General features: G+C 40.9%; 2 protein-coding genes and 4 long non-coding RNA genes across 10 annotated transcripts; 5 read left to right on the top strand and 1 right to left on the bottom strand.

Annotated features, from left to right (window-relative positions):
• Positions 1-14,490: 14,490 nt before the first annotated feature.
• On the top strand, positions 14,491-18,322 carry LOC134615612 (uncharacterized). The gene is made up of 3 exons (XR_010091308.1): positions 14,491-14,544; positions 17,969-18,071; positions 18,230-18,322. It is a non-coding gene; the product is annotated as an uncharacterized LOC134615612 (long non-coding RNA).
• Positions 18,323-19,443: 1,121 nt separating this feature from the next.
• Positions 19,444-32,404, top strand: LOC134615611 (uncharacterized). Its single transcript, XR_010091307.1, has 5 exons — positions 19,444-19,671; positions 26,623-26,808; positions 27,155-27,206; positions 27,327-27,462; positions 31,662-32,404. It is a non-coding gene; the product is annotated as an uncharacterized LOC134615611 (long non-coding RNA).
• Positions 32,405-36,463: 4,059 nt separating this feature from the next.
• LOC134616042 (uncharacterized) lies at positions 36,464-58,437 on the top strand. Of its 3 annotated transcripts, none has more exons than XR_010091394.1 (8): positions 36,464-36,517; positions 39,943-40,045; positions 40,214-40,305; positions 41,124-41,357; positions 48,271-48,456; positions 48,803-48,854; positions 48,975-49,110; positions 57,174-58,437. It is a non-coding gene; the product is annotated as an uncharacterized LOC134616042 (long non-coding RNA). The 3 variants fall into 3 exon arrangements; XR_010091395.1 differs by having other exon boundaries at positions 39,943-40,064; XR_010091396.1 differs by having other exon boundaries at positions 36,466-36,517; positions 39,948-40,045.
• A 4,360-nt stretch (positions 58,438-62,797) lies between these two features.
• On the top strand, positions 62,798-78,035 carry LOC134616043 (uncharacterized). 2 transcript variants are annotated; one of them, XR_010091398.1, is made up of 3 exons: positions 62,798-62,908; positions 69,018-69,120; positions 69,279-69,371. It is a non-coding gene; the product is annotated as an uncharacterized LOC134616043 (long non-coding RNA). The 2 variants fall into 2 exon arrangements; XR_010091397.1 differs by lacking the exons at positions 69,018-69,120; positions 69,279-69,371 and adding exons at positions 70,485-70,718; positions 77,127-78,035 and having other exon boundaries at positions 62,831-62,908.
• Positions 78,036-85,909: 7,874 nt separating this feature from the next.
• On the bottom strand, positions 85,910-93,093 carry LOC134647066 (tetraspanin-6-like). Its single transcript, XM_063501209.1, has 9 exons — positions 92,910-93,093; positions 89,972-90,037; positions 89,564-89,680; positions 89,372-89,446; positions 89,205-89,288; positions 88,382-88,471; positions 87,547-87,618; positions 87,334-87,417; positions 85,910-86,912 (listed from the first exon to the last, which is right to left on the bottom strand). The coding sequence occupies exons 1-9, from the start codon at positions 92,967-92,969 to the stop codon at positions 86,778-86,780; spliced, it is 783 nt and encodes a 260-aa protein (XP_063357279.1). The 5' UTR covers positions 92,970-93,093; the 3' UTR covers positions 85,910-86,777.
• An 8,095-nt stretch (positions 93,094-101,188) lies between these two features.
• On the top strand, positions 101,189-107,326 carry pus7l (pseudouridine synthase 7 like). 2 transcript variants are annotated; one of them, XM_063501080.1, is made up of 10 exons: positions 101,189-101,246; positions 101,791-102,617; positions 102,999-103,158; positions 103,334-103,553; positions 104,291-104,389; positions 104,526-104,607; positions 104,952-105,117; positions 105,532-105,658; positions 106,601-106,654; positions 106,755-107,326. In XM_063501080.1, exons 2-10 carry the CDS (start codon positions 101,828-101,830, stop codon positions 107,073-107,075), a joined length of 2,019 nt encoding a protein of 672 aa, XP_063357150.1. In that variant the 5' UTR covers positions 101,189-101,246; positions 101,791-101,827; the 3' UTR covers positions 107,076-107,326. The 2 variants fall into 2 exon arrangements, with proteins under 2 accessions (XP_063357150.1, XP_063357149.1); XM_063501079.1 differs by having other exon boundaries at positions 101,217-101,377.
• The last annotated feature ends 23,926 nt before the right edge of the window (positions 107,327-131,252 follow it).

The raw sequence follows: 131,252 nt of genomic DNA, 5'->3' as shown, positions 1-131,252 counted from the left end.
GGTTGGGGAGGGGCAAGGAAAACAGGATAAAGACAGACAGAGGTTAATAACGAGTACAATTCAGTGCAGAGAGGTCTATTAAACATAGTGGGTGAAGAAGAAACACCCAGTGCATCATGGGAATCCCCCGGCAGCCTAATGCTGGGCATACACTGTGCGATTTTTGGCCCATTTTGAGCCGATTTTTCAGTCGTGCGACCGTTTGGAGGATCGTGTGTCGTGCATCGTCTATATGGGGTAACGAGAAGCGATTAACACTTCTCGACCAGCTCCCGATCATCAATCGTTTGCTGGTAAGAAAATCAAACCTGTTTGAAATCCTGTCGGTCGTCCTGAGGGCGTCACCGCAGCGTCTTACACTGCGCACGCGCAAACGCAGAAATGAGAGTGAAAAGACTCACCGCTGCGAGTCAATCGTACAGTTTGAGCAGGAGCTGAATAACGCGACTGAAAAAATCGCAGCACAGTGTATGCCCAGCTTATTGCAGCATGGAGGATTCAGGGTCACCTGAGTAGGCCATCAGCCTTCTAAAAGGATACTGAAGAAACCCGTCGAAAGAGTGTTAGTCTTCATCACTGCTGCTGCTGGACTCAATTGAACACCTCCGAAATTTGCACACAGGCAAGTATTCCTCTTCTTCCTCAAAATCCTCTCGGGAACACTTCCTCGAGCCTCCAGCTTCATGGTTGCCAAGCTCTTCGTGTGCATCTTCAAAAAGTTCATCACTGCTGCTCTCAGAGTGGTCGTACACAGCTGAGCTGGTCCCCGAATCAGAGTGTGCAAGCCTGGATTTTTTGCTATCACGCTCTTCTTCGTCAACATCTTCCTCTCTGGACCTTTTCGTGGATCCACCGGGCTGCGGTTCTTCTTCTGTTGACTGCTCATTGATGTCCTCATCAGCAATATTACCAACACGAGGACAGCCCTCGCCATCAGAAGCAGAGAAGAAGTCAGAGTCATCATCAGAAAACTCCTCGCTCCGTCTGATTCTTTTGTATGGTTCCACATCATCTTCATCCATCTCTCTAGACCTCCTCCTGGATACACCTGGCTGAGGGTCCTCTTCTGGGATGTGCTGGTCAACATCCACACAGTCTTCAAATGCCTCATCCGAATCCTCATTTTCAATGCCAACAACAACCACAGCATTATGATCCTCATGCTGTTCATTGTTGACAGCATTGGCATTAAATTCCCTTACATTAATATTTTGAACGATGACATTGTTGTCATCTTCATCGTCATCGTCAGTGTCAGTGTCACCGTAAAGGTAATTGTCATATTGTTCCAGTACTGAAGTTACTAGCCTATCCACAAACAAACAAATATCACAAAGAGCAAGATAAAGATCGTTCGCGAAGCCCCGGAGTCCACCAATATCTTCGTTAGCTCGTCGGTTAGCTCGCCGGTTAGCTCGTCGGTTAGCTCGCCGGTTAGCTCGTCGGTTAACTGGTTGATTAGCAGGTTCCTGATCTCCACTTGCAGTTGATCGTGGGTTAACCTGTTGGCCTGCAAGATCATTTAATCTTTTAATTAGCATCCATAACTATCTGCTGAAAATCTGTTTTTCATCAATTTCAAGACTGAGCACATGTGCTTACCGTTACGGTTGTTTTGTGATCCATCACCACTTTCACTCATTTTGACTACAAGGAACACAAAACAGCAATGATCACTAAACCTCAACTCAGAATGTTCAGAGAATTTGCTTTTTTGGTGATGACTTTAGGCTGCGTCCGAACGTACACGGCTATGTTTGAAAACGGACGTTTTCCTTTTTCGTTTAAAAAAAAAAAATCCAGTCCACATGTGCAGCTTTGAAAAAATATCTCCTTCCACATATAAACGCTAAAAACAAAAAGACAAAGCTGCGCTTTCAAAAATAGCCGTGTACAAGTGGACGCAGCCTCAGTTTCTCAGAAATTCCAATAGTTTGTTTGAGAACAAAACTTAAGTCTTCTCTATTTTCCTAAATGAACAAAATAATCTCAGAAGTGACAGAAGCTGTTAAAAGGAGCTTCTGTCACTCCAAGATATGATTAAGAACATTTTCTAATTCATGTATAGTTTGTCAAATATGACATCAGCTGACAAATAGTTAAGTCTTCATTTGTTTTCCTGGAAAATATAGTCTAGTCTTGCACAATGTAAAGTACATAAATACTGTCCTGGCAGGCAGGAAAATCAGGCTTCATATATTTAAGTAAATGATCTTAAGTTTACAAACTGAAATGTGAGCTTACTTTAGTTCTTGGTAAATTACAGAGCAGTTAATCCTCGGGGAAACGTCGAAATGTCACTAAATAGTGGTCTGCGTTCATACGGTTGCAGTGTCTTCAGTTTTGTGTTCATATGCTGATGTTTTCATTCAAAACATGCTTAAATGCTGTGATGTCATTTTAGCATCAAAGACTGTAGAATGTGCAGAGATTCTTTTTACATCAAGTTGTTTGCTCAGAGTTTGATATCTTTTAAATGGAGACAAAAAAACAGACAGAAGTGGATGTAAAAGACTAAAGCAGTCAATGTGTTATTATTTTCATTTATTCTAATAGTTCCTGTAAAGTTCTACTCTAAGAGATTCATCTTGGCCTTCATGCAAGATTAAAGCTCAATAATGAGGACACACACAAAATATAAAACATTTATGATTGTTAGGCAAAGTTATCAAAGCATATATCCACTAATATGGTCTCATTCTTGCTCTGCGCCCTCATTTTTCCCTGGAGGCATCGCTATGGCAACAAAACATATAAATATAAACTTTATTTGTACAAATCTGTGATGTTGATGTGCACAACGTGGGATTCAGACCTCGGAGGGTTAATCAACAAATCACGAAAAATTAGGTTTAAATTTCTGTTCATGACGGTGCAGATTTCTGACTTTTTGTGTACTTTAAGCATTTAACAATTTGATTGTTTCTAATAAAAACTGTGTGAAACTCAAGTTAGACCTGTGTTTGTAAATGAACCGCCCCATGTTGTGTAGCTTTCTGGATTTTATACTTATTGGGCTACATATTAATTTATTATACAGGCTATACAGTAGATCAAATCTAAACTCACATGTTTAAAGTGTTTAATCATGTGGGCTACAGACAACAATCAAGTTATGGCCTATATTGATATGAAAAACGTGCATACTTAGTGCATTTGAATCATTTTAACCATATGTAACCACCTGCATGTCATGGTCCCGGGACTTCTACCTGGTTTTTTGTGTGTCTTGTGTTGTTGTTGTTTGTTTTCCATTTAATACTTGTACAGCTGCTGTTATCACTCTATATTTCTTCATACATTCTTATATATTTCTATATTGTGTATTTGTGTATTTTGTTGTACAGTTATTTTATTTTCAACTTTAATTTATATTTTGATCTTATTCTTTCCCAGTTAAATTTACCCTTCATTCTAATTTGTTGTTGTACAGTTATTTTATTTTGAACTTAATTTTTATATTTTATCTTATTCTTTCCTAGTCAAATGTACCATTTTAATTTTAATTTTCATATTTATTTCTTATCCTATTCATAGTCTTTCTTTTTTCTTCTTTAGGTCACGAGCAGTTGTGTAAGCATTTCACTGCATATCATACTGTGTATGACTGTGTATGTGACAAATAAATAATTGAATTTGAATTTGATTTGCTGTCAGTTTTAGGGTCCCTAGGTTGTTCTGTTAAGATGTTGCTTATTTGATTTCCCCTCGTGACCTTACCCCCTGTGTGCCCCCTCTGTGTATCTGCCAGTCCCCATGCCTCATTTCTCCTCCTTGTGTTTTATTCCATGTTTTCCCCAGCCCGCTACGTCTGTGTTCTCTTCCAATCTGGTCTGCGTCTCTGTGTGCTTCCTGTTTTACTTTGATAGTCTCCCGTCAGTGTTGTGTTACTCCTGCCGTGTCTCGTTATGATTATCAGTGTCACCTGTGTTCCCCGTGTGCTCCCACTTCCCTCGTTAACCCTCTGTGTATTTATGTCCGCGTCTCCTACATTTCCTACATAATAGAGCTATAATAAATGTTTGTTTGGGGTCAGAAGCCAGTTAAAAGCTGTACGTGGTACCTGAGGCGGTGCTGCACTGACCAGATGTTTCTGGCTATTTGCTGGTTCAGCCTGCCTATCACTGCAGCTCTCGGCTCTTATTGGTCAGGCTGACGGCATGCTCACTCAGCACAATATAAAACAGAAGAGGGTAACAATAGAAACATTAGTGCTGTGTGTGTGTGTGTGTGTGTGTGTGTGTGTGTGTGTGTGTGTGTGTGTGTGTTGTAAAGACAGTCCAAATCAGGGTTTTAAAATGTGTTGCTGTCTCCATCCAGCATCAAAGCTGCAGTGAAATTTCCTTCAATGAAATTTTGGCTCAAAGGAAAACAGTGTTGTTATTGTCAATCTCCAATTAAAATAAAAGTGTAATTAAACCAAGGCAGACTTGTATTGACTGGACATGGTAGAATTCTGCTGAATTACCCCCTTTATTGCTGAGTCATGCAAATGGTCTACAGATGGTCGCAGGAAGTGCTCCACCGCAGTTTTCCTGGGACGCCACGACTTTCGACTCTCATCTGATCAAGCACGAGAAAGCATGAGAAAGCATGAGTGAGAAAGCTGATTGATGAGTGGATTATTAAAGTGAATAAGATGTAGCAGAGGGCTGAGTTTCCTGTTTCTGATGTATGGGTGAAGCTTGCACCCAGATACACACCTCTGAATACATCAAAACAAACTTGTTTTGTGAAATACATCATGACATGTTACACGTTTACTTTTGGAGGGGAACAAGGAGAAAAGCTAAATGAAATGATGGGTCTGTGAAAATGAAAAATAAGTGAAAAAGCACAGACCTGGGGAAGAAATTCACATTCCAGTGATAAAACATTGATATGGAAGCTTTAAAGGGTGAACACTGGTGTTGCGTGAACTGTGCAGCTGCTAATAAAAAAGGGGAAAAAATTATCTGTGTATAAGGTGGAACTATGTTGGTTGGCCCCAGACTTTCCAGCATTGTGTGATATTCTGGAGCACTTGTGGGCAACCAGTAAATATGATGTGGGGAACATGAACAGAAGCAGTGACTGCAGCTCTGCATGGCAGGTTCTAATCCCTACAGCATGTTGTGTCACCAGAAAGCAAAACTTTTCCTGTGATTTCTGGCAGATTTGGGGTTTTTTTTGTTTTAGTACCAGGCTGATTTTGCCAGTTAGGTTAGGGTTGTTTTCTTTTTGTAAGAGAAACACAGGTTTATTTTTATATATATATTTAGACATGTCCTGAACAAGGCCTAATATGTTTTGGGGTTTTTTGTAACGGTGCACTTAGGAAAAAACCTTTAGCTGCTACTTTTCTGTGTTACTGATTTTGTGTGGAGAAAACTGTGTTTTACTGGCTGCTTGTTGGTTATAGTAAAACACTGTACAGTGGGAAAATGTGTATTCACTGTGAAACACATGCTGTATCACTCCTTTCACAGAAAAGGAGGGTTGACCACATGATTCACAGCAGCACCTCTGCAATCTGTTGATCCAGACCTGACCTCCAGACGCTCCGCGGCTAATGTTTGTTTTTCTGAGGGTCTTTGTGGAGGATTCGGCACAGACACAGACATGCATGAGTGAAATGAAGCAGGTTGTGCAGTGATTACAGAACATCTTAGTGTGGGGCTCATTATCATATCATTGTTGAGCTCAAAGTGTGAAAACAAGTGACATTACTTAAGAAAAATTACTGGTTGCAGTAGTTTTGATTAAACATATGGGATGATCCATGATTTGTGCAAATTATGGACACAGTAATGTTTTAATGATTTTGGGGAAATAAACTGCACGTGGCACACTTGTGTCTGTGGTGTTGGATGCCTTATTGCTGCTATGAGCCTGCATTTGTTTGCAAGTGTGAAGTTTGTATTTATACACCAATTTTGGTTTCTAGGTAATTGTGGTGTGGATGCAGGCTCCAGACGGAGCCAAGAGTTAGACCCACTTAACATGACATTAATGCTGATTTTATTCTCTAACACAGGGTTTACAGGGCTAGAGAGAAGTTACTGCGGAGGAGAAGCCCTGATGTTGTCTGAGAAATGATCTAACTAAACCTTTTCTTTTGTTGTTCTCCTAGTTCTGATGAGTCGACTCATGGGAGAGACCATGTGTCAAAAGGAGGGATTCCAGGTTTAACATGAAACAATGTTTTCTATGTTTTCCACGAGTTTTTTCTGATGTTTTGTCCATGGCTTTTTACTGTGGTTTGTGAGATAATAGTTCATGTACAGGTATTAAACCTCTACAGGGCGTAAGTCCATGTTCAGATAAGGTTTTGATGATCTATAAGTAAACGTCACTGAACTGAAAGGAAAATGTGGTTTGATGATGGTTGACATGTTTTCCAAATGGTTAGAAGTTTTCCCTCCTAGTAAAGAGATACAGGTGCAGCAGCCAGAGTATTACTGGAAGAAATCATCCCAAGGGTGGAATCTCCTGACTGAGACTGGGTGCTGATCAGAAGTCTTCAGAGACCCAGCGAGAAGTAGGAAACACTCATGGCATAGCTGACAGCCCAGGCAGTGGTTGAGGTCAAAGGTCGTGCGGTTTGGAGCCCTACTAGCCATCATGAGAAGATTCCAGAACCACAGCAATAACCATAAAGCTGCATTGGAATGAGAGGGTGAGGGGTGAAAAGAGCGCCCTCCTCCAACAAGAGCGTGCCAAGCTCTACCTCAGCGACTGCAGAGTGAGACTCTGTGGCGCCTAAGAGGGATCAGCGAATGAATGCAGATAACACCTGCTTAAACAGCCAATCAGTTTCCCTGGAAAGCTTAGTATGTTTTTACCTTTACGTTTGTGTGACGTTTCTAATCATTTTATAAATGATATGCATTTACATGACTCTCTGAACATCACAAACTCAGAGTCCTGAGCCTGAGTAAAAGTGATTGGAGTAATTATAGCATGGGGTAGCTAGACTGATTATCTAGCATGTCAGTTCCTGATGCGTAAGTGCATTAGGCCCTCATTGTCTGAGTAAACATAGTAAGGCATGTGTTTGGTGAGCCATGTGTGCCTCAATCCCTAATAACACGGGGGAAGAGGGTCTTTTACAGAAACAGTTAATAAATTGGGAAACATGGGTCGATGGATTTAATGATAAACTGCGAAAAATGTATCACACACTGAAAAACTTCCTTATCTTAACAACGGGTTCTTATGAAAGAGCAGCTTGAAGTTTTCTTTGCAGATGAACAACGAATGCTGTTTGACCTTTGTATATGATCTCCTTCGAACAAAGGGTGGAGACCCAGATGGAGAGAAGATGACCATAAAATGTGAATTTGTTTTTTCCGCCTGACTTTAGGGAGGATGCACATTGTGAATTCTTTGAGTGCACAATGGTGCTGATGTTCAGTAGTTAGAAAGGTGATGGCCAAGCAGAAAACGAGGTCATAATTGTCTCTGTGAGGGAGGAGGTATAGCCCCCCCCGTGAGAAGGGCCCACATGTGAGTTTGTGGATGTTCTTTGTCTGTGTGTCTGTATATAAGATGTGAGGCCGGTGGCCACAATTCAGAGATGGTCCTGGTGTTTCACTGGGATGCTCTCTCCACATTGCAATGTGTTTATTAAACCCACTTCAAATCAAGCTCACTGGGTGTGTTGCAGGTTATTGTTAAATTTTCCACAACATGCACACTTTCTGTAAATCCAATAAACTTGATTTCACTTCTCAAATATCACTGTGTGTGTCTCCTGTATGATATATTTAACTGACATGTTTTATTGTACCAACCAACCATTTATACAGGAAAATAATGACCATTAACAAGGTTGCCCAAACTTTTGCATCCCACTGTAGATTAGACTTGTAGTCACGACCACCTAAACCGAGACCAGAGGGTATCGAGACCAAGACGAGACAAAGATGCTGCTTCGTTTACGGGTGTCAGGCATATTTATGTGGTTTTGCTTTCGCACAGCCCTCCTCACCGCTCTCTGTTTTTCACTTAATGATATTATCCTATATCCTCGCATGTGATTGGCCACAATATGGAGGGATTGGAGCATAGCTGAGCCACTGTGTGAGAGCTGAGCAGCCAAAGGAAATTAAGTGAGGGTAGAAATGACTGAAAGATTAATAGGATCTGTTTTGAGTGTTGCTCAAAAAAAAGAATGACTTCATATAGGAAAAAAATATATATCACATATGCAGGAAACCTTATTAAGCAGCAAGGCAGAACAAAGTCGGGCTGTATCACAGGGACTAAACCCCAATTCAACCAGACCCAGAACTGATCCAGAATTAAAACAGGACTACAACAGTTCAACATCAGGACTACTGAGGACTTAACCAATACAGAAGCAGAATCAAAACTAGATGATAGTAGCACTGAAAATCATCATAGACCTGCACTACACTTATTTTTTAATTCTACCAAAGTCCACTATTTAGATTCAGAAAGGTTTATATAATTATTTAGCCTTGTTGTGCAAACAAGCCTGCATAACTTAATAAATATAGAATTTGAAAAGTAACAAATGGTTTCTCGTCTGATTTCCAAACACAAAAGTTCAACATATCTCAAACAACAATCACTTCAGTATCGCTGTCATCAGACCTGAGTTTCTGTCAGACCCAGGACCCCCGAGCAGTCATGGACTTGTTAAATTTGTATGTATATTTGGTATTGCTGTCCCTCGTTCTCCCTGCATATGTGTCTGTGTGTGTATGTGTCTCTGTGGGCGCCTTCAGGCCTGGTGGGTGTGGCCCTGCTGGCGGACTGGCCACACCCAAAGCCACACACCTGCTCCTGATCAGGCCTCGTCGGGGGAGCTACTTAAGAGAGTCTTGGAGCTCCCACCGACGCGAGATCATTGCTTGAGACTCCACGTTAGTCACCAGTTTAGGTTTTGTCGTTAAGTGCATGCCTGCCATTGATAAGTGTGCTGACGGCTGCTGCTATTGTTCCCTGCAGGAGGTGCGTGGGAGGCATGAAGAGCAGCGGGCACCGGGAGTGCCGACACACGGGAGCAGAGAGCACAAGGAGGACACGACACGGGAGTCTGGGGAAAACACGGGAATTTACTATTGTTTTGTACCACGCACTGTAAATAAACGCACTGTCTACACACAGAGTACCGCGCCTGGGTCCTTTTTCCCATACCCCCACGGTCTGCCATGCCATACCGTGACAGTTTCACTGGCTCATCGACTCATATGGGACTCCTTTCATAGTTTTACAGCCTCCTAGTGATTAAATAGACAGCAGACAAACTGACATCTGAGGCAAACAGCAGACTGACAGCCTTTGCTTGTACTTTTGCCCTGCTGTTTTCAGCTAAAGTAGCTTCAAGATTTAAATAATCCTTTGTTCCACTCACTGACCGTATCAGCTTGTTTCGGCTCTGCATTATACATGTGTCATGTTTTCAGAGTAAAGTACTCAAATCAAGCCCTCTTTTACTTTAAAATCGTGTTTATAATTCACTCTCACTCATTGCATTTAGTTGTTGTTGTTGTTCAGAACTTGCACTTTCCAGGATAAATCATCATTAGACTGCATTAGCACAAAATTGACTTTATAAATGATCTGAGCCCAATTTCCATCCTCTGCATGTTGATTCCTCTGTTAGAGGTTCTACTTATAACAGTGCATTCAGTATTCAAAGCAGTGTTACAGTTTTTAAGTTAAAAACATGTTTTTATTTGCGGTGCATGTTTCTCCTCAGGTCTCTGTTCTCCTCCTGACCTACCTGACTCTGGAGTAGTTCCTCGTCATCGTTTTCCCTTTTAGCAATTTGCGCCCAGGCAAACTTCAGACAGGGGTAAGTTGCACTAGTCATAATAATGTGCCTGATGAAGGTCATCCAACTGTTGTCTTTGTCCACAAACTAATTATCGCTCTTATTTTGAAGAAAGACTGGGTTTGTGCTGCTGGAATATCATCTTTAGGTTGGTGTTTAAGTGGATCAGAAAGTGTGGAACAACCTTTAAGACTTCAGTGAGAGAATTTGTTTTTAAAGCACAAATAAAAACAACACATGTTCAAGTTACATCAACCCAACAAAACCCTCCTCTGGCATTAACATCAGCACACAAACTGTTAGCTGCGAGCTTCATGCCTCCAGTAGGTGTAAAGTGCGGGTGGCTCATTTTAGTCCACTAGTAATCTTAGCTGTAAGGGAAAACAGTTTGTGTGGAGAACAAAAGAGTGATATCCTTTGTTCTATTGGTATGATATGAGGTATAAAGTAACCCCTGAATATCACCAGAAGTCCCCAAAATACTGACCATTTCCAGATTTGCAAATTGCAAATCCAAACAATGCAAAATTGTTCATTATCACAAAATATACAAAGTGTAAAGTACAAAAACTACGCAGTACAAATCTGTGAAGCAGAACTGTCGGCTTGCACACTTTTCCTCAGTTCAAAACCGCTTAAATACTGTTTAATACTGTATGAACTGCATAACGCTGTTTGATAGTCCCAGCCAGCATGAAAAGCATCTCTTTAGGTCTGAACCTGGTGGCTTTCCTGGTGATTGTATTCTCCTACTGCAGTATGTTCTGCTCCATCTTTAAAACCGGCATCACTGCCACCGACCTGAGGAGCAGACTGCACAGAGATGTAGCTATGGCCAGCAGGTTTTTCTTCATAGTGTTCTCTGATGCCCTCTGCTGGATTCCTATATTTTTGGTGAAAGTCCTCCCGCTGCTGGAGGTGCAGATACCTGGTAAGAAGTGAAACAGCTGCCTTATAGTATCTTAGAGGTTTTACATGGATTTTTAATATAGGTCACTGTGTTACTTTATAGAATAGTTTGCTGAAAAGCATCAACACAGTTCAATTTCTCTAAATGTCAGTCGCTTGTGAAATGTTTCCTTCCTCGGGATACTATCTCCAGCTGGGTTGTCATCTTCATCCTCCCCATCAACAGTGCCTTCAACCCCATCCTGCTCACCTTGACCACCAGAGAGCAGGTGGAAGTTTTACTCTGTCACTGGCAGAGGAAACACACATTAAAGAAAGACGGCAAAAGCCTTACCTCGTCCAGATCTTTATGGAGACGTCACAGGGTCTGTGCTACAGCCACCCGTTTACCTCCAGCAGGTGTCACTTATAAGCACAGAACCTCGCTATGCCTGATGATGTATTTGTAGAGAAACAGCATTTTGTAAGCTACTTTTTATGGTTTTACTCCATCTTTAAGAACAAAGTGTGCTTCAACAAGACTTCAACAGACTTTTGCTTGTAAATAATTAGCAGTCACTGTGCCGTCTCATCGCCCTCTGACATTTATAAAATGTGATGACAACCCCAGAAACAAACACCAACCACCCTCAGCAGATGACTGTCTCAACATGCCGTTCAAGCTACGCGTTGACTTTATATTTGCAGTGAAATTTGAAATGAAACCATTTCCATTTATTCACTTACCTTCTTCATAAGGTGATACAGGTACATCCTGGAGAGTCATGTAGAGGCAGACATCCACCAATGTTCACATTCACACTCACATCCAGGGTAGAATCACCAAATATCCTAAAATGAATATATTTGGACACAAATAGTGGTTTTACAGCTTTTTTTCATCCCTGGCTTAAAATTCTTTAAGTCTATCAAGAAAAGTGTTTAGATGACTCTTGTAAAATGCACACATAGATCCTAACCCGTCACTGTGGTGAACTTTGTATGAAGTTTAGAAGCTGTGGGACAAACATAGAGGGACTGGCAAATACCAGTGACACAATATTAATGGATCACATATTTTTATATACAGATAAGCTTTCCAATTCATCTCTCCCCACCTACTGGTTTCTTTGTCTTCTTGCCCTGCAATTCCTCCATCCTCATCACTTTTTGGGTGTCTGTTTAACTTTCCCCATTATTCTTGCTTTCATGTCATATTCTTCCATTTACATGTATCTGCTTTGACTGGACTAATGTTGAAACTGAACCAACATGCTGCAGAGTCTTTGTGCTATAGTCATGCTGTTTAAGAGAACTGCTCTGAACTCCTCATTTGACTGACTGCAACTGGATGAAAGCATTTTGTACACGCATGTCATGTTACATGTAATTAACTAACTGACCAATGAGGAGACTGAATTGTGACACTCTGAACATCTGCGCACGAGACGTTGCAGCTGGACTTTTGCAGCTTTCTTTCATGTTTTGATGACTCTGATTTTTTTCTATACCAGTGCACCAATGTACCTTTACACAGCTGCTTTAACTTAGTGACAATCATTAAAGGTGGAGGAGTTTACACACTGAGGACATGAAAAAGGAAAGCTGCACAGATAAATAAAAATGGAAGCAATGGAATCCCAACAAGGCCCTTTTTTCCTGTTATGCTGTTTTGATGTGCATATGTTTACGTTTAGTGTATAAAATTCGGCACGGATCCTCTCGGTGTGAGTTGTGTGCTTTTGATTGTGTTTGTTGGTGTCAGGCTCTATATTGGTTTCCTGAAAGCTTTTTCTTTTTAACTGAAATACAAACAATAAAAAGACATGAACGAACATGAAGCACAATCAAATAATTTTGGCTGTTTTGCATTTTTGGTCATTCTTTAAGGCTTTCTGTAACCTGAAGGGAAGAAAGCGCAAGCAAAAATAACCAGTGGTGTATTTTATGTCAATTTTATTGACATGCGCACAGAGACACACATTTCCCTATTAAACAGCACTGGCATGTTTCCCTCTGTAAACCCATTCTAGATAAACTTTCAGTTGAGCTCTGTATCCCTCTCTGTCCACATACTAATAACTACCAGCTACACTCTAAATGGTTACTTTTTACTTTCCTGGTTTCCTTGGACATGGGATCATTTATTAAAAACACCTACATTTAAACATCCCTCTATCTTCAGTTTATTTTATCAGAATCCCTGTTACCTGAAGTACTGCAGCAGCTTTATTCCTGGGGTCACAAAACCTTACGTTTTGATGATTTGCTATAAAATACACACACACACACACACACACACACACACACACACACACACACACACACACACACAAACAACAAAAAACAGCTCCTCAAAGCACAAATTATGACTCATATAACTTTTACAGATCCAGGCTCACGTTAACAGTTTCTAACCACAGTCAAAAGTGTTTCTCTCTATCTGCAGTGACACCAATTCTATTCCTTAATAGCTCCATATAAAAGACTTCTTATAACTACATCGGTTCTCACTATGGGTAATACAAAATGTCCTCCTTGCTGATTTTTTTGTATTAAAAAATATTAATAAAATATACATTTTTAATACAAAAAATTATAAAAAATATTTGAAAAATAAAATTTCTAATCAATTTAAATGAAATGAAATTCAAAAGCATAATAAGTAATGTTTTTGTGTAGTATGTTGAGGACTTTGTGTATTTTTTGTATTTCTAGCTTCTTTTTTGTTTTAGATGTTTTAGGTTGTATGGTTGATAGTGTAGCAAGATTACTTTTGTAAAAGACACTCTGTTATCAATGGGAGTTCTTGGTGAAAAAAGGGTAATAATAATCATGATCCAAAAATGAAGGGGTTTCACCTCCATATTACTTTGTGCAGCTACGTATCATAAAGGTGCCTGTTATCCTGCTGCAACGTGTCTGTGGACTTGCTTTCCACGGATTTTTCCTCTCTTGATTTGGCCTCACCTGTGGTTCTCAGCATCCTTTCATAGCAGGTGTCCTGCCCTTGGTCCAAGGTGCGCCCCTAGCGACACGTTTGTGGAAACAGCTGCTAACCAATAGGAAGCGTGTCTTGCCTCAGTTACCAGCTTCTTGGCATTCGATTGGTTAGTAAGGGAGGGGCACTCATATCCCGAGCAGTAGCGCTGTCAGCGGAGGCGGCACATAGGAGAGAGATGAGGAGCACTGATGAAAATAAGCCACCGAATCCCATAAACAAAGAACTGGTGCTAGGAAATGATCATGTAGCGGCCGAGGTCGACTAAAAACTAACAACAAAACTTTGAACAATAAAAGTATAGATATCCCCCCTCCGAAAAAAACTGGTTTGTTCCAGCTCGCCTCTCCTCTCTCTGGCTTTAGCGCCCTTTCTGCCAGAACAATGGTGGCTGAGACACAGCGGAGCAGAGGTGTACGTGCCGGGCTTAAAACAGGACATGTTAGCCGCATTTACCTTCCGTTACCCTTTATATAGTTAGGTAGGAGTCAGACCATGTTCCTTTTTAGCTGAAAAACATTACACCCAGGTAACCTGCAGTGTTGAAAACGTGTTGAAAACGTGTTTTCCGACGACGTTTGCTACCCTACAACCATAGCTGGACTGGCCAACCCAGTATTGTGATTTTTAGTTTTTATGGGCCGATGATTTTTCTTTTTTTCTTTTTTTTTTGTAACGGTATAAACAATGAAAGGTGGTGGATTGGCCAGCTGGATGCTGAGCGGTGTGTAAAAATAACTCAGTTGTTTGGTTGTGGCTATGGCGGAACTCCCACAGAGGCCAGCAGGTGGATGAGGAAAAGGGGAGGCAGGAGGAGGAGAGACCCGAGGCGGCCGCCGGTCTGAGTGTCAGGTGAACTGAACTTCAGGTAAGAAGTTATGACCTGCAGTCTATCTGGGTCAGATATAAACCAAGTTTAGGTGTAGTTTATTTTCGTTGTGCTGACTTTTTACAGTCGGTTGCAATAACTCCTACTGTGTACTAGGTTTCTATACAGCTGGGTGGGTGCTTTGATGTTACTGATAGTGAACTTTATTTTATTCATAAGGTTAGTTAGAGTTGCCAACCCTCCCGTATTCACAGAAAATATTACGCATGTCGTATTGAGCTGAAAAGGAACAGTTTGTCCCGGACATGAGCTACAATGAAAAAGACAAAGCTGGAGTTATTCTGTGTCTTTGCTGCACAGCTGCTGCCTCTTCTCCTCTCATTCTCTCCCCTCCCTCTCCTGTTGCTACTTCAATCATGAAACTGATCAATGATCAGCTGATCGGCTTTTCTCTCTTGTTTATTTATCACTCACTTTGCACCAGAAAGAGGAAACCGCCGGATGTCGCACTAAACAACAGCAGCACGTTTAAGCTTGATCAGCTGTTGTTAGAATTTATTTAATATTAATTTCTAGTATCAGCTGATGTTTGCTGGAGCCACAGCTGTAAAGCTGCTGGTCATGATATCGGTTTGGTTATCTGGTGAGAGGGAAACATGGTAGCAGGGGCGATTCTAGGGTCAGAGCTTTGGGGGTGCTGAGCACCCAGAGAGCTGCTCAGCCAGGCAAGATCAACTTTACTCATCACGATGAGACGTCTTCCCTGTCTCTGTCAGTCCCTGCATCCCTACATGTCTCCAGTTGTCCCGAGTTCTCTCTGTCTGTCTCCTCGGTGCATTTAAACCCCTGTACCTCCCTGTCCTCATCGTCTGTTGTCCTCGTCTCTGTTATCAGTCATCATAATTTTACCATCTCTGTGCAAGTCTGCAAATTTCTTTAGTAAATCATAAGATTCTTAAATTCATCAAGTCTCTCTGTGCCTGGGTCCTCATCACGATACATGACATCACTGTTTTGCAACTTTGCCTATGGTACAATGTATGAAAAGATCTTTACTGCAGATACTACTATGGAAACCACATGTTCATCTAATAAAAGATGTACATTTGTCCGCAGGCTACGGACAATTTTAAGTTTTACATTTTAAATATGCTATATAAAATTCAACGGGAGCAACAGGACGGTCAGATGTCGCTGATTTTACTACAGTGTAGGACGGGTTGTAGGCAGGGCCATTTACCATTTACCATAACTGTGCAGGGGCGGGTCTAGCAAAGTTTTGCCAGGGGGCCAGGTAGGGCATTAACATGGAAGGGGGGCACAAAGAAATACTTTTCTTTCTTATTCTCATTTAAAATGTTTAGCTTTTATTAAATAATTGTCTGAATTTTACAACCAAAGTTTTTATCTGATGTAAAATGTATAGAAATCATAAATTTACCAACAAGACAGTGTACATCACTGTCACAACAGCATCTGTTTTCATTCAAAGGCTTTATGGCTTTTCCTGTAATACCTGGTGGGCTGGTCTCTAGTCAAAATGCCTGGGTCGATTTTTTGTCCCAGTCCAGCCCTGCCTACAACCCGTCCTACTCTGTAGTAAAATCAGCGACATCTGACCGGCCTGTTGCTCCCGTTGAATTTTATATAACATATTTAAAATGTAAAACTTAAAATTGTCCACTGAGAGAGGACTTTTTATTAGTGATCTTAACAGTATTTTTTTTTCATATTAATTTAATTTGTTCATCTAATTGAATATAATCTATTTGTATATGATTGTCAGTCCAAAGAGGAAGAGAGGAAAGAGGGGAACGTGAGGAGAAAGTACAAGGTCAGGAAGAGGCAGGTAAGAAAACAGACAAGGAAAAGTGACAGGCAAAACAGAAACCGTTCAACTGCTTGAGAGAGTTGACTACCAAAAAGTGATAGACAGATTTGCCAGTCAAGGTGAGGCGACATGGGTTAAAATAAAATTTAAAAAAAATCTACAGAGCCATAGTAGTATCTGCAGTAAAGATCTTTTCATACATTGTACCATAGGCAAAGTTGCAAAACAGTGATGTCATGTATCGTGACGAGGACCCAGGCACAGAGAGACTTGATGAATTTAAGAATCTTATGATTTACTAAAGAAATTTGCAGACTTGCACAGAGATGGTAAAATTATGATGACTGATAACAGAGACGAGGACAACAGACGATGAGGACAGGGAGGTACAGGGGTTTAAATGCACCGAGGAGACAGACAGAGAGAACTCGGGACAACTGGAGACATGTAGGGATGCAGGGACTGACAGAGACAGGGAAGACGTCTCATCGTGATGAGTAAAGTTGATCTTGCCTGGCTGAGCAGCTCTCTGGGTGCTCAGCACCCCCAAAGCTCTGATCCTAGAATCGCCCCTGCTACCATCAACCCAACATACTACACAAATGCACGGCAACGCCTTGAAGTCATTCTGTTGTTGCCAAAGAACTGATGAGAAAGATGTTTGACGAGCTTAATCTATGTGTTAGCCAGTAGTTTGTGTAGGAGTCATATGAGCTGTTCCTTTTTTGATTAAGTGGGTTGGTTTAAATGCACTCACTGTATTGGTACACGGGTGTGGGGCGTGACTCATGGGTGTGTTAGGTGATAAATGTGGTTGCACTCACCTGTTCACGGCACCTGATGTTGATGAGCAGAAAGGTAGGGTGAGCATGAGGCGAAACCTTCTGTTGACTGCAGCTTGAGCGCAGTTATGCAATAGGCCAATGTTGTAATTTGGCATAGTAAATGGTGCAGTTATTTGTGCAGTCTGTGCATTTGTTTAAGGTTTGAGCCCGTGTGCCGATTTGTATAGTGGACAGTTGTGTGTGGAATAAAAGTAGCAAATAGTACAGAGGTGTATCTCATGTGTTTACTGTTGCGCGTCATCTGTGTCCTCATGTTTAGCCTGCCGCGGCCGTTGGTTGGAGGAGCCGCAATAGTTTGGATATAGAGAATGCTGGTGGCATGAATGAAAACTTTGAAGCTTCGTCCAGCGATGAAATTGAAATCATAATAAGGAGGGATTCTTCTATCAGGTGGAAAGATGAATTAACAACAGCAAAATTACAATATGTAATATGTATTTGTAAAGAAATATTATAGACAGTTTTGAAAGATATAGATAGATCTGTAAAGATGTCAAGCAGCTTCTAGATGCTTAAAGGAAGCAGTAAGGTCAGTTTCCATTCTGGGTTTTCAGCATTAATAAAGAAACCTGCAACAAGGTGAGTAATGTTTGAGGTCCAAAAGAAATCAACACAGACATTTTTGACAGTGCTTTTCTACCTGAACATTCAAAGCGCTCTGTACAGGTTGCCTCATTCACACCTGTTCATAGAAGCCCTTTTTCTGTGCTTTCTATCTAACATTCACACACATTCATACTCTGATGAATGCATCAGAGAGTGACTTGGGGTTAATGTCTTGCCCAAGGACAGTTAGCATGCAGTCTGGAGCAGCCAGGGATCGACCCAAAAACCATCTGATTAGTAGATGACCTGCTCCACCTCCTGAGCCACAGCCGCCCCTTTTAGAGGTAAAGAATCAATTAGAAAGTAAGTACAGTAATTTTTTGAGGTGATTTGATTAAAAAAATCATTTTTTGCTTCTAATTACATAATTAAGGTGTAATTACATCTTCCAACAATTGATACATTGTCATAAACGTATCATTTATCTACTAAAAATACATAGGAGCTGGCGTCATGTTGTGGAAGCTGCCATCTTGCCCCACCATCATACGCTGGCTGAGATGGGCATCGCTGCTCCGCCTTTTCATGTTTTATGTAAGTGGCTTTATACATTTATACATACATGTATATTTTGGTGATCTCTTTCTCAGTATGTTTTTCTTCTTATGGAAATAAGCAAAGATGAAACCAGTTAATGTTAGGCTCCAGTGTCCTAAAAAAATCCCACCTTTCCCCTGATAAACAAATTGATTGCATTCTCACATTGTGTGGGAATTGATGATTAATTACAACTTCGATGAGCCACTTCAAAGAAAGTTTCACCTGCGTGGGCAGCAACAGAAAGTCCAGATGTGCAAACAGAAGGTTTCCACATTAAAATCTCGATATTTTAATCATCTAGGGTAAAATTGTAGTTTTTCATTAACAGGAACACAGTGGAAAGAAACTATATCATTCGGATTGTCTACATTGGAAGGAACTACTTCTTCTTCCGCCTTTCATAGTCATGTGTGAAATACGGCTGTATAAATGTGTGGCAGCCTCTGGTGTGCGCACTCACAACAATGGCTGAGCGTAATTAGAGTCATGTGCAGACGTATTTTACATCCACAAACAGCCGAGACGTGGTTTGCGATACATGTGGCAAGAAAGTGAGGTGTTGTGGCAACACCACTAACCTTGTCAAACACCTCAGAGTAAATCATATCACAGAATATGAGGAGCTTATGTTGAGGCGAACTGAAGAGGAGGAGAAGGACAGGTGCTGCTAGGGTGAGACAGACGTCTCTCAGGGAGTCCTTTAATGCTGCAGGCAGGCAAGGTGTTCAAATAGCGCACAACTTCAGGTTTTTTATTTCTATATGATGAACTCTGCATTATTAAGTGATAAGAACAAGTAATCTGATGTCCTGTAATCATTATGACGCTATAATTTGAGATAAAATAAAAGAGTAAAGTTTTTGTACAAAGTATCGGATCAGTATCGTCGATACCTCCCTGAATTTTACTTGGTATCGGACCGGAAAGGAAATCAGTGGTATCGAACATCACTAGTGATCAAACGTCAGGCCAAGCTGGAAGTGATTCCTGTCTTCTCTAACTTCTACAACACTGTCCAATAGAGACACGTGAATGAAATGCAGCGTCATTAAAAACACTGATGATCTTTATTTAAAAATGTAATATATTTACATCTGAATAAACTTTTAGGCATTACGCTGACGGACGGATGGATGGACAATGAATGCTTTCTCGTCCTTCTTGTCATGCACCATGGAAGTGTCTGAGGGGCTTTTCCACTTGGAATCGGGATACTGTGTCCACACTTCAGAGGTGGAGTTTCCAGTATCTCACCTGGGCCTCATCTGCAAACAATCAGCAGGAGGGCTTCTTAAACCAGCGCTGCCTGCTACTCCTCGCCAGTTTGTTCTGCCATCTCCAGTGGTAACTAGGCTTCACCTCTGCTCCAGTTCTGGCTTGCTCCTTCCCTGTGTTTAACCTTGTTTTCCCTGTGTTTAGGTCTCCTCTGCCAACATACTAATCCTACCCTCAAACTCCCTTACCCGTCCTGCAACTTCTTCTCCCTCTGTTGCAGAATTCCCGTTGGATTGTTCCCATCAGGACGTGTTCAGTCTCTCGATAGCTTTTCCTCTGGTTCCTGCTCTCTGCTGACACTCCTAGCTCGAGCCACGTTCTCCATTCCCTCTCTTTAAGCAAAGTCTCATAAATAGTTTAACCATGTGCATTGAATCTGCATTTGGGTCTAAGCTTTCTATGGAGGGAAGAAATCATCACAGTGACATCTATTCAATTTTCAATTCAATTTTATTTATAGAGCGCCAAATGACAGCAACAGTCACCTCAAGGCGCTTTATATTGTAAGGTATACTTACAAAGAAAAGCCCAACAATCATATGACCCCCTATGAGCAAGCACTTTGGCGACAGTGGGAAGGAAAAACTCCCTGCTAAAGCTATCCACTAAAGAAAGAGAAATATATTTTTGTTTCATTTTTTATTTGTCTTCTTCTTCCTTCTGGGATTTGGAAGCAACAAGTAAAGTATGCATATTATACACAAAAGCAGACTTAAATGATCTGACACATGCAAAATGTAGCCAATTGTTATCATTTTATTATCATTTATTATCATCTACCCTGTGTTCTCAAAAGTGAACACAGGGTAGAGAGATGATGGAGGAAATGAAAAAGAAGAGATTAAAGGACAGGTAGAGGGGGGGGTGGAGGGAAAAAGGAGGGATAGATAAAAAGAAGGAAAGAGACAGGGCAGAGAAAACCCCAACAATCACATGACCCCCTTTGAGCAAGCACTTTGGCGACAGTGGGAAGGAAAAACTCCCTTTTAACAGGAAGAAACCTCCAGCAGAACCAGGCTCAGGGAGGGGCGGCCATCTGCTGCGACCGGTTGGGGAGGGGCAAGGAAAACAGGATAAAGACAGACAGAGGTTAATAACGAGTACAATTCAGTGCAGAGAGGTCTATTAAACATAGTGGGTGAAGAAGAAACACCCAGTGCATCATGGGAATCCCCCGGCAGCCTAATGCTGGGCATACACTGAAAATCAAACCTGTTTGAAATCCTGTCGGTCGTCCTGAGGGCGTCACCGCAGCGTCTTACACTGCGCACGCGCAAACGCAGAAATGAGAGTGAAAAGACTCACCGCTGCGAGTCAATCGTACAGTTTGAGCAGGAGCTGAATAACGCGACTGAAAAAATCGCAGCACAGTGTATGCCCAGCTTATTGCAGCATGGAGGATTCAGGGTCACCTGAGTAGGCCATCAGCCTTCTAAAAGGATACTGAAGAAACCCGTCGAAAGAGTGTTAGTCTTCATCACTGCTGCTGCTGGACTCAATTGAACACCTCCGAAATTTGCACACAGGCAAGTATTCCTCTTCTTCCTCAAAATCCTCTCGGGAACACTTCCTCGAGCCTCCAGCTTCATGGTTGCCAAGCTCTTCGTGTGCATCTTCAAAAAGTTCATCACTGCTGCTCTCAGACTGGTCGTACACAGCTGAGCTGGTCCCCGAATCAGAGTGTGCAAGCCTGGATTTTTTGCTATCACGCTCTTCTTCGTCAACATCTTCCTCTCTGGACCTTTTCGTGGATCCACCGGGCTGCGGTTCTTCTTCTGTTGACTGCTGATTGATGTCCTCATCAGCAATATTACCAACACGAGGACAGCCCTCGCCATCAGTGTCAGAAGCAGAGAAGAAGTCAGAGTCATCATCAGAAAACTCCTCGCTCCGTCTGATTCTTTTGTATGGTTCCACATCTTCTTCATCCATCTCTCTAGACCTCCTCCTGGATACACCTGGCTGAGGGTCCTCTTCTGGGATGTGCTGGTCAACATCCACACAGTCTTCAAATGCCTCATCCGAATCCTCATTTTCAATGCCAACAACAACCACAGCATTATGATCCTCATGCTGTTCATTGTTGACAGCATTGGCATTAAATTCCCTTACATTAATATTTTGAACGATGACATTGTTGTCATCGTCATCATCATCGTCATCGTCAGTGTCAGTGTCACCGTAAAGGTAATTGTCATATTGTTCCAGCACTGAAGTTACTAGCCTATCCACAAACAAACAAATATCACAAAGAGCAAGATAAAGATCGTTCGCGAAGCCCCGGAGTCCACCAATATCTTCGTTAGCTCGTCGGTTAGCTCGCCGGTTAGCTCGTCGGTTAGCTCGTCGGTTAACTGGTTGATTAGCAGGTTCCTGATCTCCACTTGCAGTTGATCGTGGGTTAACCTGTTGGCCTGCAAGATCATTTAATCTTTTAATTAGCATCCATAACTATCTGCTGAAAATCTGTTTTTCATCAATTTCAAGACTGAGCACATGTGCTTACCGTTACGGTTGTTTTGTGATCCATCACCACTTTCACTCATTTTGACTACAAGGAACACAAAACAGCAATGATCACTAAACCTCAACTCAGAATGTTCAGAGAATTTGCTTTTTTGGTGATGACTTTAGGCTGCGTCCGAACGTACACGGCTATGTTTGAAAACGGACGTTTTCCTTTTTCGTTTAAAAAAAAAAATCCAGTCCACATGTGCAGCTTTGAAAAAATATCTCCTTCCACATATAAACGCTAAAAACAAAAAGACAAAGCTGCGCTTTCAAAAATAGCCGTGTACAAGTGGACGCAGCCTCAGTTTCTCAGAAATTCCAATAGTTTGTTTGAGAACAAAACTTAAGTCTTCTCTATTTTCCTAAATGAACAAAATAATCTCAGAAATAATCGTGTTAAAAAGAGCTTCTGTCACTCCAAGATATGATTAAGAACATTTTCTAATTTATGTATAATTTGTCAAATATGACATCAGCTGACAAATAGTTAAGTCTTCATTTGTTTTCCTGGAAAATATAGTCTAGTCTTGCACAATGTAAAGTACATAAATACTGTCCTGGCAGGCAGGAAAATCAGGCTTCATATATTTAAGTAAATGATCTTAAGTTTACAAACTGAAATGTGAGCTTACTTTAGTTCTTGGTAAATTACAGAGCAGTTAATCCTCGGGGAAACGTCGAAATGTCACTAAATAGTGGTCTGCGTTCATACGGTTGCAGTGTCTTCAGTTTTGTGTTCATATGCTGATGTTTTCATTCAAAACATGCTTAAATGCTGTGATGTCATTTTAGCATCAAAGACTGTAGAATGTGCAGAGATTCTTTTTACATCAAGTTGTTTGCTCAGAGTTTGATATCTTTTAAATGGAGACAAAAAAACAGACAGAAGTGAATGTAAAAGACTAAAGCAGTCAATGTGTTATTATTTTCATTTATTCTAATAGTTCCTGTAAAGTTCTACTCTAAGAGATTCATCTTGGCCTTCATGCAGGATTAAAGCTCAATAATGAGGACACACACAAAATATAAAACATTTATGATTGTTAGGCAAAGTTATCAAAGCATATATCCACTAATATGGTCTCATTCTTGCTCTGCGCCCTCATTTTTCCCTGGAGGCATCGCTATGGCAACAAAATATATAAATATAAACTTTATTTGTACAAATCTGTGATGTTGATGTGCACAACGTGGGATTCAGACCTCGGAGGGTTAATCAACAAATCACGAAAAATTAGGTTTAAATTTCTGTTCATGACGGTGCAGATTTCTGACTTTTTGTGTACTTTAAGCATTTAACAATTTGATTGTTTCTAATAAAAACTGTGTGAAACTCAAGTTAGACCTGTGTTTGTAAATGAACCGCCCCATGTTGTGTAGCTTTCTGGATTTTATACTTATTGGGCTACATATTAATTTATTATACAGGCTATACAGTAGATCAAATCTAAACTCACATGTTTAAAGTGTTTAATCATGTGGGCTACAGACAACAATCAAGTTATGGCCTATATTGATATGAAAAACGTGCATACTTAGTGCATTTGAATCATTTTAACCATATGTAACCACCTGCATGTCATGGTCCCGGGACTTCTACCTGGTTTTTTGTGTGTCTTGTGTTGTTGTTGTTTGTTTTCCATTTAATACTTGTACAGCTGCTGTTATCACTCTATATTTCTTCATACATTCTTATATATTTCTATATTGTGTATTTGTGTATTTTGTTGTACAGTTATTTTATTTTCAACTTTAATTTATATTTTGATCTTATTCTTTCCCAGTTAAATTTACCCTTCATTCTAATTTGTTGTTGTACAGTTATTTTATTTTGAACTTAATTTTTATATTTTATCTTATTCTTTCCTAGTCAAATGTACCATTTTAATTTTAATTTTCATATTTATTTCTTATCCTATTCATAGTCTTTCTTTTTTCTTCTTTAGGTCACAAGCAGTTGTGTAAGCATTTCACTGCATATCATACTGTGTATGACTGTGTATGTGACAAATAAATAATTGAATTTGAATTTGATTTGCTGTCAGTTTTAGGGTCCCTAGGTTGTTCTGTTAAGATGTTGCTTATTTGATTTCCCCTCGTGACCTTACCCCCTGTGTGCCCCCCCTGTGTATCTGCCAGTCCCCATGCCTCATTTCTCCTCCTTGTGTTTTATTCCATGTTTTCCCCAGCCCGCTACGTCTGTGTTCTCTTCCAATCTGGTCTGCATCTCTGTGTGCTTCCTGTTTTACTTTGATAGTCTCCCGTCAGTGTTGTGTTACTCCTGCCGTGTCTCGTTATGATTATCAGTGTCACCTGTGTTCCCCGTGTGCTCCCACTTCCCTCGTTAATCCTCTGTGTATTTATGTCTGCGTCTCCTACATTTCCTACATAATAGAGCTATAATAAATGTTTGTTTGGAGTCAGAAGCCAGTTAAAAGCTGTACGTGGTACCTGAGGCGGTGCTGCACTGACCAGATGTTTCTGGCTATTTGCTGGTTCAGCCTGCCTATCACTGCAGCTCTTGGCTCTTATTGGTCAGGCTGACGGCATGCTCACTCAGCACAATATAAAACAGAAGAGGGTAACAATAGAAACATTAGTCCTGTGTGTGTGTGTGTGTGTGTGTGTGTGTGTGTGTGTGTGTGTGTGTGTGTGTGTGTGTGTGTGTGTGTGTTGTAAAGACAGTCCAAATCAGGGTTTTAAAATGTGTTGCTGTCTCCATCCAGCATCAAAGCTGCAGTGAAATTTCCTTCAATGAAATTTTGGCTCAAAGGAAAACAGTGTTGTTATTGTCAATCTCCAATTAATATAAAAGTGTAATTAAACCAAGGCAGACTTGTATTGACTGGACATGGTAGAATTCTGCTGAATTACCCCCTTTATTGCTGAGTCATGCAAATGGTCTACAGATGGTCGCAGGAAGTGCTCCACCGCAGTTTTCCTGGGACGCCACGACTTTCGACTCTCATCTGATCAAGCACGAGAAAGCATGAGTCTGCACCACAGCTGCCTGAATGCAAAGCAGGGAGGATCGTGTAAGGATCGCCAGAGTCGGCGTCTTTCACCGAGCCACAACTCAGTCGACATTTAAATACACAGATGTGGTTTTTATTCGTTTGAATACGACTTATGCTCAAGAAGATGATCTTTAACACTTCCCCATTCCTGGTTACTCTACAAGTGAGAATCATCAACCATGAGAGCATTGCAAATATGAACTTCTAATGCATATTCAGCTCCATTTGTCATGGTTCAGAAAGCAAAAACAGGCTGAAGGCCCCAAGATGATGACATCTGTAGTTCAAACAACTTTAGCGTTAAATATGCTCCAGTTAGCAGCAACGTTCCCTCTAATTTTTCATGTGTCCGAGCGAACACACAAACTCCCTGAGCGTCCCTTGGACCACTGTGAGCAACAGCAGACGTGTGCAATGTGGTCACGCTAGCATCCAAGTTACATGGTTTATTAAAATAATCAAATTACAGCATTTGTGTTAGACTACTTTTAATTAACTGCTTCAGCCCACTTACAATGAAAATTTAAAACTTGTTCATGATCTGTGCAGCATGTTAACACTATTGGAAGTAAAAATAACTTGAACTCCAGTTTTGAAAACACAACCTCCTTTTTTTATATATTTATAAAGCTCTGACTTGTATTATGAGTCTGTGGTCTGGGAGAGAGTCCTGTAACTCTGTCTGCAAAATACAGGATATAATGACCAATGTTGGGCAATTAATGATATAGTTACTACTTTAAAAAAGTAACTGAGTTATGCAAACAAAGTTTTTTGCAGCTGTTTTTACCTAAAAATGCAGCCAAGGCGTTTTTTTAAACAAACATTTCAAACTATTTACAGAACAATCAGCTGTTCTGCATCAAATCTGATGCCACACAAATTATTTGTGCCACTCCAAAAAAAAAATAATTTCTGTCCACTATGAGATGAAGGAGAACAACAGCCTGATACCTGCAGGCCTGACAACAGGAGATGTATCACTGCTGTAACACCTGTAACATTCAGCAGTCGCCTCATTGTTCTGACACACACAATGGTTGTACACGTTGTCATTAACGTGGCTTCACTCGTCATCAGCCACGCCGCTTTGCTAGCTAGAACGCCGGTGTGGGCGCATAAGGGCGCTGTCAGAGCCTGTCAACCACGTTGATTAGCTGCGTATATACGAATGTGAATCGCATCAATGGCTGGACTATGAGATAAGGTGGCATCGTTCTAATCCCATAGCTCACTGACTCACACTGCAAAACAGAATTGTTAAAGTATTTATTTTAATTTCAATTCAGGTTAGATTTTTTTTGTGTGCAACACAGATTTTCTGTGCGCAGAGACCGTGCCAGCAGTGCGCAGCTTAGAGGGAACATTGGTTAGCAGTGACGCTGATAAGAATGTGTGCAGGCTGGGAGCACAGAAGTATTTACTGTAACTTAGGGGGGACCCACAGAGTCAGAGCACTTCAGACTAACGGGCCTGTCTTATATGTCATCAGCTTCTCCAGTGGGACTGAAGCCATCCATCCCACCAGCCAGCGGCCCTTCGGGTGAGAGGAAGGGCCCCGTCGTCATGGCGCCTGTCAACGTGGAGCCAGCCGGGCGAGTTTGTCCTAGAAAGCTTATTTGCCATCTTCACCTTGCTCTCTGAACGCAAGAGCTGTATCATCATGGCTGAACCACTGGTGAGCGGCCGAGCTGCGATTCTTTCTTTTCTCTCCATGACGCTTAGTCCACTTCTGTCTGTGTTACAGCATCATAAACACGCATTTTGCCCATCTTACTTCATTTTATTAGTCATAGTACCTTTTGATGGCGGTGTATATTGGCTCAACATTTTATGCAAATCTCAGTTTCGACCTTTTTTACTCTCCAGCCGAGCATTAAATGGACAAAGCAGTAAATCAGGGAAGGCCTTCTCTTTATCGCTGTGTTTACTGGATTGTATTTTACCTGAGAAACCCACGCACACTCCACAGTCAGCGATCAAATAGAAGCTGTTCTCCACCTCTGTCTGTTCTTATCTGGCAGGAGAAGCCGCTAAACAAATCTCTGCAGAGGAGAAGAGCCACAGTTTGACCAGGTGTGTGCGCCTCATGTGGACACATACTTACTATACACTGTCACATATTCTGAACAGGACTAACCTTTTTTGCCATCCTTTGTCTCTTGGCTCCCTCTCTTCTTCCTGTCATCTGTCCAGCTGATCAGCTCTATGAGTTCTCTTGCTGGGTACTGCCTGCCATCCATCCTGAAGACTCTGTTCGACTGGTACAAGAGGCAAAATGGCCTGGAGGACGAGTCCCATGAACATCGACCCGGGGCCAAGTCAAAAAAGAGTGAGAAGATTAAAATATTGGAGCTGTTTGTGCACATCAACACATGAACTGGATCATGAAATACTTTCCTTTGAAAGGATTTATTCCAAGCAATGTAGGCGCAAATATTCCCAAACCAGCCTGAAATCAGATGAGGATGATTATGGTGATGGTCGGTCATTGCAGAAGGTGAACCGCGTTAAAACCACAGTATTCAGATATACATATACAGTAAGTACAGTGGGATGCAAAAGTTTGGGCAACCTTGCTAATAGTCATTATTTTCCTGTATAAATGGTTGGTTGGTACAATAAAAAATGTCAGTTAAATATATCATACAGGAGACACACACAGTGATATTTGAGGAGTGAAATGAAGTTTATTGGATTTACAGAAAGTTTGCAATAATTGTTTAAACAAAATCAGGCAGGTGCATAAATTTGGACACTTTTGTTATTTTAATGATTTCAAAACTTTTAGAACTAATTATTGGAACTCAAATTGGCTGTAAGCTCAGTGAGCTCCGACCTACATACACAGGTGAATCCAATAATGAGAAAGAGTATTTAAAACCACTTAAGCCCCACGCCCCCGGTATCGGGGGCAAAAAGGAGGAGATCACGTTTAATCGGTTATAACACGGGGTGAGAAATATAAGTCCAGACATGTGTGGTATCCACAGAAACCTCTGAATCTCAGCTAAAATGTCATATAAACCATTTCTACAACCACCAAACACACCGAAAACAAGCCGCGATTAAACGAGCAGTTACGTAAATGCGCAAAGGTCCGCTAAACAAACAAAACCGAACCAGAAATTCTTTAGACTTCATGTAACCGGCTAAAGATAGGCTGGTTAGCTTCCAGGGCTATCACTGACTGCACACACCAAGTTTCACCACACTCTGACCAAAATTCACTGAATGAGCCGCAAAAGAAGACCACAAAAACACACAGCGGCGCAAATGCGCTAAGACAGAAATTGGCTTACCGTCCCGATTTCCTCCGTTATTTTCGCCGGTAGCCGGTAACCACGTGATTGCCGGTAGTTACCACGCCTACCTAGCCGCATCAGAGCCGTTTTCTGTCAACAACCTCCATTTTAGACCCACCTACAGACACGTGACTGGACAGACGCCACATGCAATAAATTTGGACCCACGTGGGTTTTGGCATCACAACGTCTGATTGGTTGAAGTGACGTGAACGTGGCATCGTTATTTTGAATCTATTGGCTAAAACGATTAAAAAGAGGTGTCAATCATGCAAATTGACCAAAAGAAATCAAAGTTACAGCCCCTCGGAGTTTAAAGGGCCAGAGGCCAATGAAGCGCTCTATGCGCACGGCAGTAAAGGGCCATTACCATGTAAATGTGTGGTTAATTCTTCCAAAATATATTTTTAAAAAAAGCATTTTTAGGCCTGTTAATAAAATTTATTACTTTCTGCTCTTTAATACCTAAAAAAAATCAACTGGCATGGTGTCCAATTGTGTGCCAAAATTGGACATTTTTGTACAACGTCTGGATATTCATGTATTGACAGGGCTGTAGTTTTTCACTGTTTTACTTTAGAAACATAAATCTTTGCACAGATGATGCTTATATGTTGATTACTGGATTTCTGGAACCAAATGTGAGCTGAGGCATATTTTTAAAAGGGTTATATGCTAAAAATTACAAAAGAAAATTAGGCGAGAATAAAATCTACTTACTTTTTCTGTGTTCCAGTCTCAGTAACTTTGACACAGTAATATCTGCTTTAATATTTACACCTCTGATTAAATTTCCCAAGTGTTAGCTTTATTTTGATACCAAGATTGTAAGGACAGAGTTTGTAATTGCAGAGAAATAATCAATTTAATTTGGGCATTACATTTTCGAGCAGGAAGCTCAGAAACCCCCTTGGGGCTTAAGAGGTTAAGGGGGTCAATTCTAAGTTTCCCTCCTCTTTTAATTTCCTCTGAAGAGTAGCAACACGGGGGTCTCAAAACCTAATTACATTGTCTTCAACGTTCCAGCGAATAGGTTTAAGCTACAAACCTATCAAGGGGAAGGACACAGAAAGATGTCTCAGAGATTTAAGCCGTCTGTTTCCACAGTTAGGAACATATTGAGAAAATGGAAAACCACAGGCTCAGCTCAAGTTAAGGCTCGAAGTGGCAGACCAAGAAAAGTCTTGGACAGACAGAAGCGACGAACGGTGAGAACAGTCAGAGTCGACCCACAGACCAGCACCAAAGACCTACAACATCATGTTGCAGCAGATGGAGTCGCTGTGCATCGTTCAACCATTCGGCGCACTTTACACAAGGAGATGCTGTATGCGACAGTGATGCAGAGGAAGCCTTTTCTCCGCCCACAGCACAACAGAGCCGCTTTTTGTGGTGCCAAAATTTATGAGCCTGCCTGATTTTGTTTAAACAATTATTGCACTGTGGTGGCAGATTTCTTTTTCTCGTGTGTTAATCACATATTTAATCACATCATATTAGTTATAGTAATATCACTTTCTCACTTTACTATAGTAAGAGCACTCCTGTCACTAGTTGCATGTGTTCACCTGCGACATCATTGTGTGTGAATGGACTTGAGAAGACTGAGCTTCACATTTGCCATACTAGGAGTTGAAATGGCAAAGGAAGAGACTGAAAAGCGTGAATGTTAATGTGAGAACACATGAAAATTGGGTTGGAAAACTGTGGCCGGCTGTCTTGTGGAGGTTCAGAAAAGTCCGTAGGATCACCAAAAAGGTCAAAATAAAACGCACACAAACACACATAAACAGAGAAATGTGAAGGAAAGGCAGTGCCTCAATCCCTAATAACACGGGGGAAGAGGGTCTTTTACAGAAACAGTTAATAAATTGGGAAACATGGGTCGATGGATTTAATGATAAACTGCGAAAAATGTATCACACACTGAAAAACTTCCTTATCTTAACAACGGGTTCTTATGAAAGAGCAGCTTGAAGTTTTCTTTGCAGATGAACAACGAATGCTGTTTGACTTTTGTATATGATCTCCTTCGAACAAAGGGTGGAGACCCAGATGGAGAGAAGATGACCATAAAATGTGAATTTGTTTTTTCCGCCTGACTTTAGGGAGGATGCACATTGTGAATTCTTTGAGTGCACAATGGTGCTGATGTTCAGTAGTTAGAAAGGTGATGGCCAAGCAGAAAACGAGGTCATAATTGTCTCTGTGAGGGAGGAGGTATAGCCCCCCCGTGAGAAGGGCCCACATGTGAGTTTGTGGATGTTCTTTGTCTGTGTGTCTGTATATAAGATGTGAGGGCGGTGGCCACAATTCACAGATGGTCCTGGTGTTTCACTGGGATGCTCTCTCCACATTGCAATGTGTTTATTAAACCCACTTCAAATCAAGCTCACTGGGTGTGTTGCAGGTTATTGTTAAATTTTCCACAACATGCACACTTTCTGTAAATCCAATAAACTTGATTTCACTTCTCAAATATCACTGTGTGTGTCTCCTGTATGATATATTTAACTGACATGTTTTATTGTACCAACCAACCATTTATACAGGAAAATAATGACCATTAACAAGGTTGCCCAAACTTTTGCATCCCACTGTAGATTAGACTTGTAGTCACGACCACCTAAACCGAGACCAGAGGGTATCGAGACCAAGACGAGACAAAGATGCTGCTTCGTTTACGGGTGTCAGGCATATTTATGTGGTTTTGCTTTCGCACAGCCCTCCTCACCGCTCTCTGTTTTTCACTTAATGATATTATCCTATATCCTCGCATGTGATTGGCCACAATATGGAGCTGAGCCACTGTGTGAGAGATGAGCAGCCAAAGGAAATTAAGTGCTTCAAGATTTAAATAATCCTTTGTTCCACTCACTGACCGTATCAGCTTGTTTCGGCTCTGCATTATACATGTGTCATGTTTTCAGAGTAAAGTACTCAAATCAAGCCCTCTTTTACTTTAAAATCGTGTTTATAATTCACTCTCACTCATTGCATTTAGTTGTTGTTGTTGTTCAGAACTTGCACTTTCCAGGATAAATCATCATTAGACTGCATTAGCACAAAATTGACTTTATAAATGATCTGAGCCCAATTTCCATCCTCTGCATGTTGATTCCTCTGTTAGAGGTTCTACTTATAACAGTGCATTCAGTATTCAAAGCAGTGTTACAGTTTTTAAGTTAAAAACATGTTTTTATTTGCGGTGCATGTTTCTCCTCAGGTCTCTGTTCTCCTCCTGACCTACCTGACTCTGGAGTAGTTCCTCGTCATCGTTTTCCCTTTTAGCAATTTGCGCCCAGGCAAACTTCAGACAGGGGTAAGTTGCACTAGTCATAATAATGTGCCTGATGAAGGTCATCCAACTGTTGTCTTTGTCCACAAACTAATTATCGCTCTTATTTTGAAGAAAGACTGGGTTTGTGCTGCTGGAATATCATCTTTAGGTTGGTGTTTAAGTGGATCAGAAAGTGTGGAACAACCTTTAAGACTTCAGTGAGAGAATTTGTTTTTAAAGCACAAATAAAAACAACACATGTTCAAGTTACATCAACCCAACAAAACCCTCCTCTGGCATTAACATCAGCACACAAACTGTTAGCTGCGAGCTTCATGCCTCCAGTAGGTGTAAAGTGCGGGTGGCTCATTTTAGTCCACTAGTAATCTTAGCTGTAAGGGAAAACAGTTTGTGTGGAGAACAAAAGAGTGATATCCTTTGTTCTATTGGTATGATATGAGGTATAAAGTAACCCCTGAATATCACCAGAAGTCCCCAAAATACTGACCATTTCCAGATTTGCAAATTGCAAATCCAAACAATGCAAAATTGTTCATTATCACAAAATATACAAAGTGTAAAGTACAAAAACTACGCAGTACAAATCTGTGAAGCAGAACTGTCGGCTTGCACACTTTTCCTCAGTTCAAAACTGCTTAAATACTGTTTAATACTGTATGAACTGCATAACGCTGTTTGATAGTCCCAGCCAGCATGAAAAGCATCTCTTTAGGTCTGAACCTGGTGGCTTTCCTGGTGATTGTATTCTCCTACTGCAGTATGTTCTGCTCCATCTTTAAAACCGGCATCACTGCCACCGACCTGAGGAGCAGACTGCACAGAGATGTAGCTATGGCCAGCAGGTTTTTCTTCATAGTGTTCTCTGATGCCCTCTGCTGGATTCCTATATTTTTGGTGAAAGTCCTCCCGCTGCTGGAGGTGCAGATACCTGGTAAGAAGTGAAACAGCTGCCTTATAGTATCTTAGAGGTTTTACATGGATTTTTAATATAGGTCACTGTGTTACTTTATAGAATAGTTTGCTGAAAAGCATCAACACAGTTCAATTTCTCTAAATGTCAGTCGCTTGTGAAATGTTTCCTTCCTCGGGATACTATCTCCAGCTGGGTTGTCATCTTCATCCTCCCCATCAGCAGTGCCTTCAACCCCATCCTGCTCACCTTGACCACCAGAGAGCAGGTGGAAGTTTTACTCTGTCACTGGCAGAGGAAACACACATTAAAGAAAGACGGCAAAAGCCTTACCTCATCCAGATCTTTATGGAGACGTCACAGGGTCTGTGCTACAGCCACCCGTTTACCTCCAGCAGGTGTCACTTATAAGCACAGAACCTCGCTATGCCTGATGATGTATTTGTAGAGAAACAGCATTTTGTAAGCTACTTTTTATGGTTTTACTCCATCTTTAAGAACAAAGTGTGCTTCAACAAGACTTCAACAGACTTTTGCTTGTAAATAATTAGCAGTCACTGTGCCGTCTCATCGCCCTCTGACATTTATAAAATGTGATGACAACCCCAGAAACAAACACCAACCACCCTCAGCAGATGACTGTCTCAACATGCCGTTCAAGCTACGCGTTGACTTTATATTTGCAATGAAATTTGAAATGAAACCATTTCCATTTATTCACTTACCTTCTTCATAAGGTGATACAGGTACATCCTGGAGAGTCATGTAGAGGCAGACATCCACCAATGTTCACATTCACACTCACATCCAGGGTAGAATCACCAAATATCCTAAAATGAATATATTTGGACACAAATAGTGGTTTTACAGCTTTTTTTCATCCCTGGCTTAAAATTCTTTAAGTCTATCAAGAAAAGTGTTTAGATGACTCTTGTAAAATGCACACATAGATCCTAACCCGTCACTGTGGTGAACTTTGTATGAAGTTTAGAAGCTGTGGGACAAACATAGAGGGACTGGCAAATACCAGTGACACAATATTAATGAATCACATCTTTTTATATACAGATAAGCTTTCCAATTCATCTCTCCCCACCTACTGGTTTCTTTGTCTTCTTGCCCTGCAATTCCTCCATCCTCATCACTTTTTGGGTGTCTGTTTAACTTTCCCCATTATTCTTGCTTTCATGTCATATTCTTCCATTTACATGTATCTGCTTTGACTGGACTAATGTTGAAACTGAACCAACATGCTGCAGAGTCTTTGTGCTATAGTCATGCTGTTTAAGAGAACTGCTCTGAACTCCTCATTTGACTGACTGCAACTGGATGAAAGCATTTTGTACACGCATGTCATGTTACATGTAATTAACTAACTGACCAATGAGGAGACTGAATTGTGACACTCTGAACATCTGCGCACGAGACGTTGCAGCTGGACTTTTGCAGCTTTCTTTCATGTTTTGATGACTCTGATTTTTTCTATACCAGTGCACCAATGTACCTTTAAACAGCTGCTTTAACTTAGTGACAATCATTAAAGGTGGAGGAGTTTACACACTGAGGACATGAAAAAGGAAAGCTGCACAGATAAATAAAAATGGAAGCAATGGAATCCCAACAAGGCCCTTTTTTCCTGTTATGCTGTTTTGATGTGCATATGTTTACGTTTAGTGTATAAAATTCGGCACGGATCCTCTCGGTGTGAGTTGTGTGCTTTTGATTGTGTTTGTTGGTGTCAGGCTCTATATTGGTTTCCTGAAAGCTTTTTCTTTTTAACTGAAATACAAACAATAAAAAGACATGAACGAACATGAAGCACAATCAAATAATTTTGGCTGTTTTGCATTTTTGGTCATTCTTTAAGGCTTTCTGTAACCTGAAGGGAAGAAAGCGCAAGCAAAAATAACCAGTGGTGTATTTTATGTCAATTTTATTGACATGCACACAGAGACACACATTTCCCTATTAAACAGCACTGGCATGTTTCCCTCTGTAAACCCATTCTAGATAAACTTTCAGTTGAGCTCTGTATCCCTCTCTGTCCACATACTAATAACTACCAGCTACACTCTAAATGGTTACTTTTTACTTTCCTGGTTTCCTTGGACATGGGATCATTTATTAAAAACACCTACATTTAAACATCCCTCTATCTTCAGTTTATTTTATCAGAATCCCTGTTACCTGAAGTACTGCAGCAGCTTTATTCCTGGGGTCACAAATCCTTACGTTTTGATGGTTTGCTATAAAATACACACACACACACACACACACACACACACACACACACACACACACACACACACACACACACACACAAACAACAAAAAACAGCTCCTCAAAGCACAAATTATGACTCATATAACTTTTACAGATCCAGGCTCACGTTAACAGTTTCTAACCACAGTCAAAAGTGTTTCTCTCTATCTGCAGTGACACCAATTCTATTCCTTAATAGCTCCATATAAAAGACTTCTTATAACTACATCGGTTCTCACTATGGGTAATACAAATTGTCCTCCTTGCTGATTTTTTTGTATTAAAAAATATTAATAAAATATACATTTTTAATACAAAAAATTATAAAAAAAAATATTTGAAAAATAAAATTTCTAATCAATTTAAATGAAATAATATATTTATTCAATTTAAAAGCATAATAAGTAATGTTTTTGTGTAGTATGTTGAGGACTTTGTGTATTTTTTTGTATTTCTAGCTTCTTTTTTGTTTTAGATGTTTTAGGTTGTATGGTTGATAGTGTAGCAAGATTACTTTTGTAAAAGACACTCTGTTATCAATGGGAGTTCTTGGTGAAAAAAGGGTAATAATAATCATGATCCAAAAATGAAGGGGTTTCACCTCCATATTACTTTGTGCAGCTACGTATCATAAAGGTGCCTGTTATCCTGCTGCAACGTGTCTGTGGACTTGCTTTGCACGGATTTTTCCTCTCTTGATTTGGCCTCACCTGTGGTTCTCAGCATCCTTTCATAGCAGGTGTCCTGCCCTTGGTCCAAGGTGCGCCCCTAGCGACACGTTTGTGGAAACAGCTGCTAACCAATAGGAAGCGTGTCTTGCCTCAGTTACCAGCTTCTTGGCATTCGATTGGTTAGTAAGGGAGGGGCACTCATATCCCGAGCAGTAGCGCTGTCAGCGGAGGCGGCACATAGGAGAGAGATGAGGAGCACTGATGAAAATAAGCCACCGAATCACATAAACAAAGAACTGGTGCTAGGAAATGATCATGTAGCGGCCGAGGTCGACTAAAAACTAACAACAAAACTTTGAACAATAAAAGTATAGATATCCCCCCTCCGAAAAAAACTGGTTTGTTCCAGCTCGCCTCTCCTCTCTCTGGCTTTAGCGCCCTTTCTGCCAGAACAATGGTGGCTGAGACACAGCGGAGCAGAGGTGTACGTGCCGGGCTTAAAACAGGACATGTTAGCCGCATTTACCTTCCGTTACCCTTTATATAGTTAGGTAGGAGTCAGACCATGTTCCTTTTTAGCTGAAAAACATTACACCCAGGTAACCTGCAGTGTTGAAAACGTGTTGAAAACGTGTTTTCCGACGACGTTTGCTACCCTACAACCATAGCTGGACTGGCCAACCCAGTATTGTGATTTTTAGTTTTTATGGGCCGATGATTTTTCTTTTTTTCTTTTTTTTTTGTAACGGTATAAACAATGAAAGGTGGTGGATTGGCCAGCTGGATGCTGAGCGGTGTGTAAAAATAACTCAGTTGTTTGGTTGTGGCTATGGCGGAACTCCCACAGAGGCCAGCAGGTGGATGAGGAAAAGGGGAGGCAGGAGGAGGAGAGACCCGAGGCGGCCGCCGGTCTGAGTGTCAGGTGAACTGAACTTCAGGTAAGAAGTTATGACCTGCAGTCTATCTGGGTCAGATATAAACCAAGTTTAGGTGTAGTTTATTTTCGTTGTGCTGACTTTTTACAGTCGGTTACAATAACTCCTACTGTGTACTAGGTTTCTATACAGCTGGGTGGGTGCTTTGATGTTACTGATAGTGAACTTTATTTTATTCATAAGGTTAGTTAGAGTTGCCAACCCTCCCGTATTCACAGAAAATATTACGCATGTCGTATTGAGCTGAAAAGGAACAGTTTGTCCCGGACATGAGCTACAATGAAAAAGACAAAGCTGGAGTTATTCTGTGTCTTTGCTGCACAGCTGCTGCCTCTTCTCCTCTCATTCTCTCCCCCTCCCTCTCCTGTTGCTACTTCAATCATGAAACTGATCAATGATCAGCTGATCGGCTTTTCTCTCTTGTTTATTTATCACTCACTTTGCACCAGAAAGAGGAAACCGCCGGATGTCGCACTAAACAACAGCAGCACGTTTAAGCTTGATCAGCTGTTGTTAGAATTTATTTAATATTAATTTCTAGTATCAGCTGATGTTTGCTGGAGCCACAGCTGTAAAGCTGCTGGTCATGATATCGGTTTGGTTATCTGGTGAGAGGGAAACATGGTAGCAGGGGCGATTCTAGGGTCAGAGCTTTGGGGGTGCTGAGCACCCAGAGAGCTGCTCAGCCAGGCAAGATCAACTTTACTCATCACGATGAGACGTCTTCCCTGTCTCTGTCAGTCCCTGCATCCCTACATGTCTCCAGTTGTCCCGAGTTCTCTCTGTCTGTCTCCTCGGTGCATTTAAACCCCTGTACCTCCCTGTCCTCATCGTCTGTTGTCCTCGTCTCTGTTATCAGTCATCATAATTTTACCATCTCTGTGCAAGTCTGCAAATTTCTTTAGTAAATCATAAGATTCTTAAATTCATCAAGTCTCTCTGTGCCTGGGTCCTCGTCACGATACATGACATCACTGTTTTGCAACTTTGCCTATGGTACAATGTATGAAAAGATCTTTACTGCAGGTACTACTATGGAAACCACATGTTCATCTAATAAAAGATGTACATTTGTCCGCAGGCTACGGACAATTTTAAGTTTTACATTTTAAATATGCTATATAAAATTCAACGGGAGCAACAGGACGGTCAGATGTCGCTGATTTTACTACAGTGTAGGACGGGTTGTAGGCAGGGCCATTTACCATTTACCATAACTGTGCAGGGGCGGGTCTAGCAAAGTTTTGCCAGGGGGCCAGGTAGGGCATTAACATGGAAGGGGGGCACAAAGAAATACTTTTCTTTCTTATTCTCATTTAAAATGTTTAGCTTTTATTAAATAATTGTCTGAATTTTACAACCAAAGTTTTTATCTGATGTAAAATGTATAGAAATCATAAATTTACCAACAAGACAGTGTACATCACTGTCACAACAGCATCTGTTTTCATTCAAAGGCTTTATGGCTTTTCCTGTAATACCTGGTGGGCTGGTCTCTAGTCAAAATGCCTGGGTCGATTTTTTGTCCCAGTCCAGCCCTGCCTACAACCCGTCCTACTCTGTAGTAAAATCAGCGACATCTGACCGGCCTGTTGCTCCCGTTGAATTTTATATAACATATTTAAAATGTAAAACTTAAAATTGTCCACTGAGAGAGGACTTTTTATTAGTGATCTTAACAGTATTTTTTTTTCATATTAATTTAATTTGTTCATCTAATTGAATATAATCTATTTGTATATGATTGTCAGTCCAAAGAGGAAGAGAGGAAAGAGGGGAACGTGAGGAGAAAGTACAAGGTCAGGAAGAGGCAGGTAAGAAAACAGACAAGGAAAAGTGACAGGCAAAACAGAAACCGTTCAACTGCTTGAGAGAGTTGACTACCAAAAAGTGATAGACAGATTTGCCAGTCAAGGTGAGGCGACATGGGTTAAAATAAAATTTAAAAAAAATCTACAGAGCCATAGTAGTATCTGCAGTAAAGATCTTTTCATACATTGTACCATAGGCAAAGTTGCAAAACAGTGATGTCATGTATCGTGACGAGGACCCAGGCACAGAGAGACTTGATGAATTTAAGAATCTTATGATTTACTAAAGAAATTTGCAGACTTGCACAGAGATGGTAAAATTATGATGACTGATAACAGAGACGAGGACAACAGACGATGAGGACAGGGAGGTACAGGGGTTTAAATGCACCGAGGAGACAGACAGAGAGAACTCGGGACAACTGGAGACATGTAGGGATGCAGGGACTGACAGAGACAGGGAAGACGTCTCATCGTGATGAGTAAAGTTGATCTTGCCTGGCTGAGCAGCTCTCTGGGTGCTCAGCACCCCCAAAGCTCTGATCCTAGAATCGCCCCTGCTACCATCAACCCAACATACTACACAAATGCACGGCAACGCCTTGAAGTCATTCTGTTGTTGCCAAAGAACTGATGAGAAAGATGTTTGACGAGCTTAATCTATGTGTTAGCCAGTAGTTTGTGTAGGAGTCATATGAGCTGTTCCTTTTTTGATTAAGTGGGTTGGTTTAAATGCACTCACTGTATTGGTACACGGGTGTGGGGCGTGACTCATGGGTGTGTTAGGTGATAAATGTGGTTGCACTCACCTGTTCACGGCACCTGATGTTGATGAGCAGAAAGGTAGGGTGAGCATGAGGCGAAACCTTCTGTTGACTGCAGCTTGAGCGCAGTTATGCAATAGGCCAATGTTGTAATTTGGCATAGTAAATGGTGCAGTTATTTGTGCAGTCTGTGCATTTGTTTAAGGTTTGAGCCCGTGTGCCGATTTGTATAGTGGACAGTTGTGTGTGGAATAAAAGTAGCAAATAGTACAGAGGTGTATCTCATGTGTTTACTGTTGCGCGTCATCTGTGTCCTCATGTTTAGCCTGCCGCGGCCGTTGGTTGGAGGAGCCGCAATAGTTTGGATATAGAGAATGCTGGTGGCATGAATGAAAACTTTGAAGCTTCGTCCAGCGATGAAATTGAAATCATAATAAGGAGGGATTCTTCTATCAGGTGGAAAGATGAATTAACAACAGCAAAATTACAATATGTAATATGTATTTGTAAAGAAATATTATAGACAGTTTTGAAAGATATAGATAGATCTGTAAAGATGTCAAGCAGCTTCTAGATGCTTAAAGGAAGCAGTAAGGTCAGTTTCCATTCTGGGTTTTCAGCATTAATAAAGAAACCTGCAACAAGGTGAGTAATGTTTGAGGTCCAAAAGAAATCAACACAGACATTTTTGCCAGTGCTTTTCTACCTGAACATTCAAAGCGCTCTGTACAGGTTGCCTCATTCACACCTGTTCATAGAAGCCCTTTTTCTGTGCTTTCTATCTAACATTCACACACATTCATACTCTGATGAATGCATCAGAGTGTGACTTGGGGTTAATGTCTTGCCCAAGGACAGTTAGCATGCAGTCTGGAGCAGCCAGGGATCGACCCAAAAACCATCTGATTAGTAGATGACCTGCTCCACCTCCTGAGCCACAGCCGCCCCTTTTAGAGGTAAAGAATCAATTAGAAAGTAAGTACAGTAATTTTTTGAGGTGATTTGATTAAAAAAATCATTTTTTGCTTCTAATTACATAATTAAGGTGTAATTACATCTTCCACCAATTGATACATAATTGATACATGTCATAAACGTATCATTTATCTACTAAAAATACATAGGAGCTGGCGTCATGTTGTGGAAGCTGCCATCTTGCCCCACCATCATACGCTGGCTGAGATGGGCATCGCTGCTCCGCCTTTTCATGTTTTATGTAAGTGGCTTTATACATTTATACATACATGTATATTTTGGTGATCTCTTTCTCAGTATGTTTTTCTTCTTATGGAAATAAGCAAAGATGAAACCAGTTAATGTTAGGCTCCAGTGTCCTAAAAAAATCCCACCTTTCCCCTGATAAACAAATTGATTGCATTCTCACATTGTGTGGGAATTGATGATTAATTACAACTTCAATGAGCCACTTCAAAGAAAGTTTCACCTGCGTGGTTTGCGATACATGTGGCAAGAAAGTGAGGTGTTGTGGCAACACCACTAACCTTGTCAAACACCTCAGAGTAAATCATATCACAGAATATGAGGAGCTTATGTTGAGGCGAACTGAAGAGGAGGAGAAGGACAGGTGCTGCTAGGGTGAGACAGACGTCTCTCAGGGAGTCCTTTAATGCTGCAGGCAGGCAAGGTGTTCAAATAGCGCACAACTTCAGGTTTTTTATTTCTATATGATGAACTCTGCATTATTAAGTGATAAGAACAAGTAATCTGATGTCCTGTAATCATTATGACGCTATAATTTGAGATAAAATAAAAGAGTAAAGTTTTTGTACAAAGTATCGGATCAGTATCGTCGATACCTCCCTGAATTTTACTTGGTATCGGACCGGAAAGGAAATCAGTGGTATCGAACATCACTAGTGATCAAACGTCAGGCCAAGCTGGAAGTGATTCCTGTCTTCTCTAACTTCTACAACACTGTCCAATAGAGACACGTGAATGAAATGCAGCGTCATTAAAAACACTGATGATCTTTATTTAAAAATGTAATATATTTACATCTGAATAAACTTTTAGGCATTACGCTGACGGACGGATGGATGGACAATGAATGCTTTCTCGTCCTTCTTGTCATGCACCATGGAAGTGTCTGAGGGGCTTTTCCACTTGGAATCGGGATACTGTGTCCACACTTCAGAGGTGGAGTTTCCAGCATCTCACCTGGGCCTCATCTGCAAACAATCAGCAGGAGGGCTTCTTAAACCAGCGCTGCCTGCTACTCCTCGCCAGTTTGTTCTGCCATCTCCAGTGGTAACTAGGCTTCACCTCTGCTCCAGTTCTGGCTTGCTCCTTCCCTGTGTTTAACCTTGTTTTCCCTGTGTTTAGGTCTCCTCTGCCAACATACTAATCCTACCCTCAAACTCCCTTACCCGTCCTGCAACTTCTTCTCCCTCTGTTGCAGAATTCCCGTTGGATTGTTCCCATCAGGAGCCAGGTGTTCAGTCTCTCGATAGCTTTTCCTCTGGTTCCTGCTCTCTGCTGACACTCCTAGCTCGAGCCACGTTCTCCATTCCCTCTCTTTAAGCAAAGTCTCATAAATAGTTTAACCATGTGCATTGAATCTGCATTTGGGTCTAAGCTTTCTATGGAGGGAAGAAATCATCACAGTGACATCTATTCAATTTTCAATTCAATTTTATTTATAGAGCGCCAAATGACAGCAACAGTCACCTCAAGGCGCTTTATATTGTAAGGTATACTTACAAAGAAAAGCCCAACAATCATATGACCCCCTATGAGCAAGCACTTTGGCGACAGTGGGAAGGAAAAACTCCCTGCTAAAGCTATCCACTAAAGAAAGAGAAATATATTTTTGTTTCATTTTTTATTTGTCTTCTTCTTCCTTCTGGGATTTGGAAGCAACAAGTAAAGTATGCATATTATACACAAAAGCAGACTTAAATGATCTGACACATGCAAAATGTAGCCAATTGTTATCATTTTATTATCATTTATTATCATCTACCCTGTGTTCTCAAAAGCGAACACAGGGTAGAGAGATGATGGAGGAAATGAAAAAGAAGAGATTAAAGGACAGGTAGAGGGGGGGGTGGAGGGAAAAAGGAGGGATAGATAAAAAGAAGGAAAGAGACAGGGCAGAGAAAACCCCAACAATCACATGACCCCCTTTGAGCAAGCACTTTGGCGACAGTGGGAAGGAAAAACTCCCTTTTAACAGGAAGAAACCTCCAGCAGAACCAGGCTCAGGGAGGGGCGGCCATCTGCTGCGACCGGTTGGGGAGGGGCAAGGAAAACAGGATAAAGACAGACAGAGGTTAATAACGAGTACAATTCAGTGCAGAGAGGTCTATTAAACATAGTGGGTGAAGAAGAAACACCCAGTGCATCATGGGAATCCCCCGGCAGCCTAATGCTGGGCATACACTGTGCGATTTTTGGCCCATTTTGAGCCGATTTTTCAGTCGTGCGACCGTTTGGAGGATCGTGTGTCGTGCATCGTCTATATGGGGTAACGAGAAGCGATTAACACTTCTCGACCAGCTCCCGATCATCAATCGTTTGCTGGTAAGAAAATCAAACCTGTTTGAAATCCTGTCGGTCGTCCTGAGGGCGTCACCGCAGCGTCTTACACTGCGCACGCGCAAACGCAGAAATGAGAGTGAAAAGACTCACCGCTGCGAGTCAATCGTACAGTTTGAGCAGGAGCTGAATAACGCGACTGAAAAAATCGCAGCACAGTGTATGCCCAGCTTATTGCAGCATGGAGGATTCAGGGTCACCTGAGTAGGCCATCAGCCTTCTAAAAGGATACTGAAGAAACCCGTCGAAAGAGTGTTAGTCTTCATCACTGCTGCTGCTGGACTCAATTGAACACCTCCGAAATTTGCACACAGGCAAGTATTCCTCTTCTTCCTCAAAATCCTCTCGGGAACACTTCCTCGAGCCTCCAGCTTCATGGTTGCCAAGCTCTTCGTGTGCATCTTCAAAAAGTTCATCACTGCTGCTCTCAGAGTGGTCGTACACAGCTGAGCTGGTCCCCGAATCAGAGTGTGCAAGCCTGGATTTTTTGCTATCACGCTCTTCTTCGTCAACATCTTCCTCTCTGGACCTTTTCGTGGATCCACCGGGCTGCGGTTCTTCTTCTGTTGACTGCTCATTGATGTCCTCATCAGCAATATTACCAACACGAGGACAGCCCTCGCCATCAGAAGCAGAGAAGAAGTCAGAGTCATCATCAGAAAACTCCTCGCTCCGTCTGATTCTTTTGTATGGTTCCACATCATCTTCATCCATCTCTCTAGACCTCCTCCTGGATACACCTGGCTGAGGGTCCTCTTCTGGGATGTGCTGGTCAACATCCACACAGTCTTCAAATGCCTCATCCGAATCCTCATTTTCAATGCCAACAACAACCACAGCATTATGATCCTCATGCTGTTCATTGTTGACAGCATTGGCATTAAATTCCCTTACATTAATATTTTGAACGATGACATTGTTGTCATCTTCATCGTCATCGTCAGTGTCAGTGTCACCGTAAAGGTAATTGTCATATTGTTCCAGTACTGAAGTTACTAGCCTATCCACAAACAAACAAATATCACAAAGAGCAAGATAAAGATCGTTCGCGAAGCCCCGGAGTCCACCAATATCTTCGTTAGCTCGTCGGTTAGCTCGCCGGTTAGCTCGTCGGTTAGCTCGCCGGTTAGCTCGTCGGTTAACTGGTTGATTAGCAGGTTCCTGATCTCCACTTGCAGTTGATCGTGGGTTAACCTGTTGGCCTGCAAGATCATTTAATCTTTTAATTAGCATCCATAACTATCTGCTGAAAATCTGTTTTTCATCAATTTCAAGACTGAGCACATGTGCTTACCGTTACGGTTGTTTTGTGATCCATCACCACTTTCACTCATTTTGACTACAAGGAACACAAAACAGCAATGATCACTAAACCTCAACTCAGAATGTTCAGAGAATTTGCTTTTTTGGTGATGACTTTAGGCTGCGTCCGAACGTACACGGCTATGTTTGAAAACGGACGTTTTCCTTTTTCGTTTAAAAAAAAAAAATCCAGTCCACATGTGCAGCTTTGAAAAAATATCTCCTTCCACATATAAACGCTAAAAACAAAAAGACAAAGCTGCGCTTTCAAAAATAGCCGTGTACAAGTGGACGCAGCCTCAGTTTCTCAGAAATTCCAATAGTTTGTTTGAGAACAAAACTTAAGTCTTCTCTATTTTCCTAAATGAACAAAATAATCTCAGAAATAATCGTGTTAAAAGGAGCTTCTGTCACTCCAAGATATGATTAAGAACATTTTCTAATTCATGTATAGTTTGTCAAATATGACATCAGCTGACAAATAGTTAAGTCTTCATTTGTTTTCCTGGAAAATATAGTCTAGTCTTGCACAATGTAAAGTACATAAATACTGTCCTGGCAGGCAGGAAAATCAGGCTTCATATATTTAAGTAAATGATCTTAAGTTTACAAACTGAAATGTGAGCTTACTTTAGTTCTTGGTAAATTACAGAGCAGTTAATCCTCGGGGAAACGTCGAAATGTCACTAAATAGTGGTCTGCGTTCATACGGTTGCAGTGTCTTCAGTTTTGTGTTCATATGCTGATGTTTTCATTCAAAACATGCTTAAATGCTGTGATGTCATTTTAGCATCAAAGACTGTAGAATGTGCAGAGATTCTTTTTACATCAAGTTGTTTGATCAGAGTTTGATATCTTTTAAATGGAGACAAAAAAACAGACAGAAGTGGATGTAAAAGACTAAAGCAGTCAATGTGTTATTATTTTCATTTATTCTAATAGTTCCTGTAAAGTTCTACTCTAAGAGATTCATCTTGGCCTTCATGCAGGATTAAAGCTCAATAATGAGGACACACACAAAATATAAAACATTTATGATTGTTAGGCAAAGTTATCAAAGCATATATCCACTAATATGGTCTCATTCTTGCTCTGCGCCCTCATTTTTCCCTGGAGGCATCGCTATGGCAACAAAACATATAAATATAAACTTTATTTGTACAAATCTGTGATGTTGATGTGCACAACGTGGGATTCAGACCTCGGAGGGTTAATCAACAAATCACGAAAAATTAGGTTTAAATTTCTGTTCATGACGGTGCAGATTTCTGACATTTTGTGTACTTTAAGCATTTAACAATTTGATTGTTTCTAATAAAAACTGTGTGAAACTCAAGTTAGACCTGTGTTTGTAAATGAACCGCCCCATGTTGTGTAGCTTTCTGGATTTTATACTTATTGGGCTACATATTAATTTATTATACAGGCTATACAGTAGATCAAATCTAAACTCACATGTTTAATCATGTGGGCTACAGACAACAATCAAGTTATGGCCTATATTGATATGAAAAACGTGCATACTTAGTGCATTTGAATCATTTTAACCATATGTAACCACCTGCATGTCATGGTCCCGGGACTTCTACCTGGTTTTTTGTGTGTCTTGTGTTGTTGTTGTTTGTTTTCCATTTAATACTTGTACAGCTGCTGTTATCACTCTATATTTCTTCATACATTCTTATATATTTCTATATTGTGTATTTGTGTATTTTGTTGTACAGTTATTTTATTTTCAACTTTAATTTATATTTTTATCTTGTTCTTTCCCAGTTAAATTTACCCTTCATTCTAATTTGTTGTTGTACAGTTATTTTATTTTGAACTTAATTTTTATATTTTATCTTATTCTTTCCTAGTCAAATGTACCATTTTAATTTTAATTTTCATATTTATTTCTTATCCTATTCATAGTCTTTCTTTTTTCTTCTTTAGGTCACGAGCAGTTGTGTAAGCATTTCACTGCATATCATACTGTGTATGACTGTGTATGTGACAAATAAATAATTGAATTTGAATTTGATTTGCTGTCAGTTTTAGGGTCCCTAGGTTGTTCTGTTAAGATGTTGCTTATTTGATTTCCCCTCGTGACCTTACCCCCTGTGTGCCCCCTCTGTGTATCTGCCAGTCCCCATGCCTCATTTCTCCTCCTTGTGTTTTATTCCATGTTTTCCCCAGCACGCTACGTCTGCGTTCTCTTCCAATCTGGTCTGCGTCTCTGTGTGCTTCCTGTTTTACTTTGATAGTCTCCCGTCAGTGTTGTGTTACTCCTGCCGTGTCTCGTTATGATTATCAGTGTCACCTGTGTTCCCCGTGTGCTCCCACTTCCCTCGTTAACCCTCTGTGTATTTATGTCCGCGTCTCCTACATTTCCTACATAATAGAGCTATAATAAATGTTTGTTTGGGGTCAGAAGCCAGTTAAAAGCTGTACGTGGTACCTGAGGCGGTGCTGCACTGACCAGATGTTTCTGGCTATTTGCTGGTTCAGCCTGCCTATCACTGCAGCTCTTGGCTCTTATTGGTCAGGCTGACGGCATGCTCACTCAGCACAATATAAAACAGAAGAGGGTAACAATAGAGACATTAGTGCTGTGTGTGTGTGTGTGTGTGTGTGTGTGTGTGTGTGTGTGTGTGTGTGTGTGTGTGTGTGTGTGTGTGTGTTGTAAAGACAGTCCAAATCAGGGTTTTAAAATGTGTTGCTGTCTCCATCCAGCATCAAAGCTGCAGTGAAATTTCCTTCAATGAAATTTTGGCTCAAAGGAAAACAGTGTTGTTATTGTCAATCTCCAATTAATATAAAAGTGTAATTAAACCAAGGCAGACTTGTATTGACTGGACATGGTAGAATTCTGCTGAATTACCCCCTTTATTGCTGAGTCATGCAAATGGTCTACAGATGGTCGCAGGAAGTGCTCTACCGCAGTTTTCCTGGGACGCCACGACTTTCGACTCTCATCTGATCAAGCACGAGAAAGCATGAGTCTGCACCACAGCTGCCTGAATGCAAAGCAGGGAGGATCGTGTAAGGATCGCCAGAGTCGGCGTCTTTCACCGAGCCACAACTCAGTCGACATTTAAATACACAGATGTGGTTTTTATTCGTTTGAATACGACTTATGCTCAAGAAGGTGATCTTTAACACTTCCCCATTCCTGGTTACTCTACAAGTGAGAATCATCAACCATGAGAGCATTGCAAATATGAACTTCTAATGCATATTCAGCTCCATTTGTCATGGTTCAGAAAGCAAAAACAGGCTGAAGGCCCCAAGATGATGACATCTGTAGTTCAAACAACTTTAGCGTTAAATATGCTCCAGTTAGCAGCAACGTTCCCTCTAATTTTTCATGTGTCCGAGCGAACACACAAACTCCCTGGAATTAACACTATTGGAAGTAAAAATAACTTGAACTCCAGTTTTGAAAACACAACCTCCTTTTTTTATATATTTATAAAGCTCTGACTTGTAATATGAGTCTGTGGTCTGGGAGAGAGTCCTGTAACTCTGTCTGCAAAATACAGGATATAATGACCAATGTTGGGCAATTAATGATATAGTTACTACTTTAAAAAAGTAACTGAGTTATGCAAACAAAGTTTTTTGCAGCTGTTTTTACCTACAAATGCAGCCAAGGCGTCTTTTTAAACAAACATTTCAAACTATTTACAGAACAATCAGCTGTTCTGCATCAAATCTGATGCCACACAAATTATTTGTGCCACTCCAAAAAAAAAATAATTTCTGTCCACTATGAGATGAAGGAGAACAACAGCCTGATACCTGCAGGCCTGACAACAGTGGATGTATCACTGCTGTAACACCTGTAACATTCAGCAGTCGCCTCATTGTTCTGACACACACAATGGTTGTACACGTTGTCATTAACGTGGCTTCACTCGTCATCAGCCACGCCGCTTTGCTAGCTAGAACGCCGGTGTGGGCGCATAAGGGCGCTGTCAGAGCCTGTCAACCACGTTGATTAGCTGCGTATATACGAATGTGAATCGCATCAATGGCTGGACTATGAGATGAGGTGGCATCGTTCTAATCCCATAGCTCACTGACTCACACTGCAAAACAGAATTGTTAAAGTATTTATTTTAATTTCAATTCAGGTTAGATTTTTTTTGTGTGCAACACAGATTTTCTGTGCGCAGAGACCGTGCCAGCAGTGCGCAGCTTAGAGGGAACATTGGTTAGCAGTGACGCTGATAAGAATGTGTGCAGGCTGGGAGCACAGAAGTATTTACTGTAACTTAGGGGGGACCCACAGAGTCAGAGCACTTCAGACTAACGGGCCTGTCTTATATGTCATCAGCTTCTCCAGTGGGACTGAAGCCATCCATCCCACCAGCCAGCGGCCCTTCGGGTGAGAGGAAGGGCCCCGTCGTCATGGCGCCTGTCAACGTGGAGCCAGCCGGGCGAGTTTGTCCTAGAAAGCTTATTTGCCATCTTCACCTTGCTCTCTGAACGCAAGAGCTGTATCATCATGGCTGAACCACTGGTGAGCGGCCGAGCTGCGATTCTTTCTTTTCTCTCCATGACGCTTAGTCCACTTCTGTCTGTGTTACAGCATCATAAACACGCATTTTGCCCATCTTACTTCATTTTATTAGTCATAGTACCTTTTGATGGCGGTGTTTATTGGCTCAACATTTTATGCAAATCTCAGTTTCGACCTTTTTTACTCTCCAGCCGAGCATTAAATGGACAAAGCAGTAAATCAGGGAAGGCCTTCTCTTTATCGCTGTGTTTACTGGATTGTATTTTACCTGAGAAACCCACGCACACTCCACAGTCAGCGATCAAATAGAAGCTGTTCTCCACCTCTGTCTGTTCTTATCTGGCAGGAGAAGCCGCTAAACAAATCTCTGCAGAGGAGAAGAGCCACAGTTTGACCAGGTGTGTGCGCCTCATGTGGACACATACTTACTATACACTGTCACATATTCTGAACAGGACTAACCTTTTTTGCCATCCTTTGTCTCTTGGCTCCCTCTCTTCTTCCTGTCATCTGTCCAGCTGATCAGCTCTATGAGTTCTCTTGCTGGGTACTGCCTGCCATCCATCCTGAAGACTCTGTTCGACTGGTACAAGAGGCAAAATGGCCTGGAGGACGAGTCCCATGAACATCGACCCGGGGCCAAGTCAAAAAAGAGTGAGAAGATTAAAATATTGGAGCTGTTTGTGCACATGAACACATGAACTGGATCATGAAATACTTTCCTTTGAAAGGATTTATTCCAAGCAATGTAGGCGCAAATATTCCCAAACCAGCCTGAAATCAGATGAGGATGATTATGGTGATGGTCGGTCATTGCAGAAGGTGAACCGCGTTAAAACCACAGTATTCAGATATACATATACAGTAAGTACAGTGGGATGCAAAAGTTTGGGCAACCTTGCTAATAGTCATTATTTTCCTGTATAAATCGTTGGTTGGTACAATAAAAAATGTCAGTTAAATATATCATACAGGAGACACACACATTGATATTTGAGGAGTGAAATGAAGTTTATTGGATTTACAGAAAGTTTGCAATAATTGTTTAAACAAAATCAGGCAGGTGCATAAATTTGGGCACTTTTGTTATTTTAATGATTTCAAAACTTTTAGAACTAATTATTGGAACTCAAATTGGCTGTAAGCTCAGTGAGCTCCGACCTACATACACAGGTGAATCCAATAATGAGAAAGAGTATTTAAAACCACTTAAGCCCCACGCCCCCGGTATCGGGGGCAAAAAGGAGGAGATCACGTTTAATCGGTTATAACACGGGGTGAGAAATATAAGTCCAGACATGTGTGGTATCCACAGAAACCTCTGAATCTCAGCTAAAATGTCATATAAACCATTTCTACAACCACCAAACACACCGAAAACAAGCCGCGATTAAACGAGCAGTTACGTAAATGCGCAAAGGTCCGCTAAACAAACAAAACCGAACCAGAAATTCTTTAGACTTCATGTAACCGGCTAAAGATAGGCTGGTTAGCTTCCAGGGCTATCACTAACTGCACACACCAAGTTTCACCACACTCTGACCAAAATTCACTGAATGAGCCGCAAAAGAAGACCACAAAAACACACAGCGGCGCAAATGCGCTAAGACAGAAATTGGCTTACCGTCCCGATTTCCTCCGTTATTTTCGCTGGTAGCCGGTAACCACGTGATTGCCGGTAGTTACCACGCCTACCTAGCCGCATCAGAGCCGTTTTCCGTCAACAACCTCCATTTTAGACCCACCTACAGACACGTGACTGGACAGACGCCACATGCAATAAATTTGGACCCACGTGGGTTTTGGCATCACAACGTCTGATTGGTTGAAGTGACGTGAACGTGGCATCGTTATTTTGAATCTATTGGCTAAAACGATTAAAAAGAGGTGTCAATCATGCAAATTGACCAAAAGAAATCAAAGTTACAGCCCCTCGGAGTTTAAAGGGCCAGAGGCCAATGAAGCGCTCTATGCCCACTGCAGTAAAGGGCCATTACCATGTAAATGTGTGGTTCCAAAATATATTTTTAAAAAAAGCATTTTTAGGCCTGTTAATAAAATTTATTACTTTCTGCTCTTTAATACCTAAAAAAAATCAACTGGCATGGTGTCCAATTGTGTGCCAAAATTGGACATTTTTGTACAACGTCTGGATATTCATGTATTGACAGGGCTGTAGTTTTTCACTGTTTTACTTTAGAAACATAAATCTTTGCACAGATGATGCTTATATGTTGATTACTGGATTTCTGGAACCAAATGTGAGCTGAGGCATATTTTTAAAAGGGTTATATGCTAAAAATTACAAAAAAAAATTAGGCGAGAATAAAATCTACTTACTTTTTCTGTGTTCCAGTCTCAGTAACTTTGACACAGTAATATCTGCTTTAATATTTGCACCTCTGATTAAATTTCCCAAGTGTTAGCTTTATTTTGATACCAAGATTGTAAGGACAGAGTTTGTAATTGCAGAGAAATAATCAATTTAATTTGGGCATTACATTTTCGAGCAGGAAGCTCAGAAACCCCCTTGGGGCTTAAGAGGTTAAGGGGGTCAATTCTAAGTTTCCCTCCTCTTTTAATTTCCTCTGAAGAGTAGCAACACGGGGGTCTCAAAACCTAATTACATTGTCTTCAACGTTCCAGCGAATAGGTTTAAGCTACAAACCTATCAAGGGGAAGGACACAGAAAGATGTCTCAGAGATTTAAGCCGTCTGTTTCCACAGTTAGGAACATATTGAGAAAATGGAAAACCACAGGCTCAGCTCAAGTTAAGGCTCGAAGTGGCAGACCAAGAAAAGTCTTGGACAGACAGAAGCGACGAACGGTGAGAACAGTCAGTCGACCCACAGACCAGCACCAAAGACCTACAACATCATGTTGCAGCAGATGGAGTCGCTGTTCGGCGCACTTTACACAAGGAGATGCTGTATGCGACAGTGATGCAGAGGAAGCCTTTTCTCCGCCCACAGCACAACAGAGCCGCTTTTTGTGTTGCCAAAATTTATGAGCCTGCCTGATTTTGTTTAAACAATTATTGCACTGTGGTGGCAGATTTCTTTTTCTCGTGTGTTAATCACATATTTAATCATATCATATTAGTTATAGTAATATCACTTTCTCACTTTACTATAGTAAGAGCACTCCTGTCACTAGTTGCATGTGTTCACCTGCGACATCATTGTGTGTGAATGGACTTGAGAAGACTGAGCTTCACATTTGCCATGCTAGGAGTTGAAATGGCAAAGGAAGAGACTGAAAAGAGTGAATGACAAGGCAGCTTTAAGGACATGCCCTGCTGACTCTGCAGCTCCACTGCACACACATCCATTACACCTGCCTGCTAACACACACACATGCAATGAGTGTGTGTTAAAATAGTGTAAATTTAACAGACACTTGTTATCAAATGTTGAGTGTATCCACTGCTGCCAATTAACTCTCTATGGTTGCAGGACTACAGTTTAACTTTTGTGAAAGGGAAAAGAGATTCTGGTTTGACCAACCAGTGATCAGACAATAAATTTGGTTGTTAATATAGTGAATTGTGAGATGCTTTCTGCTTGATTGGTGCAGCACAAGTAATTTACTGATGAAGGAAATCCTCTTCTGTGATAATATTGATGAGTGGATTATTAAAGTGAATAAGATGTAGCAGAGGGCTGAGTTTCCTGTTTCTGATGTATGGGTGAAGCTTGCACCCAGATACACACCTCTGAATACATCAAAACAAACTTGTTTTGTGAAATACATCATGACATGTTACACGTTTACTTTTGGAGGGGAACAAGGAGAAAAGCTAAATGAAATGATGGGTCTGTGAAAATGAAAAATAAGTGAAAAAGCACAGACCTGGGGAAGAAATTCACATTCCAGTGATAAAACATTGATATGGAAGCTTTAAAGGGTGAACATTGGTGTTGCGTGAACTGTGCAGCTGCTAATAAAAAAGGGGAAAAAATTATCTGTGTATAAGGTGGAACTATGTTGGTTGGCCCCAGACTTTCCAGCATTGTGTGATATTCTGGAGCACTTGTGGGCAACCAGTAAATATGATGTGGGGAACATGAACAGAAGCAGTGACTGCAGCTCTGCATGGCAGGTTCTAATCCCTACAGCATGTTGTGTCACCAGAAAGCAAAACTTTTCCTGTGATTTCTGGCAGATTTGGGGGTTTTTTGTTTTAGTACCAGGCTGATTTTGCCAGATTAGGGTTGTTTTCTTTTTGTAAGAGAAACACAGGTTTATTTTTATATATATATTTAGACATGTCCTGAACAAGGCCTAATATGTTTGGGTTTTTTTTGTAACGGTGCACTTAGGAAAAAACCTTTAGCTGCTACTTTTCTGTGTTACTGATTTTGTGTGGAGAAAACTGTGTTTTACTGGCTGCTTGTTGGTTATAGTAAAACACTGTACAGTGGGAAAATGTGTATTCACTGTGAAACACATGCTGTATCACTCCTTTCACAGAAAAGGAGGGTTGACCACATGATTCACAGCAGCACCTCTGCAATCTGTTGATCCAGACCTGACCTCCAGACGCTCCGCGGCTAATGTTTGTTTTTCTGAGGGTCTTTGTGGAGGATTCGGCACAGACACAGACATGCATGAGTGAAATGAAGCAGGTTGTGCAGTGATTACAGAACATCTTAGTGTGGGGCTCATTATCATATCATTGTTGAGCTCAAAGTGTGAAAACAAGTGACATTACTTAAGAAAAATTACTGGTTGCAGTAGTTTTGATTAAACATATGGGATGATCCATGATTTGTGCAAATTATGGACACAGTAATGTTTTAATGATTTTGGGGAAATAAACTGCACGTGGCACACTTGTGTCTGTGGTGTTGGATGCCTTATTGCTGCTATGAGCCTGCATTTGTTTGCAAGTGTGAAGTTTGTATTTATACACCAATTTTGGTTTCTAGGTAATTGTGGTGTGGATGCAGGCTCCAGACGGAGCCAAGAGTTAGACCCACTTAACATGACATTAATGCTGATTTTATTCTCTAACACAGGGTTTACAGGGCTAGAGAGAAGTTACTGCGGAGGAGAAGCCCTGATGTTGTCTGAGAAATGATCTAACTGAACCTTTTCTTTTGTTGTTCTCCTAGTTCTGATGAGTCGACTCATGGGAGAGACCATGTGTCAAAAGGAGGGATTCCAGGTTTAACATGAAACAATGTTTTCTATGTTTTCCACGAGTTTTTTCTGATGTTTTGTCCATGGCTTTTTACTGTGGTTTGTGAGATAATAGTTCATGTACAGGTATTAAACCTCTACAGGGCGTAAGTCCATGTTCAGATAAGGTTTTGATGATCTATAAGTAAACGTCACTGAACTGAAAGGAAAATGTGGTTTGATGATGGTTGACATGTTTTCCAAATGGTTAGAAGTTTTCCCTCCTAGTAAAGAGATACAGGTGCAGCAGCCAGAGTATTACTGGAAGAAATCATCCCAAGGGTGGAATCTCCTGACTGAGACTGGGTGCTGATCAGAAGTCTTCAGAGACCCAGCGAGAAGTAGGAAACACTCATGGCATAGCTGACAGCCCAGGCAGTGGTTGAGGTCAAAGGTCGTGCGGTTTGGAGCCCTACTAGCCATCATGAGAAGATTCCAGAACCACAGCAATAACCATAAAGCTGCATTGGAATGAGAGGGTGAGGGGTGAAAAGAGCGCCCTCCTCCAACAAGAGCGTGCCAAGCTCTACCTCAGCGACTGCAGAGTGAGACTCTGTGGCGCCTAAGAGGGATCAGCGAATGAATGCAGATAACACCTGCTTAAACAGCCAATCAGTTTCCCTGGAAAGCTTAGTATGTTTTTACCTTTACGTTTGTGTGACGTTTCTAATCATTTTATAAATGATATGCATTTACATGACTCTCTGAACATCACAAACTCAGAGTCCTGAGCCTGAGTAAAAGTGATTGGAGTAATTATAGCATGGGGTAGCTAGACTGATTATCTAGCATGTCAGTTCCTGATGCGTAAGTGCATTAGGCCCTCATTGTCTGAGTAAACATAGTAAGGCATGTGTTTGGTGAGCCATGTGTGCCTCAATCCCTAATAACACGGGGGAAGAGGGTCTTTTACAGAAACAGTTAATAAATTGGGAAACATGGGTCGATGGATTTAATGATAAACTGCGAAAAATGTATCACACACTGAAAAACTTCCTTATCTTAACAACGGGTTCTTATGAAAGAGCAGCTTGAAGTTTTCTTTGCAGATGAACAACGAATGCTGTTTGACCTTTGTATATGATCTCCTTCGAACAAAGGGTGGAGACCCAGATGGAGAGAAGATGACCATAAAATGTGAATTTGTTTTTTCCGCCTGACTTTAGGGAGGATGCACATTGTGAATTCTTTGAGTGCACAATGGTGCTGATGTTCAGTAGTTAGAAAGGTGATGGCCAAGCAGAAAACGAGGTCATAATTGTCTCTGTGAGGGAGGAGGTATAGCCCCCCCGTGAGAAGGGCCCACATGTGAGTTTGTGGATGTTCTTTGTCTGTGTGTCTGTATATAAGATGTGAGGGCGGTGGCCACAATTCAGAGATGGTCCTGGTGTTTCACTGGGATGCTCTCTCCACATTGCAATGTGTTTATTAAACCCACTTCAAATCAAGCTCACTGGGTGTGTTGCAGGTTATTGTTAAATTTTCCACAACATGCACACTTTCTGTAAATCCAATAAACTTGATTTCACTTCTCAAATATCACTGTGTGTGTCTCCTGTATGATATATTTAACTGACATGTTTTATTGTACCAACCAACCATTTATACAGGAAAATAATGACCATTAACAAGGTTGCCCAAACTTTTGCATCCCACTGTAGATTAGACTTGTAGTCACGACCACCTAAACCGAGACCAGAGGGTATCGAGACCAAGACGAGACAAAGATGCTGCTTCGTTTACGGGTGTCAGGCATATTTATGTGGTTTTGCTTTCGCACAGCCCTCCTCACCGCTCTCTGTTTTTCACTTAATGATATTATCCTATATCCTCGCATGTGATTGGCCACAATATGGAGGGATTGGAGCATAGCTGAGCCACTGTGTGAGAGCTGAGCAGCCAAAGGAAATTAAGTGAGGGTAGAAATGACTGAAAGATTAATAGGATCTGTTTTGAGTGTTGCTCAAAAAAAAGAATGACTTCATATAGGAAAAAAATATATATCACATATGCAGGAAACCTTATTAAGCAGCAAGGCAGAACAAAGTCGGGCTGTATCACAGGGACTAAACCCCAATTCAACCAGACCCAGAACTGATCCAGAATTAAAACAGGACTACAACAGTTCAACATCAGGACTACTGAGGACTTAACCAATACAGAAGCAGAATCAAAACTAGATGATAGTAGCACTGAAAATCATCATAGACCTGCACTACACTTATTTTTTAATTCTACCAAAGTCCACTATTTAGATTCAGAAAGGTTTATATAATTATTTAGCCTTGTTGTGCAAACAAGCCTGCATAACTTAATAAATATAGAATTTGAAAAGTAACAAATGGTTTCTCGTCTGATTTCCAAACACAAAAGTTCAACATATCTCAAACAACAATCACTTCAGTATCGCTGTCATCAGACCTGAGTTTCTGTCAGACCCAGGACCCCCGAGCAGTCATGGACTTGTTAAATTTGTATGTATATTTGGTATTGCTGTCCCTCGTTCTCCCTGCATATGTGTCTGTGTGTGTATGTGTCTCTGTGGGCGCCTTCAGGCCTGGTGGGTGTGGCCCTGCTGGCGGACTGGCCACACCCAAAGCCACACACCTGCTCCTGATCAGGCCTCGTCGGGGGAGCTACTTAAGAGAGTCTTGGAGCTCCCACCGACGCGAGATCATTGCTTGAGACTCCACGTTAGTCACCAGTTTAGGTTTTGTCGTTAAGTGCATGCCTGCCATTGATAAGTGTGCTGACGGCTGCTGCTATTGTTCCCTGCAGGAGGTGCGTGGGAGGCATGAAGAGCAGCGGGCACCGGGAGTGCCGACACACGGGAGCAGAGAGCACAAGGAGGACACGACACGGGAGTCTGGGGAAAACACGGGAATTTACTATTGTTTTGTACCACGCACTGTAAATAAACGCACTGTCTACACACAGAGTACCGCGCCTGGGTCCTTTTCCCCATACCCCCACGGTCTGCCATGCCATACCGTGACAGTTTCACTGGCTCATCGACTCATATGGGACTCCTTTCATAGTTTTACAGCCTCCTAGTGATTAAATAGACAGCAGACAAACTGACATCTGAGGCAAACAGCAGACTGACAGCCTTTGCTTGTACTTTTGCCCTGCTGTTTTCAGCTAAAGTAGCTTCAAGATTTAAATAATCCTTTGTTCCACTCACTGACCGTATCAGCTTGTTTCGGCTCTGCATTATACATGTGTCATGTTTTCAGAGTAAAGTACTCAAATCAAGCCCTCTTTTACTTTAAAATCGTGTTTATAATTCACTCTCACTCATTGCATTTAGTTGTTGTTGTTGTTCAGAACTTGCACTTTCCAGGATAAATCATCATTAGACTGCATTAGCACAAAATTGACTTTATAAATGATCTGAGCCCAATTTCCATCCTCTGCATGTTGATTCCTCTGTTAGAGGTTCTACTTATAACAGTGCATTCAGTATTCAAAGCAGTGTTACAGTTTTTAAGTTAAAAACATGTTTTTATTTGCGGTGCATGTTTCTCCTCAGGTCTCTGTTCTCCTCCTGACCTACCTGACTCTGGAGTAGTTCCTCGTCATCGTTTTCCCTTTTAGCAATTTGCGCCCAGGCAAACTTCAGACAGGGGTAAGTTGCACTAGTCATAATAATGTGCCTGATGAAGGTCATCCAACTGTTGTCTTTGTCCACAAACTAATTATCGCTCTTATTTTGAAGAAAGACTGGGTTTGTGCTGCTGGAATATCATCTTTAGGTTGGTGTTTAAGTGGATCAGAAAGTGTGGAACAACCTTTAAGACTTCAGTGAGAGAATTTGTTTTTAAAGCACAAATAAAAACAACACATGTTCAAGTTACATCAACCCAACAAAACCCTCCTCTGGCATTAACATCAGCACACAAACTGTTAGCTGCGAGCTTCATGCCTCCAGTAGGTGTAAAGTGCGGGTGGCTCATTTTAGTCCACTAGTAATCTTAGCTGTAAGGGAAAACAGTTTGTGTGGAGAACAAAAGAGTGATATCCTTTGTTCTATTGGTATGATATGAGGTATAAAGTAACCCCTGAATATCACCAGAAGTCCCCAAAATACTGACCATTTCCAGATTTGCAAATTGCAAATCCAAACAATGCAAAATTGTTCATTATCACAAAATATACAAAGTGTAAAGTACAAAAACTACGCAGTACAAATCTGTGAAGCAGAACTGTCGGCTTGCACACTTTTCCTCAGTTCAAAACCGCTTAAATACTGTTTAATACTGTATGAACTGCATAACGCTGTTTGATAGTCCCAGCCAGCATGAAAAGCATCTCTTTAGGTCTGAACCTGGTGGCTTTCCTGGTGATTGTATTCTCCTACTGCAGTATGTTCTGCTCCATCTTTAAAACCGGCATCACTGCCACCGACCTGAGGAGCAGACTGCACAGAGATGTAGCTATGGCCAGCAGGTTTTTCTTCATAGTGTTCTCTGATGCCCTCTGCTGGATTCCTATATTTTTGGTGAAAGTCCTCCCGCTGCTGGAGGTGCAGATACCTGGTAAGAAGTGAAACAGCTGCCTTATAGTATCTTAGAGGTTTTACATGGATTTTTAATATAGGTCACTGTGTTACTTTATAGAATAGTTTGCTGAAAAGCATCAACACAGTTCAATTTCTCTAAATGTCAGTCGCTTGTGAAATGTTTCCTTCCTCGGGATACTATCTCCAGCTGGGTTGTCATCTTCATCCTCCCCATCAACAGTGCCTTCAACCCCATCCTGCTCACCTTGACCACCAGAGAGCAGGTGGAAGTTTTACTCTGTCACTGGCAGAGGAAACACACATTAAAGAAAGACAGCAAAAGCCTTACCTCGTCCAGATCTTTATGGAGACGTCACAGGGTCTGTGCTACAGCCACCCGTTTACCTCCAGCAGGTGTCACTTATAAGCACAGAACCTCGCTATGCCTGATGATGTATTTGTAGAGAAACAGCATTTTGTAAGCTACTTTTTATGGTTTTACTCCATCTTTAAGAACAAAGTGTGCTTCAACAAGACTTCAACAGACTTTTGCTTGTAAATAATTAGCAGTCACTGTGCCGTCTCATCGCCCTCTGACATTTATAAAATGTGATGACAACCCCAGAAACAAACACCAACCACCCTCAGCAGATGACTGTCTCAACATGCCGTTCAAGCTACGCGTTGACTTTATATTTGTAATGAAATTTGAAATGAAACCATTTCCATTTATTCACTTACCTTCTTCACAAGGTGATACAGGTACATCCTGGAGAGTCATGTAGAGGCAGACATCCACCAATGTTCACATTCACACTCACATCCAGGGTAGAATCACCAAATATCCTAAAATGAATATATTTGGACACAAATAGTGGTTTTACAGCTTTTTTTCATCCCTGGCTTAAAATTCTTTAAGTCTATCAAGAAAAGTGTTTAGATGACTCTTGTAAAATGCACACATAGATCCTAACCCGTCACTGTGGTGAACTTTGTATGAAGTTTAGAAGCTGTGGGACAAACATAGAGGGACTGGCAAATACCAGTGACACAATATTAATGGATCACATATTTTTATATACAGATAAGCTTTCCAATTCATCTCTCCCCACCTACTGGTTTCTTTGTCTTCTTGCCCTGCAATTCCTCCATCCCCATCACTTTTTGGGTGTCTGTTTAACTTTCCCCATTATTCTTGCTTTCATGTCATATTCTTCCATTTACATGTATCTGCTTTGACTGGACTAATGTTGAAACTGAACCAACATGCTGCAGAGTCTTTGTGCTATAGTCATGCTGTTTAAGAGAACTGCTCTGAACTCCTCATTTGACTGACTGCAACTGGATGAAAGCATTTTGTACACGCATGTCATGTTACATGTAATTAACTAACTGACCAATGAGGAGACTGAATTGTGACACTCTGAACATCTGCGCACGAGACGTTGCAGCTGGACTTTTGCAGCTTTCTTTCATGTTTTGATGACTCTGATTTTTTTCTATACCAGTGCACCAATGTACCTTTAAACAGCTGCTTTAACTTAGTGACAATCATTAAAGGTGGAGGAGTTTACACACTGAGGACATGAAAAAGGAAAGCTGCACAGATAAATAAAAATGGAAGCAATGGAATCCCAACAAGGCCCTTTTTTCCTGTTATGCTGTTTTGATGTGCATATGTTTACGTTTAGTGTATAAAATTTGGCACGGATCCTCTCGGTGTGAGTTGTGTGCTTTTGATTGTGTTTGTTGGTGTCAGGCTCTACATTGGTTTCCTGAAAGCTTTTTCTTTTTAACTGAAATACAAACAATAAAAAGACATGAACGAACATGAAGCACAATCAAATAATTTTGGCTGTTTTGCATTTTTGGTCATTCTTTAAGGCTTTCTGTAACCTGAAGGGAAGAAAGCGCAAGCAAAAATAACCAGTGGTGTATTTTATGTCAATTTTATTGACATGCACACAGAGACACACATTTCCCTATTAAACAGCACTGGCATGTTTCCCTCTGTAAACCCATTCTAGATAAACTTTCAGTTGAGCTCTGTATCCCTCTCTGTCCACATACTAATAACTACCAGCTACACTCTAAATGGTTACTTTTTACTTTCCTGGTTTCCTTGGACATGGGATCATTTATTAAAAACACCTACATTTAAACATCCCTCTATCTTCAGTTTATTTTATCAGAATCCCTGTTACCTGAAGTACTGCAGCAGCTTTATTCCTGGGGTCACAAATCCTTACGTTTTGATGGTTTGCTATAAAATACACACACACACACACACACACACACACACACACACACACACACACACACACACACACACACACACACACAAACAACAAAAAACAGCTCCTCAAAGCACAAATTATGACTCATATAACTTTTACAGATCCAGGCTCACGTTAACAGTTTCTAACCACAGTCAAAAGTGTTTCTCTCTATCTGCAGTGACACCAATTCTATTCCTTAATAGCTCCATATAAAAGACTTCTTATAACTACATCGGTTCTCGCTATGGGTAATACAAAATGTCCTCCTTGCTGATTTTTTTGTATTAAAAAATATTAATAAAATATACATTTTTAATACAAAAAATTATAAAAAATATTTGAAAAATAAAATTTCTAATCAATTTAAATGAAATAATTATTCAATTCAAAAGCATAATAAGTAATGTTTTTGTGTAGTATGTTGAGGACTTTGTGTATTTTTTGTATTTCTAGCTTCTTTTTTGTTTTAGATGTTTTAGGTTGTATGGTTGATAGTGTAGCAAGATTACTTTTGTAAAAGACACTCTGTTATCAATGGGAGTTCTTGGTGAAAAAAGGGTAATAATAATCATGATCCAAAAATGAAGGGGTTTCACCTCCATATTACTTTGTGCAGCTACGTATCATAAAGGTGCCTGTTATCCTGCTGCAACGTGTCTGTGGACTTGCTTTGCACGGATTTTTCCTCTCTTGATTTGGCCTCACCTGTGGTTCTCAGCATCCTTTCATAGCAGGTGTCCTGCCCTTGGTCCAAGGTGCGCCCCTAGCGACACGTTTATGGAAACAGCTGCTAACCAATAGGAAGCGTGTCTTGCCTCAGTTACCAGCTTCTTGGCATTCGATTGGTTAGTAAGGGAGGGGCACTCATATCCCGAGCAGTAGCGCTGTCAGCGGAGGCGGCACATAGGAGAGAGATGAGGAGCACTGATGAAAATAAGCCACCGAATCACATAAACAAAGAACTGGTGCTAGGAAATGATCATGTAGCGGCCGAGGTCGACTAAAAACTAACAACAAAACTTTGAACAATAAAAGTATAGATATCCCCCCTCCGAAAAAAACTGGTTTGTTCCAGCTCGCCTCTCCTCTCTCTGGCTTTAGCGCCCTTTCTGCCAGAACAATGGTGGCTGAGACACAGCGGAGCAGAGGTGTACGTGCCGGGCTTAAAACAGGACATGTTAGCCGCATTTACCTTCCGTTACCCTTTATATAGTTAGGTAGGAGTCAGACCATGTTCCTGCAAGGTTCAGGAGGCTGTAAATATGGTGGTTGAGTGGGGATTTGACTGGGGATTCAGGTTTTCGGTGGAAAAAACAAAAATGATGTTCTTTACCAAAAGAACAGTGAGTGAGACTTTGACATTGAAACTGTATGACGAGGTAATTGGGAAAGTGAGCTCTTTTAAGTATTTAGGTGTTGTGTTTGATTCAAGACTGATAGGGAGCATATTGACCGGATTGAAACCAAATGTAAAAAAGTTGTTAATGTTATGAGGTGTGTAGCTGGGAGGGGTTGGGGAGCAAGCTCTTCTGCTTTGAAAAGACTTTACCAGGCATTAATTAGATCTGTCTTCGATTATGGGTGTGTGGCATATGGTTCAGCAGCTCGTTCTGTGTTGAGACGTTTGGATGTTCTGCAATCGGAAGCCCTTAGAGTGTGCTGTGGAGCTTTTAAAACGTTTAAAAATATTCACTTTCTTTGGGTGCCAGCTCATGTAGGAATCAGTGGAAATGAAAAGGTGGATAGGTTGGCAAAAGGAGCGTTGACTAAAAATAGGACTGAGATGGAAATTAAAAGCAGCGGATCTGAAGCAAAAGGTATTGTTTGGAGGCAGGTTGTTCAGGAGTGGCAGGAGCGGTGGGATTCAGGGAGTAAGGGCAGGCACTTGTATCATTTTAAGAAGGAGGTGGCAGGGTGTAGGTTGTATAGGGGTAATAGGAGAGAAGAGGTGGTCATTACCAGGCTTAGACTGGGACATTGTGCATTAAATAAAACACTACAGATGATAGGAGAACATGAGACGGGGCTTTGTGGAGTGTGCCAGGAGGAGGAGGAGACGGTAGAGCATGTAATACTGCGGTGCAAGGGTTATGATGTGGAGAGGAAAGTTCTGCAGAATAGATTGAAGGAGCGGGGAATCGGGGAATTTAATCTGAAAAGTGTGTTGGAGGGTAGTAGGGCACAGGTGAGGGAACTGGTGGGGTTTTTGAAGGCTATAGGTGTTTATGAAAGAGTGTAAGGTGTTTTTTTTTTTGTTGTTTGTTTGTTTGTTTGTTTGATTTGGATACAGATTGTAAGCTCACTGTCTGACCCATACTCCGGAACAGTAGGAGGCGGTAATGCTCCTTTACGTTGGTTGCCAACCGCCGTTAAACACAAAGAAGAAGAAGAAGAAGGCTATGGCGGAACTCCCACAGAGGCCAGCAGGTGGATGAGGAGAGACCCGAGGCGGCCGCCGGTCTGAGTGTCAGGTGAACTGAACTTCAGGTAAGAAGTTATGACCTGCAGTCTATCTGGGTCAGATATAAACCAAGTTTAGGTGTAGTTTATTTTCGTTGTGCTGACTTTTTACAGTCGGTTACAATAACTCCTACTGTGTACTAGCTAGCATGACCGGTGTTTCAGATCAACTGGCGTTTAGATCAACTGGCGTTGGTCTAACAGATGTGTGGCAGTCTTGCGTTTCAGGAGCTGCTACCGACAAACCAGCAAAAAAAAAACGCCAAATGTGTCATCTGTGACACTTGTTAGTTTATCTCAAACACACTCCGTCAGTCTTGATGCTGTTGAACAACAAAATGTTTAAAAATGTTGTGAGTTTACCTGGTGATATCCTCATGTGCGACACGATCGCGAAAACAGCAAACAATTAACACCACGCCGATGTTGTTCACAGGACAGCGAGAGTAAACGATCGGGAGACTCTTGTTGTCGTTATCGTCCCCCTCACACGTTTTATTTCTCCGGTTTCAGTGTTTTTGCTTCACAACTAAAGCGTGCAGTTTACTTTGTGTGCACTAACATGGACTCGAGTCAACCAGCGCCACCTCTGGCCAAGTGCCACAGCCTACAGCCAGATCAACTTGTGACACACATCTGCACCACGTTTGAATTCGTTTCATGCACAATACATTTGTACCTTTCAATTGTGTCTGTTTGTTTTGTGCATCATGCAAATAAACCTTTGAAATGAATGAAATGATATCATGTATTTATTATTGGCCTACATTTGTACAAAATTCCAAATTATATACACAAAGTCATAGAAATCACCACTCCAATTGGTCATCATGATTTTAATATTCTCTTTTTCCATAACAATGAAATGCGCCTTGGACAAATATGACACATCAATAGTTCATTAATGTTGTCACATCACATCCTGTAAGCATCTTCTGTCTGTGTCCTTTCTCTGGAAATGAATATTTCCAGCCAATATAGGCAATCCATCAACATGGCTGGAGAGTTGGTAGTTAGTCTGTATAAGTGTGGTTAATCTAATGAACATTTGTAAGGAGATGGCAGTTACTGTGAATTTACAGCAGTTACACAGTGATTAGTAATAAACAGAGCCAGTGAGAGTGAGTGGATTTAAGAAAGTCAGTGACTCAGGTGTGTCATCTGTTTTTGGGACTGGAGGAGACGTAGAAATCTTTTGTTTTAAATCTTAGTTAGGAAGATTCCTGTTTTAAAACAAGCACTTTTTGTGAGAAATGCAAGAAGTACATCTGTAGAAAGCACACAGTTACATTCTGTCCATCATGTGGACAAAATTGAAAATGTTGAACATTGAAAAACTGAGAACGTTGGGCAAGTTCAAAAGAAATGTGTTTGTAAGAACGAAAAACCTTTACCAAATCGTTCCTAAAATAGTTATGGAAAGTCTAACTGTTGTATGTCTGCGTTCCACATGTTGATCTAATGGAAAATAAAGTTGCTATTGTTTTATTGCAGTTTTTTGACAATTCTGAGTGGATTTACACAGTACGGGCCAAAATGACCCGCAACAAAATCAATATCATTTTTTTGTTTTTCAACATAATATAAGGCTTAATTTCCAAAACTTGCATATGATCTTCAATTTTTAGCAGATCCAATATCACATAGCAGCTGGAGCAGTCTCAAATGGAGGTCAGTCCACTGCTGCCACCTGTGGCCAAGTACCATAACCTACTACTAGATTAACTTGTGACACATCTGCACCTACTGCTATGATCACATTGAGTAGAGGCTGAGTGGCTGCACTTACACCTGGTACATCCAAATCTACCCACAAACATGTTGAAAGATGCAATCCCAGCAATGTGGATTGTCAACACTAAAAACAATCAGTAAGCAAAGACAACAGGGATCAATTTTTTCTGTTTATTTAGCACCCACAACATTTGTAGTCGCCTTCTGCACAGGGGAAGTCCACACACACTGTGTGGTACCACTTTCCGCAGAAGGTGCATTCAATCTGCAAGATTGAATGAGATTGTCAGGGTCATTGTCTGACTGTTTGTTACTAATCACCTGCTGTACATTCACAGTAACTGCCATCTCCTTACAAATGTTTATTAGATTGACCACACTTATACAGACTGTATATAACAACCAACTCTAAAATGTTTGTTCGCAGAGAAAAGACACAGGCAGACTACGCTAACGACATGTGATGTTACAACACTAGTGAAATATTAGTGTCATTTCATTCATTTCAAAGGTTTATTTGCATGACGCACAAAACAAACAGACACAATTGAAAGGTACAAATGTATTGTGCATGAAACGAATTCAAACGTGGTGCAGATGTGTGTCACAAGTTGATCTGGCTGTAGGCTGTGGCACTTGGCCAGAGGTGGCGCTGGCTGACTCGAGTCCATGTTAGTGCACACAAAGTAAACTGCACGCTTTAGTTGTGAAGCAAAAACACTGAAACCGGAGAAATAAAACGTGCGAGGGGGACGATAACGACAACAAGAGTCTCCCGATCGTTTACTCTCGCTGTCCTGTGAACAACATCGGCGTGGTGTTAATTGTTTGCTGTTTTCGCGATCGCGTCGCACATGAGGATATCACCAGGTAAACTCACAACATTTTTAAACATTTTGTTGTTCAACAGCATCAAGACTGACGGAGTGTGTTTGAGATGAACTAACAAGTGTCACAGATGACACATTTGGCGTTTTTTTTTTTTTTTTTTTTTTTTGCTGGTTTGTCGGTAGCAGCTCCTGAAACGCAAGACTGCCACACATCTGTTAGACCAACGCCAGTTGATCTAAACGCCAGTTGATCTGGAACACCGGGTTTCTATACAGCTGGGTGGGTGCTTTGATGTTACTGATAGTGAACTTTATTTTATTCATAAGGTTAGTTAGAGTTGCCAACCCTCCCGTATTCACAGAAAATATTACGCATGTCGTATTGAGCTGAAAAGGAACAGTTTGTCCCGGACATGAGCTACAATGAAAAAGACAAAGCTGGAGTTATTCTGTGTCTTTGCTGCACAGCTGCTGCCTCTTCTCCTCTCATTCTCTCCCCCTCCCTCTCCTGTTGCTACTTCAATCATGAAACTGATCAATGATCAGCTGATCGGCTTTTCTCTCTTGTTTATTTATCACTCACTTTGCACCAGAAAGAGGAAACCGCCGGATGTCGCACTAAACAACAGCAGCACGTTTAAGCTTGATCAGCTGTTGTTAGAATTTATTTAATATTAATTTCTAGTATCAGCTGATGTTTGCTGGAGCCACAGCTGTAAAGCTGCTGGTCATGATATCGGTTTGGTTATCTGGTGAGAGGGAAACATGGTAGCAGGGGCGATTCTAGGGTCAGAGCTTTGGGGGTGCTGAGCACCCAGAGAGCTGCTCGGCCAGGCAAGATCAACTTTACTCATCACGATGAGACGTCTTCCCTGTCTCTGTCAGTCCCTGCATCCCTACATGTCTCCAGTTGTCCCGAGTTCTCTCTGTCTGTCTCCTCGGTGCATTTAAACCCCTGTACCTCCCTGTCCTCATCGTCTGTTGTCCTCGTCTCTGTTATCAGTCATCATAATTTTACCATCTCTGTGCAAGTCTGCAAATTTCTTTAGTAAATCATAAGATTCTTAAATTCATCAAGTCTCTCTGTGCCTGGGTCCTCGTCACGATACATGACATCACTGTTTTGCAACTTTGCCTATGGTACAATGTATGAAAAGATCTTTACTGCAGGTACTACTATGGAAACCACATGTTCATCTAATAAAAGATGTACATTTGTCCGCAGGCTACGGACAATTTTAAGTTTTACATTTTAAATATGCTATATAAAATTCAACGGGAGCAACAGGACGGTCAGATGTCGCTGATTTTACTACAGTGTAGGACGGGTTGTAGGCAGGGCCATTTACCATTTACCATAACTGTGCAGGGGCGGGTCTAGCAAAGTTTTGCCAGGGGGCCAGGTAGGGCATTAACATGGAAGGGGGGCACAAAGAAATACTTTTCTTTCTTATTCTCATTTAAAATGTTTAGCTTTTATTAAATAATTGTCTGAATTTTACAACCAAAGTTTTTATCTGATGTAAAATGTATAGAAATCATAAATTTACCAACAAGACAGTGTACATCACTGTCACAACAGCATCTGTTTTCATTCAAAGGCTTTATGGCTTTTCCTGTAATACCTGGTGGGCTGGTCTCTAGTCAAAATGCCTGGGTCGATTTTTTGTCCCAGTCCAGCCCTGCCTACAACCCGTCCTACTCTGTAGTAAAATCAGCGACATCTGACCGGCCTGTTGCTCCCGTTGAATTTTATATAACATATTTAAAATGTAAAACTTAAAATTGTCCACTGAGAGAGGACTTTTTATTAGTGATCTTAACAGTATTTTTTTTTCATATTAATTTAATTTGTTCATCTAATTGAATATAATCTATTTGTATATGATTGTCAGTCCAAAGAGGAAGAGAGGAAAGAGGGGAACGTGAGGAGAAAGTACAAGGTCAGGAAGAGGCAGGTAAGAAAACAGACAAGGAAAAGTGACAGGCAGAACAGAAACCGTTCAACTGCTTGAGAGAGTTGACTACCAAAAAGTGATAGACAGATTTGCCAGTCAAGGTGAGGCGACATGGGTTAAAATAAAATTTTAAAAAAATCTACAGAGCCATAGTAGTATCTGCAGTAAAGATCTTTGCATACATTGTACCATAGGCAAAGTTGCAAAACAGTGATGTCATGTATCGTGACGAGGACCCAGGCACAGAGAGACTTGATGAATTTAAGAATCTTATGATTTACTAAAGAAATTTGCAGACTTGCACAGAGATGGTAAAATTATGATGACTGATAACAGAGACGAGGACAACAGACGATGAGGACAGGGAGGTACAGGGGTTTAAATGCACCGAGGGGACAGACAGAGAGAACTCGGGACAACTGGAGACATGTAGGGATGCAGGGACTGACAGAGACAGGGAAGACGTCTCATCGTGATGAGTAAAGTTGATCTTGCCTGGCTGAGCAGCTCTCTGGGTGCTCAGCACCCCCAAAGCTCTGATCCTAGAATCGCCCCTGCTACCATCAACCCAACATACTACACAAATGCACGGCAACGCCTTGAAGTCATTCTGTTGTTGCCAAAGAACTGATGAGAAAGATGTTTGACGAGCTTAATCTATGTGTTAGCCAGTAGTTTGTGTAGGAGTCATATGAGCTGTTCCTTTTTTGATTAAGTGGGTTGGTTTAAATGCACTCACTGTATTGGTACACGGGTGTGGGGCGTGACTCATGGGTGTGTTAGGTGATAAATGTGGTTGCACTCACCTGTTCACGGCACCTGATGTTGGTGAGCAGAAAGGTAGGGTGAGCATGAGGCGAAACCTTCTGTTGACTGCAGCTTGAGCGCAGTTATGCAATAGGCCAATGTTGTAATTTGGCATAGTAAATGGTGCAGTTATTTGTGCAGTCTGTGCATTTGTTTAAGGTTTGAGCCCGTGTGCCGATTTGTATAGTGGACAGTTGTGTGTGGAATAAAAGTAGCAAATAGTACAGAGGTGTATCTCATGTGTTTACTGTTGCGCGTCATCTGTGTCCTCATGTTTAGCCTGCCGCGGCCGTTGGTTGGAGGAGCCGCAATAGTTTGGATATAGAGAATGCTGGTGGCATGAATGAAAACTTTGAAGCTTCGTCCAGCGATGAAATTGAAATCATAATAAGGAGGGATTCTTCTATCAGGTGGAAAGATGAATTAACAACAGCAAAATTACAATATGTAATATGTATTTGTAAAGAAATATTATAGACAGTTTTGAAAGATATAGATAGATCTGTAAAGATGTCAAGCAGCTTCTAGATGCTTAAAGGAAGCAGTAAGGTCAGTTTCCATTCTGGGTTTTCAGCATTAATAAAGAAACCTGCAACAAGGTGAGTAATGTTTGAGGTCCAAAAGAAATCAACACAGACATTTTTGCCAGTGCTTTTCTACCTGAACATTCAAAGCGCTCTGTACAGGTTGCCTCATTCACACCTGTTCATAGAAGCCCTTTTTCTGTGCTTTCTATCTAACATTCACACACATTCATACTCTGATGAATGCATCAGAGAGTGACTTGGGGTTAATGTCTTGCCCAAGGACAGTTAGCATGCAGTCTGGAGCAGCCAGGGATCGACCCAAAAACCATCTGATTAGTAGATGACCTGCTCCACCTCCTGAGCCACAGCCGCCCCTTTTAGAGGTAAAGAATCAATTAGAAAGTAAGTACAGTAATTTTTTGAGGTGATTTGATTTAAAAAATCATTTTTTGCTTCTAATTACATAATTAAGGTGTAATTACATCTTCCAACAATTGATACATTGTCATAAACGTATCATTTATCTACTAAAAATACATAGGAGCTGGCGTCATGTTGTGGAAGCTGCCATCTTGCCCCACCATCATACGCTGGCTGAGATGGGCATCGCTGCTCCGCCTTTTCATGTTTTATGTAAGTGGCTTTATACATTTATACATACATGTATATTTTGGTGATCTCTTTCTCAGTATGTTTTTCTTCTTATGGAAATAAGCAAAGATGAAACCAGTTAATGTTAGGCTCCAGTGTCCTAAAAAAATCCCACCTTTCCCCTGATAAACAAATTGATTGCATTCTCACATTGTGTGGGAATTGATGATTAATTACAACTTCGATGAGCCACTTCAAAGAAAGTTTCACCTGCGTGGGCAGCAACAGAAAGTCCAGATGTGCAAACAGAAGGTTTCCACATTAAAATCTCGATATTTTAATCATCTAGGGTAAAATTGTAGTTTTTCATTAACAGGAACACAGTGGAAAGAAACTATATCATTCGGATTGTCTACATTGGAAGGAACTACTTCTTCTTCCGCCTTTCATAGTCATGTGTGAAATACGGCTGTATAAATGTGTGGCAGCCTCTGGTGTGCGCACTCACAGCAATGGCTGAGCGTAATTAGAGTCATGTGCAGACGTATTTTACATCCACAAACAGCCGAGACGTGGTTTGCGATACATGTGGCAAGAAAGTGAGGTGTTGTGGCAACACCACTAACCTTGTCAAACACCTCAGAGTAAATCATATCACAGAATATGAGGAGCTTATGTTGAGGCGAACTGAAGAGGAGAAGGACAGGTGCTGCTAGGGTGAGACAGACGTCTCTCAGGGAGTCCTTTAATGCTGCAGGCAGGCAAGGTGTTCAAATAGCGCACAACTTCAGTTTTTTTTATTTCTATATGATGAACTCTGCATTATTAAGTGATAAGAACAAGTAATCTGATGTCCTGTAATCATTATGACGCTATAATTTGAGATAAAATAAAAGAGTAAAGTTTTTGTACAAAGTATCGAATCAGTATCGTCGATACCTCCCTGAATTTTACTTGGTATCGGACCGGAAAGGAAATCAGTGGTATCGAACATCACTAGTGATCAAACGTCAGGCCAAGCTGGAAGTGATTCCTGTCTTCTCTAACTTCTGCAACACTGTCCAATAGAGACACGTGAATGAAATGCAGCGTCATTAAAAACACTGATGATCTTTATTTAAAAATGTAATATATTTACATCTGAATAAACTTTTAGGCATTACGCTGACGGACGGATGGATGGACAATGAATGCTTTCTCGTCCTTCTTGTCATGCACCATGGAAGTGTCTGAGGGGCTTTTCCACTTGGAATCGGGATACTGTGTCCACACTTCAGAGGTGGAGTTTCCAGCATCTCACCTGGGCCTCATCTGCAAACAATCAGCAGGAGGGCTTCTTAAACCAGCGCTGCCTGCTACTCCTCGCCAGTTTGTTCTGCCATCTCCAGTGGTAACTAGGCTTCACCTCTGCTCCAGTTCTGGCTTGCTCCTTCCCTGTGTTTAACCTTGTTTTCCCTGTGTTTAGGTCTCCTCTGCCAACATACTAATCCTACCCTCAAACTCCCTTACCCGTCCTGCAACTTCTTCTCCCTCTGTTGCAGAATTCCCGTTGGATTGTTCCCATCAGGAGCCAGGTGTTCAGTCTCTCGATAGCTTTTCCTCTGGTTCCTGCTCTCTGCTGACACTCCTAGCTCGAGCCACGTTCTCCATTCCCTCTCTTTAAGCAAAGTCTCATAAATAGTTTAACCATGTGCATTGAATCTGCATTTGGGTCTAAGCTTTCTATGGAGGGAAGAAATCATCACAGTGACATCTATTCAATTTTCAATTCAATTTTATTTATAGAGCGCCAAATGACAGCAACAGTCACCTCAAGGCGCTTTATATTGTAAGGTATACTTACAAAGAAAAGCCCAACAATCATATGACCCCCTATGAGCAAGCACTTTGGCGACAGTGGGAAGGAAAAACTCCCTGCTAAAGCTATCCACTAAAGAAAGAGAAATATATTTTTGTTTCATTTTTTATTTGTCTTCTTCTTCCTTCTGGGATTTGGAAGCAACAAGTAAAGTATGCATATTATACACAAAAGCAGACTTAAATGATCTGACACATGCAAAATGTAGCCAATTGTTATCATTTTATTATCATTTATTATCATCTACCCTGTGTTCTCAAAAGCGAACACAGGGTAGAGAGATGATGGAGGAAATGAAAAAGAAGAGATTAAAGGACAGGTAGGGGGGGGGGGAGGGAAAAAGGAGGGATAGATAAAAAGAAGGAAAGAGACAGGGCAGAGAAAACCCCAACAATCACATGACCCCCTTTGAGCAAGCACTTTGGCGACAGTGGGAAGGAAAAACTCCCTTTTAACAGGAAGAAACCTCCAGCAGAACCAGGCTCAGGGAGGGGCGGCCATCTGCTGCGACCGGTTGGGGAGGGGCAAGGAAAACAGGATAAAGACAGACAGAGGTTAATAACGAGTACAATTCAGTGCAGAGAGGTCTATTAAACATAGTGGGTGAAGAAGAAACACCCAGTGCATCATGGGAATCCCCCGGCAGCCTAATGCTGGGCATACACTGTGCGATTTTTGGCCCATTTTGAGCCGATTTTTCAGTCGTGCGACCGTTTGGAGGATCGTGTGTCGTGCATCGTCTATATGGGGTAACGAGAAGCGATTAACACTTCTCGACCAGCTCCCGATCATCAATCGTTTGCTGGTAAGAAAATCAAACCTGTTTGAAGTCCTGTCGGTCGTCCTGAGGGCATCACCGCAGCGTCTTACACTGCGCACGCGCAAACGCAGAAATGAGAGTGAAAAGACTCACCCCTGCGAGTCAATCGTACAGTTTGAGCAGGAGCTGAATAACGCGACTGAAAAAATCGCAGCACAGTGTATGCCCAGCTTATTGCAGCATGGAGGATTCAGGGTCACCTGAGTAGGCCATCAGCCTTCTAAAAGGATACTGAAGAAACCCGTCGAAAGAGTGTTAGTCTTCATCACTGCTGCTGCTGGACTCAATTGAACACCTCCGAAATTTGCACACAGGCAAGTATTCCTCTTCTTCCTCAAAATCCTCTCGGGAACACTTCCTCGAGCCTCCAGCTTCATGGTTGCCAAGCTCTTCGTGTGCATCTTCAAAAAGTTCATCACTGCTGCTCTCAGAGTGGTCGTACACAGCTGAGCTGGTCCCCGAATCAGAGTGTGCAAGCCTGGATTTTTTGCTATCACGCTCTTCTTCGTCAACATCTTCCTCTCTGGACCTTTTCGTGGATCCACCGGGCTGCGGTTCTTCTTCTGTTGACTGCTGATTGATGTCCTCATCAGCAATATTACCAACACGAGGACAGCCCTCGCCATCAGTGTCAGAAGCAGAGAAGAAGTCAGAGTCATCATCAGAAAACTCCTCGCTCCGTCTGATTCTTTTGTATGGTTCCACATCTTCTTCATCCATCTCTCTAGACCTCCTCCTGGATACACCTGGCTGAGGGTCCTCTTCTGGGATGTGCTGGTCAACATCCACACAGTCTTCAAATGCCTCATCCGAATCCTCATTTTCAATGCCAACAACAACCACAGCATTATGATCCTCATGCTGTTCATTGTTGACAGCATTGGCATTAAATTCCCTTACATTAATATTTTGAACGATGACATTGTTGTCATCTTCATCGTCATCGTCATCGTCAGTGTCAGTGTCACCGTAAAGGTAATTGTCATATTGTTCCAGTACTGAAGTTACTAGCCTATCCACAAACAAACAAATATCACAAAGAGCAAGATAAAGATCGTTCGCGAAGCCCCGGAGTCCACCAATATCTTCGTTAGCTCGTCGGTTAGCTCGTCGGTTAGCTCGTCGGTTAGCTCGCCGGTTAGCTCGTCGGTTAACTGGTTGATTAGCAGGTTCCTGATCTCCACTTGCAGTTGATCGTGGGTTAACCTGTTGGCCTGCAAGATCATTTAATCTTTTAATTAGCATCCATAACTATCTGCTGAAAATCTGTTTTTCATCAATTTCAAGACTGAGCACATGTGCTTACCGTTACGGTTGTTTTGTGATCCATCACCACTTTCACTCATTTTGACTACAAGGAACACAAAACAGCAATGATCACTAAACCTCAACTCAGAATGTTCAGAGAATTTGCTTTTTTGGTGATGACTTTAGGCTGCGTCCGAACGTACACGGCTATGTTTGAAAACGGACGTTTTCCTTTTTCGTTTAAAAAAAAAAAATCCAGTCCACATGTGCAGCTTTGAAAAAATATCTCCTTCCACATATAAACGCTAAAAACAAAAAGACAAAGCTGCGCTTTCAAAAATAGCCGTGTACAAGTGGACGCAGCCTCAGTTTCTCAGAAATTCCAATAGTTTGTTTGAGAACAAAACTTAAGTCTTCTCTATTTTCCTAAATGAACAAAATAATCTCAGAAATAATCGTGTTAAAAGGAGCTTCTGTCACTCCAAGATATGATTAAGAACATTTTCTAATTTATGTATAATTTGTCAAATATGACATCAGCTGACAAATAGTTAAGTCTTCATTTGTTTTCCTGGAAAATATAGTCTAGTCTTGCACAATGTAAAGTACATAAATACTGTCCTGGCAGGCAGGAAAATCAGGCTTCATATATTTAAGTAAATGATCTTAAGTTTACAAACTGAAATGTGAGCTTACTTTAGTTCTTGGTCAATTACAGAGCAGTTAATCCTCGGGGAAACGTCGAAATGTCACTAAATAGTGGTCTGCGTTCATACGGTTGCAGTGTCTTCAGTTTTGTGTTCATATGCTGATGTTTTCATTCAAAACATGCTTAAATGCTGTGATGTCATTTTAGCATCAAAGACTGTAGAATGTGCAGAGATTCTTTTTACATCAAGTTGTTTGCTCAGAGTTTGATATCTTTTAAATGGAGACAAAAAAACAGACAGAAGTGAATGTAAAAGACTAAAGCAGTCAATGTGTTATTATTTTCATTTATTCTAATAGTTCCTGTAAAGTTCTACTCTAAGAGATTCATCTTGGCCTTCATGCAAGATTAAAGCTCAATAATGAGGACACACACAAAATATAAAACATTTATGATTGTTAGGCAAAGTTATCAAAGCATATATCCACTAATATGGTCTCATTCTTGCTCTGCGCCCTCATTTTTCCCTGGAGGCATCGCTATGGCAACAAAACATATAAATATATGTATATATTTCCTGGTCAAATGTACCATTTTAATTTTAATTTTTATATTTATTTCTTATCCTATTCATAGTCTTTCTTTTTTCTTCTTTAAGTCACGAGCAGTTGTGTAAGCATTTCACTGCATATCATACTGTGTATGACTGTGTATGTGACAAATAAATAATTGAATTTGAATTTGAATTTGATTTGCTGTCAGTTTTAGGGTCCCTAGGTTGTTCTGTTAAGATGTTGCTTATTTGATTTCCCCTCGTGACCTTACCCCCTGTGTGCCCCCTCTGTGTATCTGCCAGTCCCCATGCCTCATTTCTCCTCCTTGTGTTTTATTCCATGTTTTGCCCAGCCCGCTACGTCTGTGTTCTCTTCCAATCTGGTCTGCGTCTCTGTGTGCTTCCTGTTTTACTTTGATAGTCTTCCGTCAGTGTTGTGTTACTCCTGCCGTGTCTCGTTATGATTATCAGTGTCACCTGTGTTCCCCGTGTGCTCCCACTTCCCTCGTTAACCCTCTGTGTATTTATGTCCGCGTCTCCTACATTTCCTACATAATAGAGCTATAATAAATGTTTGTTTGGGGTCAGAAGCCAGTTAAAAGCTGTACGTGGTACCTGAGGCGGTGCTGCACTGACCAGATGTTTCTGGCTATTTGCTGGTTCAGCCTGCCTATCACTGCAGCTCTCGGCTCTTATTGGTCAGGCTGACGGCATGCTCACTCAGCACAATATAAAACAGAAGAGGGTAACAATAGAAACATTAGTGCTGTGTGTGTGTGTGTGTGTGTGTGTGTGTGTGTGTGTGTGTGTGTGTGTGTGTGTGTGTGTTGTAAAGACTTGATTCCCACAGTCCAAATCAGGGTTTTAAAATGTGTTGCTGTCTCCATCCAGCATCAAAGCTGCAGTGAAATTTCCTTCAATGAAATTTTGGCTCAAAGGAAAACAGTGTTGTTATTGTCAATCTCCAATTAATATAAAAGTGTAATTAAACCAAGGCAGACTTGTATTGACTGGACATGGTAGAATTCTGCTGAATTACCCCCTTTATTGCTGAGTCATGCAAATGGTCTACAGATGGTCGCAGGAAGTGCTCCACCGCAGTTTTCCTGGGATGCCACGACTTTCGACTCTCATCTGATCAAGCACGAGAAAGCATGAGTCTGCACCACAGCTGCCTGAATGCAAAGCAGGGAGGATCGTGTAAGGATCGCCAGAGTCGGCGTCTTTCACCGAGCCACAACTCAGTCGACATTTAAATACACAGATGTGGTTTTTATTCGTTTGAATACGACTTATGCTCAAGAAGATGATCTTTAACACTTCCCCATTCCTGGTTACTCTACAAGTGAGAATCATCAACCATGAGAGCATTGCAAATATGAACTTCTAATGCATATTCAGCTCCATTTGTCATGGTTCAGAAAGCAAAAACAGGCTGAAGGCCCCAAGATGATGACATCTGTAGTTCAAACAACTTTAGCGTTAAATATGCTCCAGTTAGCAGCAACGTTCCCTCTAATTTTTCATGTGTCTGAGCGAACACACAAACTCCCTGAGCGTCCCTTGGACCACTGTGAGCAACAGCACACGTGTGCAATGTGGTCACGCTAGCATCCAAGTTACATGGTTTATTAAAATAATCAAATTACAGCATTTGTGTTAGACTACTTTTAATTAACTGCTTCAGCCCACTTACAATGAAAATTTAAAACTTGTTCATGACCTGTGCAGCATGTTAACACTATTGGAAGTAAAAATAACTTGAACTCCAGTTTTGAAAACACAACCTCCTTTTTTTATATATTTATAAAGCTCTGACTTGTAATATGAGTCTGTGGTCTGGGAGAGAGTCCTGTAACTCTGTCTGCAAAATACAGGATATAATGACCAATGTTGGGCAATTAATGATATAGTTACTACTTTAAAAAAGTAACTGAGTTATGCAAACAAAGTTTTTTGCAGCTGTTTTTACCTAAAAATGCAGCCAAGGCGTCTTTTTAAACAAACATTTCAAACTATTTACAGAACAATCAGCTGTTCTGCATCAAATCTGATGCCACACAAATTATTTGTGCCACTCCAAAAAATAATTTCTGTCCACTATGAGATGAAGGAGAACAACAGCCTGATACCTGCAGGCCTGACAACAGCGGATGTATCACTGCTGTAACACCTGTAACATTCAGCAGTCGCCTCATTGTTCTGACACACACAATGGTTGTACACGTTGTCATTAACGTGGCTTCACTCGTCATCAGCCACGCCGCTTTGCTAGCTAGAACGCCGGTGTGGGCGCATAAGGGCGCTGTCAGAGCCTGTCAACCACGTTGATTAGCTGCGTATATACGAATGTGAATCGCATCAATGGCTGGACTATGAGATAAGGTGGCATCGTTCTAATCCCATAGCTCACTGACTCACACTGCAAAACAGAATTGTTAAAGTATTTATTTTAATTTCAATTCAGGTTAGATTTTTTTTGTGTGCAACACAGATTTTCTGTGCGCAGAGACCGTGCCAGCAGTGCGCAGCTTAGAGGGAACATTGGTTAGCAGTGACGCTGATAAGAATGTGTGCAGGCTGGGAGCACAGAAGTATTTACTGTAACTTAGGGGGGACCCACAGAGTCAGAGCACTTCAGACTAACGGGCCTGTCTTATATGTCATCAGCTTCTCCAGTGGGACTGAAGCCATCCATCCCACCAGCCAGCGGCCCTTCGGGTGAGAGGAAGGGCCCCGTCGATGTGAGTGAAGTTGGCCCCCCCACCTTCTTCAAATCCAACAAAAGTGGTATCAAACGTTTGTGCTGGTTTGTGCTGCAAAAATTTTTGTTTGTGCTACTATCATTTTAAAGATATTAATAAAAATTTCTAGAGGTCATCAGAGGTCAACCAGCCCCCCACATTAATTAAATCAAACAAAATGGGTGTAAATCCACTGTGCTACGTTTGTGCTGCTTTGTGCTGCTAAAATTGTTGTTTGTGCTCCTTTTGTTTTAAAGATATTAATGAAAATGTAAAGGTCAAAAGGTCAACCAGCCCCCCCCCCACATTACCCAAATCAAACAAAATTGATGTCAAACGTTTGTGCTACGTTTGTGCTGGTTTGTGCTGCAAAAATTTTCGTTTGTGCTGCTATCACTTTAAAGATATTAATAAAAATTTCTAGAGGTCATCAGAGGTCAACCAGCCCCCCCACATTAATTAAATCAAACAAAATGGGTGTCAATCCACTGTGCTACGTTTGTGCTGGTTTGTGCTGCAAAAATTTTCGTTTGTGCTACTATCATTTTAAAGATATTAATAAAAATTTCTAGAGGTCATCAAAGGTCAACCAGCCCCCCCATATTAATGGAATCAAACAAAATTGGTGTCAATCAGTTGTGCTATGCTTGTGCTGGTTTGTGCTGCAAAAATTGTCGTTTGTGCTGCTTCTGTCTTAAAGATATTAATGAAAATGTAAAGGTCAAAAGGTCAACCAGCCCCCCCACATCACCCAAATCAAACAAAATTGATGTCAAACGTTTGTGCTGCAAAATTTTTTGTTTGTGCCGCTATCATTTTAAAGATATTAATAAAATTCCATCCATCCATCTGCTTCCGCTTATCCTTTTAAGGGTCGCTGGAGCCTATCCAAGCTTTCATAGGGCAAGAGGCGGGGTACATCCTGGACAGGTTGCCAGTCTGTCACAGGGCCAACACAATGGACAGACATCCATTCGCACTCACATTCACAGCTATGGGCAATTTGGATGAACCAATTAACCTGTCCCCACAAGCTGCATGTCTTTGGAGAGAACCCACGCAAACACGGGGAGAACATGCAAACTCCACACAGAAAGACCCTGGCGTGATGGTGGAATTGAACTCAGGACCTTCTTGCTGTGCGGCAACAGTGCTAACCACCGTGCTGCCGTAATAATAACATTAAATAACATTTATGAAGAAATGTAAAGGGGCATGCCAGTAGGTGCGTATCAGTTTATAATTAGATAAGGTATTTTGAGCCAATAAGCTGGTTGTGGATCACTGACTACCATGTTTCTTACTCCACCATTACCTTACTCCATCTAGTGTGCTACCAGCAGGGTATATGGTAAAATGCTAATGGTTGTTAAAACATTAACCTAATCATATGCGAACTGTAGCTTTTAAGTCAAATGCTAATATTAACAAAAGTGCTGTCATTTGCATGTGGGCTGTCATGAGCAAGTTGTATAAAATTAACATACACAGGAGTGCACTTCAGTGATTCAGCAAATCTGAACTCAAAGGCTCCAAACAGCCTGCAGAACTGTGAATCTTATGTAACTGTCAATGTTACCTGAAAGGGCCAAACTATATTTTTTGCAAGAGTCAAACTTCTGTAGCCATGGTCACAAAGGGCTATTAAATGAGTGGATTATTAAACACGTGTGGGATTGACACAGACACAGATTTATCTCAACAGAGCCTGGATTTATCTACAAGTATTTTGATGATGAGCTATGAACATTGACTAAATTCATTTTTATACTGATCAAATGAATTTTGAACTAGATCTTGTTAAGGATAAACTGGTACAACTCTGCCAAAAAAACAAACATAGCGACCTGTGTTTGGTTTGTGATCACCAGGGGGTGCTATCATACACATTCTACTTCTGAGAGAAAAAAACAAGAGTTGAAGAAAACGTGATAGCTATCTTATTTGCATTTTTAAGCTAGATTGCATGAGCAACAGCAATCATCAACACTTCAATTCACTACGTCAAAACAGTGTATCAAAGTAAGTAATTTTTATGTCCACTTAAAGATGTAGAATTAAAGTTATAAACAAATCATAGCAGTAATATATCACATTTTTAATTTTTGCTTGACAGATGCCAAAGAAATCAGTGGTGGACAAAATTGCAGTATTTGAAGTCCTTCGTGCTTCCAAAGAAGCAGTCATAAAAAATGGAAAAATTTCAACTCCAAGTGATGACATATGGCAAAATCTATGCAAAGAACTTGGTGAAAAGATGACACCAAAAGCTCTTTACACTTTTGTTAAATTAAACAGACACAATGTATGGGCTGCTCTGGATTACAGTGATGAAGAGAGACTGACTGACACAGACAGCAGTGACAATGATAATGATTTTGAACAAAGCAGCTCTCCTTTTCAAAACAAAGACTGAAAGAGTTTCAATGTGGAGCTCCCATTTGAACAGTGGATACATATGATTCCACACAAAGTCACATACAAAAAGAATACTTTCAAGAAAAGGGAATACACCATTTTGAAGCCAGGTACATGGACTCATGTTGTAAACCAGGGAATCTGGAAAGAGGTTAAAAGTACATGCACCATTACTTTTAAACAAGCCAAGGTGTACCCCAGAACTGTATCTTGTTTTATTCAAATCAGAGGCTTTTGCAAAGAGTGTAGTGGCCAGCTGTACATTACATGTGAAAAGGAACCTGAAAAACACTGCCCAATGGTGCTGAAGTGTGTAATGGCAAACACGGATGAATCCATGCACACTGGCTTTTCTAAGAGAGCCATGTCCGGAAGTCGGAGGGCACAAGTAACAAAATAACTATGTGAAGGCAGACTGCAGCCCCATGTGTGGAGAGCATCAGAGGCAGCAAAGCTGATGGACTTTGGTGATCCAGAGCCAAGCCATCTACCAAATTTGACAACTCGAACAAAATCAACTAGAAGTTGCTCATAAAAACCCAATACTGTCTCTCCACTCATTAAAATACAGTTCCCCTCACAGTGGAAGCATTTAGGACATTGGATTAGATAAGTTCTTCTGTCACTACTGGAGTCAAACTCAAATGCTGATGTACAAGACTGCAAAGCACCCCATAGTCGCCTTTGATGCGACTGGCTCAGTTGTAAAAAAAGCTTCTCAGGCCTAATGGTTTGTCTGGAAATATCTTCCTGTATCAAGGTGTGTTAACAGGAAGCGACAACTCTCACGTCCCAGTGGTGCAAATGTTGTCAGAGAGACATGATGTCCAGGCAATCACAAGATGGTTATCAGAATGGATTCGTGCTGGAGCACCAATCCCAAAGGAGGCCATCTGTGATTTCTCCTTAGCTCTTCTTGGTGCTTTAGTTAAGGCTTTAACACACCATTCAGATTTGAAGAGCTACATTAATGAATGCTTTGGTGTCTTGCTTCGGAAAAAATCCTACAAACTACCACCATGTTTCATCAGAGTGGATGTGGCACACTTCATCAAAATGATTTGCCAGTGGGACTGTTTGAGAAAAAAGCCTCATCGGGTGAGGGATTTCTACGTGCGATCAATGGCACAACTTGTCAAGTCCCAATCCTTGGAAGAAGCAAAGGTCCTAATACGCAGCATTGCTATTGTGGCATTAAGTGAGACAGAAGGCTGTGACAGTTTTGGAAACCCCATTATGTCAGAAGTGTCCAAATCAAATCTGAAAAGAAAAATTGCAGATGAGACTATGTCTGTTTCTGATGACAAGGAAGAAGAAGACATTAGATTGGATCCATGCACAGAAATAAACACTGACTTAAGGCAGTGGGTGGTGGATATTTGTGAGGGGAGCAGGTGCCATGCTGAAGTTCATGGTGATCGAGACAATATGCACTATCTACCTGAGCTTGTCCCACACCTAATTAGATTGGGAGGATACCTACCACTGGTTCCCCTATTTAAGAGCGAAAAGCTCACTGCAACTTCAGCTAATGTTGAAGCAGAGTTCAAGAAGATTAAACATGGTCTGTTCAAGCATGAAAATCTCCCAATAAGGATAGATAAATTCATTGCACGTCATCTTGGTTTCATTGAAGGGAACATGCGAATCTGTTCTGCAAAACAAATACGAAAAGAAGCAGAGGTTGCCAGACAGGATGGTACAGTAAAGCGTCAGGATCCACACAAAGCCTTTGTGGAGCAGAAAGTGGATGATATCCCCTCTCAGGAGCCCAAAATTGACACAGACATGGACATTGAAGAAACAGCAGCTTTGGAAAACTGGAGAGGCCTTGCAGTTCCACCAAAGAAGAGGAAATTGACCTCATACCTCTCCCCTTGTCCTGAATGGCTCCACTCAGATCCAGCTGTGAAAAAGAAAAAAGTAAAGCTAGGGCTGTTAAAAAATGGAAATAATCAACAACCAGTAAAACTTGGCAAAGGACAATACTGTGTCATGAACACCTGTGCCTTTGATGCCTTCTGTCAAAGTCTGTGCTGCGCTTTCTGTGACAGTCTTACTGCTCAAAACATGTTGAACAGTTCAGAGGAGAATAAAGTATTCCAGCTTGTGAAATCCCTTGCTTCAAAGGGTGTCACTCAACATGCCTATTCATTGAGGGCAGAGGTACTGAGCTCGATATTCTGCCCTGTTCAGTTGAAGACTGGTGTTCATCGTGTTGATGCACATGTGTCCACAGTAATTCAAAAAACAATGACAGAAAATCCAAGTGTTCACTTCACAAGACAGTGTTCCTCCCAGTACTGCCAACTTTACACACCAAACACAAGGCAAATACCTTTTGTTTCCATTGATCTGGCAGTCCTCTCAGCTTCTGGCATAGCTCACCTTCAGTCTGCTGTTGAACAAGGGCTCAACCTTCCAGCATCACCATGCCTAAGACCAATCAAAAGTCCTGATCCATCTCCAACAGCATTTAAAACAGATTCACCAGGAAAGCAACTTTGCACAGGGACTGTTTGTCACAGTTACACCCTGAGAGAGCTTGTATGGATTGACACAGACCTTGGAAAATGCTCTACAGAAACTCTGGAGCACAGTTTTCACAGTCCAAAAAGGTTTTTGCTTACTGAATTCCCATCCACTCTGCTACTTCAAGGAGAGAAATTCACACTGAAAGCAGTCATTACATTTCAGGAGGGCCCAACACCAGAAACACTCGGGCATTATATGACATTCTGTAACAGGACCCCGTACATCTGGGAGATGTATGATGACCTAAGAAAGGATGTAACCATAGCATCTGAAAACACCAGCGTATGTCCGCACGCTGTGCTGTACACAAAGGAATGATGGCAAGATTTCATGAAAGAAAGTCCTTTTCTAGTTTGTGAGTTAGATGATGGAAATAGCTGTTATTTTTCAGTTATTGTATTAGACTTGTGAGGCTCAGACAGTTCCATGTATTTACCTTTTCTAACAGGAAACATATATACTACATTGTTCTCGTAGTTTTGTATTTTGTTACCAGCAAATAAAGTTTTTTCTCCAACAGAATGCATAAATTATTTTAAATGCTATATTTAACCTAGTTTTTAAATAAGTTATAGCAGTTTGATTACTAGGTTTAAGAGTGTGATCATGAAAAAAAAATATCCAATGCTGGTTAATATCTCTCAATTTTTTTACAGGGCTGGTTGAGCTTTAGGAACTTTTGGTAATATCTTTAAAACGAGAGCAGCACAAACGATAATTTTTGCAGCACAAACCAGCACAAACGTAGTACAGTTGATTGACACCAGTTTTGTTCGATTCCATTGATGTGGGGGGGCTGGTTGACCTCTGATGACCTCTGGAAATTTTTATTAATATCTTTAAAATGATAGCGGCACAAACAAAAATTTTTGCAGCACAAACCAGCACAAACATAGCACAAACGTTTGACATCAATTTTGTTTGATTTGGGTGATGTGGGGGGGCTGGTTGACCTTTTGACCTTTACATTTTCATTGACATCTTTAAGACAGAAGCAGCACAAACAACAATTTTTGCAGCACAAACCAGCACAAACATAGCACAACTGATTGACACCAATTTTGTTTGATTCCATTAATATGGGGGGGCTGGTTGACCTTTGATGACCTCTAGAAATTTTTATTAATATCTTTAAAATGATAGTAGCGCAAACGAATATTTTTGCAGCACAAGAGGAGGAGTTTAGCGACTAGAGGCCGGGGATTGAGCCTATTTGCCTGACGCGCTCTCAACTGTACGCAATAATGCGAGAGGTGGAATTGCTTGCTTGTTTATTAAAGTGCTTGAAAAGTTTACAGAGCAATGTGATCGACTCGCGATTCAAACTCTTAAAACATCACAGCTCTAATGCAACAAGGGGAAACTCGTTGTGCTGCGGTCAACAAAAACTACGGCTACCCAGCCCTGCTCTCTGTCAAAATCAAACCAGTGAAAGACAGACTGACAACGCCCTCTTAATGTCACCGCTAGCACCCATGTGACTCCCGTTACACATCACCATAGCAACCAAACAAATGAAAACCCAGTGATCATTAAAATTCAATACATTTAATTATGGCTCATACAAGGAGAAACGAGCAAAAGCTACAGGTAAGCAGATGTGTCATTGGATAATGGCAGGTCATGTATCCTAAAACATTAAGAATCAGAATACTTTCTTAATCCCTAAGGAAATTATGTGGGTTACAGTTCCTCCAAGAAGAAATGGTAAAAATAGTAACAGACTAAACTCCAAACAATATATACAATAATATAATATTAATTAGTCAGTGTCAATTGTTGAATTGTCCTGTTCTCATTGTATGACGAATTATGATGTCTGTTTGGTAGCCGTTTGCATACTATGCATACTCTCTCTCTCTTCATATATAGGGTCATATATGTGTGTGTGCGTGTGTGTGTGTGTGTGTGCGTGTGGGGGGGGCGCCAGAGGGCGTGTTCGCCCGGGGCGCCAAACAGGCTAGGACCGCCACTGTGGGGGGGGCTGGTAGACCTTTTGACCTTTACATTTTCATTAATATCTTTAAAACAAAAGGAGCACAAACAACAATTTTAGCAGCACAAACCAGCACAAACGTAGCACAGTGGATTGACACCCATTTTGTTTGGTTTAATTAATGTGGGGGGGCTGGTTGACCTCTGATGACCTCTAGAAATTTTTATTAATATCTTTAAAATGATAGTAGCACAAACGAAAATTTTTGCAGCACAAACCAGCACAAACGTTTGATACCACTTTTGTTGGATTTGAAGAAGGTGGGGGGGCCAACTTCACTCACATCGAAGAGCAATGCTAGAAAAATCCAGGCAGACAGCCTGTGTCTGTCCAACCAATCAGAGAGCTCCTTACATCCCACGGTGTGGCTAATTTGAATAGCCGCAGGATTTTTAAAATGAAGTTGTTAATCCAACAGCTAATCCAGGAGCTAATCCAAAAGGTAATCCGTGAGCGAACAGGAAAGGGAAATGGATTTTGAAATGCAGTTTATTAAAGTGCAATTGGAAAAAGGTTTTTGAAATGCAGTTTATTAAATTGGAATTCAAAAAGGAATTTACAAATGCAGAATTTATTCTACAATTCATTATTTAAGCACAGAATTCTTTATTTCGATGCGCGTGGCTCTTGTGGTCCTCCATAGAAAAACAAACCAATTTTGCCACCAGGAGTGTTTGATTGATGTGATCTTCATGCTAGGAAAAGGTGGAAATGGGTACAGTGTATGGCAAAGCTGTTCTGGAAAAGATGGCTTTCTAAAGACATACCTCTGATGCAAGAAAGACAAAAATAGCAGGGGACTAAAAGATGTCTTATACCTGGAGATATTGTCTTGATTGCAGATGCTACAGCTCCAAGAGGATTATGGATGATGGCGAAAGTCGTAAGTGTAAACGAGGATGCAAAAGGCTCGGTGGCTTCTGTGAGACTCCAAACAAAGACCTGTATTTTGGAAAGGCCAGTGGCAAAACTTCTTTTGCTACTGGAAGCATCATCTTGAAGAAGTAACATCATCAATGAAGATTAAGGACATGCCGGAGGGAATAGCTCCTTTTTTTTTAAGAACTTTGAAGTAATTGTGATTGTTTGCACAATTAGGGGCCAGAGTGTTGGAGCCATTTATTCTTTATTTTTTATTATTTTGAAATTTGTTGATCTTTGTAAGTCAGCCAGGAAGAACTGTAGGGCCATTTTCTATGAGTAAAGGGACTAGTATAGGACCAGCATGCACTGGGGTGGGCCTAGGTTTTGTTTTTTTTTGTTTTTTTTTACCAGATCAGGAGAAACAGCAGGAAACAATAAAAACTGATCTTTGTTTATTGCTTGCCAAACTGGATAAATAAACCATAAAACGCCACTTTTAAGTTTTGGACATTGGACTTTTTTTTGCCTGTGTGTAAAATATCACCACAGTGCAGCAGTGGCTTGCAGATTTTAAATTGTTGATTGTTTGTTTGGACAAACAATGGAATCGTCACCATAAAAGGTTTTCTTAAGATATATAAAACAGATGTGTTGCAACAAACACACAAAGACATATGAAACACCAGAGGGGGCTTTAAAAAAAAATAGTGTAGAGACTTTTTTAGTTTAATCAGTACCATCATATAAATAATTTTTATATGAATTCCATTAAGAAGTGGGCTTGTAACCTAAGGGTTGCATAACTTGATAAATCATTACTGGTTTCATCATTTCACTTGATTTTATGTCAAATTTAAGTTTACAAAACAAAACAAAACCAAGCTATATGAAGGGAATATAAAAATTTTTATTACACAATGAAAAACAGTCTTTCGAATTTTTCTAAAATGTTCCCACAAACCTAGGGAACAAGAATCAATACATTAACTGTGGTTTACACAGTTAGAGGTGTAAATTGTAAGCTGTATATTTTCCTTTTGTCCTTTCATTTATGCAGTGGATAAAGGATGTGGGATGTGCCACAGCAAGGCTAAGGAAGAAACTGGATTGAAGGTTTTTTTTTTTTTCTTTAGCAGCTGATCTAAACGATACGGAGCAATGAAAAAAGGCACCTTATACTGAACCCCAGTCTTATCAAATATGAGTGTATTAAAAAGCTTTGAATAGAAAAAAAAAGTCAGAGTTAAAGAAAAATGAAAAGCTACCAAACTACAAAATATCAGTTAAGCTTTAATTCACCCATACTATTCATAAGTGCTTTTTTGCTGAGCACATTAGCTTTAAACTCTGAATTTTTACTTAGTTTCTTGCTTGCCGGTGCTAAAAATCACAGATCAGAGGTACTAGATTACACTCCATGTTGGTGCAGAATTACCACCAGTCTCTAAACACAGAGCTCAAAGACGCAAAGCAGTTAACACACTCTGTCACTAATCATATCTCTCTTGGTTATACTGGATAGAAATATTTATCAAAAAAGGAACATAGTCTTTCACAGTTCTGTTTTTTGTGGCACAGCCCAAATTTACAGCTCATTAGGGATTACATAGTGAATAGAAAATACCCTTAACAAAGGAGTTCAAAATACACTTGCATGGTATGATATAGTCAATATATCCAATCATCATAATGTCTTCTATTAATCCCATTGCTTCCAAGGTTTGCCTTAGCTTTGCTTAACATGCTGAATCAGAAACAAAGAAATCAGGAGTGGTCTGAAACCTCTGCGAGGGTGGTGTAGTTGCCTGCTTTTGCCTCTGCACTGTAGACCACTGCAGGGGTGTCTTTCTTCCGATCGAGCTGGCACAAGATGGCTATACACAATACTGCTGACAATATCTAAAACAGAATCAAACAGAGGTGGTTTATTTTACTTCCTGTTCATCTTTTTATTATTTCTTGAGTTGCTTTGAGTCCATCTGCAATTTTAGAAAGAGGCTGAGGAGAGCAGAATAGTCAAAGAAAATAAAAAGGCAAGTTTGCCAGCGCAGCAAAAACAGATACTTGCTCGCTTTCATTCAGTTTTCAAATCTGTAGTTAGCAACTGCATAGGAAGATTTCAGGATGGAAAAGAGTTTTTGAAACCCTATGACTGAAAATATTAGTGGAAGACAAATTTTAAGGGAAAAATTAAGACTTTGTACAAATGGGATCACCTAAGCAAAACTCTCGTAACATTTCTGTCAACAGCCATGCACGCTTTGTAAAGATCACATCAAAGGAGCTATAACCATGAGAGCCACAGACTGATTGTACTCACCCACAATAACATGACTCCCAGTGTTACGCCCAACACAATCCTAATCACACTCATTATGATCTCGATGAAGTATGGAAGGCATCCCTAAAACAAGTAAAGGATTAATGAGATAAACCGATATAAATGGAAACAAAGTTCATAACAGCTTTTAGAGTTTACACATGTACCTGTACTTGAAAAAAAGATAATTTCTAATGAGAATGTCTTTAATACCTTTTCATAAATCATAATAGGCGCGTCACCCTTCTTGCTGTTAAAGAGGCTGCTGTTTCTAGGAGCCGCCATCTGGAAAACACAGAAATTGTAATTGTGCATGAAGTGTATGCACACCCAGACAACGTGTAGTTTTTAAAATGTGATGATATTCGTGTGTCAAAGCTTTTAAAACATGCTTTTTTAACTGACTGCAGTCATTTTCAAGCAGATTTGCAAATAACTGCTGTCTTATTTATAAATGCAGACAGACTGCTAACATGCTGCAAACAATCGAAATAAGACTGCATGATGGGCACGACTCCTCTGCAATGCGTTTATTTTAGTGCTGTCAGCGTTAATCTCGATAAAATGACGTTAACGCCATTACCGCATTAATGCACCAAATCCACGTTAACGAGTTACCACGGATCGCCCCGTGCATGGGGCTGCATGGCGTCAACGCGTTAACGAGCTAACCGCGCTAACATGTTGAGCCCCTCGCACGGGGCGATCCGTGGTAACTCATTAATGGAGATTCGCCGCGTTAATGGCGTTAACATCATTGCATTTTTCTCCAGTTAATAATAGTTAATTGACATATTATCACAAATGCCAGCTTGACCCCACTGAGTCAAAATCTTAATGACGTTTTACGCTGACTTGATGCACTAAAGTTGCTTTACCGTCTGCAAATGGTTTGGTTGTACCACAGTCTCCAACCACTGTTTTCCCAAGTGTTACGGTAGCATAAAGGAGCCTGGTGGTGCTACTTTGGGAGGAAGTTGGGCTTTGTAAATGAAAATTTATTGAAAAATGTTTTTAACCGTGTAGGCATGTTAGCTTTCACACTTACACATGGAGTAGTGGACTTGTTGGTGCATAGGCAGGAATTTGGGATGTTGAACTTCCAGTCTCGGTAGCTCTCCAGTCCGCAACACTCCAACTGAGATGGAAGTCAGAGACGAAAATAAAGAGGCAACTGCAAAACAACCATCTCCTAATCCCTTCTACAAACAGTTAAGTCTGACCAAACAGCATCTGATCTGTGCTGCTGAAAACTGTATTAGTCATGCCAGAAGATTCTGGTTGTATTTTTGGAAAAATATGTCCATCACAAACAAGAAATTTATGAGTGTTATCTTTCTTTTTTTAAAATCAAGAATACTGCATTTCTTCTCTGTTCTCACTAGAGTTCTCTATAAAACATTAAAACAGCTATTTTAAGTTGCTAATATTATAAGAAGAGCATGTGCCTAGCATCCAGTTAACTTGTGTATCAGCATTGTTTAGTTTTGCCATTAGCCTTACATATTATATGTGAGCTCTGTTCTTAGTTAGTTTTGTTTGATCAACTCTGAAACTACTTGGAACTGCATTTCTACAAGATTATACTTACAAAAACTGGCACGGGCTATCCATTATCGTTGCTTACAAACATCTCTATGACCTCATCGGCTATTATTTCCTTGTGCCGTGTTTACACTACTGGCTGCAAGTAATTTTCAGTGTAAGCTGGCAATATGAAGCCTCAAATTGAGCCTGGAGTCAATTGGACTACAGGCTTAATGGGTTGTGAAGCTAGATGAATAGCGCGCGCACACACACACACACACACACACACACACACACACACACGCACATCTTCACTCACAACTTCACAACACAAGGTTACCTACTTCTGCCTGTATATCATCGGGGAATTCAGTAGAATTAACCAGGGGTAAAAGGTTCAGGTACTGCTTCTTCACATCTTCACGTATCTGCGCAACAAAAACAAAGTAATATACAAACAGTTAAAAAACATTTCTGTATCTTCTAATGTGGAAAGGCACTTTGGTAATACCTGAGATTGTGAAGCCAGTCCTTGAATATTAAGCACCAGCATGAGTAGACTACACAGAATCATTCCAACTGCATACTGACAAACAGAAACACATACACACAGAAATACAGGAATAAGGATCTATTTGTTTTTGTTATAAATTGTATTGTATTACAGCTACCAAGATTCTTGTCTTCTTTTTTCTTTACCCACCACTATTAGAGCCCACCGTTTCTCTTTCCAGACACCGACTGCGCCAAAGATGGTCAAGAGAACAATTACAACAGCAATAACATACATAACATGTATGACTGCAATCTCGCGTTCTGCCTGTGGAGAAAAAACAAAGACGCAGGTTGAGAGTGAGCAAGGGTGTAACCTGACTTCAGTGCCCCATGCAGATGTTTGTCATTAAGAATACTACAGGAAAAGAAAACACACGCTGGCATTTGTCTGACAACAGCTGCATAATATTTGCTTACCTATTTTACCACTAATATAGAAATTGCTGCTGAGAAACATGAGCTATATATGTGTTGTCGTACATACAATATGACATTGTTAAATCGCACACACATTCATGTGTCATAATGCAAGGTTCTATAAATATACATTTTATACCTCTTCCTGTTGGTGTAAGTGTCCATGGCTAAAAAGACTGAATCCCAGCAGCAACAAACTGATTATCTGTAAAAACAGTAAGAGACCATTCAACACTTTCAGGGCTGTAACAGGCAGAGTGAGAAACGCTAAGGTTACCTAAAAGTCATCAATGATTTCTCCTCATCCCAAAAAAAAAAAATTGTGTACAAATGAAAGTATTAATTCTGCTTATTAGAATTAAATGATAGGCATTTACATATTTAAACATTTACTATGCTTTACATTAATGATCTTGAATAGGTTATGTTACACCTGATCAAAATAATAATGAAAATATAAGCTACAAAAAAATATTTTTTTGTAGTAAAAAGATGTAATGATTACTAAATACCCTATACAAAACCCTTTTTTCAAACACTCAATATGTTGGTTAGCAAACTGTAACATGGTACATAAGCTTTTGTGAACTTAACAACACTGACGTAAGCATTGTTGTATCAGATGAACTGCAAAACATGACATATTACACACAAATGAAGAAAAAAAATGCAGAAGCACTCTGTGGGAAACTAAGTCCACTCTTACTGCTTACACAGGAATCGATATGTCAAAGTGGAAAGACATCAGCTATGTGATTGCTGGTGCTCATTAGTCTGGTAATGCTTATACGATCACTTCCAAACAATTTTAGTCCATTTGTTCTACAGAGAGAAGGAGTGGACGTCTAAGGAATTCAATCCAGGGTCTGGCCATGCAACAAACAAATACAGGAGCTAAATATCAGACGCTACACGGTTCAGTTTGATGTTCAGGTTCATGACAGCAAGTTTAGAAAATGGAAGGGATGTCAGGAGAAAAGCCTCTTCTCTCTAACAAGAACATGCCAGCACAGCTTAGGTTTGTAAGTTTGCATCTGACCAAACCACAAGACTTCTGGAACAATGTCTTTTTGGACCGACAAGACCAAAGTGGAGCTATATGGCCATAATACACAATGCCACACTACTGCAAACTCAGCACAAACATACCCACTGTCAAGCACGGTAATGGAGGGGTGACGAGTTGGGCTTATTTTGTAGAGACAGGACCTGGGCACTGTACAGTTTGTCAGTCAGTCATGAACTCTTCTTTATCTCAAAATGCTCTGCAGTCAAATTTGAGGACACCTCTGAATGTTAACACTTGGCCAAAACGGTCATGAAACAGGACATTCATTCAACAGAACGACTTCAAAAACAAAGAATGAAGGTGTTGTAAATGCACCATCAAAGTCGATATCTGAACTCATTTGAAATGCTGTGTCAGACTAAGAGAGTAATCTCCTAAAGGAGAGTGAGAACCTGATCAAGTCATACAAGAAACAATTACTTCAAATTAGCTGCTCCTTTTTTTGCACACAACTAATAGAGGGTACACCTGGTTTTTACCATGACTGTGCTTGTGCTTGCATGTCTTCAAGTAAGGTTTTAGCATTTCTTCAAATAAGGCCATAGAACTGTTCCTAACTATTGTGACGTCTGCATTTTCCCCCAAAATATGCAAGAAAAAAAAAACAGCCTGGGAACTGGATTGAACAAATCCATTTATAAGATCTCTCACTCACAACAGGGGTAACGCCTAAATACCAGGAAGATACTTAATCCACCCCTTAAGTATTGATCCATAATTGACTTATGTTGTTACAGGAACTGGAAGCCTAAGAGTTTGGCATCTACATGATGAGCTCGGGGCATGAAATGAAACTTGATAATTATGCTACTTTCCAGCAAAACCATTGACCCAAAGCGCAGATCTGAGACAATCAAAGTATACTTGGTGGGATGTACTTCTGAACCATCTTGGTTCTTGGACTATGGTTTGGTTTAAAGAAAGTGCTGACATCTGTTAAACCTAACAATATTTGTTAAATAGAATCATTTGAATTTCAAAAATGTGTTGACTAATGACTACAATGAAGAGTATAACTACTGAAGAAGTTAATCCAGCTTTACACTGTTATGTTAATCTGATAAGTAGTTCACCCTGTACATTTGTTTACCCTTTTGACGTTTGGCGTCAGCTCTTATAGGCTGGTGCTAATCTTAGTGAAGTATTGCACAATGTGTTTCTTTTGTAACAGCTCTGGGCTAAATCATGCGTTGGTAAACCACTGTAAATCAGTAAATACAAAGCAAGTGATGAGACACATAGTGACAGCTAAACCATGAGGGACAAGCTGTATTAGCGGGAAAACATGTTGCATAATCCACTTCCCCTCAACTGTGGGAATGATGAGAAGAATAAGGTGGGAGAGGGAGAAGAGGGAGTTAATAGGTTGGGGAAACCTGAGCATCACATGGTATAACTGCCACTCAATCAGGTTTGGTGGGTCCCAGATGTTGTGTCAAGATGGCGATGCTGGCACATAGTCAGTTTTCTACAGTCATCAATGTCATGTTGCTGACTATGTGCCAAGAGTGGGCCACATTTGCACCGTACGTTTGTCACTCCTGTTTTTTCCTCTTCATTTAACAAACAAACAACCAAACAAGCAATTTATGACATCACATTTTGGATTTTTGGAAACATTATGCGCATTTTAACTGTTTGTTTTTATGCTTAAAAAAAAGGGGGGGGGGGGGGGGGGGAGAACCAATGATGACATAACATAAGACTACAAGCATTATAGTACACATTATTGTTTAATACAGCCCCTAATTTAATTGTTATTTAACAATCTTACCGTTTCCTGGACACTGTTGTTTTCCCGTCTCACTAATTATTCCAATGTGTTTCGAATAAATAAAACAAAAATTTAAAAAAGGGCCTCCTACAACCTTCATTGGCAACTCGATTGAGTAAAACTGAAAAGGGTTTAACTGCAGCACCTGGATAATGTAGATTTTTACGCATAGCACGAGGAGGGTCTCAACATCTGCACCTAAACAATCTTTTAGCGCCTCGTAACAATACTCACCGCGATCAGACTTATCACGACAATGAAAGTCCGTTTCAGCCACACATTCGCTCTTCCCATGTTTACGTCTTCTAATGTCGCTCCACGAGTGAATGCGTCCCTCAAAAGTGATAATTTGTGTGCCCGTAAAGAAATAAATCTACTTTTAAAGAAGCGAGACCCGTTAAAGTCCCTCCCCAGACTGCGCTCCCCACCTGGAAATAATGGTGAGAATGTGGGTGGGTGGAGTCTTATTCTCCAGCTCATGAAGTTGCTTAACCCTGTTAATTTAAAGCCTGAAACATGAAATAATTGAAGAAAATTCTTATTTATTTTTTGCAAAATAGAGTGTTTTGTGAACCTTATTATGAAATAAAAATACTATTAATTTGCATATCTGTGTTTAAATTTGCAACATAATTTATTTCGGTCCCCTAATAACGTAGAAGCCTCAAAATTTAAATATGATGCAATTGACTATAATGCCTAAATGCTGGTGGCTGCTAAGTAACATATTTATTAACAATATGATCAATATTTATGAGCACAAAAAACACACGATCATACATGGATGGGGTGTCATATTAACAGGAGTGTCAAATATAAGGCTCAGGGGCACAGAATCAGCCTTGTCAGTCTGGTCCATTGCATAGTTTTGGAAAATGTGAAAGAGGACATAAATTTTGAACTGTATTTTAATTAGTTTTACAGTTTTTCCAACAGATAAAGCCTCCCCCTATGGGCATTCATGTTACACCAAATTAAGTTATAGTTATATTTTAAAACCATTTTTCTACATTCACTAAAGCAGCATTTCTTTATTGTGCAGAAAAGCTGACACATACTGTTGAAGTTGTGCTTCTTTTTCTTATATCAAGATCTCTAAATCTATAGTTAAATTTCTCTACACTGACAGAAAAGGGAGATGCACCCGTCTGGCCCACATGAGATCAAAATTAGCTATATGTGATGTACTTGGGAAATATGACCGCAAATGGAGTGGGAGTGTGTAGATTGTTTTTTTTTTCACTTTGTCTGACATGTTTCCTGCAACAAGTTCTTGATATAGGAAGTGCATTTTCCAAAATAGCTCACACATACAGCAAAACACAGAAGACACAATGACAGTGGCTTCAGCTCAATTCTCTAATGACATTTACAAAGCAGAGAGCATTAGGTGCATTAATGATCATATACAGAATTGTCTATCTGTGATGAAAAGACAGTTAATGTAGTATTTTTAATCTGTTAAATGCCTTCATTCTGCCTCAATATGTTTTGTTTTGGGTTTTTTCCCCCTATTTCAGCACTTCATTTTCTTTATTTTCCTCTATTTTGCTGTATAGCATTTTGTGACTGATTCTCTGTACACAGCGCTTTTTAAATAAACTTTATTTACTTACCTTAACTTTCAATAACATATCTGCAACATTTCATTGCATAAGTCATCACAGAATATGCAAAATAGTTCATCTAACTGTCAAAATGTGCTGAGGCCACAGCTGTAAGTGACTGATATGTCAAGATACATCAAGCTGCAGAGTTACAGCATTGGGTGAACACAGAAAATGCGCTGATAAACACTGTACAGCCTGTTCACTGTACAGAAGAGGCTATATATATATATTATAACGTTCTCAAGAACCAGACGTTTTGATCTCAGTTTGTCCGTTTATTCAGTGACACAGGCAAACGGGCCGTTAACTCCGGGGAGAGTGCTCTCGTACAACACCTCACTTCAGCCCCGTACAGTCACACAACAGCAAGGACTCCCCTCCTCTTCCTGCACACATTAACTCCCTTTTTCCTGCAGCACAACCAAACATGTATGTTAAAGAAATAACAACAATGTGCTGATGTATGTATGTATGTATGTGTGTGTGTGTGTGTGTGTAGGTAGGTAGGTAGGTAGGTAGGTAGGTAGATAGATAGATAGATAGATAGATAGATAGATAGATAGATAGATAGATAGATAGAATATCTATAAAATAATCAACCTCACATGCTAGCTGGCTAACAAAAGATTTAGCTAGCTAGCTCTTTCATTAGCTAGCTAGCTGGCTTATAGCTCTTTTGTGAGATGCATCTTCACTGCTGAGGTTTTCCTTCAGTGATTAAGCAATGTAGTTATCTATTTTTTCATTTACAGACCAAATCCTAAACAAAATATATGACATATTAGACACTGCATCCTGATCTGTCCAAAATGTATAACTGAGCACCTCCTTCATAGCTAAATTGTAACTGGGCCACAAAATGTGTTCTACTATACTGATCTCACATCTGTGGGCTTGGCAGATTTTGACGATTAGTTGGATAATTCTGTATGTTATGACTTCAGAGGCATATCCAACCAAAAACTTTACAAACTGAAGACTTTTGAACATAGACATTTAAAAATATTAAAAAAGAATGTAAACAAACTTGTTAACAAACTGAGTCAAAGGGTTTCACAATATTGTTTTGATATCTACAACTGTTATTGACAAATTGAGTCAAAACTGAGTCAAAACCCTGTTTATTTTGCAGATGTATTTGCATGTTTAGTGGGGGGACTTTAAAAAAAAGAGACAGAGAGAGAGAAAAGGATTGGTAGCGTATCCTAATATTTTCCATTGAAAAGAAGAGGAAAAGCTTGACAAACTTGACAATGAAAATGATGGGAGGGGACTGACAGGAAGAGAGATCACATAGAAGAATGTAAAATTAACATTGGGGAGTTGCATCAGATCCTTGTTTTCCTCTTTGTGCGCCTCTGTGACAGCTCGGCACAGTCCTCCTCAATAAAAGCCTTTTTGTCTGCTGGTGTCTTGGAAGAACAGATTGTTAGAAACTCTGTCACATGACCCCCTCACTGGAGTCCTGCATGTATGTACAAACACACAGTCACACCATATGTCTATGCAACTCACACAATTTCACCCACACACATTATGTGCACTGCTGCAATGTTATTAGTCACTACATTCTTTCTCACAAAGGCTCATTCCAGAGGAAAATATTTCCTGATGGACTACAGAAACATCTGGAGAGTATAATCAACGCGCTCATCACACTCTGCTGGCAAGAGTATGGACCCTTATCGTAAAATCTTTCTGTCCAGTGTTTCCAGTACACATTCAAAACATCTTTGGCACACATTCAAACTGTGTGATGGAAAGGCACAGAGCCATTCTACTGAACAGAGGATATTGGTGGGTGGAAAAGTACAAAGGGTCAAAACCCCAAATAGTGCACCCTTTTATTCCCTTGGTGTAAATTTTGAAAGAAAGAAAAAATCCTTTGCCTTTTTAAAATTAGGGTTACACTGAATGTCTAGTTATTATTATTTTTTCTATTGCATACATGCTGTGGTTTACTCATTCACTTTGCTAGTGAAAAGTTGTTAGTTTGAGTCAAGCCAGAGACACAAATTCCAGCTAGGAGTACACAAGCTAGTATAATGACTGTTACAAGTCTGGATAGAGGAGGGAGGACTGCATGAAGAAGGGCATCTGGGGTAAAAACACTGCCAAGTCAAACATGTGGGGCTACCCGCTGTGATGTCCCCTTCTAACAAGGGAGCAGCTGAAAGTAGCTTTAAAAAAGTTTAAATAATACAGGTTTTGCATATGTTATTAATAAGATCTATATATCCTTATGAATGAACACAATACCTTGTCAGTCTTACAACATGTTGAAATAAGATTCTGATCTTCTGAAATCCATCACTGAAGTAGTTCTGTATTTTGAATTTTGCATTTATGAGGAGACAGAGTGTTTCTCCCAATGTCACCATTGTTTTTGGAATCTTAATCCATCTTTATAAGGAACATTTGCACTCTACTCAGCAGCTCACCCTGAAACATAATGTAGGATTCCTATACAGCCATGTGAATCTTTACAGAAAAGCACACCTAAATCACTGACTGACTTTTCAGACAGATAACACTTTATGAGGGCATCCTTACTAGTTGTAAGTAATACCCCTCTTTCAGAAATATGCATTCAGGACCGAAGGGGGTCTCTCTCTCTCTCTTTCTCTCTCTCTCTCTCTCTCTCTCTCTCTCTCTAAAACATGTGCAGATAGACTGATGTGTGATAATATCTGTCTTGTACTGATGTTATTGCACTGAGCTACCAAGTGTTTCTTGGTAAGAGTGAATATTTGATTTTGGATCCTTACTGGATGCATGACCTGGCAGGAATTTATACACCCAGCTAGTTGTTCCAAAGGCTCCAATGTTGCCACACAATTGCCTCACATTTCTTAATAGTTCCTTCATGAAGCAAGAGTTTCATTTAATTTTTTAAACTGATGTGGACCAACGGTTTTCTAGGTTTTCTCATGGTATTTCAAAGTTGTTTTTTTTCGGTGGCTGATGAACTGACTATTTCATTTTTAGTAAAGCCACAGTGACAGGACTCATTCAAACACTAAAAAAAGGATGTTCCTCGAGTGATGAACCATTACTTACGTCATTAAACCACATGTAAAAATCCCCTAAAAATGATGTTTGCTGAACAAACACAAAAAACCTTCCTCATTAAGCAAGAATGTTAATAATAGTAATAATAATAATAATAATGATGATAATAAAATAATAATAAATGTATGTTGCACTTATAAATAAACATTTTTGTGTATGTTGTTCATTCATGTCTCTAGGGTTTCAAATATGGCCCAGAGGTCAGAACCATCTGCCCATAACCCTCTAGGGCAGGGGTCAGCAACCTTTAACACCCAAAGAGCCATTTGGATCCGGTTTCCACGCATAAGAAAACACTGGGAGCCGGAAAATACTTGTTGACATCTAAAATGAAGATAACACTGTATATATTGTCTGTGAAGGTTCTCAGTCATCCAGGTCATCGTAGTCAAAGGAGTTTGCGAAGAAAAGCGTCTGGACTTCTTTAAGTTGCTTGAAGACGTTTCACCTCTCATCCGAGAAGCTTCTTCAGTTCTAAGGTCAAATGGCCGAGAGTCCCAGATTTAAACCCAGTGGGAGTGTCCCCCCAAAGAGGGACAAAGGACCCCCTGGTGATCCTCTAATCACATGAGCCAAGGTGTGAAAGCGGGTGTGGGACCTAATCAGCCAAGGTTTCGGGTGAGCTCATTGTGAAACCTGGCCCCACCTTGTCGTGTGAATTCCTGAGGTCAGATGGCCCAGGATGTGAGTGGGCATTAAGGCGTCTGGGGAGGGAACTCAAAACTGGATTATAGATGGCAGACAGTTGGTGTCGTAAACCACCGCCTCTGTTCAAAGATGGTCGCTCACAGTGGACATAGATGGCCTCTTTCACTCCTCTTTCAAACCATCTGTCCTCTCTGTTCAAAATGTGAACGTTGGCATCCTCGAAAGAGTGACCTTTATCCTTAAGATGCAGATGGACTGCTGAGTCTTGACCTGTGGAGGTGGCTCTTCTATGTTGTGCCATGCGCTTGTGAAGTGGCTGTTTGGTCTCTCCAATGTAGAGGTCTGGGCATTCCTCGCTGCACTGTACAGCATACACCACGTTGTTAAGTCTGTGTTTTGGAGTTTTGTCTTGTCTGAAGTACACTGGGATGTCGTGCTTGGAGAAAACTCTCCTGAGTTTCTCTGATACACCGGCTACATAGGGGATGACAACGTTGTTGAGTCTGTCTTTCATATCCTCCCTCGCTGGTGTCTGATCTTCTTTTCTGTGCATCTTTGCTGACTTCATGAACGCCCAGTTAGGATAACCGCATGTTTTGAGTGCTTCCTTTACGTGTGTGTGTTCCTTCTTTTTCCCTTCAGGCTTAGAGGGAACATGTTCTGCCCAGTGGTGTAGGGTCCTGATTACTCCAAGTTTGTGTTCCAGAGGGTGATGGGAGTCAAAGAGGAGGTACTGGTCCGTGTGTGTGGGCTTCCGGTAAACTTCGATGTTGAGGTTGCCATTCTCTTCAATGTGCACGGCGCAGTCCAGGAAAGGCAAACAGTTATCCTTTGTGTCTTCCCTGGTGAACTTGATGTTTTTATCCACGGCGTTAATGTGCGCAGTGAAGGATTCCACTTCTTGTGTCTTGATTTTGACCCAGGTGTCATCTACATATCTGTACCACTGGCTGGGTACTCTTCCTTTGAAAGAGCCAAGAGCCTTCCTCTCCACTTCCTCCATGTAAAGGTTGCCATTTCTCCGCAACAGTTGCCCATAGTGGGCACACAAACTTGGAGTAATCAGGACCCTACACCACCGGGCAGAACATGTTCCCTCTAAGTCTGAGGGAAAAAAGAAGGAACACACACACGTAAAGGAAGCACTCAAAACATGCGGTTATCCTAACTGGGCGTTCATAAAGTCAGCAAAGAGGCACAGAAAAGAAGATCAGACACCAGCGAGGGAGGATATGAAAGACAGACGCAACAACGTTGTCATCCCCTATGTAGCCGGTGTATCGGAGAAACTCAGGAGAGTTTTCTCCAAGCACGACATCCTAGTGTACTTCAGACCCAGCAACACACTCAGACAGAAACTGGTTCACCCGAAAGACAAAACTCCAAAACACAGACTTAACAACGTGGTGTATGCTGTACAGTGCAGCGAGGAATGCCCAGACCTCTACATTGGAGAGACCAAACAGCCACTTCACAAGCGCATGGCACAACCTAGAAGAGCCACCTCCACAGGACAAGACTCAGCAGTCCATCTGCATCTTAAGGATAAAGGTCACTCTTTCGAGGATGCCAATGTTCACATTTTGGACAGAGAGGACAGATGGTTTGAAAGAGGAGTGAAAGAGGCCATCTATGTCCACTGTGAGCGACCATCTTTGAACAGAGGCGGTGGTTTACGACACCAACTGTCTGCCATCTATAATCCAGTTTTGAGTTCCCTCCCCAGACGCCTTAATGCCCACTCACATCCTGGGCCATCTGACCTCAGGAATTCACATGACAAGGTGGGGCCAGGTTTCACAATGAGCTCACCCGAAACCCTGGCTGATTAGGTCCCACACCCGCTTTCACACCTTGGCTCATGTGATTAGAGGATCACCAGGGGGTCCTTTGTCCCTCTTTGGGGGGACACTCCCACTGGGTTTAAATCTGGGACTCTCGGCCATTTGACCTTAGAACTGAAGAAGCTTCTCGGATGAGAGGTGAAACGTCTTCAAGCAACTTAAAGAAGTCCAGACGCTTTTCTTCGCAAACTCCTTTGACCACTGTATATATTGTTTTTTACTTTTATGCTTTATGTGAACAACTAAGGTGTGTTGCTTATGAAATCCATGAAGTGCTACAGAGAAAATTACATTTTATTTATGTAATTAACACATTTTGAACTCTTAAAGAAATATAACAAAAGGAAAGACACCCAGCTGAACTAAAATGATCCATGTAGCAAACAAAAACTGTTGTGAGCCGCCACCCTTATATCGCCTTTGTGCTTTTGGAGCCTTGACCTGACTTTTAAAAAATAACTGGGAAAAAAAGCACTATGCTGCTGAAAAAAAACCCAAAAATAGATATTTGCAAAATTCTGCCTAAATATGTATTTTACCTGGTTAATGTGTGTGGCGGGGCGTGGTCTGCAGCGCCGCTGCAGGGGAGGCGGACGCACCTGAGTGGCACCCGCAATCACGCGTCGCCGCCTTAAAATCTGTGCTATCTGTGCTGTGTTGGTATGTGTCCGGCTGTAAGCTGAAAAGCTACAGTCGGCTGTATGCGTACAGCAACCGTGTGTGAAAAGTGGCCTATAAAGAAACATCGTCGGATCTGCCGTAATATGTTTACAATGGGACTTTTGCTCCTGAACCGCTGCGCACAGCGTCTGCAAATCGGGGCTGTACGAAGTCACTTTCATCTTTATGCAGGACTGTAAGCTGTCATCTGTGAGGCGTGAGCGGTGTTTGTTTTTAACATAGTTCATGGTGGAGAATAGCTGCTGACATAATGTGGATCCGAAGATCCATAATTGGCCTACCTGGGGTTGAAAGTCTCGATATATGCACGGCGTTTCGGCGGGTATACCGGCTTCCGCGAGTGTGACGCTTATTTTGAGCGATGAAAAAATAATAGAATATAATTTTATTTTTATATTTCAATATCACAATAATCTTCCAATTTAGAACTACAAGTTAAAAAGAACTAATATAAATAAAATACACTTCAGCTAAATACTTCTAATTTATTTTCCCAAACCAGCGGAGCCGCACTATAAGGACTAAAGAGCCGCATGCGGCTCCGGAGCCGCAGGTTGCCGACCCCTGTACTAGGGGGTCCACATCTGGGCTCTGCGTTGCCCTTACCTGCCTGTCTCTTTAAGAAAAGTCATATGATGGTCACATGACCCGGAAGAATACCGAAGTCATTCAGCGTGGTTGTGTTTACAGGCGTGTTGTTTACTTGGCGCCTGCAGGTTTGTGCTGTAAATAAACCGTTAATTTACGACAATTAATCCTTTAGACACTTATATTATCATTCAAAGAATAGTAACGTAACCTGCTTTCTTTTGTATAGCAGCCACAGCTCTCTGCTATCAATGTCGAGGTAGGTTTATGTGAAGGATTTAGGTTTACTCGAAATAGACAGATTGCTTTGCTCTCAGTAAAAGAACTTACACGGAAATAAATCGCCGATAGAATTCTGCCATTATTTTAATGGTGTGCGGCGACACTAGCAGGCTTAAAATCCGACTCAAATCTCGTTTGTCATGTATTAGCATCTCTTCGTATTTCGCACAGGTGTGTTACAGATGTTGTAAAAATCTCAAGTAAGCAAAAAAACATTACTGCCGTACGTTTTTTTTTAACGTTTCCCGATTTGCATGTATCCTCTCATTTTGAAATTGCCCTCATTTTCATTGAATTTTGCTTTATAACAATGACACGGTATGACGTGTGTCTTCAGTTACATTGAAGCAGGTTTTGATAACGTTTTATTTCTGCCTCTTTTACCCTCAGGAGTAAGTAAAAACATCTCTTTTTAGATATATTGATCATGAAGCAGGTTAGTGAGGCTGTGAATGTCCCTGCATGCTTCATATCAAACCATGAAGGCTTTCTTGGAAGCATCAAAAACTTCATTGAGGATTTTGTGGTGACTGAAATAGATATTTATGGACAGCATGTTAACACAGCAGCAGCCACACAGACACCGGGCTGTGCCTCTTCAGTTGGAAATGACAGAACCAATGCAGGATATAAAGAGGACAGTCATTCTTCAGCCTCACAGGATGCTGATGTCCCTCTGGATTGGGGGGTACATGACCCACTCCCTAGTCTAGGGAGTTTAGATTTAGGTGTGATTTTAGGTCAGTCGGTCAGTGAGGAGCTCGAGCAGTTTGTGTTAACTCTCAGAGATAAAAATCCACCTGAGCTGGAGCTTTCCCTTGGTTCCTTTGCTGACAAACACCAGAGAGCCAGCGTCCACCGAGCTGTCAGACACCGCTTCCCTTTTCTCATGACTGTCACCATTCAGCCTGAGATCAGGGTGAGGGAGGACCCAGACTACAGAGAGCTCTCCCAGCTTGTTAAGGAGGATGAGGCTGAGGACTTTTTCAGGTTTATAGATGCCAAAGTGAGAGGTTCGTCCTATACGTTTGGACCTGATGACAATAAGGAGCACAGGACGGCAGTCCATCACTTCCTGAATCGAAGGTTCGGGAAACTGGTGGAGACTAAAAGCTTCAATGACCAGGGGAGGACATCGATCTCAGTTAGGCTGAGGGAGCGAGGGAGGCCAAAGAAGAGAACAGCAGAGGAACGTAAAGACGATGAAGTTTACACTGGTAAGGCATAGCATTGCAAGTTATTGATCATTTATCATCTGAAATATAAAATGTAAAAAATAGGAGAAAACCCCAAGGTTAATGCTTTAGATCAAATTACCTACTTTAAGTAAACAAATAAATAATATAGAAAAAGCTGGAGAAGAATTAAGAATTTTAACTATAAATAAAATAATTATGGCAGCTTTATTATCACAGTAATTGTGACTTGAATCGGTCAAAGCTGGAGAAAAAGACCAGAAAACTCTTAGTGAGAAGGGCAGGATGACACAGGTTAAGAAAATTAAAATCAAAGATGGTTTAAAAAAAAATCAGATTTCCTGTAGGGAACATTTCCAAATATGATAAAAATATAGATGTTTTTTTTGCGTGTTTTTCCAGCGTTCACTCTGTGTAAGGAAAACCTTGAGACTCTGGAGGCCATCAGCTACATGGCAGCAGCTCTCGGGGTTCTGCCATCTGATTTCACCTATGCTGGGATCAAGGATAAAAGAGCAATCACCTACCAGTCCATGGTGGTAAAGAAGGTCTCACCTCAACGGTACTGCTGTGTTTCTTTCATGCATTTTGAGTAGATATATATATATATATATACATATTTTTTTTTTTTCTTATTTACAAATCATGGGATAAAAGCACCAAAAGTTGTGTTATTCTCTTTATGTTAGAGTTCTTCTTGTAAAACCACTTATATATTTTCCATTATGTGTGACTAGGTTGAAAGAGAAGAATGCAGAGTTTCAGAACAGAGGGATCCGCGTGTTTCAGGTGCGTTCTGTCAGCGAGCCTCTCCGGCTTGGACGACTGCAGGGGAATCACTTCGACCTGGTTGTCCGGGACCTGAGACCACACGGTGCCGGTGACACGCACTCCTCTGGCGGAGACGTGCACACACGGCTGGCAGCACTGGTGAAAGAAGCAGTGGAGAATGTCAAGGTATATTTTGAGTTTTAGGTTTTCTGCAATCCTGTGGTAAAAGCTTATGCCAGGAACCAGACTTTCTTTAATGTTTTATTAAAAAAAAGTTTTTTTTATTGGACATTGACAAGCTTAAAAAGGCACCTGACTTAAATAGTGAACCAGTGTTGTGTCTGCACTTGCACAGCTTGGCATAGAATACATTTTGAATTGTATACAAAAACTCTTCATTTGTTAAAGTTTATTTAGTTGATTCTAATAATGCAAAGATATCACAGTTTGACCAACAAGGTGATTCTCAAAGAGCTATTAGCTAAAAACCTGGTATACCTCAGTGTAGTCCTCCAAAATCTGAGGAAAGTGAACAAATAGAGGAAAAAAGAAGAAGTGGTAATCCTAAAAAACAAAACAAACAAACAAAAAAAACCTCACTGCAGTAGAAAAACAGTATCTGAACGTCATGTCCTTTAAAAATAGGAGGGGAAAAAATCCGGCAAATGCCTGACACAGTACCCGAGAGATTCATCTGGCCCTTCATCTGCTATTCACTGAAGCCTCATCAGAAAAGGTCTCAGTGGAAGGGTGGCTGTCAAGAAGCCACAGCTGAAATTAGTCCTCGACTAATCATGTCTTTCCTGATAGAGGTTTAAAATATGTCTGCTCAGTAGCAAGTGGTTTTGTTGGTCCAGAATGTCTGCTTCATACAAGCTACATAGCCACCACCACACATTGACCTCTGATGTTTTTCACTGTAGGCCAGAGGGTTTGTCAACTACTACGGACCACAGAGGTTTGGGAGCGGACAGAGCGTTCAGTCTGATCGAGTAGGACTAGCTCTACTGAAAGAGGATATGGTGAGCGTTTGAGACATTCGCTATGTATTCAAGATGATAATACTGTTGGTTACGGTCATATAAAGCTAATCCACGATCGGCATTGCTCAGTGAAAACAGGACATTGTTGAGTTACTGTATGTAATGTGTGTGTCAGGTGAGTGCTGTACGTCTCTTCTTCACTCCAGAGGAAGGCGATGATCCTCAGAGTCATGCGAAGAGACACTTCCTCCAAACAGGTTTGTTTTAGTTTCATGGGAGTTTTTTCTTCCTCAGAAACTTCTAAAATGAGAACTATTCTTTGCTGAATCTGAGGTTTTTTTGATGAACAGTGTGATGATCTGTTCCTCTATTTAATTTTGAAAGTTAGCTGAAATTTATCATCCATGTTTGGCTAAAACCTTATGATTCTGTAATGTCAGCATCTACTGTTCTAGTGAATTTATGACATTCCATAAACCAAGTTTTGTGTTTTTTTTAAAAAAACCGAAGTAACGTCATGCAAATGCTTTTTCTAGAATTTGCAATTTCAGTATGTTTTGTCGTTTTATTTTTCTCTGTCTTTCACCCCTCTCCACTCCAGATAACCCTAAGGAGTCCTTAGCTTTGATGCCGTTGTCCAAGCCCAGGGAGCGGTTGATGCTGCGGGCCCTGAACCGCTATGGTACAGGTCCTGATGGATGTGACCAAGCCTGGCTCAGCCTGCCACACAGCATGAGGATTTTCTACCCTCACGCTTACTGTAGCAGGTCAGCTGCAAGGAGAATCTACCCATCCATCCATTATCTTAACTGCTTCTCCTATTCAGGGTTGCGGGGGAGCTGAAGCCTGTCTCATCTGTCATAGGGCACAAGGCGGGGCACGTCTTTGACTATTTTTTATGATATTAAATAAAAATTTTGGAAAGTAGCACATAAACAGGTTTGACAGATAGTGATATGTAAAAAAAAAAAAAAAGTCGTGCATTTATTAAAGCTGGTTTCCATTATAGGTGAGGGAGATAAATTGGGGCTAGGTATAGCCCAAATAAGTGGTTTCTTTTATTTATTAGGAAATTAAAATAAATGTTATATAAAAGCCAAACAGTATTTTTAATAACATGCCATCCCAGTGCTTTAGATCTTTAATTTGAATAATTATGTCGATGTTCTTGTGGTTGTCAGAGTTTGGAACGAAGCGGCGGCACACAGGCTAACTACAATGGGTCATAGTGTCCGAAGAGGTGACCTGGTGTGGTTACGACAAGGTCAAAACAAAATGGAAGATGCTAGAGAAACCAGCATGGCTCAGGTAAGAAGGTAGATAAAACAGGAAAAGGAGATCTTTTAGAAGGAATAACTGATCAAAAAGATAGCTCAGCAGTAATTAGGATAGCTTTGTGTTAATTAGAGCAAACACTTTTCCAGGCTTTGTGACTTTGTTACATCTGTGACATACAGCTTGTTGACTTCATCATGAACCTAAATGCTAGAATTATAGTTCCCGCATTCGTTTTCACACATTTACCAGATCCTTGAATTTTTCTATCTTAAACTTCGTACAGTCATGTGTGCTGCGTCCTGCATGCTACCCAGGCAGTGCCCACCGCTTAAACCACACAGTATTTCCAGTACAAGCACATCTAAAGCTGAGTGTTTCCTCCCGTGTGTTCACATGTTCATGCAAGTGTGAGCTTAAGTTTTGTCTTATTTTTCAAAGTAAAGTTTGCACAGGCCAAACAGAAAAGGAGAAGATAAAAGAGGAGTGGCATTTAAGAATCTAAGCTGGAGAAATGAAAGCATAATCTTGGCCTGAAACTGCAAAGCTGGGGTTAGAATGGGGGGTGAGAACAACACAAAGTATATCAGCAAACAGCGCGTTATAAAAAAATTATCAATTAATTATTTATTGTTTCTATTTGTTTCCTTTTAGTGAGGTAAACTACCCTTTTTAGTGTGCATGAAAGGACAGAGTAGAGGTGAAAACTGTGGTTACTTCCTTTTTTTCTGCTTGTTGAGGGTGTGATTGAGCGGTTTACAACAGTAATTTTGTTATGGTTTCACTTACTGTACTTTTGCTGCTGCTGCAGTCCAGAAATACCTCCTGGTAATTTCAGCAGTAAATAGGATTATTTAGTGACACATTTTTTGTGCTCTCTTGGTCACAGGACATATTTTCGATGTGAGGACATGTTGTTACTTTTTTCAAACACCCTGTCTGTGCCACTAACTTTGTGTTTGTGCCTTCTTCTAGATCCATGTGGTGACAGATAAAGAGGAGCAAGAGGGTATCTACAAACTAGAACAAGTAGGGAGTGTTTGGAGCTATTTGTGTCTCTGCCAAATGCTGTTTTTTGTACACTATAGTAACACTACAGTTGTTACTTGTTACATTATTGTCCTGCCAGGTTGTGTTACCAATGCCAGGAAACACTGTGAAGTATCCAGAAAATGCCATGGGAACTTGGTACCGAGAGAGGCTGGTCAGAGATGGACTGGAAGATTGCCGCTTCAGAGTCGGCAGCCTCAAACTGAACCTGCCTGGCTGCTACCGCCCTCTGCTGGCAGTGCCGCACAGCCTCAGGTATCAGCTGCAGAGAGCAGCCAGCAGAGAGGGTGGAAGAGCGATGGCTGGTTCGGAGTCGCTCACTCTCACGCTAAACTTCGACTTGGACTCCTCGTGCTATGCTACCATCTGCCTCAGAGAGATCATGAAGTGTGACCCCTGAAGGTTAAAGGAGGACATAGCTGTTGTATTTGTTTGAAGGAGAAGAAAACAGCTTTTCTACAATACTTTGTACTTTCATTGACCGTTATTATGTTACCAGTAGTCTTTTAGTTTGTTGTTGAAGACCATAAGCATAAAGAAAAATCATATTGTGCACTTCAAAAAGCATAATGAAAGGAGGCGACTGCCAAATGTGAACAAATGTATATGTAAAAGAATTCATGCAGTATGTTTCTCGTGCCAAAAATAAATCCTCTGAAACAACATTTCTGATTTTTAAAATTTTTCTCTGTAGTTTCATTCAGAATGTTTAAGTTTGAAATCTTAAAAACACAATTTGAGTGGGTTCAACTCCACACTCTCCATCTTTAAAATAATAAAGAATTGACCTAAAATGTCAGAAACTAACTGCAATCTTAACTAAGTCCACTTAAAATGTGCATGTGATTTTTTTTTTTTTTTTTTTTTTTTTTTTTTAAAGAGAGACCAATAACCTTTGACCCTCACAAAGAGGTTCCAGAGCCTCTGTTGTGCTGTTGGGAGCATTTTGCCGGCATGATTAGAGTCTGCTTTTTCCCTTCTCCCCAGTTGTCGTTTTAAAGTTGTTTTGCAGGTGGACTCCATCTCCCTGTTCTCTTCTTATCTCTTCTTATGTAGCATGCAATGTTAGCCCATTTAGATAATGCAACTGCCATTCTGATTCCTCAGGAAGGCATATCAATATGTGCCATCACAAGAATGTTTAAAGTGTCTCCCAGCATAGTCTCCAGGATTGAGTTAGGAGAGCAGGACAGGGTCATTGAAAAGCATTAACCCAACAGCAAGAATGGTATCTGTTCCTTTGTGGGAGGAGGAAGGTGAGGTGCACTGTCAGAGCCCTAAAAATGTCAGAAACGGACTCCAATAGTATGAGGTGAGGTGGCAACATCTGGTAGAGTTACCTGTGCTCACAGCTCAGCACCATACAGATCAGCTGACTTTCACCAAAGAACACCGGGACTGGCAGGTCTGCCACTGATGCCCATTCTCTTCACAGATAAGAGCAAGTTTACACTGAGCACATGTAACAGTCCTGAAAGAGTCTGGAGACATTTTGGTAAATGTTTTGCTGCCTGCAAGATCATCACGCGTGATCAGTTAGGCAGTTGGTCACTGACGGCCTGGGGAGGAATATTCTTAGAGCAACACGCAGATCTCCACATCCATGTTAGACCTTATGCTAGTGACATGGGGTTGGCATTGCTCTGCACCAGAAAGAGAAGCTCATGGATAACTGATGTATTGATGCCACTGAACCACCGTCACATTTGGTAAACCTTAATCCAGCTGAGGCAAATTGGGCCACAGACGCTTACGGATGCACTCATCCAGGTCTGAAAGGAGATTCCCCAGGACACCATCCACTGTCTCATCAGAAGCATGCCTAAACATGATCTCACGCTGCCAGTAGTGACAAGCACACTAGCAATAAGCAAGAGTAGAGGAAGGATAAGGAACGAGCACTGATCTGTGGCCACCACCTGTGAAACGATTTCCTTTCTGGGACTTATCTTGTTGTTGCTTCTCCACCTGTTATCACTTTGATGAAATGGATTTGCAAAGGTTTATGCTTCCTAACTGGAAAGATTTAAATTTAACAGACTTTATGTTATGTCACTGTGATTATCAAGCGTCACCTTATTTCTTATTTATTTTTTAAAGAAGTGCAAATAAATAAATCTTTCATGGGGGTTTGAAATGTATTCTTCCAAATTATCTAGATGCTTAAAAAAAAAAAAGATTAAATCACAGTAAGTGATATCCTCTCCTAGACTAGCCTTGATGGGCAGCTGGGGCTCAGGAGGTTCAGGGGGTTGTATACCAGTCAAAAGATTTATGGTTCAATCTCCAGCTCCTACCCAAGCATGCCCATGCCCAAGCATCCTTGGTGATGAATGCTGATAGATTCATCATAATGTGAGTGTGTGAATGTTATATAATGTGCTTAGGCATAGAATAAAAAGCACTGAGCGCGTACGTGGGTGAATCAGACTTGCACTAAAAAGCACTTTGACCGCTCACTTACAAAGTGCTCTATTAACACCAGTCCTTTCAGATTGTTGTCTTATTTATAGACTGACAAGGCAATGTGTTGGAATAATGCAGCTATCCATTTTTTTAACCATTGGATTTAATCTGCATATGGCTTGTTTCCTATTGTTTCCTCGTATTTCCATTTGGAACACACTGGCATGAATTTATTATACTGTCAAACAGATACCACCAGATGGCGACAACACACCATATTAGTCAAGCAAACGTCACAGGCACTCCTAGTGGTGTAGTGTCACACAGTAAAGTGGTTTAAACTACTTTGTAGAGTATGAACATTTATGCTCCTTAAGTGTTCACCAGTTTACTATTTTCCAAACTGGTATTATGCTCATCATCTTATCTGAGAGAACAGCAGCTGCCCCACATAGCTGAAAGGTTGATGATAATGTTTAGGATTTCAGTGCACTCCTTTTCTGTGACTGAATCCAGCCCTCCAGTTCACATGATCCCCTCTCGTTTAAACATAGAGTGGTGGACCAGTGAGAGAACCATTTTAAGAACCAATAAAAAGCATAATGAAGGATAAAACTCGGGTGTAATTACGTTGCTAAGGGGCAGCTTTCGATCTGGATTAAAACGGAGCCAGCATTGCCTCGTGTGACTAATTTATGGAATTTTGATGAGAATGTTTACAGACACCAGCATATGAAACCAATCTCATGAATAACTCATGCTGGCCATACCTCTGAGCTATTCTTAATAGCCATCACTGTAAGTAATATGAAAAGCAACTGCCTGTATAGGTGTTGTTGTTAAAGGTAGGTTCTGACATGCAGGCTGTCATCAAACCATTGCACTGCTTGATAAACTATCTGCCTGTAAGCTAAACTGTCTGGTAAAGAAATACATCAGCACTAATGAGTTTCTTCACTTGTTGAAGATTTTTGTGGCAAACTTGCATGCTTGCACAGTGCACAGACTACATCCTACAGTACTGAACATTCTGTTAAATGTTTCTTGCCTCAGGAGCCAAAGGGCACAGGTGTACTGTGGGTATCAAATGTTTTTAGGTCACTGTTATATATTGATATTTTGTCATTTTCAATCTTAAACCAAGACTCTTAAACAAAGAGTCTTAGCAGTAGCTAAACCTTAAGACCTACCCATCCAATCCATCTTCCACCAATCAAAATCCAAAGAGCAAAATAACTATCATCTCAAAACTACTAAACTAATGATATAAGCTTAAACGTTTAATTTCCCATTGATCCAACAAGGTGCTGGAAACATTCCTCAGAGATTTTGCTCCACATTGATACGAACAGTTGCGGAAGATTTGTGGGCTACGCATCCATTATGGGAATCTCCCATTCCACCACATCCCATAGGTGTTCTCTTGGATTGAGATCTGGGAGACTGTAGAGGTCATTTGACTCCCATGAACTCACTGTCATGTTTAAAGAACCAGTCTGAGATGAGCTTTGCTATCCTGCAGGAAGCAACTATTAGAAGATACACTGTAGTCATAAAGAGGTGGACATGGTTAGCAACAACACTCAAGTTGGCTGTGGTGTTTAAACAATGCACAGTTGGCACTACGGCGACTGAAGTGTGCCAAGAAAACGTCTGCACAGCATCACACCACCACGTCTAGCCTGAACCGTTGATACAAGGCAGGATGGATCCATGCTTGCATGTTCTTTTCTGACCCTACCATCCTTTTTTTTTTTTGTCTGTCCCATTTGGTTCTTTAGCCGTCAGAATTGTTGTCTGAAGACCAACAAGGATACCAAATGGATTTATTTTGCCAAATGGATCATCATGGCATTGCCGTATTGGTCCATTTGATCAACTTTTGTTGTTATTATTTATTTTATTTTCAGTAGTTACAGATGAGACAGACATGATTGGGGGATAGGAAAGGGAGAAAGAAAGAGAGGAAGGAAAAGAAAAACAGAAGGGAAGAGGGACAGTGAGAAAGGGCACTTACAAAGACAAAGAGAAAAAAAAAATCTCCTGGATCACCTGTTGAGAGAAAAAGAATAGAAAACAAGCAAAAAAAAAACAAAGCAACATACTAAACACAACACCATCATGTTAATCTAGCTAAGTGTAAACAGCAATAAATACTAAATATTGAATGTTGTTGTGCAGCACAGACAGCGCACAATGTGCTTTGAAGTAGCAGCTAAGAAAGGTGTAGTTTATGTCTACGAACAGTGAACACCCATGTGCACACCCGTGTGGATCAGCGCGCTTGTATGCAGAAGGTTTCCCCATGTAACGGTCTGCTAGAGGGTGTGGAGGGCCATAGCCCCGTCCCCCAGGGCATGACGCAGGCATGGAGGAGATCCAGGCTCCAGACATCCAGGGACCCCAGAGTGCGAGAGCCCAAGGAGTACCACCGGAGGGGCATCCGTGCCACCCTCCTGGGAAGGGCTGAGGAGATCCCCAGACGAGGGGTCACCCAGTAGCCACGGAGCAGAAGCCAGAGGGGGCTGCACTGGCGCGCCCGCCGGCTCTGCCGGCAGCCAGCTGTGCCAGAGTGAACCGAGCTGCAGGCCCCGAGGCCGGAGGCTCGAGGGCCCCCTTTGCCCCGGAAGAGGCCTGACCGAGCGACAGGCACCAGACCCCGCCAAGTAGCCACCGGGAGTGAGCTGGTGTATACCTGAGCACCCAGCCCCGGACACCAAGAACCACCAATGCACCGACCCCTGAGTGCATCAGTTACCGGCAGGGAGTGTGGTGAGGGGAGATAGGCCTCCACACTTTGGAGGGCCTGGGTGTTTCCAGGGAGGTGGAGTCTAAGACCTGACCTGACATATAAACACAGACAAACAGGCACACACAGACACAAACATGCATTCCCACCCTCATGCACACATATACAAACACTCAGCACTCATCCAACGTAGGAATAGACATATATGCACATGTACACACAATCGCACTCCCCAAACATACTCTATACCCCGGGTCCAGGTACCCTCGCCCCCAGAGGGGGAAACGGCACTCCACCCAAGAGATGTGACCCTTTCCCCCCGGGGTGGAGGCAAGCAGACCGCCCCAGGCCTCGCAGAAGCAGGGAGGCCAATCTGTCAGCCAACACCTCCTCCCAGCCCCCCGCCCCGATGGCTGGCAGAGAACGGGGGTGTGTGAAGACCCCATACCTCCCTCCTCCCGCTCATGTGTAGTGTTGCTGCGTGTTGTTCTAAAGTGCATTTAAAACAGGGGAGGGCATGGTGCTGCTGCCGGAGAGCAGCAGGTGTTAGCACGGCCCCTCCCGAGAACCCTCAATGTCTACATGGATTTAAAATTGAGAGGTGGGCACCGGCGCCAGAGGTAGGGTTGAATACTCAGACCATTCACTGGACGCCGTTGGCGTGGTCACCCTCAAGGCCCTATATATATGTGTGTGTTATGACAGTGTGAATAATGTGGATGTCTAAGTTGTGGAATAAAATTGAGGCACAGGTGGCCAGAAGGGGACAGAGGGGGGGGATGTCTCCCCTGCACCCTGGTGACACACCCACACCCCAAGGCCCTACCTGTGTGGGTGGGTGTGGTGGAGCGGGAAGAGGGAGGCAGCCGGGGATGGGGAGGAAAAGAAAGGAGGGGCAAGATGCTCCTCCCTAGGGCCAGCTCCCCCGCTGACCCCAGTAGGCACCCCCGTCCTCTGGCACCCACCAAGGCAAGGGAGTCCAGGCCCATCCAGACCGGGGCCTACGGCAGCAGCACCGCCAAGCCCCACAGGACCCAGGGAAGCCCACCCTACCCCACCGCAGAGGAAACTGTACCCACCCTAACATTCAATCATCTCCCAGACTACACAAGACAACAGACACCCAGGTTAGGTTTGTTCTCCACCTCTCCTATGTCTCTCCCCCACCTGCAGAGTGGACTTCTGCAAGGATGGAACAACCTCCCCGCCAGTTAAAGAGCCCCCCAGTTAGGCCGATGCACCAGAGGCCCCCTGCGCCAGGGCTGAGCCCCCGTGCACCCACCCGCCCACAACCTCGGCGACACACCGACTAGGACCGAAACCCCCAAGGCCCAGCCAGAGCCCCATCACGGAGACGAAGCACCCCCGAACCCCAAGCCCCCCCGCCTGCCCCGGATCCACTCAGGGGCAGCCAGGCCACCAGGCCAGTAACCTACGTCCGCCAGCACAGACCATCCCCCAACCCCCGCTGCACGCAGCCACGAGGAGAACACCCTCTAAGAGCGACCAGAGCCACTGACCAGGTTATGACCACAGCCCCCCGGGTGAGCCCTCCCGGGATAACGTCTCTAGGGGTCCTCCAGGCGCCCTAAGCCCGTCCCAACCTCCACATCAACCACAATAGCTAAGACGGGACCAAACCACGACCCCCCACCCCCTCTAGGTGACGGAGCCGATCAAAGGAGCCCAGAGGGATTGATCTAATGTGGTGGCAGAGGCTGTATCAAGACTAATGTGATCTATTAGATGGTTTCTATATTGGCTAGAATTAAGATTATTTTTATTTTTCCAGTTCATGAGGATCGTTTTCTTGGCGATGCATAGGGCAGTAAAAACCATGTGGACTGTATTAGTTTCTGTAGTGACATCATCCAATTTTCCCAACAAGCACACTAACGGGGAGGCTGGAATTTTACATTTCAGACACTTTGATAAGTCTTCACATATCTCACGCCAAAACTTCTGAACTGGTGAACAGAACCAAAGAGCGTGGATGTAATTGTCTGGTGTATTGCCTTGACAGTGTGAGCAGTTGTTGGAAGATGTAAAGCCCATCTTGAACATCCGATGACCAGTATAGTGCACTCTATGTAGTATTTTGTATTGTATTAATTGCAGACTGGGATTTTTGATCAATTTAAAGGTTTTTAAGCATACCTGAGACCAGAAGTTTTGGTCTAAGCTTACTGATAAATCTGCTTCCCCTACCATCCTAATGTGGCAGCAGAAATGAAGATTCATCTGATTATTTTTCCAGTTTTCTACTGTTCAATTCAACTGTAGCCTTAGTTTCTTGTTCGTAGATACCAGGAGTGGCACCCGGTGTGGTCTGCTGCTGTAGCCTATCTGCTCCAAGGTGTGACGTTACACTCTTCTGCATACCTTGGTTGTAATCGGTATGGAAGGTGTGGCCATTCTCCTCTGACCTCTGATATCAACCATTTTCACCCAGAGAACTGCAGCTCATTGGAAATTTTCCCTTTTTCAGACCATTTGCTGTAATCCTAGACACGGTTGTGTGGGAAAAATCCCAGTAGATGACCAGTTTCTGAAATGCTCAGCCTGCCTGGTACCGACAAGCACACCGCAAAGTCTTCACCATGTCTACATGCCTAAATGCACTGCTGTGTTGCTGTGATGTGAATGGCTAATTGCATATTTGCATTAACATGCGGTCTTAATTTAAAATGAATATAATATTTTATTATACCAGAGAGTTGGTTGCTTTTAATATTTTGAGCGTCAGAAGTATCATTACTCACAGTATTAAACTGTTTTTACATAGAGTACTTTAAAATGTTTTGCTTTACACTAACATTTAGCTCACTTGCAGTTTAAAACCAGTGCTGAGTAGTATCACTCTACATTATAGGCAAAGAGTGACTGACACACGGGATGAGTGACTTCTCCTCACCCTCGGGCTACTTCGCAATCCAGCCAGCTGTGGAGAAATGTTGACCCACTTCAGCAGCAAAGATGACAAATTTACTACACATCTCACTAGCTGAAAGGCCTGAGAATGACAAGGAAATCAGGGGTTATGAGAGACATTTAGCACTGATATAGTCTGACGTTTTTCCCCTCACAAAGAGAGATGGAGGAAAGGCTGTGAAAGACACCATCAAATGAGGAAGCACTGTATATCACTCTTCAACCGATTCGCACTACAACCTGGTTTGCCTCTTATCTGTAGTTATTTTTATTTAATTTAATAACTGTACAGTACTCTCTGTATATAGTAACCATTGTCCTTAATGTAAATATGTAAGAAAAATTGTGTATGTTTCTGTTCTGTGCCCTGTGTACTGTTTGTTTGTATATGTGTGTTTTTGGCTGCTGTTACAACCAAATTTCCCCCTGTGGGACAATTAAAGGATTATTCTATTCTCTATTCTATTGATTTTCCTAGTTTTTCATTACCTGGTGAAATTTGGTTGTTTCTTACTCAGTCATCAATAATGTATGTTTATGCCATTTCTGGTAGTGGTTTGGAAGCTCCTGTAGTTACTGAGGAGGAGGAAACCTTATATGATGGAAGGAAGGAATGCTAAATGAACAATGAAAGAAGTAAGGAAAGCAAGTGGGCAAAATCACTTAGCAATCTAATGCAAAACAATGAAACGCTATATATGACTAATGGTGAAATTAAGGGCAATTTTTGAAGTGCACACTGCTGTTTCTGGTTTGACAAATACAAAACATGCCCACACACACTGATTGAACATATAAACACTTGAGCAGTATTTGACCTCTCTAAACTGCCTGTCCCTCACTCAGTTGACTGACAGGTGGTGCACAGTGTAGTTAGACAGACACCGATATGCAGGTGGACCTGTGTTTGTTTTGATCTGGTCTGTCTCTGTGTCTGTCTCTGTTTCTGTCTCTGTGTGTGTTGTTGTTGTTTCTAAGTCCTGTCTACCGTGTTAATGCAGTAACCACTGCGGAGTATTCTCCAGACTGGAGGCTGATCATTGTCATGGGAGGTGGGATAAGGACAAGCAACGCTGCTATTGTTACCGTGTCAAAATATGTTTTGACTCTTGCCAATAAAAGAAAACATTCCCTTCCTTGCTATGAACCTGTTCATACACTTACATTTAAGGCAATTGTTTATTCAAATGATGCACTGAGTTCAGAGGCGCTTCTTGGATTGGATTCTGGTCAGTTTAAAAATTTGATACGTGGGCCAATATTTCTTCTCTTTTAGACCCTGTTATTTAAGATGTAGTTTAAAAAAGTATCTTCTGTTTTTGGCAAAAAAAAGTTGTGTATTACTGATTTAAGCCATGCCTGACTCTGCTTGCAGCTGCTTGCCCTATAGCAGCAAAACTATTCAACATAGTTGACCAATGTTTCTTTCCTCTTTAGTTTTTGAATTTTCATTTATCGTCTGTTATAAATGCTCATATTGATATATTGGCAAATAGCTAATATACCAGCCCTGCCATAGTATCAGTAACTTAAGAGCTGACATAGAAGTATCAAAAAGCGAATGCTTGTTATCCTTCTGCTACATTTTTGGACACTTCCTGCATAAAAAAAACAAAATTCAGATTGTGATTGACACAGTGTCATTAAAAGAGAATGTTTTCAGATTATTTGGTTTAGGGTTTTTCCTCCAAATATATTTCTTGGACTGGTACACGAGCTAACAGGGCATGTTTCCTTTCTTTTAATTTTGAAAACGCACATGGCCATGCCCTTTTATTATGGGACCATGCCATTCAACAGTAACACCACAGAACCTCTTTGCTGCCCAGAGGCTGCCATGTCACCCATTTTAGTGTACTCCAGTGTCCCACATATGAGATGCCTGCATGTGGAAAATGAACTGACCCAGTAACTGCAGCTGTGGTATTGACAAGTGGAACGGAGGGGAATAAATGAGTGAAACAAGATTGATTATGGGATACATTAATGCTGCCGTGCTGCAGGAACGGTACTGGTAGCACATGTTAGAGATCTAACATGTTAGAGATCTAACATGTGCTACCACTGCATAGGACAAAACAAGGATGATGAAAGGTGTAATGTCAGTCCACAATGCGTGGTGTGTTGTGTCTAAATGAAAATGGCGGTCTCAAGGTAGTGTATAAATTTCATATCATTCCTTTTTTATTAAAATGATGTGATGCAGATGTGTAGAGCAGCACTGATGCCAGGTTTGAGTGCGGCTCAGGCAGCAGTGAAAAACAGCAAACCTGCTGTGCCAGTTAGAGTTTAAGGAAATCCCTGTTTTGTATGGAAAAATTAATCTTATAACCATTAGCCAAATTCCATTTCTAGCTGAAAAAAAAGCACAGCTCCAACACATCTTTTTTTTTAAAGATAAAATAAATAAAAAGCTATAAAACATCTGGCTGCTAAAATATAAGAAGTGCCTGTTGCTAACTTTTGGATATGACCAGGTACCACATCCAGCCAATGGAAAAAGTTAATTTCCTGCCCTGTTTGTGACCCAACTTTTTACACACTCCGGCACACCAGCGGGATTGTGGTAAACTGCCTCCACATGAGCCCTTAATGGGTTACTTGCTACAACCGGGAATTTTTCTCACATTGTAAAAGTTAAGATAAAAAAAAAAAACCTGTTAAACCTCTGCCCTACACTGTGGACTCTGTGCCAGAGCAGAAGACTCTCACTGACTGCAAGGCACAGAGAAACAGAGGAAAGCTCATTATTTTTAATGGTGTCTCTCCACTGGTTAAGAGAGAAAAAGAAAGAGGGTTCAATAGCTTGTTCCAGACTGCAGTACTGCAACCAGTGTTGACCACAAAAATTTGGTCTACCCAAATATATGTATAATTTCTCGTGCCTGAACGTTACATATGAAGCTAAGAGATGACCAGATAAGTTGTTTATGCAAGCTTTTATTATGTTCTATAGTAATGTTTTTAAGTTTAGGGACCTTTTCCTTTGTTATGGATTTACCAAAATGTGAGTAAAAACTAAATCAATACAAGCTTTTTTAGGACACTTTTTTTTAGGAAGTCAGAGTTAGGCGATGGTTAGCTTAGCTTAGCATATAGCTTGTTGGAAACGGTAAGAAGCCACTAGCATCAATAGACATAGCTATAGGGAACTCACCCACTGAATTTGGAAGTCTCATTTTGAATAAGATCCCATGTTGTTTTTTAAGAAATCCAGATGTGAAGGGGGGAGCGCCTGGATGTGAAACAACTTGCTCACTGGATAACAACTTGTTTTCTATAAGTCGTTAGCGAATGACCATACTAGGTATTAGCCTCCTTGTTGAAACATAGTATGACAAAGATTTACAAAATCGACTTGATTTTGTATTCAATATGACCTACACTCTCAGGATAGAAAACCCGCTGACTTAAAGACTGGAAGTCTTTTTGGAACCACAGCTATCGCTATTTAATGCAGGTTTAAGACACTTCCACATTTGCTTCATTTCTCTGATGTAGAAGCTACATTAGGGTGACCAATCGTCCTCTTTTCCCCGGACATGTCCACTTTTCACATTCTGTCCAAGACGTCCAGGGGGATTTTTGAGATGGATGAAAATGTCCGGGTTTTCTAATAGGCCTACAGAGGAGCCATATGTGCAACGTCATCCCCGAACTGCTGTGTTGTAAGTGGTTGTTCTGCGCTCACAGACGGGACAGAGCGTGGAGTGGCGCGCTCAAAAGATGCCAAAGCGCAAGTGCATCTTTTCAGACAAACTGCAAAAGAAATTTCCCTCGTACCATCCCGGTCGGAATAAATGGGAGGCATAGCGCACTGTGTGCAGAGCTGGCACATAACATTTGTGTGTCTAACAAAGGTGCTGGAGATCTTGTTGCTTACATGGACACAGAAAAACATAAAAAGGCTGTGCGAGGCGAAAATTCATCAAGTAAGTTGACTGAGTTCTTTGTTACACCTGGGAAAAACGAGGATGCTGTTGTTCTGCAGCAGAAGGTGCACTGACATTTCATACTATGAAGCATCACAATAGCTACAGATCCATAGATTGCACTAGTGTGTTGCTAAAAAAAAAGCATTTCCAGACTTTAACTCAGCTAAAAAGTTAAGCAGTGCCCGCACCAAGACTGAAGCTATTGTCAATGGTGTGATAGTGCTACATTCAGTGGAAGTCACTCTTGAAGCTCTTAATGAAATCCAGAACTGTGGCATTTCTCAGACTTAAGTAACCATGGAACAGGGAAAATATTCCCAATCATACTTTGACTGGAAGAAATGGTGGCGTGCAAACAAAATTAATTGAGGTTAGAAACGCCAAATGAGACAGCAGAAACCATTGCACAATGCCTCACTGGTACCTCACTATAATTTTTCTTATACAGATGAGGCATTATTTCTGTAACATTATTTAATTCCAGAGGTTTTTAAGTTATTTTTTTGCACTTGTTGACTTGTAAAAGCCTATATGACATTTTCTATTTCACCATTCATTAACCGCACAAAGAAGGCACCTTTTAAATATGTTAAAATTTTCTTTAAACAAACAGTATTATTAAAATTCTTCATGACTGGGCCAAATGTCCTCTTTTTTTGGAAATCAAAATATGGTCACCCTAAGCTACATCAATGTTTCATACTCTCTGTTGTCTATATGCAGTACTATTTTTTCAGTTAACACATTACACTTTACTATTTATTTAAATATTTAACAAATAATCTAATGTCAACAACTTTTGATCTTACCTGCATTTACATGCTCACATTTCTTAGAATTTATACATTATTTTTAACTACAGTTCTGGCAGCCTAACTGTGGCAAGAAGACTTTAAGCTTTAATGCATTCAGGGTACGAAATACTTGCGATAGGGTCAGGTAGACGCAGATTTTCGCCTTATGTCCACTTGATCCACTTGACTGGTTGTGTTCTGCACATGGATTTGCCACAAAACAACACTGGAATAAAGTTGGAGGTATTTTTTAAACAGTTTGCACCACCGCAGTTCTCAGGCTCTATATTTCAGTCTTTATGCCAGGCTAAACTGCTACTAGTTCAATATATTTGGAATAATAAAGATAGCAATGAGTGTATTTTAAAAAATCAACTCTCTTTACAATGTTGAATATAGTTTTTACTTTTCTGTAAAATGTGTTGTATGTTGGAGACGTTTAAGGTGGTTTTCACTCTCTCTCTCTCTCTCTCTCTCTCTCACACACACACACACACACACACACACACACAGATCTTAAGAGTTACAGTGCTGAGGTTTCACATCCTGTGTCCTTTCATTGCCATCAGCCTCACTCTTTTACATCAATCAGTTTCTCGGCGGAGTAACTGGTTTGGAGTCTGCCCGTAGTCCTGTAATTACCGACTAAATCCCAGCTGTATGTGTGTATTTGCAAAATGTGTGTGCTCACGGGGAGATAGGAATGAAAATAGCAGGCAGGCCACTTTGGAGCAGCTGTGCTGCTGCGTCTGTTGGGTTTAGTGCCCGAGGAAGAAAGTAAAAGAAAGCTGTCTTCACAGTGATTGATGGAGTAGCTTCCTGTCCTGATAGAGGTTATTGAAGACCTTGGAGGGACCGTCGTTGTTTTCCAATCCTCTTAAATATTCTGCTTCTTTCTGCCCTAAACTCCCTTCATCTTTTTCACTTCCTTACTGCTTCCCCCTCCTCTCTTTAAAGCTCCATGCTCCATTCCCTTAACTCTCCCCTTTGTTTTACAAAGGAATGACATACTGTTTACATATGACTTGCTGATATCGCCATACGCCAAATTATCTCCACAGTATCTCACATGTGGCCATGCTTGGACAATTAGATAATGTGTTGAGGAAAGTAAAAGCACTATTTATCACAGACGTAAGCTTACAAGCACATTACACCATGCTAAAATTGGATATGGCACATATTTTATGCTGTTATTCTCTGTCTACACAATCAGTCGAGCCTGTAGCAAATATATCTTGCTAGTGTTTAGCTAGTCCCACTTTATTCATTCCAGCTTTACTCTCACTTATTATCTTTGTTTATCATCATACTTGCTTTCCTTCAGCTTCATGTCTTCACTACAATGTAACAACTCATGAAGGAATGTTTTGAAAATCGAAACTCTGGTCAGCACGGTAAACCAGAAGCTAGGGCAAGGCTAGAATTAGCTTAGCTTAGCAGAAGCACAGCGTGACTCAGCTTCATCCATGTATCTCATTTGTTTAATTTGACTGCAAATAAATGTTCAAGAAGAGCATTAAGACTTATGAGAAAGGGTTTACGAAGACATGCATTTCCTTGACATGAAAAGTCATGTGTCCTGACATGAGTTAAAGTGTGTGCAATAAGAGAATATCATTTATATTTGCTGAGATTTGCACAATCATTTACAAAAGTAGCTGAATTACTTTGTTATTCTGACTTTGTGTTGTACGCATAACACCACAACCATCCACTCACATTATTTTTGAGCGTGCACTGCAGAGTTTTAGAGGACTTATGAGCTTCTGTGAGCCATTTAACCACAAAGCATGTACACTTGCTCTTACTGCCAAAATATACTGTAGGTTTTAGATTGATTTCATACCTACATGGCAACAGTTGGTTCATGTTACTGTTTTTGAAAGGTATGAAAAACAAATTGACTTTGACATCACCTAAGCCCATAAAGCCATCTCAATAACATTAAATTGTGTTTATGTAAAGAACAGCTGTGACCTGAACATGCTAGTGTTGCCTAAACATTCATTTTTAAGCCACTCACAACATATTTCTCTCTTACTGATCTTAGTCAATTCTTAGTCAACAATTAACAGACATTTTTTTATTACCAAAGTGGGTCAAATGGCCTAGTCTTGGTCTGATCTTTCGCCTGGTCGCACAGTTGCTGCAGATTTGTTTACACATCCATTATGGGAACTTGCTGTTCCACCAGATCCCAAAGACTGGAGACCTTTTTCCTTCAGGACTACCTTAATTCATCATGGCATAAATTCAACAAGGTGCTGGAAGCATTCCTCAGAGATTTTGGTCTATATTGACATCAACAGTTGCTGCAGATTTGTTGGCTGCACATCCATTATGGGAATCTATTATTCCACATATCAAAGGTTTTCTATTGGAGTGAGATCTGGTGACTGTGGAGGCCATTTGAGAAAATCAAACTCGTTATCATGCTCAAGAAACCACTTTGAGATTATCTGAGCTTTGTGACACGGTGCATTATTCTGCTGGAAGTAGCCATCAGAAGATGGGTACAATGTGGTCAAGGGCTGGACAAGAAAATATCCCACACATCATTACACCACCAGCGTGAAATGTTGATACAAGTCAGGATGGATCCATGCTTCTTCTACTTTTTTTTCCTTCTTTTTTTTGCAAAATTGAGACTCATTTGATCAGGGAATTTTTTTTCCAGTCTTCCAAAAGCCCATGCACATCCGATGAAGCTTCAGTTTAAAGATGAGCCATGCCTATTTAATGTTAATGGCTTGGAAGATCACATGTTGATGGGATTGCCACAGAGTGGAGTCATTTTACTGTAAACTGGTCACTGGTTTTAACTAGAAGTTAAATCATTTCTATGCTGATGACATTCAGCTGTATATGTTTTTTAAGCCTCATCAGCTGGATAGGTTTTCCACCCTAGTCCACCGCTTAACTCAGGTTACTGATTGGCTCTGTGACAATGACCTTGTTTTAAACACCAAGACTGAGACCATGATTATAGCTCCTCCTGAACTACATTCTAAAATCAGTCAGGTTCCTGCTTCTTTCAGTCCAACTGCTAAGTCAAACATTCAAAATCTTGGGAGTGATATATGATTCTTCTCTGGGCCTTGACTTGCTTGTAAAACCTTTGTCTCGTTCCTGTTTCTTTCATTTAAGGAACATTTCTAACTTGCGACACATGGTCTCCTTAGCTGAACTGGAAAAGAAATTGTTCATGCACTTCTGTCATCGTGTTTAGATTATTGTAATGTCCTGTTTACCAGCTTGGACAAAGCTCTTTCTCGCCTCCAAGCTATACAAAATGCTGCGGCCAGACTACTAACACATTTTAGCAAGCGAGCTCACATTACTCCAATTTTATATTCTTCCTATTGGCTCCCAATAGATTTTAGCATTTCTTTATTCTTCTTTTAACATACAGAGCACTAAATGGCCAGGCTCTAAATTATCTATCTTGGCTATTCTCACAAAATACACTGCTGCTCGTTGTCTCCGTTCACACACTCAGAGTTTGTTAGTTGTTAGTTGTTGTCTTTCGGTCTGTGGCACCAAGGCTGTGGAACAGTGTACCACCACAACTATGTTTGGTTGACTCTGTGGATACTTTTAAAATAAAATAAATCAATTTGAAAAATTCTCAACAGAAAACCTGTTTAGACAGAAAAGTTTTTAACTGCTTTTTAAAACTACCTATTAATTTTACTGTTTTATTTCATCTTTTGTATTGTCTATACCTAATGTTCTTGTTTATTTTAACGCTTTGTCCCACCTGTCTGTGAAAAGCTCTAAATAAATAAATTTAACTTACTTACTACAAGTCTTCCTAGAGCTAATTAGATGGATCCTTCCCTATAATCCAGACATATACAGAGATATCCCACCAGACTCCAACCACAGTTTAAAAGTCTATTCTCTATGCATTCTTTGTCATCTTTCACATGTGAAATTTACAATCTCTTACCGTTAAACTTAATTCAGAAAAGCTGACCATCACTCGGCTAGGCTATAAACCCAAATTACTTTAACTGCCGGTGAAGAGGGTAGAGATGACAAAAAACAAAAGGGCTGAGAAGCAGGAACAGTTCAGTGTCTAATTGAATTAAGTATGAGGGGAGATTTTCCAAGAATGGTGCCTTTGTGCTGGAGCATCTGGAAAAACCTGACATCCATTTGTGTGCGTGGTCCTTTAAAAAGAATTGTTCTGCAGAGGAAGTGGACTCGGTCCAGTTAGAGGAAGGGAAAAAAGAGAGAATGAGAAAAAAAATCATTCATCATCATAAACGAAACACGAAAACACTGAATTGGTGGCATTCTATTGAGCAGAAGGAACTGAGCGGAACAACAGATGGGATCATGTGCAGTTGATTTGGGGAAGGCCACACAGGGAGAAACAAATGTGAATATTGTAGATGTTTGGAATGATAAAATATAACCACTCTGTAGCAACACAATACAAAACAATACCATGACTGATCCCTAACACCCCTGCAAACTCTTATCAGTACCTCGCTATGGTTTGAGCAAATTCGCAGGATAAGTCGACCGCCATGCCCTCCCTTTTCCCACTGAAATAGTTCTTTGGAGGAGCATAAAGCTTGCATGGCTCCCTGATCTCTTATAAGAGTTCAACACATTCAGATAGAGAAAAGAGAACATCCACTGCAGTCAGTTTATTCCAAATGGATTAATCCGCTACATCAACACAGTCAACCTGTCAAAATATATCCGATCAAAGGGCAAGTACAGGTTGTCCTCTGACTTCTGAGTGTTTGTGTTGGAGTAGTTACACGTTAATGTGTATCTGGGAGAAATACAGTTGTAAAGACAATTCTTAACTGCTTGTATATTACTAAACATAAAACAGAAGAATGATTCATAGCCTGGATGAGACTGTGAAATGGAGGATTTTGTTCATGGTTGTTCAGAGAGCACTAAAGCACAGTTCAGTGTTTCCAATGTTAATGACTGAAGAGGTTTCATACCAGCTTTATTGCCTTGTTGCAAAACATGGAAGGATTAAATGAATCATTTTTCCTTCAAAGAAATTAATGTTTCTAACCAGGTTCATTCATTGGTCCAAGATAAAATATTTTAACACTTAAATGAATGAATGTATATATTACCATTAGATTTACTTTTAAGAAAATCTTGCTAGGCCTTTCCAGATTTGTTCCCCATTCTTTAGTAACTATACACATGTAGTGTATTGTATTTTTACCCCAAACATGTTAGAGTCTGTTCAAACAGATGACTTTTCTAGAACTTTTTTTGTTGTAAATAAATGAAGTATGTTCCTGGACAAAATTTCTAGGCACAGCCAAGTGGTGGAGGGTTTCCAGTTTGCTGAGCTCATGATCACCCCTCTGCTTTTTGTGGAAGGTGTGGTTCTGTTGGCTTCATCAGTAGGCAGTGTTGGGTAAGTTACTTTGAAAAAGTAATTCAATTATAGTTACTAGTTACTTCTTCAAAAAAGTAACTGAGTTAGTAACCGAGTTACAATATTCTAAAAGTAATTAATTACTTGGAAAAGTAACTATTGCGTTACTTAAAAAACAAAAAATGTTTAACCCTCTGGGGTCCAGGGTATAATTGGCCATTTTTTTACTGCTCTTGATTTTCCCTCCACATTTTACCTTTAATAACTATTTACTTTGCCTTGTTTGGTATCATTCTTTTTAGCACAACCTCGCATGCCTGAATTTACAGTTATGTTCTCATTTTGTCATACTGTATAACCAGAATTGATCTAAAATTAGACAAAAACCATAAAATCAGAGTAGAAAAAGTTATATTTTTACTGTAACAACCATAAACATGTTTAATGAATCATATTTCATAACTTCAAATGCAAATATTAATTGTCAATTTTAAAATCCTATGCACAAGTTTTGCAAACAACAAATTTATTTGCATCCATTTACCTTGATTTTTTAAATAACCATTTCAAACTATTTACAGAACAATCAGCTGTGATGCCACACAAATTATTTGTGCCACTCCAAAAAAATATTTTCTGTCCACTATAAAGGAGAACATCACAGCCTGATACCTGCAGGTCTGACAGCAGCAGGTGTATCACGGCTGTTTCTACCTGGAGACAGCAGTCGCCTCATTGTTCTGACACACAACACAAAACTATCCACAACACTACACACTAACTACACAAGACAACACATTAACTACACACTCCAAACACGCTAAACGTCACAAATCTCTCACATCTCAAAACTCGCTCTCTCTCTTTTTCTGCTCTCTCTCCCTCTCTCTCTCTCTCTCTTTTTCTGCTCTCTCTCCCTCTCTCTCTCTCTTTTTCTGCTCTCTCTCTCCCTCTCTCTTTTTCTGCTCTCTCTCTCTCTCTCTTTTTCTGCTCTCTCTCTCTCGCCGTCACTCCTAAAACTTCCCCTGTTTGTTGGGCATTTCTTTGCTTATAAGCAGAGAGTGCTTGCTAGCGCTAACGTGGCGAAACTATTGAGGAAAAAACGCCGCGTATATCTTGTTTATCATGACTCTGGTTTTACGTGGCCTATCAACACAATTTAAAAACTGGTATATGTCACCTTGTTGCTTTGTCTTTAAGTGGTCATGTGATTGGCTTACCACGACTACTTTATTCTTCCTCAGTCAAACAGCAGCAGTCATGTGATTGTTTTGCCCCCTGAGCTCCAGGTGTTGTGCTAGACAGTGATCGTGATTGCCCTCCGCGGGAGCGCGCAGCTGCTTAAAGCTGTAGCATCCAGATTACTTACAGCTACTTCCGTGCAGCTGATATAAGATGCGGTAAGCTGAACACAGCTTCAACCATCTGTTTGTTGAAAAATAGTAATGGACCGCGTTTCCTTGTTAGTAACTGTAACGGCGTTGTAACGATAGGAATAGTAATTAGTTAGATTACTCGTTACTGAAAAAAGTAACGCCGTTACTTGTTACGCCGTTATTCCCATCACTGTCAGTAGGTGATCTCCAGCTCACACGGGTGGTTTGCAGCCATGTGTGAAGCAACTGACTTGGAGGTGCTAAATCTAATTGCTGAGGTGACAGTACTTTTCCAGAAAAGGATGGAGTAGCCCCTCTGGGTATGGAAGGAGTTATTGTTCCAGGTGTCCCCAAGTATCTCCGGGTCCTGTTCAAGAGTGGCTAGGGAGTGGAGTCAGAGATTGACGGAAAGAGATAGCTGATCGTAAACGTGAAGCTGTCGACTGTAGCCTAGGAGGTAGAGCTACTTATCATCTACTAATCGGAAAGTTGGTGGTTCAATCCTTGGCTGCTTCAGTCTGCATTGAAGACTGTGCAAGATACTGAACCTCAAGTTGTGAATGTGTGTGAATGATGGGTAAAAAGCGCTTCATCATTGAAAAAAGTGCTAGAGTAGAAAGGTTCTATATTAGAGCCAGTCCATTTACTGGCCTGTCTACGTTCCTGCCTTCACCTCTGGCCACAAGCTCAGGGTAGTGACCGGCTGTGGACATAAGGAAACTGGATGGCTGGATAGATGGATGAATGCTACAAAAAGCATTGTATCCATTGTATCCAGCTTGTGTTTTCTGAAACTGTTATGTTGGTTTCTAAGTGTTGCATTCATGATAAGTTTTAACTCACTCTAAAAGTTTTTATGTGGCGTAAGCTGATTTAATTTACCATTATCCACAAACTGCAGACATTATGTTGCACAGTTAAGATACTGTGAGCATTGCAAAGCCAAAACCAACTACGGACGTTTTTTTTTGGTACATATGGTTGGCATATGTGGTCAGTGCCCTGAAATGCACTGAACAGGGTCATGCAGTCAAATTGGAGGGTACTCAGATGTCTATATCAAACCTTGTGTTCAACATCTGATGGCAAGACTTGTTTCATTCGGAGTGAAATGGACCCTTGCATACTTGCAGATACAGAAGGCATAACACAGGCGTAGACCTGACATTGTACTTTTGCGTGAAATGTCTCAACAACACTTGGATGGATTGCCAAGAATCTAATAATCTCAACCTTTCATCTATCTGCATTATGAGGTCAAAATGGATTGAATAGTTGTACACACACAGTGAAAAAATCTCAATCTCAACAGTCCCAGCTCTGCTTTGCATTTAGAGCTAATTAGTTAAAGTTAGTTCTGACATCCTATCAGCTGCCACTGCTGAATTACTGTGACCTATAATGATAGCGTCCACTGCAAATAGCCACTGGAAAGAAATGGCTGTGCTTACTACAGCACATCCATACGTGCAATATGCAGCCATGTCTGCAGGGCTTTGGCACACTGGCAAGAGACCAGGGTGTGAAATTCATCAGCTTATTTCAACAACACTGTTCATTTCTGACAGTTTGAACAGTTGTGTGTATAACACTGGAAAAAGTTGCTCATAATGTGTTGACCTTAGCCAGAACTTCAGGAATGATTGTGGGCTCATACTCTTGACTCTGATGCTTAGTTTTGTAAAGGCTGCGTGATTTATCAAGATAAGGGCTGGGTGGCTGCACACTTAGTTTACATGATTTCCTACTGCAGTCACCTTCTACGTCTGTGAGGTTTTTTTTAATATTCATGTGCAATCTGTCAGAGAACATCAAGAAACCATTCTCATGCAGGATTATTCAGCATTCAAGGAACAAATCAAGGCAGAGCAAGATTACATCTGAACATCTGCTGAGTTACGTGCAGCACTGTATGATGCAGATATAATATATTTTTCGTCAACCTTTTCATGTGTTTTCTCTTAACTCCACAGGGAAAGAAAGCATAGGAGAGAAAGGGAAATTGCCCCATTTAGGGCTGTTTAGAATAAAGTGGTTAAAGAAAGCTTATCTAAACGATGTGGCTGATTAGAGTTAGAAAAAGAAAACAGTGTGCTTATGAAGAATAACGTAACCCGTCTCTTTAATTCCCTTTAATTCCTGTGCTCGCCTGTGAAAAGCTCATTGGGATTTGCGGTCCTGACAACCTCACTGGGAGCAAAGGAGAAGAAATTTGTAAATACTAATTATTCTTACCATATTCCTTTTTTTTTACATCAGCAGTACAAAAACACCCATTTTAAGAAAAAGCTTGAAGAGAAAAATTCATACAATTGTATATTTCTGTCTTTCTCTTGCTTGATCACCCTATCTTACTCATAATCATGTCTCACTATTTTTGGCTCACATTAGGTTTATCTTCTCTCTCTGGTGTATTGCTGCGTCATTCCTAGTGCCCTCCCGCTCCCTTTCATCTTCCCCTCGTCTACTAACAAAGTGACTTAATTGACTTTGAATGGCTTTTTAAGCCAGACTGCTTTGATTCTGGGAGCATGTGATGGTCAGGCAAGCTGACTTTAAGGTGTTGTCACCAGGTAATCCGATTACTTTTTTCAAGTAACAAGTAATGTAAGGGATTACTATTGCAAAAAAAAGTAATTAGATTACTGTTACTTTCCCATAAGCACGCTGCATTACTGCGTTACTAAACCGTCATGATTTTGTTTGTGAGAGTGTTTCATGACAATGATGTAAGCACGTGCGACGCCCGTGGCAGCAACAGACGTGTGTAGATCAACAATGGATAACATATAGTGCGGGAGAGAGTACGACCATGCAACGTTTAAAGCGTGGAAGTACTTGCATTACTTTAACTTTTAGTTACTTAGTAAGAAGTGACTAAAACATTAACGTCCGCTGCACACTCTGCGTGGAAGAAAACTTCTTTCTACAGCAAAAAATTGAAATTTAAATCTGAGCAAGCACCTAGCAAGCCACCACGGGAATGTGAAATTCACAGAGAAACCCCCCGGATCCCCCCACTGACATGACCGCTGCAGCACCGGGCGAACCTCCACCCGCCCCACTCATGCTAAACAGATGAAAATAGATTTAAGAGCGACAGGACTTAGTGCCGCTGAATCTTTGATTTTATTTTTATTTTTTGCTGTGTTTTACTTGCATCTATTTAAAAGAGTGAGTATAAACACAAAAAAATATTTGATTTGATTTTATATGCTGGAATATGCAGAAAATAGGTTTAAACGTTAAAGAATTTCTTCAAGTCAAAGACAGTTGAATATAATTAAATTTTTGCTTAATGCAATGTGCATAAAATTAAAAGATTAAAACTCATAAAACTATTTTTAAAAAGAGGCTTTCCATTTTTTTACATTTTATATGATGGATTATGCATAAAAATAGAATTGGGGTGAAAGGTCTATTGCTTTATTACGTATTCAGGTTGTGTATCTTTTTTAAGTAACTAAGTAACTAATTAGTTTTGAAAATAAGTAATCAGTAAAGTAACAGGATTACTTTTTTGAGAAGTAATGAGTAATTAGTTACTAATTACGTTTTTCAAGTAACTTGACCAACACTGGTTGTCACATTATACAATATATATATACACACAAATCTTTTGGCTTCTTTTTGAATCTAAAATCACTTTGATAATAAATTGGATTAAAAAAAATATTTTTTCATTGCTGAGGCATTGTACATCGAAACTATTTGCACTGTTTGGATGTACAATGTAGATACAGTACTGGATTTTTTTCATTAATTAAAATGTGTAGGTAAACTTCTTTAAGCTGAGAGGGGAATTTCATTGAGAGAACTAGATGTGGCCCACAGTGTAAAATTAGTTTCACGTGCCTGCTGCAAAGTGAAAAAGCATTCTTTGTTTTTAGGTAATGTAAGCTTCTCATGAAGAACAGCACATCTGTGGTGGAAAAGGTTTCCTATTGGCACTTTGACCAGGACGGTTTTCTAAATAAGGGTGTGCAAAACACACTTATACACTGGAAAAACCAAAATGACGACGTGCTGATTTGGACTTTAGGAATTCCATATATTAAAGAAAACACCTGCATCGTTACTTAATGGAGTGCTGGCCCATTATAAACTGCCAAAACAGCTTCAGTATAGCTTGGACTTCAGTGTAAAGTGTGTGACACTGATTTTGATTTTCTCCATGGCGTCCACTTGGGACAGCCAGGAGGTTATTTCCACTGCAGCTCCAGGGGCAGCCCCTGAGCAGCTGTTACCGGTTCTGAAAGAATTTAAATTGATGCATAGTCCAAGTTCTTACATCTGCTGGGCATTGTTTGTTTCAGCTTGCTAAAACAAGAACCAACTCCACTCTAAGGTTGTGAACTGCATAGTAATGTAAAGTAGAGTGTAGTTGCACGCTATAAAACCAAATCTGCATAGCTGGGCTGATCAGATCAAGACTCGCCCCGCTCCTGCTGCATTGCCCTGTCCTCACAGATCCTGCTGGAGGTGATATCAAATGACACATTCCCACACTCCCAGTCAGGCGTGGGAGAATAGGGTGGGTGGGTAAGACGGCATGATCTGGCCTCACACGTGCCTCGCTGCCTTTGTCAGAACTAGCCCACGTAGATGCAGACACCTACGCAGATAATCCACAGTGATGTCTGTGTGCATGTACAAACTGTAAGAGTATGCAGCGTGCAAAATACGCAAGAACTGAGAAAGCGTGCATGCATACGCACAAGTACACTAAGATAACACGGAAGACAAGCTTAGACTGTTGATCAGATTAGGATGATGATCAGATCCTTTTGAGTAAAGGTATCTAAGCACAGAGAGGGAGGAGGAGGAGAAATGAAAAATAAAGGAAAAGGTGGCGATATGAGAGGACAGACAGTTATGAGAAGGAATGAGAAATACTCCAACTTGCTTTCCTGCTGAGAGTTAGAAATAAAAGCCAATTCTACTGCCAGCAGTAACTTAGATTAGCATAAAAACTAGATTCAAAAGGAAATCAAGCACATTAAAATCTCAATAAG

Source organism: Pelmatolapia mariae, linkage group LG17, assembly GCF_036321145.2.
Source record: "Pelmatolapia mariae isolate MD_Pm_ZW linkage group LG17, Pm_UMD_F_2, whole genome shotgun sequence".
NCBI classification, from domain to species: domain Eukaryota; kingdom Metazoa; phylum Chordata; class Actinopteri; order Cichliformes; family Cichlidae; genus Pelmatolapia; species Pelmatolapia mariae.
The sequence above is the reverse complement of the archived record's forward strand: the minus strand, read 5'-3'. Positions and strand labels throughout refer to the sequence as shown.

Excerpts from the sequence above, each read along its gene's own strand:
- LOC134647066 (XM_063501209.1), bottom strand. The coding sequence starts at position 92,969 with ATGGGAAGAGCGAATGTGTGGCTGAAACGGACTTTCATTGTCGTGATA. Across the intron at positions 89,289-89,371 it reads GACTGGCTTCACAATCTCAG|ATACGTGAAGATGTGAAGAA; the intron begins GTATTACCAAAG and ends TTTGTTGCGCAG. Across the intron at positions 87,418-87,546 it reads CTATTATGATTTATGAAAAG|GGATGCCTTCCATACTTCAT; the intron begins GTATTAAAGACA and ends TACTTGTTTTAG.
- pus7l (XM_063501080.1), top strand. The coding sequence starts at position 101,828 with ATGAAGCAGGTTAGTGAGGCTGTGAATGTCCCTGCATGCTTCATATCA. Across the intron at positions 103,159-103,333 it reads AAGAAGGTCTCACCTCAACG|GTTGAAAGAGAAGAATGCAG; the intron begins GTACTGCTGTGT and ends ATGTGTGACTAG. Across the intron at positions 106,655-106,754 it reads GTATCTACAAACTAGAACAA|GTTGTGTTACCAATGCCAGG; the intron begins GTAGGGAGTGTT and ends TTGTCCTGCCAG.